Genomic DNA, 144,179 nt, shown 5'->3' on the forward strand with positions numbered 1-144,179 from the left:
TGAGAGCGGATGGTCTGGACGGGTGTCCATCAGAGACAGCAAATTTGTAATTTTGGATATCGTGGACTGGTATATATATATATATATATATATATATATATATATATATATATATATATATATATAATGACTTTTGAACACTATTAAGGTAAATACATTGTTTGTTCTCTATCAAAATCTTTCTTTTGCTAACTATGCCTATCAGTAGTTAGTGCCTTCAGTAGCCCCACCTTCTCCTTTTCCTTGAACACATCCGCACACTATATATTGTCCGCCGCCTTGATCCCCCTCACCCCCTGGTGTCTCCCTTCCTCTCCACCCCATACCAGTTGCCGCCCCTTTACCGTTGTGTCCCTCCCTCTCTCCATCTCCACACCCTCCATCTCCTTTCCCAACACAACTTCCACCATCTATCCCTCCCGGATGATGAGCTTCGCCCTGACATCTACCCTTCCTACCAACTCTAACCCCCTCTTCCTGCCTCCCCCTCAGAGCTCCCTCTCCTCCCCCTCCCTCCTTCTGAGCGGCTTTCCCCTCCTACTCCCCCTCCATCTCTTGTGCCTCCTTTCAGTGTCTCTGTGCTCCCTCCTGCCCTGTCTTCCCTTTTCCTCTCCCGCCCCACGTGTCTCCTGCCTCTTCGTGAACCCATGGTTGCCCCTCCTCTCTTCATCCCGCCGCTTCCTCAGCTGCCCCATGCTCTCCCCTCCTTTTCCATCCTCTGTGAGCTTTCCTTCGGCAGGTCCCACCTGGTAGTTTTACTCTTCGTCGTGTGTGCTCCAAGTGGGTTTTAAGTGTGTTGTTTCGGAGTGTTTTTAATACTGTGTCCAACTTTTAACCTGTGCATGCGCATTCAGGGTCTTCTCTGTGTTTCAAGAATCGCCAACTGTGTTTTTTAACTTTCTTAACTGTCCCCCATGATCGTCTACATGTCAATGTCTTTTTAACTTCATTTTCTCCCCTTACTCTGTTTTATGTTTCCCTTTTTATCTCCTTATGTATGTATCATTTTATTCTTGTTTTAGTTGTCGTGTCACTCGGCTGAAGAGCGGCAGATTGTGCCGCTGACAGCCCTCCCCTGCCCATATGGGGCAGGGGAATGAAATCACAATAAAGAAAAAAAAGAAGCCTTCAGTAGTTTGAATCTTTTATTTAGCTGGCAGTAGTGGCGCTCGCTGTATTGCAGTAGTTCGAGTAACGAAGATTTTTGTGAGGTAAGTGATTTGTGAAAGGTATAGGTTAATGTTAGTCAGGGGCAGTCTTTTGTAGGGATTATTGAAAGTCAGATTGCGTTGCGCTAAAAATATTGTGTGTCAGTTTAGTGTTGATTAGAATAAGTGAAGAGAGTAATGTCTGAGTACGTTCAGTTTTACTCAGCTTTCTGAAAAGCAAATAATGTAAGAGGTTTATCTGCACAGTAATTCATTAATTTTTCTAAGGGGATGTTTCAAAATGTAGCAGGCGATACAATTTTTTTCTTTCATCGTTTTGTTGAGGTTGTTAGTGAGAAAAAGTTTCGTTAATGTTTGAAACTATGTCTAAAGTTTGTTGCAAGTTACTAAGTGCCTATTCACGCGTTGAAGGCTAGCCTGATTTTTCACCGCCATCTCCAGCCCTTTGACAGATAGCTACGTTATTCTTACCACACAGCGGTGCTATCCAGGCAGTAAGTGATACTTGTACCAAGTAGAAATTGGTTCAAATGGCTGTGAGCACTATGGGACTTAACTTCTGAGGTCATCAGTCCCCTAGAACTTAGAACTACTTAAACCTAACTAACCTAAGGAAATCACACACTTCCATGCCCGAGGCAGGATTCGAACCTGCGATCGAGGCGGTGGCGCGGGTCCAGACTGTAGCGCCTAGAACCGCTCGGCCACCCCGGCCGGTTAGAAATTGGTCCAGTGATTTAGGAGGAGACATACACACATACATATATATGTACACCCGTTTTTACAATCTGTGTGTATCTGTTTAGTTACTAGTTGAGTTCTCATTGTTGCCCTGGTACGTATTTATTCCAGTTCCACTAACCAGTCTGCTCCTTCCTCCTACTTTCCACCCACCTCTTTTTCCCCATATCTTCGTCCACCTCCTCCACCCAGAGTGTCTATCCCCTCCTGTTCCTCTGTTTGTCCATCTACTATTCCCACTCTCTCTGCCCATCTACTCCTCCACACCCTCTCCGTCCATCTGTCCCTTCCCCTCTTCCCATCTGCTTCCCCCCTCTGAGTTTCCCCTCCCATTCACTGTGTCCATTTCCTACTACCTCATATCTATGTCTGCATCCTCCTTCCCACTCTCTGCCTGTCCATCACTTTCTCGCCCCTTCAATCTCCACTTTATCGTCCCCATCCCAATAGAAGGTTGCTGGTTCTTAGCCCCATAGTATTTCTTTGCATATAGTAATATGTGTACCACGTTTCGTAGAAGTCATTAAGGAGCTTTCTAGCAACGGATTTGCCGCCTTATGCACAAGTCACATATATTTAACTAATTTCCCACGTATTTGTACACATATTTCATCTGTTCAAAAATGGGTCAAATGGCTCTAAGCACTACGGAACCTAACACCTCAGGTCATCAGTCCCCTACACTTAGAGTTACTTAAACCTAAGAAACGTAAGGACATCGCACACATCCATGCCCAAGGCAGGATTCGTACCTGCGACCGTAGCAGCAGCGCGGTTCCGGACTGAAGCGCCTAGAACTGCTCGGTCACAACGGTTGGCTATTTCATCTGTGTCTGTAGCGAATTTCGTCCTTCAGTTTCGATTTCTGGCAGCTCATCTTCTATGACGACATATCTTCTGAACAATGTGTCTTACAGTGGTATAATTTTGCCGGTACATTCATTAGTATACTGTTACACTATCTGCAAATTGTATTGCCAATAGAGTTAGGAGTAAATACATAATTAAAACGTATTGCATGTTGTGGCAGTTTTTAACGCGTCTCAGAGTTTATGACACTATATTTCCTAAGCTATGTGTCATAGAATGGCATTTGTTAATGCAGTTAATAGCGAGAATCAAGCATTATGCGGCAGTTTTTCACGGATCTCATTGTTTATGACATCATATTTTATGAATTTTGTACTATTTTATAATTTTGCTAGTACATTCAGAGGCATATGTGAATTCTGTATGCATAATGTGACGCGAATACAGTTAGTTATAAAGAAGTAGTAAATTAAAACGGCATGCCTCATGCGGCAGTTTTACTGCATGAACATCGAAAATGTAGTAACGGATAAACTGTTTTTCCTTTCATCATTTTGCGGGGGTTGTCAGAGATGAATTACTGTAAAGGTTTGAAATTATGTGTAAAGTTTGTTACTAGTGTCGAAGTGCCACACAGGGTGGCTGCAGTATGGGTATTCACGCGTCGTGGACTTCACGGCTTTCTCACGCCACCCCCACCACTTTGATAGCTAGGTGGTTCTTAATCCCACAGAGATTCCTTCCAGAAAGTAAGTGATGTGTGTGCAGTCCTAAAGCAAAACGGCAACAAGAAGGCGCTGACTCTCGCGCCAGTGGAAAGAGCGACCAGCACCACACCTCCAGAAAGACAGAGTTCAGCGTCCCCTGTCAACGTCGATTCAACCAGCTACGAACAGTTGTGAGATGGTATTCTTACGAAATTTCAGGCTGTTGTGGGCTGAGTAACGTTTTTAACCTGGGACGTCAACATGGGACGCAATTAACAAATGTTACCTCCTCATTTACAAATTAAATTGTGCTTCTGTCAGTGGTTTATTCGTCATTTCTGGTCCACTTATCCTTACAAATGTTTCCACAAAGAATCATTGCGCTACCATCACAAGTTTTCCAAGCAGGCCATCTCAGCTACGTAAAGTTTGATTATAACCACCCAATAGTATTACACCATCAGCCAGTGCTCGGGACACGACGCATGTTTTAGGCTTCCGTTCACCTGTATGAAGGCTTGTGGGCTCGTCCAACAACGTGGTGGAAACGTTATTTACCTGACCAGGTGACAGATATCCAAGGTCCACACTCGATGGCCCTGTGCCCACTGCAATTGTAACTGACGATCTTGTTTGGTCAACATGGGTACACTTCGCGGTCGTCTAGTTCAGAGACCCATGCCGAAGAATATACCGTGAGCAATGTGCGCCGAACCACTTGTGCCTGCGCTAGTATTGTACTCTGTCGTCAGATCTGCCACAGATCGCCACCTACGTTGTTCTAGAGAACGGGCAAGTCTTTGAGCTCCACGTTCTGTAATGATGTATGGCCGTCCAACACCTCGTCGCCTTCTCGTGGTTTCACCCTCCTTAAACGATTTTCAATAGACGCTCATCACCGTAGCACGTTAACAGCCGACAAGTTTCACCGTTTCCGACATGCTCGTTCTCCTCGCAGGTGCCGGGCCATAATAAAGACATCGAAGACGTGCTTAACTTGTTCTTAAAATTAATTAAGAAGTTGCGTAGCACCGGGTATCTTAAAGGTGAAACACACACGCACACACACACACGCAAAAGACGTGCAGAGGAAAGCGTCTAAACAAATTATGTACGCTGAAGCGGCAAATAAACTGGTACAGGCTTGCGTATTCAAATACAGATATATGTAAACAGGCAGAATATGGCGATACGGTCTGCAACGCCTACGTAAGTCACGTGTCTTGTTAGATCGGTTACTGCTGCGAAAATGACAGGTTATCAAGATTTAAGTGAGTTTGAACGTCGTGTTATAGCCGGCGCATGAGCCATGAGAAACAGGATTTCCGAGACAGCGATGGATCGGGGATTTTCCCGCACGACCATTTCACGAGTGTACCGTGAATATCGGGAATCCGGTAAAATATCATATCTCCGACACCGCTGTGGCCGGGAAAAGATCCCGCAAGAACGGGGTCAACGACGACTGAAGAGAAGGTTCAACTTCACAGAAGTGCAACCCTTCCGCAAATTGCTGCAGATTTGAATGCTGGGTCATCAACAAGTGTCAGCGTGCGTACCACGCAACGAAATATCATCGAAATGGGCTTTCGGAGCCGAAGGCACGCTCGTATACCCTTGATCACTGTACGACACAAAGCTCTATGCCTCACCTGGGTCCGTCAGCACCGACATTGGACTGCTGATCACTGGAAACATGTTGCGTCGTCGATCGACTCTCGTTTCAAATTGTATCGAGCAGATAGAAGTGTACTGGTATGGAGACAACCTCATGAATCCATGGACCCTGCATGTTAGCATGGGACTGTTCAAGTTGGTGGAGGCTCTGTAATGGTGTGGGGCGTGTGCAGTTGGAGTGATATGGGATCCCTGATACGTCTAGATACGACTCTTACAGGTGACACGTACGTAAGCATCCTGTCTGATCACCTGCATCCATTCATATCCGTTGTGCATTCCAACGGACTTGGGCAACACCAGCAGGACAATGCGACATCCCACACGTCGAGAATTGCTGCAGATTGTCCCCAGGAACACTCTTCTGTGTTTAAAAAGTTCCGCTGGCCACCAGACTCCCCAGACATGAACATTATTAAGCATATCTGGGATGCCTTACAACGTGCTATTCAGAAGAGAACTCCACCCCCTTGTACTCTTGCGGATTTATGGACAGCCCTGCAGGACTCATGGTGTCAATTGCCTCCAGCACTACTTCAGACATTAGTCGAGTCCATCATGCCACGCCGTGTTGGGGCACTTCTGCGTGCTCACGGGGGCCCTACACCATATTAGGCAGGTGTACCAGTCTCTTTGGATCTTCAGTGTATATACAACAGCGGTGAGCCAAACACCTGTATCACACAAGTATGAGAGAGAATTAACTGAAGAACACAAGTACAGTTAAAGTCCGAACACATGCTATGTCGTCCCACTCTGACGCGTAACTATCCCAGTTTGTGAGTGGAACCTGACTTAGCACGGCTGAGGCCCAAGGGACAGAGGCCGCCCGTGGGCGGGGCCGCCAGGGATGCCGTCTGGCGGTGGCGCTGCCGCCGGTGAAGCAGGCACCCTCGTCTTGCATTCTCACGGGCGGAGCCGAATGCGGAAGTTACGGTCGTGGTGTCGACGTATGTGGATGCACCGCCACTGATTGATCGTCCTTTCCTTCAGAATAAAACGAGCATGGTCTCCCGCCCTCAGAATCATCTTCGACAAAATATATGGCATAAACAAAGAGTATTTAATAATAGATACTCAGTCGTGTGTGTATACGACAAAATGTGACACCTGTCCAGAAACGTACATACGTATGCATGTAGAAATTTTAATATTTCTTTTAGAGAACATCGTAAGATAAGTAGCAATAAAACAGTTTTTCATTCACATTAAAAACCAGTGAACTCTCCCTCTCTTTGACAGTATTTAAAGCTGACAACAAAACGAAATAATATACTCTCCTGGAAATTGAAATAAGAACACCGTGAATTCATTGTCCCAGGAAGGGGAAACTTTATTGACACATTCCTGGGGTCAGATACATCACATGATCACACTGACAGAACCACAGGCACATAGACACAGGCAACAGAGCATGCACTATGTCGGCACTAGTACAGTGTATATCCACCTTTCGCAGCAATGCAGGCTGCTATTCTCCCATGGAGACGATCGTAGAGATGCTGGATGTAGTCCTGTGGAACGGCTTGCCATGCCATTTCCACCTGGCGCCTCAGTTGGACCAGCGTTCGTGCTGGACGTGCAGACCGCGTGAGACGACGCTTCATCCAGTCCCAAACATGCTCAATGGGGGACAGATCCGGAGATCTTGCTGGCCAGGGTAGTTGACTTACACCTTCTAGAGCACGTTGGGTGGCACGGGATACATGCAGACGTGCATTGTCCTGTTGGAACAGCAAGTTCCCTTGCCGGTCCAGGAATGGTAGAACGATGGGTTCGATGACGGTTTGGATGTACCGTGCACTATTCAGTGTCCCCTCGACGATCACCAGTGGTGTACGGCCAGTGTAGGAGATCGCTCCCCACACCATGATGCCGGGTGTTGGCCCTGTGTGCCTCGGTCGTATGCAGTCCGGATTGTGGCGCTCACCTGCACGGCGCCAAACACGCATACGACCATCATTGGCACCAAGGCAGAAGCGACTCTCATCGCTGAAGACGACACGTCTCCATTCGTCCCTCCATTCACGCCTGTCGCGACACCACTGGAGGCGGGCTGCACGATGTTGGGGCGTGAGCGGAAGACGGCCTAACGGTGTGCGGGACCGTAGCCCAGCTTCATGGAGACGGTTGCGAATGGTCCTCGCCGATACCCCAGGAGCAACAGTGTCCCTAATTTGCTGGGAAGTGGCGGTGCGGTCCCCTACGGCACTGCGTAGGATCCTACGGTCTTGGCGTGCATCCGTGCGTCGCTGCGGTCCGGTCCCAGGTCGACGGGCACGTGCACCTTCCGCCGACCACTGGCGACAACATCGATGTACTGTGGAGACCTCACGCCCCACGTGTTGAGCAATTCGGCGGTACGTCCACCCGGCCTCCCGCATGCCCACTATACGCCCTGGCTCAAAGTCCGTCAACTGCACATACGGTTCGCGTCCACGCTGTCGCGGCATGCTACCAGTGTTAAAGACTGCGATGGAGCTCCGTATGCCACGGCAAACTGGCTGACACTGACGGCGGCGGTGCACAAATGCTGCGCAGCTAGCACCATTCGACGGCCAACACCGCGGTTCCTGGTGTGTCCGCTGTGCCGTGCGTGTGATCATTGCTTGTACAGCCCTCTCGCAGTGTCCGGAGCAAGTATGGTGGGTCTGACACACCGGTGTCAATGTGTTCTTTTTTCCATTTCCAGGAGTGTATAAGCACATGTTGCATATTGATTTACCCTCTTTTTTAGTGTAATTATTTATTCTAACGCAAAAATCAGTAATATTATGCCGACAAACATGGTGGGAAACTGGGAATAACCCAAATTAAAAACAATTAGGAATGAAATCGTTGAAGGAATCTTCATTTTTTATGATGTATACCAATGTGATGTCTGACGTTGCACATAAACTGCACTGAAGTACTGCAGCAAGGAAACCAGCAGTTATCACCCTAGTAGATAAATTTGTTTACTGTCTTTTATGCAGTGCAGCTGATGCCCGTCATGGTTACATTACACACATCAAAAAATGTTTTGCATCACACCGCTTCCCAAAACTCCTGAAGATAGACATTGACTGTGAAGATTGTATCACAGACACAGTCCCTTTGACTGCTGAGCGATATTACTAAAACCACCCAAAGATGTAAACAACTATGCATGAGCAGCCCCTATTAGACGGAGGGGGTCCGACAGCCGATCAGTTCCAGTCATTCCACCAGGAAGGAGGTACACGGTTCGTGTTGCTATATTTCAACCATGCCTAGACGGTCAATATCGCGGTTGGATCGCGTCCGCATTGTTACTTTGTGCCAGGAAGGGCTTTCAACAAGGGAAGTGTCCAGGCGTCTCGTCGGAGTGAACCAAAGCGATGTTGTTGGGACATAGAGGAGATACAGAGAGAGACACCTTTACTTACTTTTAAGGGCTTCTCCACTCTTTAGTAGTTGGCCTGTATTCCCATACACCAGTTTTCACGATTTTGGCAGTCTTCCCCTTTCAGACCTCTCTTCCTCATCGTTCCAATTACTTCTACTTTCCATGTTAACTTCATCTGTCCACTCTTCCTCCTTCCTGGTGGCGACCATTCCAGGATTCCTATAGCCATACCGTTGAAGAGCTGTTCTCAGTTCTTTGCACAACTGATTTTTCCATATCCATTATCTCCCTTATTTCCTCATTTCTTCTCTACTCTGTCTTGGCTATGCTGGCTGCACTCCTTATTCAGTCCATCTCTACTGCCTGTACTCTGCTTCTCTGGCGCTTCCCCAGGGTTCATCCTCAGCACCGCATGTTAGTATACTTTCCACTACTGTCTGCAGAATCCTGTTCTTTGTTTTGATATCGCCCCAGCTCCGCAGAACTCCATTTAGCATTTTAATTGCTCCTCTTACTTGCTGGATGCTGCGTTCCACGTCTGCTTCACAGATTCCCAAGGAAATAGATAATTGATCCTAAGCGCTTAAACTGCTCTTCAGCTCTAATATTTGCTTGTGCCAGTACTGTATCCCTTTCATCTCCTCCCACTACTAGATATTCTGCTTTGCTCATATTTATTCAAGCCCGCCTCATTCAAATGCTTCTATTAACTTCTTTATTATGAATTTGACATCCACTGTACTTTGTGCTATCAGTACCTGATCATCGTAACAATGCCAGAAAGAAAATGCCATACCTCCTTGTGACTGATTCCACCGTGGCATATATATTTTAAACAGGTCGGTGTCACATTACAACCGTGTCTAAGTCCTTTCGATGTTTGAAATGTCTCATTCAACTTTCTCCCTACTTAAACTGCTGCAAAAGATTGGTTTTTAGTTGCAGACAGGTCATGGGTAGAGACTCACAGGACAGGAGGAAGTTATGTAGTCCCATCAAAATTCTTTTGGGCATTACTTTGGAAATAGCAGCTCTGATATGGCTGTTTTGAAAGCCATGGCCAGGGAGGTGCTTAGGCATTGGTATGCCGATTTCATCAACAGACCTGTTTAGCCAGCACAAGGTGGGATAGGCCATAAATTGCAGTCCTGGCAACATAGCAGACGTTCAGCTCAAATGTGAGACAGGCCAGGGGATTACTACATCGTTGCACCACGGAAGTGTTGATTCGTACTTGGTTGAGAGCACTGCTCCAGCACAACATGTCATTAACCAGTATTAATACTGGTTGATTTCAGCAGAGAGATCAGCAGTGTGGTAGCACCTACCCAAGGCAAGAGCCATATGAGTCACCACCAGGTTATGGGGCAATAAGCAGCCAATGCTGGTTTGGGTGGACATCTCTGCCAGATCAGCTCCCAGGACTAAGTCAGCCACTGGAGGCTTAGCACTGTGCAGTGGATGAGCTGTTTTCAGGCTCTCTTCGGCAGCAGCTGATCTTCTACCTTGGAGAGCAGCAGTTCGTGGACGGGGTTTTGAGGCTGCCTACACTCTTGCACATGTGTGAGCCCTCCAGCTCCTGCCGTCTTTGCCCACGGGGAAGAGTTCTTGCTCCAGGACCTGAAGATCTACACAAGAATCCTTGCAGTTGTACAGTCCATTGGCACTTGCTGCTTGGCACTATACTGTGCAAACTGGGGTGTGAATTGCTGTCAGCATCGCTCAGAGCAGACATCACAGCTAACCAAGCCACTACATATGCTACGTCCTGTGGCAATCTAGTGGAAGAGTTTGGGTATGGATGGAGAAATTTACGTGCTATCACGTGTAGCGCAAACAGTGAGGTCGTGTCTACAGTATTGGGGTGTTTTTCGTGGTTAAGGTGTGGTGCCCCTGTTGCACTTAAGAAAATGCTAAATACAAAAGGATATGGACACACTGTACAGCACTGTGTACCCCATACAGTAGAGGAACAGCTTGGAGATTATTGCACTCTGCCATAAAGCAGCATCTGTGAGTCAATGGTTTGTGGAGAACAAGTCCTGAAACGGGCTTGTGAAGATCTTATAATCTCCCACATTGGGTTATTTGTATGTTTCTGATATTTTTCGTAAACTTTTGTGTATTGTTACTGCAGAGTACGTGTTATACTGATGTAGCTACCACTGGTTTCAGCCATGTCCAGCATATGACAGTGATCTTTAATAGCTGGCAGTGCTTTTTGAATAGAGATTGGCACTGTGCTTTTGTGCCATTGCTCGGCATAGCACAATAACTTAGTTTGAAGCAGTGTGGGCGAGTCTGTAGTTGTTGTACGACAGCAACACTTCCACGACGTGTGTAAGACTGGAAATAATGTATCTGGAATAACTATATGCACTGCATTCTCATGTTATTAAGAACAGTAGTAGTGAGTTGGCAGCAGAGCATGCTTGCCTGCAGAAAGTGCGTTTGTAAGACTTGTATGTTTGAATAATATAATCAGGCTTACTGTCTGGCGGCCGGAGTGGCCGAGCGGTTCTAGGCGCTTCAGTCTGGAACCGCGCAAATACTACAGTCGCAGGTTCGAATCCTGTCTCGGGCATGGATGTGTGATGTCCTTAGGTTAGCTAGGTTTAAGTAGTTCTAAGTTCTAAGGGACTGATGACCTCAAAGGTTAGGTCCCATAGTGCTCAGAGGCATTTGAACCATTTTTTGCTTACTGTTCATGCTACATTCTTATGTTATCAAGTATAGTAGTGTGCGTGAGTCTGTCACTGCCACTTGTTAGCCACACTCGTATGACATATGCTTGTTCGGAAATAACATATTTTGGCTAATTATTTGAACTAAATGTGTATGGTTTTTGTTTCAGAGTGAAGTAATTAATGTTGTACAGTGGAATATGGGACATTGTTAACACTTTGTGTAGTTAAATTGGTTTGAAATGAGAAATGATTTCAGTCATGGATTGTGCAGTCTTTGATCCACCAGTAAGTATCATCCACTGAATCTTTCACTACCCACTTCCTCAAATTACCAAGAAAAGAACCCATATAAGGAGGTATTTGGAAGTGAAGAGAAGTAACATAGGACGTTGGTTAATCCACACTGCCCCAGTCACTTTATGGACTGGCCTGCCCAGAGTCTGAACCTGAACCCAATTGGAAACGTGTGGGATGAATTAGAATGTCGACTTCACTGCAGGCCCCAACGTCCAACATTATGTTCTCTGGTTTCTGCACTGTAAGTGGACTGCCATTCCTCCATAGACATTCAGACACATAACTGAAACTGTACCCTGCAGAGTTTGTCATCATAAAGGCAAAGGGTGGACACACGCCATATTAATTTCCACTAATGGATGACAGGATAATTTCGATCGGGTACTGTACACTAACTTTGACAGTAATGAAGACTGTCAAGTAAATGTTATTATTTTTAATGGGTGCAAATTTAAATTGAATAGACCCTTCTCGCACAGTGTTTCTGATGGTGTCAAGTATAATGTATTGTGACCACTGTGATGCTCGATCACTATCAGTGATTTGACATTCACTACTGGATAAATGCCTCATCTAGACTTTTCCACGCAGCAGTCTTCAGCTAAAACACTCTGTCGCATCTACACGTTTTCTAATGTAATCTACCCACCTTCCATAAGATCGCCAGCCCAGTCTTCTCTTGAAATCCACCAAAGAACTTCCTTGTCCATCTGCTGCCCGTTCGCCTGGCTACATTTACAACAAACGAAACTTTCATTCCATTTTCATTGGAGCCTACATTTACGTCTTAGACCTCAATCTGTACTCTATTTCACATGTTCGGTTATTTTTCTGTGCTGACAATGCCGACCTAACATCTGTTCATCTGCACCGATTTTTAATGAGTCCTCCAGTTATTCGATGTTTGTGCTACGTTTGAGCCGTACTACACCAAAACACGCTTCTAAATAGACATCTATCAGTGGACATCTGTGAAATCATCTGTTTCTCTTCAGGCTGTAAGTTGTGGAAAAACGTAATAAGAAGATGAATGTCGATATAACTGGGCTATAAGTGTATGTGTGTGGGAAAAACATAGGCTGTGGATGATTTTTATGATGTAACCTAGAAACGGTATTCCTCCTTATTCTCTGCACATTTCCGCTACGTACGTCCCTCGAAAAAGCCACATTCACAAAGAACGCAATTCGCATGAGGATGAGGTGATGGCTACACTGAAAAAAGAAACCCTGTACCCCAAATGTAGCAGTGCACCACGGACTGTAAGTAGCTGAAAAGAATATGTGTCTGTTGGGAATGACTGATAAGGATGATGTGATACTTATACAACCGAAGGCTTCGATGAGGATTTCAGAAACAGTACTGTTTCCTGATAGCACTAGCATGCTGTTGGAGGGCTGTAAGTAAATTATGCCTAACTTGCCCAACATTGTAGCTGCAAATGCATAACGTATTGTATTACCAACTTTAAAGTACGCGTCATGAATTTTGAGAAAAATAGTAATGATCTACCAGACCTCAAATCAGTTAAAGCTCCAATAGTCAGAAACTTAACTTCAGATAAAACGAAAATACTTTCGAATCGCTTAATTCTACTATGCTGATGAAATTCATTGAAATGAAAAGAATAAAAAACAGTACTGTTCACCCTTGAATAATTTAACCTTACTTGATTGTGTAGGCACTGAAATGTGTTGGAAAATATCAAAGCTGGTCGAATGAAGAGGATATGGGCATGTTTACCAGCTCCAACTTTCTTGATATGGGTTTTACGAATCATACCATGAATGATTCGTACTGATAGGACATAGCCGACGTTTCCATATTTCCATATTTCGTTGTCCGTTGTTAAAGTGAGTAAATTTATGTGGTGTGTATTTACTTTTATTACTGTCTTCCATTAGGATTACATAGTTCCATGTTTCATTACTCTGCTTTGTTTTCTTTCAGAAAACTCTGTGTGTGTCAGGAAGCATTCTATAAGTCTCTGTCACTGGCACTGGAATACATCTTACTAAAAGTTAAATAAAAAAATTGAATTGCGTCGTGTCGATAAGATCTGCCCCGACGGCCACAAGCATTTGTTTTGTCGTTGGAAACTTTTCCCTCTGTGATGATCAGCAGAGAAAGAATGCCAACTATTATCCTGCAGGATAGTCATTTGAGATAATGCAACATGAATTTGTATACAGTTTGTAGTCTGAATTTACGAGACGTAAGACTAGGGCCTAAAGCCCTTAGACTAATACACTCTGACCAGTGAACACTCTCTCTCTTTGACAGTGTTTAAAGCTGACAACAAAACGAAATAATATATAACCACATGTTGCATATTGATTTACCCTCTTTTTTAGTGTAATTATTTATTCTGACGCAAAAATCACTAATATTATGCCGACAAACATGGTGGGAAACTGGGAATAACCCAAATTAAAAACAATTAGGAATGAAATCGTTGAAGGAATCTTCATTTTTTATTATGTATACGAATGTGATGTCTGACGTTGCACATAAACTGCACTGAAGTACTACAACAAGGAAAGCAGCAGTTATCACCCTACTAGATAAATTTGTTTACTGTCTTTTATGCAGTGCAGCTGATGCCCGTCATGGTTACATTACACACATCAAAAAATGTTTTGCATCACACCGCTTCCCAAAACTCCTGAAGATAGACATTGACTGTGAAGATTGTATCACAGACACAGTCCCTTTGACTGCTGAGCGATATTACTAAAACCACCCAAAGATATAAACAACTATGCATGAGCAGCCCCTATTAGACGGAGGGGGTCCGACAGCCGATCAGTTCCAGTCATTCCACCAGGAAGGAGGTACACGGTTCTTGTTACTATATTTCAACCATGCCTAGACGGTCAATATCGCGGTTGGATCGCGTCCGCGTTGTTACTTTGTGCCAGGAAGGGCTTTCAACAAGGGAAGTGTCCAGGCGTCTCGTCGGAGTGAACCAAAGCGATGTTGTTGGGACATAGAGGAGATACAGAGAGAGACAGGAACTGTCGATGTCATGCCTCGCTCAGGCCGCCAAAGGGCTACTACTGCAGTGGATGACCGTTACCTACGGATTATGGTTCCAAGGAACCCTGACAGCAACGCCACCATGTTGAATACTGCTTTTGGTGCAGCCACAGGACGTCGTGTTACGACTCAAACTGTGCGGAATAGGCTGCATGATGCGGAACTTCACTCCCGACGTCCATGGCGAAGTCCATCATTGCAACCGCGACACCATGCAGCGCAGTACAGATGGGCCCAACAACATGCCAAATGGACTTGTCAGGATTGGCATCACGTTCTCTTCACCGAAGAGTGTCGCATATGCCTTTAACCAGACAATCGTCGGAGACGTGTTTGGAGGCAACCCGGTCAAGCTGAACGCCTTGGACACACTGTCCAGCGAGTGCAGCAAGTTGGAGGTTCACTGCTGTTTTGGAGTGGCATTATGTGGGGCCGATGTACGCCGCTGGTGGTCATGGAAGGCGCCGTAACGGCTGTACAATACGTGAATGCCATCCTCCGACGGATAGTGCAACCATATCGGCAGCATATTAGCGAGGCATTCGTCTTCATGGACGACAATGCGCACCCCCATCGTGCATGTCTTGTGAATGACTTCCTTCAGGATAACTACATCGCTCGACTAGAGTGTCCACCATGTCCTCCAGACATGAACCCTATCGAACATGCCTGGTATAGATTTAAAAGGGTTGTTTATGGACGACAGGACCCACCAATCACTGTGAGGGATCTACGCCGAATCGCAGTTGAGGAGTGGGACAATCTGGACCAACAGTGCCTTGATGAACTTGTGGCTAGTATGGCACGACGAATACAGGCATGCATCAATGCAAGAGGACGTGCTACTGGATATTAGAGGTACCGGTGTGTACAGCAATCTGAACCACCACCTCTGAAGGTCTCACTGTATGGTGGTACAACATGCAATGTGTGGTTTTCATGAGCAATAAAAAGGGCTGAAATGATATCCTTTCTTTCAGGAGTGCTAGTTCTGCAAGGTTCGCAGGAGAGCTTCTGTAAAGTTTGGAAGGTAGGAGACGAGGTACTGGCAGAAGTAAAGCTGTGAGGACGGGGCGTGAGTCGTGCCTGGGTAGCTCAGTCGGTAGAGCACTTGCCCGCGAAAGGCAAAGGTCCCGAGTTCGAGTCTCGGTCCGGCACACTGTTTTAATCTGCCAGGAAGTTTCAAAGTTTCGACTGAAATGATGTTTATGTTGGTCTCTATTCCAGTTTTCTGCACAGGTTCCGGAAATATCGGAACCGAGGTGATGTAAAACATTTTTTGATGCGTGTAGTATAAACTGTACAGTACCTATCGCCTGAAATGTGTTCTCAACACAACCCTGACTTGGCAGCAATTTCTTTTTTTTTTTTTTCAGCTCTGTACCAAGTTTTAAAATTGATGACTGACAGTGGATTTGTATGTTCAGTGCACATTATGATGTGGCTACAGGAGCTTGTCGCAAATTTCTTCCATGCAAACAATGATGCCTTCAAGTATAGATGACATGACGAAAATGTTTAAAAGCAATTATTCCCTTTCCGTATCCCACGCACCAAGAAACACCTTAAATTTGTTTACGCCTCAGTTTACAAAAAGGAATGTGTGTGTGTGTAAAATTCTGCTATTTTAGTGTGCACAATGGAGTGAAACATTTCGTTTCTTCCTCTACATTAGCGTGGGACGATTCAGTACGCTTTCTTTGTCAGATGTTGTAGGAGTGACAGCAGGACCTTAAAGTAAATTACGGTATGCAAATTACGTGTTGTGAAATTTTTCGTCTTTTTTGTCAAATGCATTATTTAACCAGCACTTCCAAAGGCATTCTTTAACTGAAGGACAGTGATCTATCATCTCCAGGGATGTGTCCCTTACGAAAATGTTTCGTTGTAAACTTTCGTTATTTGAGCCAGTGTAGAAGGAAAGCTACGAGTACTTACCATATGGGTACCCAACATGTTATTAGTGTTAGTGTCATGACTTGCCGTTAGGCGCCGGTACTGGTTCGGCGACGTAGGGTTGAAACACAAGCATCAGTGTACATTACAGTTGCAGACAATCAACATGGGTCTGGAGAAGGTGAGCAGGACTTTACTCGTGAAGCTGCTTTGTCAGAACAACAATAGTGCTGCTTCTCTTCGCGAGTATCAACGTGTTAAAGATAAACGGAGAGATCCTCTTCCGCGCCGGGGTTCAATAACGTGATTCGGTAATTGGAATTACCTGAAGACTTGGGAATTGCGGTACAAATTGTTGGCATAACTGAGAACGCTGCAAGCAGTGCACGAGTTGTATCACGATAGTTGGACATTCCATGGTCCACCTTTCGAAAAGTGCTGCGAACAGTTGTGACATGGTATCCGTGCAAACTACCAGGCTGTGTCGACTCATTAGAGGCAGAATGAAATTTTAAGATTTAGGTCTCAGAGGGACTGGGTGCCGAGCTCATAGAAATTTTGTGTCACCGTGCCGTCTCCAAATCATATTATTTAAAACAGCGAGATAATTTTCGAGACTGTTAAGTCTGCAACCTATGTAGACAGAAGTTTTTTTATTTTATATTTTTTAAGGGAGGAACAGGTATAATTCTGGGGGGAGGGGGAATGTAGACCCATAACCTCTTCCCCCCCATCGCCGGATTCGCCTTTTCGGAGCAGTCCTCTTTGCGCACTGTGGTTGATGAACATGATTCGGAAGATCTAATTAAATGGAGATTTGTGAATTGCTCCTTGTACAGGTCGATGACCAATTGTGCCAAAAAGCGTCGAAGAAGTTACCATTGACATGGCTGAGAATGCTGGACACAATGTGTGATCTTCAAGTAGTGCACGATCAGTCACCATAGCTTAGCATACCGTGGTTCACCCTTCGAAAAGTGATGTAAATAATTATTGCGAAATTGCATCTCTAGTACCGTTCCAGGCTGTCGTGGATCCACATGGTTGTCACACTGAGCAACGTTTGTAGCCCGGAACGTAAGCGTGATACACAGTTAGCAAATGTCACCCTGTCATGTGGAAATTAAAATGTGTTTCTTTCAATGGTGTCTTCTTTATTTCTCTTCTTTACCTCGTTGTAAATGTTTCTACAGTGCTCAAAACATTTTGCGAAACATGACTTTGTGTGTCTGCCATGTTCCACTGAACAATAATTGAGCACTGAGTATATTACCAAATTATACCTTTATCTTACACAAATTGAAGAAATAAAACATCATTACATCCTCTATCGTTTACATAAAAACAACTGAAATGTCTGACAGGTGTCGAAAACCAAGTGGAAGCAATCATTGATCCCGTCGTTACGGGTGCATTTCTTTTTTACTTTGGCAGCTTCAGTAACGCGTATGCCCTCCGTGAGCATTGATCATTGCCTGGCACCTACGTGGCATGCTCCGTATAAGTCTACGCAAGCAATCCTGTGGTGTCCGTTCCCATTCTTCAATGAAAGCCCATGAGAGATTTTTGAGAGTCTGTAGCGGAACAAGACAACCACGAACACGTTCGTCAAGCATGTCCCACATACACTCCTGGAAATGGAAAAAAGAACACATTGACACCGGTGTGTCAGACCCACCATACTTGCTCCGGACACTGCGAGAGGGCTGTACAAGCAATGATCACACGCACGGCACAGCGGACACACCAGGAACCGCGGTGTTGGCCGTCGAATGGTGCTAGCTGCGCAGCATTTGTGCACCGCCGCCGTCAGTGTCAGCCAGTTTGCCGTGGCATACGGAGCTCCATCGCAGTCTTTAACACTGGTAGCATGCCGCGACAGCGTGGACGCGAACCGTATGTGCAGTTGACGGACTTTGAGCCAGGGCGTATAGTGGGCATGCGGGAGGCCGGGTGGACGTACCGCCGAATTGCTCAACACGTGGGGCGTGAGGTCTCCACAGTACATCGATGTTGTCGCCAGTGGTCGGCGGAAGGTGCACGTGCCCGTCGACCTGGGACCGGACCGCAGCGACGCACGGATGCACGCCAAGACCGTAGGATCCTACGCAGTGCCGTAGGGGACCGCACCGCCACTTCCCAGCAAATTAGGGACACTGTTGCTCCTGGGGTATCGGCGAGGACCATTCGCAACCGTCTCCATGAAGCTGGGCTACGGTCCCGCACACCGTTAGGCCGTCTTCCGCTCACGCCCCAACATCGTGCAGCCCGCCTCCAGTGGTGTCGCGACAGGCGTGAATGGAGGGACGAATGGAGACGTGTCGTCTTCAGCGATGAGAGTCGCTTCTGCCTTGGTGCCAATGATGGTCGTATGCGTGTTTGGCGCCGTGCAGGTGAGCGCCACAATCAGGACTGCATACGACCGAGGCACACAGGGCCAACACCCGGCATCATGGTGTGGGGAGCGATCTCCTACACTGGCCGTACACCACTGGTGATCGTCGAGGGGACACTGAATAGTGCACGGTACATCCAAACCGCCATCGAACCCATCGTTCTACCATTCCTAGACCGGCAAGGGAACTTGCTGTTCCAACAGGACAAGCACGTCCGCATGTATCCCGTGCCACCCAACGTGCTCTAGAAGGTGTAAGTCAACTACCCTGGCCAGCAAGATCTCCGGATCTGTCCCCCATTGAGCATGTTTGGGACTGGATGAAGCGTCGTCTCACGCGGTCTGCACGTCCAGCACGAACGCTGGTCCAACTGAGGCGACAGGTGGAAATGGCATGGCAAGCCGTTCCACAGGACTACATCCAGCATCTCTACGATCGTCTCCATGGGAGAATAGCAGCCTGCATTGCTGCGAAAGGTGGATATACACTGTACTAGTGCCGACATTGTGCATGCTCTGTTGCCTGTGTCTATGTGCCTGTGGTTCTGTCAGTGTGATCATGTGATGTATCTGACCCCAGGAATGTGTCAATAAAGTTTCCCCTTCCTGGGACAATGAATTCACGGTGTTCTTATTTCAATTTCCAGGAGTGTATTTACGATGAAGTTTAGATCAGGACTAACTGCCGCCCATCACTTTACTTCGATGTCCAAGCTTCGCAAAACATACCTGCTGACGCCCGCCAAATAGGCCCTGTATTAGAACGGATTCAGGGCCACCAACGTGTGCAGCAACCACCACATAGTGCATGAGGATGTGTTCAATACACTGCTTGGCGGTAAAGCGACTGCGGTCAATGACAAATTTCATACAGTTGTCAACACTGAAGCCTGCCCACACCATCAAAGAAACTTAGAAATCTGTTCATTTTCTGAGTAACATTTGGCAGGTAGCGCTCACCATGTGTCTCCGCACACGAACATGGCCATCATTTTGCGTCAGAGGCTATCTGGACTCGTCCGTGAATAGCACTTTTCGCCAATCTCCAAGTTTGCCATTGGCATGGGAATGGCAGAAGTGAAGGCGAGCTGCAAAGTGTTGTCACGTCAAGTGGGGTACTTCGACTTGATGTCTAGGTCGTATGGTCCTCCCTCATATCCTGTTCACCGCAGTCTGACGGACACAGCAGCTCCAGTGGCTCATCTGAGATCGTCTTTCAGTGCTCTGGCAGTATGTGTGCGACGCCACAACGCAGATATGGTCGGATATCGATCGATCTTCGCTTGGGGTTGTTACTCGTCGGTGACCTTCGCCAACTTGCCTTGTTGTACTGTCCTGCCTCCGTGCAGCGTGTCGATTATCTACGGACGATAGATGGCGACACATTGGCTTCTGCAGTAACACGACGGGAAGTCCATCCTTTTTGGATTAAACAGGCCGCCCTTGCGACCTGCAGTGTATTAAGATGTCGAATTTCATGTACTTGGTTGAATATTAAACGTCCATAAATAACAACCGCCGTTTCTGTACTTCACTATAAAACACTGAGAAGCCGGTAATCACTTTCTTCTGGAGGGTCACCTGACGCTAGGATGCATAACACAGCCAGTATATGCCGAATTATTTTAAATGTTGCGTATATTGAAAGTGAAGATATTTAGCCGTGCAATAAGACCATAGGTTCCGCCTGCATCAAAACGTATTTAACATACCGAACGTTGATTCACATGAATCCCTAATTCGTTTGAACAGTGTACAACGTTTTTCATGGGGGCTGTCTCAAGCAGCGAAAATTTGATTATAACCACCCCGTACTTGTGTAACAGATGTTCTGCGAAATTATTCGGTATTAGTCCGGAAATGACAAGTAAATGATGATTTGAAGGCTTCTCGTCGTGTCTGTATGTGTGTGTGTGTGTGTGTGTGTGTGTGTGTGTGTGTGTGTGTGTGTGTGTGAGTGTGTGTGTGTAGTATCCTCTCCCAACAAGAGTTTTGCAACAAATCTTCCCATAACCTGTGTGTGATCCTTTGAACAAGACCAATTGAAGCGAGTCCCATTAGTGCAAGATAAAGATTCGCTACCTATATTTTTATTTACTTAAATCTAGTTATTTCAAGTAATTAAGTCGTACCCACTATGAGGATAGTCAAAGGCGATATTCTTGTTAGTTCGCAGCTGACACACGCCACGGTGTTGCTGTTGTCTCTCGTTTGTGATGTGAATATCGAAGAAATAAACTGCGAAACACTGTGGGAGAATACCTCACAACTTTTACAGAGCATGTTTCTACCGTCATAAGACGAAAATGAGATTGGATATATGGCAGATGTAAATCTTATTCATGCATTTCCAGCCAAACGAACATGCAAAATTTCAGGCACTGTAGCACTTCATTCCAGCTCGGGTACGCAATTCGTGTTAGGTCCGCTGCTGAAACACAGCAAGCAAGTAGCAAGCAGCAGCTATTTGCAGAATGTGTAGGTTTGTTATGGATAAGAGCATTCAAAATAATTCACAAGAGCAAATTTTCAGACAGATAAGATATTTATTAAATAAAAACCTGAATACAAATCAACAGTAACCACAGTTTATATCTCTTTGGCATACACCGGCAGTTAATATTTAAAGCTATGGTCCACAACACAGTTTTGTTATGAAAAAAACTCAGTCTTGAAATTGTTGTTACAAACGTGCATATTTAGGACTCAAAGGCTAATTGACAGTCTTATCTCTTCATGTAAATAATTTGTCTCTTTAAAAATCTCGGTCATGAGCTGCTATTTCACAACTGTCTCCAAAGAGATCTGAGAATAAGTTAACAGCAAAACCCCACTTATTTCTCAGTGGAAAGGAACGATACATATTTTCTCTCTGGAAAATGATTTGCATGCACTGCATTAGGAACTGATCCATTTAAACTACTCTAAAGTTGAAATACACAGTTTTAAGCAAAAATCAGACCTATACAGCATTGTTTCAACAGTAATAAAAATAAAAGCAACAGCACTGATTTCTACACCAATAAAAGCTTCTTAAGTAACAAAATTGCTAGGACAGTGCAGCCGTTAGGAACTAAACAGCAATAGTATGCAAACTGTATTCACACAGTAATGTGAAAACAGATGCGATTTGCCACACGGTATTGTACAAGATAAAAAATATCTGTTGCACATGCAAATATAAATATAAATATATATATATCAGTTGAACCATAGGAACAGCAATCCACGTAAGAAAAGTACACGTTTATACATTTATTCTCAACGATGTATTTCTCTTTTCAAAATATCTGCTAGATAATCTACTATTTACACTATGCTACTTTCACATTCAAAAGTGTAAAAAATGTAATATTCAGTTATAGTACATCCATACAAAAGTAAATGCCCTGAGAGTGTTTGGAATGGCTTCCATCTTAAACTAATCCTTAAAACCTACAGATGACTACATACCATCCGGTACATACCCGTAATTGTAACGGCGTAGCGTGTTTCAGCTACGCCGTGTGTCCGCCAGTTGACCTGGCTGGACGAGATGCGTGACCTCTGACCTCGAAGCGAGGCGTGGGGTCACTTGAGGATAAAAAAAGGACTGACCTTGCGCTGAACTGCTGGCTGGTACAGAACAAAAGGAGTAGGGAGGAGGAAGATTTACATTGCCTACTTAGAGGTTAGGAAATTGTTATGCTGATGAAATGTACCCTGTAACAGGCGATGAAGTATCAGAGTGCAAGTGGCGAGGAAATCAGAAGCATGATTTTCAGCAAGCAGGTGTCCACAACGAATGGCATGCTAGTGACTGAGTAGACCACATTACACACGAGCAACTGCAAGTTTCTAGAAGCTGGAGAGTCGCAAACAATCGCGAAGGCGTACAAAAGCCTGTGGTGAGTTTCGGCTCGGAAATGCTCTGCTTTGGACAACAGTGGTTGTCACAGACGAACCTAAAACCGTTTAAGCTTTGTGCAGTTATTGTATACACGCCCCACGCCCTTCACCCGTGTCATATTCCCAATGAGATGAAACCACACTGCGTATTACAATTCCAACACCACAAAGAAAAACGCTGTCCAAAGAGTTAACATTTATTTCAGCCTTGGTTTGATTTTCAAATTCCACCGGACGAGGATGTAATTGGACGGCTCTTGTTTAGTCTGATACCCTCACTTAAAGCTGATTTCAGTGGCTCTGGTTCAGTTTTTTGGTAGATACGAGTTTTGTTCCGCAGTTGCATTTGTGCATCACATTTCCGTTGAAGAAAATGGCACTGGACGGCTAATGTCTGAAATTAATTTCCTTCTCTTTCAAAGTAACGTAGATACAGATTTCTATGGGCGAAGGAAAGAAATTCGAGGTTCCTGTAGATACATTTCCAACTTCTCTGCAGCCGCGCTGGCGCCATCGCGCCGTGCCGTGCTTCACACTGAGCTCGTATTTCGTGTTGCTGTGTCCAGACTGCTCATCGACTTCATTCTTGAGAACTGGCTTCGTTTCAGGTACAGCATGAGTGAATTCTTCCTTAGGTGAAGCTGACTGGAATGTGAAACTTGAAGAACGGCTAATGCTTATACGAGAAGTATTCCAAAACTAAGGTCCGTGGCCAATATTTATCTGATGGCCGGTCTGAATGAAGTTTCGCGCATGCAGCGCTGTCTACCGACTCTTTAGGAAACTACTGGAGTATTGGTTTGATTCAGTAGTCGTTTTTCAGTCGGCGAGAGTAGATCGCAATGGCAGAGACCATCGTAGATCCCGCCAGTTGTGAAGTGCGCGGTGTGACAAAAGATCTTCAGCTGCTGAAATCTGTCGTGAGTTATGCCTAGTGTTGGACCTGAAATAATGAGAGACAACCAAGTTCGAAAATGGTGTCGAGAATTTCAAAATGACCTCACAAATGTTCATGATGAACAGCGGAGTGGCAGGCCCAGTCTGGGGACCAACGACATCGTTGATCAAGTGAACCAAAAACTTTAAAGTGACCAGCGACTGACGATTTGTGGTCTGGCTAACGAATTCCAAGATGTTGCTCGAACCTCAGTTTACAGGTCTGTCACTAAACAGCTTGGATATCACGAAGCGTGTGTGAGGTGGGCTCCAAAAATGCTCAGTGATCAGCACATAGAGCAAAGAATGCATAGTGCACGACAGTTTTTGGAGTGCCATTGACAAGATAGAAGGGATTTGTTTTCCCACATCATTACGGGCGGCGAGACGTGGATATCGTACACGGACGCAGAATGCAGTACATGCAATACCTCCATTCAAGCTCATCGAAACCAAAAAAGGTCAAGTAATCTGCGTTCTGAAAACGAAAAATGGTGTCTACCATTTTTTGGGACGAAAAGGGTGTCCTTTCGATTGATTTCATAGGCCATGGGTCAAGAATTACACTAGAGGTATACTGTGTAACGCTAACCAATCTGAGGGATGCGATCCCACATGGACGCGGAGAGAAACTGTCATCTGGCATAATCCTCCTTCACGACAACACACGACCTCACACCGCTGCCAAAACCAAGGAGAAGATTAAAAATGCGAACATTTTGATCACCCTCCATACAGCTCCGATCTTGCACCAAGCGACTATTTCCTCTTCTTGCACATAAAAAAGTGGCTGGATGGACAACGATTTCAAAACTACGATGAACTCAAGAGTGGCTTTACCAACTGGCAGGCCCATATGCAGAGAGGTTAAAGAAGCTGGTGTAGCGTTGCAGAAAGTGTATAGATGTGAACGACTATTATGTGAAAATGTAAAGAAGATATGTAGTAAAATATTACTGTCAATAAAAACATTTTCTCAATAGCTTCTTTCTTTATGACCAGACCGACCTTAGTTTTGGAATACGCTTCATATATCAGTCAGTATTGAGCATTGCTTGTAATGAAGAATTTGAGATCCGCAGAAGCCAGATAGAATGTCTCCAACTTTACTGTCACCCTCCACGCTAATGTATTCTGTAGTCTTGTCACCAGATCGTTGTCGACTACGTTCTTGCAGTCTGGCCTGCTTTCAGGTACAACGTGAGTGAATTCTCCCTTAGGTGAGCCAGCTCGAAAGAGGATACGCGAACAGCTAATCTCAATGTATCAGTCAGTGTTGAGCATAGTTTGTGTTGAAAGACAGGAGTTTCTTCTTGTACATTTGTGTTGTTGATATGCTGATAGATTTGAACGTCGTCGTAATATCTTCGCACTCAATGAAGGAATGGGTCTCCGCCATATTCACCAATACCATTGCTGCTGTTTCCTGCACCCTGTTTTCCCGTAGATACCGACAGCGAGTGTTCGCTCGACAGGGAGGAACGAGACCTGACAGTTCTTCAGCAGTCGTTCGGAGAGAAAGGACGAAGTGTCCAGCGCGACGACTGGCCGACCCTCGCAGCTGGGGGCTAGGACAGCTGTGGGGCGCGGTGGCGGAACTTGGGGTGGTGGTGCTTGGCCAGGAAGCTGGAGTCTTGGCGGACCACCGCCTTCATGGACAAGTCCTCCGGCTCGGTCTGCTCCGGAGGTACACTGTACATTACCAAGTTCTGCTCGTCGCCGTACCCGTCGTCCATCTCGTCGTCCTCGTTGACGAACTCGGTCCCGTTGTCGTCGTGACCCGAACCGGTCTGGACGACGTCGGAGAGAGGCGGCGACGGAGACTCCGGGGGCGGGACGGCGGCTGCGACCGCGGAGGGCGGCGCCTGCGCGGGTGGTGGGGGCGGAGGCCCGGAGCACTTGTGGTGCGCCAGGTGGTGGCGGCGGCGGAAGCGGCCCCCGCACGACGCGCACGCGAACGGCTTCTCGCCGCGGTGGATGAGCGCGTGCGCCTTCAGCTGGTTGGAGTCGGAGAAGCGCGACGGGCAGAGCGTGCAGGCGTACGGCCGCTCGCCGGTGTGCACGCGCAGGTGGCGCCGCAGGTTGGCCACCTGCACGAACTGGCGGTCGCACTGCGTGCAGTGGTACGGCTTCTCGCCCGTGTGCAGCCGCATGTGCGTCTTGAGGTGGTGGTCGCGCGTGAAGCGCTTGCCGCACGACGCGCACGCGAACGGCTTCTCGCCGGTGTGCGTGCGCTCGTGGTTCTGCAGCACGTGCTTGTAGCCGAACGACCGGCTGCACACCGAGCAAGTGAACACCTGCACACAAAGAAACAGTCCACTGTACTAGACGGCACGCGAACCGCACCCTGTTAATACGTATACTGCGTAAGCATTTGACACACTGAAACTACTTGGCAGGTTAAAACTATGTGCCAGACACGATCGGAGGTGATTTTATTTAACACACGACCGGTTTCGGGTTTGTGCCCATATTCAGGTGGTTTACATTCATGTACATGTTTCCATGTCCGCAGCTCGTGGTCTTGCGGTAGCGTTCTCGCTTCCCGCGCACGGGGTCCCGGGTTCGATTCCCGGCGGGGTCAGGGATTTTCCCTGCCTCCAGATGACTGGGTGTTGTGTCGGAGGAAGCCAATGGCAAACCACCCAGCTCGGACCTTGCCTAGTAGGCGATACAGGTCTCCCGCATCGTCCCCTACGCCCCTCGGAGTATGGGACCTTATCACCATCATCACATGTTTCCATACTCAGTGTTGGAGATCGCTGCTTAAATTAAAAACAAATAATGTGGTGCCGGTCGTGGTGGCCGAGCGGTTCGAGGCGCTTCAGTCCGGAACCGCGCGACTGCTGCGGTCGCAGGTTCGAATCCTGCATCGGGCATGGATGTGTGTGATGTGCTTGGGTTAGTTAGGTTTAAGTAGTTCTAAGTTCTAGGGGACAGATGACCTCAGATGTTAAGTCCCATAGTGCTCAGAGCCATTTGAACCAAATAATGTGGTGAGGACTAGACACAAATAAAACATTTGGAAGGGGCTATGCGACACCTGTTGTAAAATATTATAATACTTACTTTGAAACGATATGGATGCGCAAGCCACATGTAAGTACAATAATTTTACAACATATGTCGTTTAGCCAATCCCATCTGTTTGTCCGTATTAAATCATCACATTATTTGTGTTTGATTGAAACAGCGATGTCCAACGCTGAGTATGTATGGAAACATGTACATGAAAGCAAACCACCTGAAAATGGGCACAGCCCAAAACCGATCGGGTGTTAAATAAAAACACCTTTTACAGGGTAATTACAAATGATTCATAGAATTTTGGATGAATGTATTTCACTACTCACTACATACAAATAGTGACTTATGCAAGTTTCTTACACATCACTAGAAATGTTCTATGTATCATCCTGGTGCTACACAACACACATCTATACAGTACTCAATTTCAGTCCACTGACGTTCGAGCATGTCCCTATCAGCCGGCCGCTGTAACCGAGCGGCTGTAGGTGCTTCAGTCCGGAACCGCGCTGCTGCTACGGTCGCAGGTTCGAATCCTGCCTCGGGCATGGATGTGTGTGATGTGCTTGGGTTAGTTAGGTTTAAGTAGTTCTGAGTCTAGGGGATTGATGACCTCAGATGTCCCATAGCGCTTAGAGCCGTTTGAACCATTTTGTCCCTGTAAGTGTTCGCCAGCGCAGCAGTAATGCGATCCTGGAGTTCAACCAATTTGTGGAATAGGTGGTACACACAAATTGCATTTCGCGTGTTCCCATCGAGAAAGATCACACACTGTAACGTCGGGAGAGCTTGGAGGCCACCTGTAGAGCGTCAAATCATCCTGAGCATATCGCCTAACCCATCTCTTTCGAAGTTCCTTGGTCAGATGGCGACGCAGTTCTCTATGCCAGTGAGGCGCAGCTCCGTCCTGCTGGAATATGAAGTGTGCATTACCAACTGTCACTCTCCCATACAACCAGTATTGTAACACGTGTAGGTACGTCATACCCGTCACAGTTTGTCCAGGAAAAAATTGCGGCCCGTACACGTTGCTACGTGACAGCGCAGAAGACATTCACCTTTGGAGAATCCCTTTCAATCTCCATTGTAATATTGGGATTTTCCGTGCCCCATATACAGACGTGACGTTTCACTTTACCGTTTAGGTGGAACTCAGCCTCATCACTGAACACGAGTCGGTGGGGAAATTCGTCATCTTCCACTTCTTACTGGAAACATTCAAACATTCACGTCTGATAGTGCAGTCGTTTGGCTGTAGACGTTGCAACAGCCGTATGCGATACAGTTACTTGACGTATTCACTTCCGCAGTTCATCTACATATACATCTACATCATATTCCGTAAGCCACCTAATGGTGTGTGGCCGAGGGTACTTTCGGTACCACTACAATCCTGTTCCACTGATGAATAGTGCGTGCGAAGTATGATTGTCGGTAAGCCTCTGTATTGGCTCTAATTTCTCGAATTTTCTCCTCGTGGTCAATACGTGACATCTATGCTAAACGATCCCGTAACGAAATGCACCGCTCTTCGTTGGATCTTATCTATCTCCTCTATCAGTCCTACCTGATAGGGACCCCAAATACATGAACAAAACGGGCGAACAAGCGCCTTATAAGCCACTTATTTCGTGGATGAGTTACATTCCCTTAAGATTCTTCCGATGAATCTGAGTCTGGTATCTGCTTTTCCCACTATCTGTTTCATGTGGTCATTCAGATGGTTCAAACGGCTCTCAGCACTATGGGCCTTAACAGCTGAGGTCATCAGTCCCCTAGAACTTAGAACTACTTAAACCTAACCAACCTAAGGACATCACACACATCCATGCCCGAGGGAGGATTCGAAACTGCAACCGTAGCGGTCGCGCGGTTCCAGACGGAAGCGCCTAGAACGGCTCGGCCACAGGGGCAGGATGTGGTCAGTCCACGTAAGGTCGCTCTGGATATTTACGCCTAGATATTTAACGACAGACGGTGCCTCCAGCTGTTTGTCATCAGTAGTATAGCTGTACAGTAGTGGATTTCATTTCCTATGTATGCGCAATATGTTAACATTTATTTACGTTAGGGTCAACTGCAAGAGCCTGCACCATTGATCAGTTCTCTGCAGGTCGTTCTGCAAGTTCTTACTATCTTGTGGTGTTGTTACTATGATGCAGACAACTGCATCCTTTGCGAATACCCTTAAAGAGCATCCGACGCTTTCTACTAGATCATTTATAAATGGTCCTGTCACACTTCCCTGTGGTTCTCCAGATATTACCTTTACATCTGTCGATTTAGATCCGTTAAGAGCTACGTGTTGAGTTCTATCTGCAAGAAAGTTTTGAATCCAATAGCAAGCCTCTCCGATATTCCGTAAGCTCGTATTTGTTTCATTAAACGGCAGACGGTGTCAAATGCCTTATTGAAATCAAGGGCGCGCGGAGTGGCCGTGCAGTTTGAGGCGCCATGTCACGGATAGAGCGTCCCCTACCACCGGACGTTCGAGTACTCCCTCGGGCGTGGGCGTGTGTGAGTGTTGTTCGTAGCCTACTTAAACTTAAGTAGTGTGTAAGCCCAGGGACCAATGACCTCAGCAGTCTCGTCCCTTAGAAATCACACCCATTTGAACATTTTGAAATCAAGGAACACGGCATCAACATAAGCGCCGTTATCCACTGCGCTGTGGATCTCATGGAGGAACAGAGCGAGCTGAGTTTCGCAGGATCTCTGTTTCCGGTATCCACGTTGATTTTAATAGAGGAGATGTTCATTTTCCAAAATAGTCATAATTCTTGAGCATAAAACATGTTCCATAATTCTACAACAGATTGATGTCAACGATCAGCGATATACGTCTATAATTGTGTGGATCTGTCTTACAGCCTTTCTTAAAAACGATAATGAACTGCGCTCTTTTTCAGTCGTTAGGTAGATTTCGTTGCTCAAGCGATCTACGATAAATTACTGCTAGAAGGGGAGCAATTTCTTTCGTATAATCTTTGTAGTATCATATAGGTATCTCATCTGGTTCTGACGCCTTTCCACTACTAAGCGATTATAACTGCCTTTCAATTCCGCGATCGGTTATCTCAATATTTATCATTTCGACGTTCGTACGATAATTGAAAGGAGGGAGAGTGTTACGATCTTCCTCGGTGAAACAGCTTCGGAAGACCGTATTCAGTATTTCGGTCTTTTCTTTGTAATTTCCCGTTTCGGTGCCGGTGTGGTTGCTGAGAGAATGAATAGATGATTTTGACCCACTTGCTGATTTTACGTGCCACCAAAATCTCTTAGGGTTTTTACTCAGGTCGGTTGACAACGTCTTACTTTCAAAATCATTGAACACTTCCCTCATTTTTTTATTTACTATTAAAAACAGTCTTTATCACGATTTATTTATTAAGGTGACCGGGTTCGACCACTACTGTGTTCATCTTGAGACCTACAAGTCGTATACAAAGCTTTAATTAGAGGGCTACATACATTAAAGAGTATACATAAAGTTATAAAGCTATAAAACGATGAATTACCATTTAGTAGGAACCTCTTTCTGCTGGAGAATCACTGCTGGAGAAACCAGTGCACGTCTTACTTTATATAATAGAGGCTCCGCCCAAGTCGAATAACAACGTAAAATTTTTTAGTTGAGAGAACATTGTCAATAAATAAAAATAAACGCACACTAAAACTTAGCTTATTAAACAGCTATTGTCAATTAAGAAGCGTTAAAAATATTTAAATATGTAGGATAAATGAACTTCAGTTTGACAGTACATGGGTTGCCCTCTCAAGGCCTGTTAGTGAACCATTTGGAACCACTGGTTGCCATGCTGAAGTTGGACGCCGTTCCAAAGATGAGGCAGCAGGCTTCTTTCCACTGAAGTTGTTATAAAGTCGATAGGCAAACTAGTGGTTGCCATGGTGAGGATAAACGCCAGTGCAAAAATGTGGCAGCAGGCTTCTTTCTAACGAAGTTGTTGCGAAAGTGGAATGACGAAGGCTGTAACGTCAGACTATGTATTATTGAGCAGCAACATGTCTTTATTGAAACGATTTTCAATGAGTAGGCTGCAATAATCTTTAGCTGACATGTATACTACACGCTGCACAGATACGATATGAACTAGTTGTCCATATTTATGAAATATTGTCTATGAAGTTCGTATGTAGAATACTTTTTTTTTATTTTGCTCTCCTTACGCTCATTTTCGCTGGAGAATACCCAGCTCGCGACTTGCATGACGTGTGGATTTCATTGGGCTACGAAGGAACACATGTCGGACGCTCTCCACTGGTTCCTCCGCGACAGATGGTCGCCCAGATTTTTCCTGATATTACCAGAGATTCTGTCTTGTTGGGAGGATGGAACAAGGTGCACTCAGCCTCTTGAGCCCAATTGAGGTGCTACTTGACCGAGTAGCAGCGACTCCGGGTCATGAAAACTGACAATAGCCGGGAGAACGGCTGCCCCTCCACAATTCATGCAATGAAGTCATCGGCAAACATTACACAGTGACTGGCCTGTAACGATGGACCCTTCAGGGCTTGTGATCGGAGTTGAGGTTTACAATATCCAATTATTCTCTTTCATCTGTTGCTAGAAGGACTATGTTGTCTGTAAACATCAAACGATATATTCTTCTTCCTCGAATTTCTATCCCCTTGCAATGTAGTGCTCAGTGGTCCATTATGGTTTCTAAGTATGTGGGGTGGTCATAATTAAACTTTCTGAGTCCTCGTGAAAAACGACTGATCATAGGAGACTGAAACTTTGTTGGAACATTTATAAGGACATGTGGAAGAGAAATATCGAATAAATCATTGAAAGAAACATGTTTTTAATTCACACATTACAGGGTGATATTAGTTAATTGCGTACCATGTTTACGATGCCGGTTACAAACGTTACTCTATGTCGCGACCTTCTGCATCCACGACAGCCTGGAAACGTACGAGAGACGGCTCTACTGCTGCCCGAAAATCTTCAGTCCCCGACTTGTGTTAATGTGCCATTGATAAACCGTGTCTTTCAGCCAGATATCAAGCGGCTTATCTTGGTGGCCACACAGCTTGGAATGATCGGCCAATGATCCGGCTTTCTTCAAATGAGTTATGTGGTGACCTCACGAGCAATCTGAGGTGGAGCTCCATTGTGCATCAAAACAGTTGAGTTCAAAGCCCCTCTCTGCCGCAGAGCAGGGATCACGTGTTGGCGAAGCAGCTCACAGTAACGTGTACTGTTCAGAATGCATGTCCTTGGTCCTTGGGGCCCAGTTCCTTCGACGTCGCTGTATCAATACAAGCGCCTAACTGCAAGTCATGACATTAACACTACTAACAACGGAAATCCTGCAATGCACAGTATGAATATCATTCCTATAAAGTTGGTTACCACACCGTAAATAGTTTTCTGTGTAGCGGCGAAAGTTTAATTTTAAGCACCCTGTACAAGGAAAAGCCAACGGCCTTGCAACAGAGGTAACACCGGTTCGTGTCAGAGCGCCGAAGTTAAGCGCTGTCCGGCTGGGCTAGCACTTGGATGGGTGACCATCCGGTCTACCGAGCGCTGTTGGCAAGCGGGCTGCACTCAGCCCTTGTGAGGCAAACTGAGGAGCTACGTGATTGGGAAGCAGCGGCTCCGGTCTCGGAAACTGACATACGGCCGGGAGAGCGGTGTGCTAACCCTCCATATCCGCATCCAATAACGCCTGTGGGCTGAGGATGACTCGGCGGCCGGTCGGTATCGTTGGGACTTCCAGGGCCTGTTCGGACGGAGTTCGTAGTGTACATAGAAAAGGGGAGACTGACAGCAGCCTAGAGCTACTCCTTTCCATTTGGCACGTTCTCCTCTCAGTTTCATACCGGTGCGATATCAAGTCATTATTTACGCTGAAAGAAGCTGTTAGTTAGCTGATGGAATTACATTTTCATGGAAACAAATGAGTCTCAACTGATGTGATGATGATGTTTGGTTTGTAGGGTGCTCAACTGCGCGGTCATCAGCGCCTGTACAAAGCCCCAATTTTGAGACAGTCAGATTTTTTTTAACAGTCCAATCTAGCCACCGTCACGAATGATGAGGCCAACACAAACACCCAGGTGCCGGGCAGAGAAAATCCCCAACCCGGCCGGGAATCGAACCCGATACCCCGTGATCCAGAGGCAGCAACGCTAGCCACTAGACCACGAGATGCGGACGTCGGTAGATGTGCTAACCACTACACCACCTTTCTTTCGATATAGTTCGTTGCGTTTGGTCTGGGCGGACGTCACAAGACATCCGTTCAAGATAATCGTTGACTTCCTTACAGAGAGCAGGCAGCCCTCTGACCGAATACGCTGAGCTACCGTGCCGGCCACCAGAGCATTGCGGGTATCACTGCTGCATGGCCTCCACTATTACGCCGCCCTCCCTAACGCAAACTTCAATTCACACCTTCAGTCCACTTTCCTCTACTTAAATCGTCATGCACAGGGAGAATTTCCTCATTACGTCAAAAACTGGGATATCATTCGAATGCTGGAGAGGCTCGGCATTACTGACAATTTAAGAAGGAGAATATGGGCTGAAAGTGTGAACTGAAGTCAGTGTCAGGGTTCGCATTGGACTACACGTCCGTGCAGCTGTAGCAGCCACCTTGCTATTGCAGTGTACGGGTTAGCACATCGGCGTAATAAGCAGGAGTTCGAATCCTGGCCGTAGCACAAAGTTTAATTCATTACTTCAGCTTCTACACAAAAACAAATCAGTAACTTAAGAACTCGTCTAGCAAGATTTTAGTGCGGGAGCTAAAGAACTTGCACCCCAACACAACGTCATCATCTCGTGAAGCCACAGTGTTTGCGACGACGCACCTTGTCGCCGTTGGGCGTGGTGGGTCCCGACGAGGTGGCAGCCTTGTCGTCGGGCGAGGGCGTGGTGGCGGCGGGCGACCCGGGCTTGGAGGAGGCGGTGGGTCGGCGGCGGCGCGGCGTGCTGGAGGCGGCGGCCGGGAGCGGCGCCTGCGGGGGCGGCACCGGCGGCTGCGGCAGCGTCGGCCAGTAGAGCGGGCGAGCCGCCAGCGTCGCCTGCAGCCCCAGCAGCAGGCCGGGGTGCGGCAGCCCGGGGAAGGCGGAGGCGGCGCGCACCACCAGGCCGCCCGGCTCGTTGTTGTTGTCCGCCTCCGGGGGCGGAGAGCCCTTGGCCGGCGGCGCGCCTGCGGACGGCCCTCGCCGCGACACCAGCCCTGCTGGCACACATACACACACACCTGTACTTGCCTGCCTGCTGACTTATAACAATTTGTTTAGAGGTACTTCGCCCTCACACTACAAACGAAAACATAAGATAGAGAAAATCCATGGTAGTTCATTAAAATACCTCACGGTAAGAATATATAGCGTAGACCGCCCGTAGGAGGACCTGAGAACTTCGATACACACACACACACACACACATATATATATATATATATATATATATATATATATATATATATATACTACTGGCCATTAAAATTGCTGCACCAAGAAGAAATGCAGATGATAAATGGGTATTCATTGGACAAATATATTATACTAGAACTGACATGTGATTACATTTTCACGCAATCTGGGTGCATACATCCTGAGAAATCAGTACCCAGAACAACCACCTCTCGCCGTAATAACGGCCTTGATACGCTTGGGCATTGAGTCAAACAGAGCTTGGATGGCGTGTACAGGTAGAGATGCCCGTGCAGCTTCAACACGATACCACAGTTCATCAAGAGTAGTGACTGGCGTATTGTGGCGAGCCAGTTGCTCGGCCACCGTTGACCAGACGTTTTCAATTGGTGAGAGATCTGGAGAATCTGCTGGCTAGGGTAGCAGTCGAACATTTTCTGTGTCCAGAAACACCCGTACAGGCCCTGCAACATGCGGTCGCGCATTATCCTGCTGAAATATAAGGTTCCGAAGGGATCGAATGAAGGATAGAGCCACGGGTCGTAACACATCTGAAATGTAACGTCCACTGTTCAAAGTGCAGTCAATGCGAACAAGAGGTGACCTAGACGTGTAACCAATGGCACCTCATACCATCACGCCGGGTGATACGCCACTATCGCGATGACGAATACACGCTTCCAACGTGCGTTCACTGCGATGTCGCCAATCACGGATGCGACCATCATGATGCTGTAAACAGAACCTGGATTCATCGGAAAAAATGACGATTTGCCATTCGTGCACCCAGGTTCGTCGTTGAGTACACCATCGCAAGCGCTCCTGTCTGTGATGCAGCGTAAAGGGTAACCGCAGACATGGTCTCCGAGCTGATAGTCCATGCTGCTGCAAAACGTCGTCGAACTGTTCGTGCAGATGGTTGTTGTCTTGCAAACGTCCCCATATGTTGACTCAGGGATCGAGACGTGGCTGCACGATCCGTTACAACCATGCGGATAAGATGCCTGTCATCCCGACTGCTAGTGATACGAGGCTGTTGGGACCCAGCACGGCGTTCCGTATTACCCTCCGGAACCCATATCTGCTAACAGTCATTGGATCTCGACCAACGCGAGCAGCAATGTCGCCATACGATAAACCGCATTCGCGATAGGCTGCAATCTGACCTTTATCAAAGTCGGAAACGTGATGGTACGCATTTCTGCTCCTTACACGAAGCATCACAACAACGTTTCACCAGGCAACGCCTGTCAACTGCTATTTGTGTATGAAAATCGGTTGGAAACTTTCCTCATGTGAGCACGTTGTAGGTGTCGCCACCGGCGCCAACCTTGTATGAATGCTCTGAAAGGCTAATCATTTGCATATAACAGCATCTTCTTCCTGTCGGTTAAACTTCGCGTCTGTAGCACGTCATCTTCATGGTGTAGCAATTTTAATGGCCAGTAGTGTATTGTACTCCCGCTTGTATGTTGTGCGTAGAATACTGATTTTGTTCTTAACTTCATCCTGCGCATTGCGAGGGTTGTCCAGAAAGTAAGTTCCAATCGGCAGCGAAATGGAAACCACTGGTAAAATCCGGTAAACCTTTGCACAGATGTGTTGGGCAGTGTCTCTAGTATGCCCGTCGATCGTGTCGCGTCGCTCTTTTCAGTTTAGAGGAACAGTGAGCACATAAAGATGCGAAGGGAATAGCGTCTGCCGCCAAGTAGGAGGGCTTGCATAGATATTTCGACTGTGTCGTGCAGCCAACATAACACAACTGTCGAGCAGTTCCTTCTTCATGCCAGTTCTCGGCCGTACACTGCGGGGGTAATAAAGACGCTCCTGCAGCGTTTCCGATCAGAAGTGTCTGATCACTCACAATACAGTCCGTAATTGGCTCCCCTTGAGTCTCATCACTGCTCACAAGAACCGCTGGCTATGAAGACAAAATTTTTCCACTGACAGCGAGCTGCAGACCAGTGCAGATAACTGGTCGAAAGCACAGGCGGCTGCTTTCTATGACGAGGATATTGGGAAGTTGATACAACACTACGCCAAGAATCGAATTTGGAGCGGCGATTATGTAGAGAAGTTGGTGTAAGGTGTACCTAACTGTTGCAAATAAAACATTTCTGGTTTTCAATGTGGTTTCCATTTCGCGTACGATCGGAACTGATTTTCTGGACAACCCTCGTATAAGGCTGGAAAAGGTGTGACACCTCTAAGTGTTTCGTAATTTCCAATGCTGTTTTGTTTTCATCCTTTATCGTAGTTTACATAGTTGTGGAAACTCACGATACAGTGAGGGAATTGTAATAAAACTATCTTAATGTGGCGAAACCTCAACACAAACAACGTTTGTCATCTTGTCAAATCTTCCGCCAGTCAGAATCTACGGCATACACCTCCAACGCGATCCATGACTGATAAACGCATCAGGCAGCATTGTACACTGTCAGACATATGGCAAACATAGCAAAATTCGACAGAGTTTTTGATTGTTTACAAGCGTCTTTATAGAAAGGAACTGTTGCGTTCAAATTGGAGAAGCAGGCACGCTACAGCAGAGACTTGCCTTCACCCCCATACCACGACAGAATGACCAACATAAGATCTATGGAGTCTCTCCTTACCACTTCGGATAAAAAGCCTCCCTGATAAGGATGGTTACAGGAACAATTTTTCCCGGAGCAGGTACTTCACTGTGTCTCCCCCGATGCAATAAAACCACGATGACCACATTTGCGAACCCCATGTAGATGCAACTTTTCGAAGGAGCCTATTCTGACCCAAGTTCGTGACGGTACTGTTAAATCGTTATGAACAATTAGTGTGGAAGTTACCCTCATCTTTACTTAACATGTACTGGTCTCTATTTATACTTATTTGTCTTTTTCTGCTGCCAGTCAAGTTTGTGTATTGTGTATTGAACCGGGGACCTAGAAACGACGGAGACGCTTCGTCCCGCTGTGGCCCTCATTGGTTCACAAACCCACAACAGGCCACAGCAGTCCAACCCCCCCCCCCCCCCCCCCACCACCACCACCACCGCCACACCACACTGAACCCAGGGGTTATTGTGCGGTTCGGGCCCCAGTGGTCCCCCCCTCCCCCCCCGAGATAACGTCACATACCAGACGAGTGTAACCCCATATGTTTGCGTGGTAGAGTGATTATGGTGTATACGTACGTGGTGACAGCGTTTGTGCAGCAGTCGCCGACATAGTGTAACTGAGGCGGAATAAGGGGAACCAGTCGGCATTCGCCGAGGCAGATGGAAAACCGCCGTAAAAACCATCCACAGGCTGTCCGGCACACTGGACCTTGACACTAATCCGCTGGTCGGATCGTGCCGGGGACCGGCACGCCTTCCCGCTCGGGAAGCAGCGAGTTAAACCGCGCGGCTAGCAGGGCGGGCGCGAGTCAATTTACTAACTTTGTGTTTACTTTAACATAGTGGAAACACGTTTTAAGCATGTTTTGCTCATCATCAGGCGTCTATACAGACAGATGTTACGTAAAGATAAAAATCTTAAAAATTAACCCAGTGACATTTGTTTAAAGTTTACTATTGCGGTAATTGGAGGGGCGGAGGGGGACATTAGGTGGCTAGAAATCGAAGTCCAGCTGTGTCTTTTGCTGGCGTGGAACTGTGACTCGTTGTTTGTTGTGATTGGTACTACAGTGATTTTTTGTCACAAAGCTTCATCGGCATCTTTGGCACACTGACGGAGCTGTAGGGTAACATCACTATTGTTCTTCTTAGTCTGAGACTAGTTTCGACGCAGTTTATTTCACAAACGTTTATATGTAGACGTAAGCAGTATTTCTTAAATAAAATAGGGTGGCATTTCTGTGGTATTAATCATAACGAGGGACAGCCCCATGCAAGCAGAAGACATCGATTTGGCGACCTACTGCATCTCCGCCCTTCCTCCTCCAAATACACCAATAGTCACTCCAGCAACAGAACAGTGGACAAAACAGTTGTATGTTAATTTAGATTAAGATTTTTTATCTTTAAGTATTGTCTAATGGTGAGAAAAATATACTTGAAACTTGTTGGAATATGTTACATTAAATACTCAATAAATAAATTGACTGTAATCATAACAATACAAATAAATATTCCACTCAGTCACCGTTCCACAATTAAGCCATAATTTGCGGTTTCATATGGTATTCGTAGAAGTCACGATTAATCTAAAACGTTGCATTTAAAAAATACAGAAGTTATAAGTTCTATAGGCTGCACAGAATTTAATCATGCATGAATCCCTAGCCATCTTCACCGAAACACATACTGTACAAACCCTAATGTAAATGTGATGGAGTAACAACAGAAAATACTAGGGCTTGATGAAAAGTAATAAATTTTTTATGTGATAGCCAAGTTTTTTAAGGAAAAATAATTTTATTAAAATTCTACGTCTTTATTCTTCATGTCTACAAGCTTATATATGTATTTCTCAACATAGTCACCCCGGCGACGAACACATTTCTCCCAAAGAGAGACTAGTTTCTTGACACCGTCAATTTAGAATGTTTGATTTTGTTGACGGAGCCATAAGCTCATCTCTGCTTACACCACTATCAAAATGAAGTCATCGAAGGTGTTCTTTAAGTTAAGGCAACAGATGAAAAACGGAAGGGACCAAGTCTGGACTGTATAGAAGATTATCGATGACAGGGAAACCAAGGCTTCGGAGTGTTGCAGATGCCGCAGCAGTGGTGTGTGGTATGGCACTGTCATGCTGAATTACAGAGTGCCGCATGTGTGGACGAACTCTTCGAATTCGAAACTCGATTACAGCCCGCTGTTTCTCACACACAGTAATATTTACGTTACGCGCTGTCATGTTACGATACATAGTTCGGAGCCCTCTGCACACATGAAGAATAAAAATGTAGAATGTTAATGACTATTGTTTTACTTAAAATGTTTTAAGCGTATTCAAATAAAAACTTAGGACGCATTACTTTTCAGCACGCCCCAGTATAAATCAAATTTTGTCGCACGCAGGCTGCATGCAACCAGAAAACTGATTTCGTACAACAGTTATCGTGATTACATCAACCCATACTCTACAAAATGGCAGTTCTCCTTCGTCAAAATAAGGTTTGGTTCTGTGCGATAAGATTAAAATGTTGATCGTCTGTGTGTGTGTGTGTGTGTGTGTGTGTGTGAGTGAGTGTGAGTGTTAATAGTGTTGGAAGCAAAGTGGATCATTTACGAACTGTGTATTCACATATCAGTTCAGCCTCCCTCACAGGCCGTGTCTTTTTTTACACGGTTGCTTCCACGTCTCCACAATTCCGCCTCACTGAAGTACTTGAAGCAGCTGGCGCGGAGTATAGAAGGCGGTGGCGCGATCGAATAATCGTAGATCAGGCGTTACGTAGGGAGGAGGCAGTGTGAACTCGAGTCGGCCGGTATCTCGTGTTTGAATGTCGCGCGCTAGAGCGTTTCCCTGTTTGCACGGCGCGTGTTTGCCGACGGTCTAGACGCGTAATAAATATGGAAGCGGTTTGTGTGTACCATAGAGAGCAGTGGAGAATATTGACTCGCCGACAATATCGCTCAACGCCCAGGGCGAGCCGTTTTTTTCCATTTCCTTCCTTGTAGCCTCATCTGTAATTCTAAACCGATCCATCCAGAGAACTTTGAGGCGGTGGACACTAACCTCCAGGGACAGCAAATTTCTGTATCTACGCCCGCTTTCACGTGCTGCAGCTGCCGTTCTACCACTGTCTCCTACATTCGTTGACATTGCTAACTAAAAGCCTCCAAAAGTGTATTTAGGTCCACACTCCAGGAGCCACCGTATAGTGTGTCGTACTGGTAACATCTTTTCCTCACTTCCCCGTTCCATTTGCGAAAGGCACGTTGCAAGAATGATTGTCGATAATCCGCCCTCGATTTTCGCGTCGTATTCATTTCGCTGGACATGTATGGTTCGAATTAATATGTTGCCCCACTCTTGCTCGAATATATACTCTCGGAATTTTAAGAACAATCCCCTACGTGATACAAAAAAACGTATATTGCAGCGTGTGCACTGGAGTTGGTTGAGCAGTTCCTTAACAGTATCGCGCGCTTACTAAACTATTCCGTGGCGAAACGTGCCGCTCTTCGTTGCACCTTGGGCTATCGCTTTCATGAAGTCATTCTAACAAGCGTCCCTCATAATTGGGCAATACTCAAAAATCGGTCGAACAGGTGTAAGCCAGTCCTTTCGACGACGAATTACATCTACAGCTACATGACTAGTCTTCAAATGACTCTTAAGTGCCTGGCAGAGGGTTCATCGAATAACTTTCACACTTTTTCCCTACCGTTCCACTCTCTAACAGCGAAACAGGAAAAATGAACATTTAAATCTTTCCGTGCGAGCTCCCAATTCGCATGTAATATCCGTAGCACTTTGCCCCCTATTTCGAAGTAATACAAAACGAGATGCACTTCTTTGAACTTTTTCGATGTCCACCGCCTATCCTATCTGGTCAGGATCCCGTAATCCACAGCAATACTTTAATAGGAAGTTGAGAAACGCAGTGTAGAAAGTCTTGACTTCGAATGTGGACTACTCATTAGATTTCACCTGAGTAACATATCCGTCACGATCAGGAACATTTCAGCTCTTCTACAGCTGCCCACATCGACTGCTGGAGATGTCACTGTGAAGTGACCAAACTACTCGTAAGTACACTAAATGTTCTGGCTGACAAGGACCGTCGATCGCTGTGGGCGGGGGGAGGGGGGGGGGGGGGGGCTTGTAGGATATAGTCTGCTGGAGTGAGTCACTCGTGAATTCCAAAATGCTACTACCAGTCCAGTCCAGGTACCACAACGACTGTGCATGGGGAATAAGAAAGAATTGCTCGAGCAGCTTCTCAGAAGTCACATATTTAGGTAGTCAGTAGCTAGGCGACCCTTAAGGTGGTTTAAAGAACGACGCAACTGGACACAGGATGAATGGAAACGAGTGATATGGAGTGATGAATGACTCTGTACCCTGTGGTAATCCGAAGGGACGTTTTCGGTTTGGCGAATGGGTGGAGGACTCTTGTCGTCCACTATTGTAGCAACAATGAAATAAGGACAAGATGGTGTTCGGAATAGGAATGTTTTTATTGCTTTTGACGTGATCTCGTTATTGCGCTTAAGAAAATCCTAAATGCAGAAGGATATGAACACATATTATAGCAATGTTTAGTACGTACGGTACAGGAACAGTTCGTAGACGATAACTTTTTGTATCAGCGTGTTAATGCATTCCGTCACAAAGCACCATCTGTAATGGTCTGTCAACAATAACAGTCCTCAAATGGACTGGTTGGCGCAGAGCCCTGATGTGTACCCAATGGAACGCCGTTTGGATGTGAGAAAATCAACTTTGCTCCAAATACCAGCGTCCTACGTGGTTTGGTTCTTGAGTAAGAATGGGCTGCCAATCCTGAACAGACATTGGGACACCTCACTGAAAGTGTCTCCAGCAGTGACCAAGCCTCCATAAAGGGAAAGAGCGGACATACCCCGTATTAATGTCCACCAATAGGTGCCCTGATAAGTTCGATTAGACAGTGCTTACATTATAGATGTTCTCAGCAGTAATCGCAACCCAACGGACATAACGCTTAAGCAACTTCCATATCCTGAATTAACTTCGATTTGGTGCCATGTATGACAGAAAACGGCAAAACTCGCAGATACAAGTTTTTAGTTCGTTGACATCTCAACGAAGGTCCTCATGTAACGTCCGAAGCCCTGAAAATGAATCTGTAGCTTCGGAGTGTGCATCAGGGAAGAAGCTGTTCCTAAAAGGCTTCTGTTAAGGCAGGGTATAGACCCGACTTTAGGTGGATTCACTTCAAGACTAAATGGCACTTTCTATCTCTGTTACATTCAGGCTACCACTTCCAGCCTCTGTGAGATTCATCGTCAAGCTCAAAGAAAGGGCCGAGATCTCTAAAGAGAAAGAGAAGCTTTAAGGAACAGAAGTGAATGAAAATTAGGAAAGCAGTAGATAAAAAGGGCGGAAGGAGGAAAGGGGGGAAGAGGTTTTTTGCTGAAGTTTCCATAAGAAAATTTGCTGGATCAACTGGAAATTAATGCTATTAGAAGGAGTGAGGATGCCAGGCTGTCAAGGAATGAGAAGAGCTGTGCGGAAGGCGAGTGCACAGTTGAAGGAGAATTTAAGAATACAGGAGTGGCGAGAGCAAGAACGCTGGGGTCCGCACCAGACGAGGGGATGTCGGCCGGCGGCGGCGCGCGGGGAGAAATGAGACGCAGGGGGAGCTCCATATTGGCGTCTGCCATGATCGATATGTGCGCCGCAGTCGGAGGGACAGTCGACAGTCGATCACGGCGCCAGGGGAGCCGCGCCGGTATTCCATTACAAGCTCCTCTTTGTTCTCGCGCTTCGTGCGGCACACGCGCTGTTACTGTGTAGCACCAGGGAGGAACCATCCGCATCTCATCGCACACTGTTGTCTTCAATGATACCTCACGGCGTTATTGCTACCAAGACACCGTCTAGAGGATCGATTCATTCGTTAATACAGGGAAATCATAAGCGACAAGTAACTTTTCGAAAGCTAAATACTATAGTGGCACAAACTTCTTTATTTGACAAAAACTCGTTTTCCGGGCAGCAGTTCATACGAGGGACTTTGAATAAGTAATACAATACCTTTTTCTGAAAGCAGGTTGGTTTTCTCCAATATTCCAACACACCATATTATTCCCCACTGTTTTCGTTGCAAGCCCCTAATTCTCAACGTAGTCAATGCGACGGCAGTACGCCACCTTATTGAGAGGGCCTTCTATGCCACATGGTACTGATCTGTTAGGCGGCGTCGCAGCCAAAGTCTTGCTGCATAAATAACCTCTCCATCACCCACGAACTGCTTCCTACATTGAGCCAAATAAATAGGAATCGGAATGTGCGAGATCTGGGCTGTAGGGTGAATGAGGAAGAACAGTGTAGTTTAGTGAGCTCTCGCGTGCGCAGACTTGTCTCAAACATTGCGTTGTCATGGAGAAGAAGTTCGTTTGCATTTTTGTGGCAACGAACACGCTGAAGCCGTTTCCTCAATTTCCTGAAGGTAGCATTGCAGGAGTCAGCTGTGTGCGGTCGGCTGGCCCGTGTGAGGTCAAACAGGTTTGCGTCACCTTGTTGGGATGATGACAGACGCCTCGCCCAATGACTCTCCGTGCTTTTGTTCACTGCCAGATATCCGTAGGCATTCTACGAGCGCCTATGTATATCTGCGAACTTCTGGTTTTCCACCAAAAGAAACTCAGTGATAGCCCTCTGCTTGGAACCTGGACCAACGAGACATACGGGACCTGCAACGCACTTGTGGCGTCACACTAATCGGCCTGTCCGTCACACTTCGCGAACGCTCGGCTCCGTCTCTATATAGCTGAAGAGGTACCGATTAAAGGTCTTAAATTTTTCGTGTGCTACCGGGACCCGCATTCAAACGAGCAGTCAAGGATTGTTAAACTCGTCTGAAATAGATACTCGGTCCCCGCCGGAGACTGCTACTGGCACACCTAAGACCCACAGTGTCACGTGCTGTGACGTACACACCACGACCTGTATTTCTCGTTGGCCTCTCTTCGAAAACAACTCCGATACAGACGCCATTTTGAACGATACGTATAGCGCTGCTGCTTATCGGAACTCCACTAAATTATAGGGGCTAAAGCGATAATAATTCACCATGTCCCACAACAAATTCCGCAGTTTTTCAGCCGAAGTTGTTAGAGGAAAAAGAAGTGTTGCACTACTCTTTGAACGCTGCTCTTATATAAGTACGTCCCTGGCGCTGAGTAGTTAAGAGTAGACGGTTAACAAGTGGAGCATCCAGGTTAGATTCCCGGTACTACCAAGGATTTTACCTTGGTGGGAGGACTGGTACGAGGCGCATACAGCTTCGTGATGCCACCTCAGGAGCTACTTGACCGAGTAGTCTTCTTTTCTTTTGTTAACAAAAATAGGCATAGCAAGAACTTGACATCCTTGGTATCTTCTTCATCCCTCTGGCCGCCAACCTGATGACGAATACTGGTACGTCCGGTGCTGTTAACCGCTCTCTAGGATGTGAAGACCGCCGTCGCTGGTCATCGAAGCCTGGAATCTCATCGACTGGAGTAGAATTGTCTTCAGTATGAGTCCCGCTTCCAATTGAGCCTCTATGAACGGCGAAGACGTGTCTGGAGACGCCCTGGACAGATCTCAGATACCAGCCAGGCTGTCAACTGTCATACGGCCCGACAACCAGGAATGATGGTCTGGAGTGCAATTTATATTCACGGCAGGAGCCTTTTTGTTGTCATCCGCGGCACCATTTCAACGCAGCGGTACGTCTAAGACATTCTACACCCCGTTTTGTTGCCCTACAAAATGGTTCAAATGGCTCTGAGCACTATGGGACTTAACATCTGAGGTCATTAGTCCCCTAGAACTTAGAACTACTTAAACCTAACTAACCTAAGGACATCACACACATCCATGCCCGAGGCAGGATTCGAACCTGCGACCGTAGCGGTCGCACGGTTCCAGACTGAAGCGCCTAGAACCGCTTGGCCACACCGGCCGGCTGTTGCCCTACATGGCAAGCAATACTGGGCCTACATTTCAGCAAGATAACGCTCGACCGCAAGCGGCGATTCTTTCAATTGCTTGTCCTCGTGCTTGCCGAACCCTATCTTGGGCAGCAAGGTTGCCAGATTTCTTACCAACTGTGAACTTTCGGAGTATTATGCACAACCGCCTCGGGAGCCTGCAATCTAACGGGCCAATTGATCAGAATTTGGCATGATATCCCTCATGAGGACATCCAATAACTTTATGAATCAATGACAAGCCGAACAACTGCTTGCATAAGGGCCAAGGGTGGACTTTACTGACTTGCCCAATTTGTGAACCTCTTTCTCTTCAATTTTTCTGAGATTGTAATCATATGTTTGTCTATACATGTACATCACATATAGCGTTTTCCGACCCATTCGGAGAATTCCTTCATGGTGCGTCTCTTTTGTGAAAGAGTGTATCAGTGGAACATTAAACTCTTATTTCTTACCATACACTGCTCTTTCAGGAAATTTTGTAACTGTTCAAATGGTAACAAAACCGAGGGTTTATCGTGTCGCCAACGACATGGTCATTAAAGGTGGTGCACTGTTCACTGAGGGTAAGGATGGCAAATAAAGTTCAACAACCCCTATTCAAAGGAAGCATCCCGGTGTTCGCTGAAATGGTTTAGAAAAATCACAGATGGTCAGATGGGAGCTGGAACGCTGTTCCTCCAACTCACTCGGTCTGTTATAGCGAAACAGGTTAACAGCGACAGCTGCATCTACTCAGTGTATACTTGACGGAAACGAACTGCTCGAGGGGAACACGCCGTTCCACTCAGTCTAGCGAACTGTGCGGCACTCATTTTCAACCGACTTCCACAAGAACTGAAGGTGATCAGTATCAAACTGCTTTTGAAGCATAGGCCAAGATCTTCCCCTTACAGATTCCTTCTGATTGTACACAGTAATGCTCATGATCTCTATAGCTCTCGGTGTTGTTACCGTTACTTATAAACGAAAGCAGTTCAGAACATAGTGCTCTTGTAATGAGGGCTCAGGTGTGTTACCTGATCCAGCCATCCGGATTTGCGATTTCCATGGTTTTCCAAAAACATTCCATGCGATGGCTGGGATGCTTCCTAACAATAGGTCAAGGCCGTCACCATCCTCGTTCCCTGCACATTATTAGTAATCTGGTATTAACATACAATACAAACATCATATTATTATTATTATTTTATTATTCAGTACATTTAATTACTATTTGTTTAATTTAATGGTTTTATGACAGTGTACAATGGCACTATGCAATGGCACAAAACGAAATTAATCTTCCTTCCTTCCTGAGTAATGTTTATTCTGGACATCGAAGTTTTTCGCAGCGGCAAGTGCTCTTACCAACTGAGCTAACCAGGCACGACTCCAACCCTCTCAGCTTCACTTGACAGAAGCTCTCCTGTCTAGAAGCGAGGTGCTGATGGAACCGAAGCTGAGAGTTCCGATCGCGATTTCTACCTGTATAGATGAGATGGCACAGCGTTTGCCCACGAAAGGCAAACGTTCCAGGTTCGAGACACAATCCGGCACTCGGTTTTAATCCGCCAGCAAGTTTTCAACCTTTCTTTGCTCGTTATTACTAGCGGACTCAAGAGTCACACACAGTGTGGTCGCAGGACCACTAAATGTCTGCAGAACAAAACCTCTTGTTGGGAGAAACGTGTTCCTTGCCCTGGTTATTATGCTGAGAAATATTATGAGTGTTCAAATGAAAAGGTACGAAAGATCGTAACAACCAAACCGGTTGAAATTTGCACATGTCGCTTTTAGATAACGTAGAGAGACATCTACGGGCACGAATGTAGTGCCCAGCGAGGTCACGCGCGTCTGTCGCCTGCTCCTAAAAGATTAAATGCTGTGCCCTGAAGAGGAAGTAAGGCTCACCATCTTTTTCGACGTCCGAGGTGCGCTACTCATCGAATTCTTCGAGCACGGAAAACCCATTAACAGTGACGTGTAGTGTGAGACATTCCGTAACCTACGCAAGTCCATCAAGAGCAAACGGCCTGGACTGTTCACGGAAGGAGTAATTCTGCTCCACGATAACACGCATCCATACGTCTCCAAGGTCACACAGAGTGTAACGGCCAAGTTCAAGTAGAAGCAGCTGGAGCATCTGCCCTACATCCCTAACATGTCGCCGTGCGTCTTCCACGCGTTTGGTCCACTAAAAGAACATCACAAAGGGAAGCGCGTCAACTCGGACGACGAAGTGAAGGACACAGGGGAGAGATGTGGCTCCTGTCACAGCTACACGAATTCCGGGAAAAAGGAATCCTTTGGCTCATGAAACAGTGGGAGAGTGGCGCTCGGACGTCTGGCGATTACTTCTGAATAACTGCCATTATACGCACAATGCTGTTTCGTGCCATGTCTTTAGAACGCCCCTCTTAATTTTGTAGGCATGAAGAATAAAGATGTAAAACCTTAATAAAATTTGTTTTATTTAAAGTCGGCCGGAGTGGCCGAGCGGTTCGAGGCGCTACAGTCTGGAACCGCGCGACCGCTACGGTCGCAGGTTCGAATCCTGCCTCGGGCAGGGATGTGTGTGAGGTCCTTAGGTTAGTTAGGTTTAAGTACACTACTGCCCATTAAAATTGCTACACCGTGAAGATGACGTGCTACAGACGCGAAATTTAACCGACAGGAAGAAGATGCTGTGATATGCACATGATTAGCTTTTCAGAGCATTCACACAAGGTTGGCGCCGGTAGCATCACCTACAACGTGCTGACATGAGGAAAGTTTCCAACCGATTTCTCATACACAAACAGCAGTTGGCCGGCGTTGCCTGGTGAAACGTTGTTGTGATGCCTCGTGTAAGCAGGAGAAATGCGTACCATCACGTTTCCGACTTTGATAAAGGTCGGATTGTAGCCTATCGCGATTGCGGTTTATCATTGCTGCTCGCGTTGGTCGAGATCCAATGACTCTTAGCAGATATGGAATCAGTGGGTTCAGGAGGGTAATACGGAACACCGTGCTGCATCCCAACGGCCTCGTATCACTAGCAGTCGAGATGACAGGCATCTTATCCGCATGTCTGTAACGGACCGTGCAGCCACGTCCCGATCCCTGAGTCAACAGATGGGGACGTTTGCAAGACAACAACCATCTGCACGAACAGTTCGACGACGTTTGCAGCAGCATGGACTATCAGCTCGGAGACCATGGCTGCGGTTATCCTTGACGCTGCATCACAGACAGGAGCGTCTGCGATGGTGTACTCAACGACGAATCTGGGTGCACGAATGGCAAAACATCATTTTTTCGGATGAATCAAGATTCTGTTTACAGCATCATTCATGATGGTTGCATCCGTGTTTGGCGACATCGCGGTGAAGGCACATTGGAAGCGTGTATTCGTCATCGCCGTACTGGCGTATCACCTGGCGTGATGGTATGGGGTGCGATTGGTTACACGTCTCGGTCACCTCTTGTTCGCATTGACGGCGCTTTGAACAGTGGATGTTACATTTCAGATGTGTTACGAGCCGTTGCTCTACCCTTCATTTGATCGCTGGAAACCCTATATTTCAGCAGGATAATGCACGACCGCATGTTGCATGTCCTGTACGGGCCTTTCTGGATACAGAAAATGTGCCCTGGCTAGCACATTCTCCAGATCTCTCACCAACTGAAAACGTCTGGTCAATGGTGGGCGAGCAACTGGCTCGTCACAATACGCCAGTCACTACTCTTGATGAACTGTGGTATCGTGTTGAAGCTGCATGGGCAGCTGTACCTGTACACGCCATCCAAGCTCTGTTTGACTCAATGCTCAGGCGTATCAAGGCCGTTATTACGGCCAGAGGTGGTTGTTCTGGGTACTGATTTCTCAGGATCTATGCACCCAAATTGCGTGAAAATGTAATCACATGTCAGTCCTACTATAACATATTTGCCCAATGAATACCCGTTTATCATTTGGATTTCTTCTTGGTGTAGCAATTTTAATGGCCAGTAGTGCAGTTCTAAGTTCTAGAGGACTGATGACCTCATAAGTTAAGTCCCATAGTGCTCAGAGTCATTTGAACCATTTTTTTTAATTTAAAAAGCCTGGAGAGTTCTCACATGAAAAAACTGGAGGCATTACTCTTCCCCGTGCCCTCGGAACTGAGCGGCTTCCTGCTGTCATGAAGCCGTAAACGGACATCGTTCTCACGAGTGTAGCTCCACACTCCGGAGCCACGAAACGCAAGGTGTTGGCGCCGGTGAGTCGTGTCCCACCCTTAATAGAGGCAGCCGCACGCAGTCGGCGGCGGGGCCACGTCATGTTAAACAAGACGTCATCGGGCCACCGTTCTGAGGACGTCCATCACGACGCGGCGCCGCCGTTTGTCGCCAGCCGCAGGGGGCTATCGGCGTTCCCCGCGGCCCCCTCCCCCTGCAGCAGGCAGGCGGCGCGGCGCGGCGAGCAGCAGGTCCGGTAAATTACTGCGCACTGAGTCACTGGCCAGCGCCCGGGGGAAGTCATTGCGGCTGGTCACGAACGGCGGGGGCGCGCGCTCACGTATTCACGCACACTGACGCACGGGCGTGTGTGCACACGGGGGAGCGGCGGGGAAGCCCCGGCCGGCGGCCATGATGCGCAATTGCGCAGGCGCAAAGAGTGTCGGGGAGGGAAGGGGGAACGCACGGGGGAGGCTGGTGGCGCGCCGGCGCTCGGTGCAAGAAGCGCACAACGGCCAGGCGCGGCCGGCGGGAGCTGACCAGCTGTCCCGCGGCCATTGCGGACCCGGGAGGGCGCGACACGCCGTCTGGCTGGCAGCCCCCCAACCCCACTGCCCCCAGCAGTGGCCGAGGTCACACACGCCGCCATTTTAACGTTCCCTTAAGCTGTGCTCCAACCTCTTACACTGCCACGTCTGCGAAATTATAGAATTTCCAGACCTGTTGAATGCGATGAAGAGTCTGAGCATAAAATACTGGTTGACAGAAAAACTGAGGAAAGACGAGAGTAATGAACAGTACCGGCAACGAAAATGAGGTTGGCGACGACGTTTAACACCGTAGTTAAGGACCATATAGTGGACGAAGGGAATGAATTCATCTACTCCTTGTAATCGGTTCAACTGTAGGTTCTTGGGGAAACATTGTACGAGGGTAATCACAAAAGTAAGGTCTCCTATTTTTTTATAAGTACATACACCTGTTTATTTCTGTAACGGTTTACATCAGTTTACATCTTGAACATTTAGCTATTTTTCGACATAATCACTGTGGTGTCAGCGCCAGACACCACACTTGCTAGGTGGTAGCCTTTAAATCGGCCGCGGTCCGTTAGTATACATCGGACCCGCTTGTCGCCACTACTAGTGATTGCAGACCGAGCGCCGCCACACGACAGGTCTAGTCTAGAGAGACTCCCTAGCACTCGCCCCAGTTGCTAGCGATGGTTCACTGTCTACATACGTTCTCATTTGCGGAGACGACAGTTTAGCATAGCCTTCAGCTACGTCATTTGCTACAACCTAGCAAGGCGCCATATTCAGTTACTATAATTACTATCTTCAAGAATGTATTCTGAACAGATATTGTGAATCATGTACCGCCAAGAGCGACGTTCATCATTAATGGATTAAAGTTAAGTATCAAACTAATTACGTCCGCTTTCTGAATTCTCATTCCTTGTCATGTTCCAGACCTCACGTCTGTATAGTTCTTCCCTCCTCACGCCAGCCTGCGTGAGCTAAAACGCGTGCATATCGGCCTCTACTCGAAACACGGTGTTGGCTCTTCTGCTAACACAAAAATCACCATTTCTGTCGATGCATTTTTGTAGACGCTGTGGCAGTTTTTGTATGCCCATATCATACCAGTTCGCCGCCATGCTTTTCAGAAAGTTACGAACCTCTTCTTTCACCTCGTCGTCGGAGCTGAATCGCTTTCCGGCCAAATGTTCTTTTTAACTTAGGAAGCAGGTGATAGTCACTGAGCGCCAAGTCAGGACTATAGGGTGGGTGCGTGATTGGGTTCCACTGAAACTGTTGCAGGAGAGCAACGGTTTGCCGAGCTACGTGTGGGCGAGCGTTGCCATGGAGAATGTGTACGCCCTTGCTCAACATTCCTCTTCTCCGGTTCTGAATTGCCCGTTTGACTTTTTTCAGAGTCTCACAGTACCTGTCAGCGTTAATTGTGGTCCAGGGATTCAGCTCCGACGACGAGGTGAAAGAAGAGGTTCATAAGTTTGAGAACAGCATGGCGGCGAGCTGGTATGACATCGGCATACAAAAGCAGCCACAGCGTCTACAAAAATGCATCGACAGATATGGTGATTATGTCGAAAAATAGCTAAATGTTCAATCTGTAAACTGATGTAAGCCATTGTAGAAATAAACAGGTCTATGCACTTAGAAAAAAATAGACCTTACGTTTGGGACTACCCTCGTAACTTGGGTCGTATTGACAACCGAAATACTTTTTTGCCTAATTTCATAAACTTAATTATTTTTGTATGGCTTAGGTACGTGTGTAAGTCCATTTTCTCGTGCACAACTAATCTCAAAGATGTCAACCAAGCAATAATAAACGATCTTTATCTATCGATTCTTGACTTAAATTATAACAGTTATCTGTGTTGACCATTCTGACAAAGTTACATTCGTACTGTACAGTCTTCATCCTACGAGGGTTATTCAGAATGTATGGTCCGATCGGTCGCGAAGTGGAAATCACACTGAAAATCAAAAATGTCTTGTGGTGGTAAGTTCCTGTGGGACCAAAATGCTGAGGTCATCTGTTGCTAGGCTTGCCTACACACTACTTAACCTAACTTAAACTAACTTACGCTAAGGACAACACACACACCCATGCCCGAGGGAGGACTCGAACCTCCGACGAGGAGAACATTGAGAAACGTGACAAGGCGCTTTAGACAGCGCGGCTACCCCGCGCAAAAAAATAATGCATATATATTTTATTTGCAATAGTTTGCTACACCTTCCAACTACTCCTCCCCACCTCCACATAGTCACCGCTCTGACTTAAGACATTTGTCGCACGGAGCATTGCACCAACTTTCCAGTCCTCTTGTGACAGAAGACAGTCGCCTGTGCTTTCCGCCACTTCTCTACGCTGGTCTGCAGTGTGTTGTCTGTGCCACATTTTGTTCTCGTAGCCAGCGGTTCATGTGAGCAGAGACGTACATCAGAGGGAGCCAGGTCCTTGGTGGAATCTGGGTAATCAAATACTTCCCATCGAAAACGCTACAGGGGCGTCCTCGTTGCCCCTGCAATGCGAAGCCGAGAATTGTCATAGAGAAGGTAGTTATGTCGGGTTGCATGAAATCAGGCGAAACCTCTCAGCGAGCACACGTACTTTGTGGGAGACACTATTGTTCTCGGCATCTTTACTTGCTCACTGTATCCTCAGATCTAAAAAGAGCGCAGTGACGTTACCGACAGGAATACTACAGACACTGCCCAACACATCTGTGCAAAGCTGCATCGGATTTTCAGTGTCGCTTTCATTTCGCGACATATCGGACATTGATCTTCGAATAGCCTCCGTAATAGTATAAGCAAAATTTTAAAGGCAAAGGGTCTCTCTGTGTCTTTTTATGTCCCACAGACATTCGGCAGAAGCTCCTTCAATTCAAAATATAAGTTACTGACCATCATGAATACTGTGGTTTCTAATATCATCCGCCAAGACTGCCATGCCTACTACATTGGACAGAATGTGACGTTAATTCGTACCATACTCAGAGGACACCAGAGACGCTAGTGATTAAAGAAGGCAGATTCATCCTTTGCCGAAAATAGGTTAAATAAAACCACAAATACACAGCGGCTAAGCTCGCTTAATTATCCTCGTAAATATTATAAATTTAAGAACAATAGATGCGTATGTCCCCACACTTACTATTAATGAGCAAACTCAGTTTAATAATTTACCTCTTTTAGAAAATGTTACAACATCTACGTAAAAGAAGAATCTTGGTGCCTTCATTCATATAGCTCAACTCTATTGTATGTCATAGTTATTGTAAATGCTGTCCTACTGAAAGTTGTAGAACACAATTGCAACTGTGTCAAAGTCGAAAATCGATTGATGAAGGAGTTGACGTGTTGTCTTTGCTTGGTTGCCATCTTTGGGAATAGTTTTCTACTAGAAAATGGGCTTATGACCCGAAGCCTAAGTCGTACAATAATAATAAAATTTGTTAAACAAGACAGGAAAGTATTCCGTTTACTTAATACAATTCTTCTACCCTGAAAACAAAATTACGAAGCAAGTAGGTAATAACAGACACACTACCGTAGAAAAGGAAACATTTCTTACTGAAAGAAGTCAACCAGTACCAGACATAGGCCTTAATTTGAGGAAAAAGTGATAGCTCAAAGAACGAACACAGTCTAGTAAGGAAGTGAATCATGGACCACAGGAAAACTGGAAATGTAGAGAATAGCAACATTTGAGATGCTGAAAAAATAGACTCATAAGAAATAAGAGGATTCTTTGCTGTGTCGGCAGGGAGAGGAATATATGTATACATATAAAACAGTAAAGTAGGAAATAATAGACACACTACCACAGACAAGGAAACATTTCTTACTGAAAGAAGTCAACCAGTACGAGAGACAGGCCTTAAGGTGACAGAGTAACAGGAGTTGCTTTATGACGCCAGGAAATCACTTCTCTTGAATCGTTTAGTGAGAAACACAAATGGATTTACATTTATGTTCGATCGAAGTAGAACATTTGCACTGCTAAGGAAGATTTTTCATTGTAAGTTGAAACTCTAATCCTTCGATAGTACGCATTTTATTAATCTGGTTAACGTAAAGCTAGATAAATCGATATGTTTCCCTTACGCGAACTTTTTCCTTTATGTGGCAGCAGGAATTGCGTTCTAACTCGTTTCCATATCAATGATTTCCGAAATTGAGGAAACGACGCTTCCTCTTATCAATGTAAAATTAGAGACGTACCCTAGACCAACTGGATAAGGACAAGGAAAGGAACTGGGGTGGCCTTGAAGGCGTTCACTTCAAGTTATTTAGTAATTACTTGGAAACGTAAATCAGTACGACCAAGAGAACAACTTCCAAAATTTTCTGCTTTTTGCCGATACAAGGCCATAGTGCTGACAGGTACGTCATCCGGACTGGATAACACTCATTCGACTTCTTTGTCAAAAGCCCTGCTTTATGACGCAATCAGTTCCTCAGTTGCGCTGTAGATACCGGCTCCCAGGTTGATGCCATATTACTCGACTTTCGAAAGGCGTTCGACTCACTTCCGCACAGTCTCTTGCTTCAAAAAGTGCGCGCTTACGGTCTGTCCGATGATATGTGCGGTTAAATAGAAAGTTTTCTAACAGACAGAGGACAGTATATAGTCCTGAATGGGGTACTTCCAACAGAAACAAGCGTAATATCAGGTGTGCTCCAGGGCAGCGTAATAGGTCCGCCGCTTTTTACGATTTACATAAACATTCTGATTGATGGTATTGACAGCGGCATTAGACTGTTTGCCGATGATGCTGTAGTCTACAGGAAAGTAGTATCGCACGAAAGTTGTGAACAAATGAATGAAGTTTTGCAGAAAATAAATGCGTGGTGTAATGACTGGCAGTTGTCTCTCAATATTATTAAGTGTAACCTACTGCGTATAAGAAAGCGAAAATCCCCATTAATGTACGAGTACAAAATAAATGGCCAGTCTTGGGTAAGCGGTAACATCCTTCAAGTATCTGGGTGTGACTATTCGAAATGGTCTCAAATGGAACGATCAGATTATACAAGAATGGGTAACTCTAGATTGCGGTTTATTGGTAGAATATATATATATATATATATATATATATATATATATATATATATATATATATATGTGGATTTTCTTTTCTAAACTCTGATATAGTTTAATACCGGTTACGCTTCTCATCCACGCCTCAAATAGTTACAAGACGAATAAATAAAGCAAAATTTACATTTTTCAGACGCAAGTGGCGTACATCTCACCCCACAAATCACAGCGGCGCTGTGAAGCCACGTGGCAGTTCTTGTTACAGAAGCACTGTCAGTTAAGAATCGAGTACTCTGCAAAAGCAGGTAACTACCTGAAAAGAAACTATTGCTAGCAGCCCTGCACATGCTAAGCACCATAAAGCGTTCTTCGAACAAATCGATGAACTTCAAACCACTAGATTGCCAATCGAACTTATATCCCTCTGAGCCACTCACTGTACCACACCATCACCAAACGAGCAGCATAAATCATCACAGTATGAGTTCGCAAGAACCACTGGACCCTTTAGGGAGAGTCACGTTTCGAGAGACAGGGCTGATTGAGCTGAGACTCGGGGAGTGGAACCTTCCAGCGGCGGTGATCTTTGTTGTTGACTGATAGACGTGAGTTTAAAAATAGCCTGCGCAGACCTACCTGTATCCAAGTCGGAGCGATGGCCGCGGTGCGCTCTGGACGCGCGACCGGCCGCAACTGGCTGCTTAGTGCCCCCTATCGCAAGGCGGTCTTATCTGACTGACCGTCGAACACGTCAACAAACGATCCCCGCCCACAACAGATCAGCTGGAGACGCGTTTCCGCCGTCGGGCGGTGTGCCGTGCGCTACGCACCAACCTCTCGTCACCACGGTAACGAAATACGCCGAGAAAAAAGGGCCGAAAATTTGGCAGAAGAGCTTATTCGCCTGAACTTCTGCATTATTCAGAACCTAGTAATAGGTAAAATTGTCAGCAGCACAAGGGTTGACTTGAACACTACAGTGCGTTACTAGGCAAGGCCGTATTGGAGGTGGTATGTATTGTGACCATACGAAACTAAAATCGTCTGGCCACAACTGCGGCTTTTTTGAGTGCTCTGGAACATGCTTCATCTTTAACTACAACAGATGAATAAGAGTAAGAATCTTTATCGGCCGTTCAGTATTTTCTTATACAATGGGCTTCGTCAATAAGTTCAATTACAGTATAAAGATGGTTATATTCTCGTAACAACGTACACATAAATCATACGAATGTTAGTGTAATACAATAGCACACATTTGTAATTTTATATAGTGTTAATTTCACAATAAAAAAGAAAACATTATACAAACTTATATTAAGCGGGGAATATTCATGTTGATAACACTATGTCATTATCATATACATGTTGATAACACGTTGATAACACTATGTCATTATCCTAAGATTTTGATACAAATATAGAGCACTCGAAAATATAGAGCACTCGAAATAGTTCTATGTCTATATGTTAGAAATTGTTTTTCCAAATTTAGGTCCTACTACAGGCAGAGGTACCTTTTCCATGTTAAAACAGCAAATCTGCCTTATCTTTATATTCATCAACTGAGTAAAATGCTTTACCTTTAAGCCATTGACCCAGTGTTGTCTTAAATTTATTTTTAGATACTGTTTGTACAATTTTAGGGAGCATATTAAACAGTTCGAGGCCTAAATATTTATAACTATTATGTATCTTGGACAATCTAGAGTATGGCAGACTAATTGTGTGGTTTCGTCTTGTATTATGGGTGTGGACAGATGACCTAACGGGATATTGAGCTATGTTTTCTTTTGCGTGTAGTAAGCAATAATACATGTACAAACAAGAAAGATGAAATATTAGTAATCTTTATTACAGGAATGAATAAAAAGATTTACTTGAGACAGTACATTGTCACAGGAGAGCGTATAATATTTACAAATGTCATTGACTATGAAAGCGTCACTTCGGCAGGGCCGTAGACGGAACGAGAGGAAGAGGAAGACCCAGAATAAGAACTGGCAGGACATAGCTAGGATGAACGTCAACACCGAAAGGACAAACAGTGAACTCGACAGAAAGAAATCCGAGAGGCTCGTAGAGCAGGCGTATGGTCGACAAGGGCCCTGCCAAACGTAATGTAAAGTAAAAAGTATTTCGTTGTGCTGAAGTATAATGAAGTACAACGTTGTATAAATGTTGGTACAAAACGTGACCACCATACTGGACTGACGTTTCAAACCGCGTTCGACCATCCTGATTTAGATTTCCAGTGATTTCCCTAAATCGTTCCAGGAAATTGCCAAGAGGGTTCCTTTAAAAGGACGCGGTCGATTTCTTCCCCCGCCCTTGAAACATTCCCAGCTTATGCTCCGTCTCTAATGAACTCCATGTCGACTGGACGTTAAAGGATAATCTTCCTTCATTCCTTATACAAAATATAAAAAAATTGTGATCGTACAAGGTGCACATTTTGTATCAACAAGTATACAAATTTTTTTATCGCCATTAATTGATTTTAACTTCTTCTTGCAGAATATTTTCTCTGTTCTGTTTTGATGTATTGTTTGAACTGGTGTTGGATTTCAAGTTGAAAAAATAAAATAGCAGAATTTCACGTCTACTACAAGAAAGTGAGTATGTGATATTCAAATTAGTGGTGTGAATGATTCGTTCAATATTTTTAGATAATAGTAATTTAGTCAAATTATTGAAAACTGCACACATAATATAACCAAGACGTGAAACTGAGCCTTCTAGAAGAACTTAAATTTCACATCCACACAGCCTGCAAATTTCTCTCTGGCGTAGCTCTTCCAACGTTGTTTCTCGAGCGTCCTCGTCCTCTTCTTCTTCTGTTAGTTGGAATCTATTCCATCATATTCTTTGGCCATCTGTCTTCATCCAAACGGCATACATGCCTACACCATCTCAAACAATTTGCTTCGACTGTATCCATTACCGTGACGCCCATGTCTATTCTGACGATAGGAACGTGAGGAGAACGGAAAAAGTCTCCGACGCGGCCAGGAATTGAGCCAAAGACCCTTCGGTTAGCAACCCACCGTACCGCGCTGACCACGCAGCTGTGGAGGACATGCTCAGGTTCATTGTCTTGTATATGTCTTCATTTTTAATCTCACGCCAAGTGTCATTCTGCAGCAACATCTCCAAAACCCCAACTCCACTGACAATTATTTCATCTTAAATCTTTCAGTTATTTCTCATGTTTCTGTCTCATAAGCTGCTACACTTTCTACAAAACCTTTAAAGATTCTCATCCTCGTTTCTGGTCTAATATACGTGCACCATAAAACGCCACTTAATTGTCTGGTTGCTTGTCCAGCATGGCCAACACTGATCTTAATTTCGTTTTCACTGGATCCATTTTTTTTATAATGGCTCCCAAGTATTTATAAGACTCGACAGGCCTTACTATCCCAAAGCCTCCTCCAGTAAGCAGGTATTCCATTTTCTCTCAGTTAATGGTTAAACTCCATTTCTTATATTCTCCGTGTAATTTTCTTTCCATCTAGTTCATGTCATACTCATCCTCTGCAAAAATGATTTAATCACCAGCATACTGCGAAGTACAGTGCTTCTCATCGTTTACAGACAACCACACTACGACTGGAGCGTTTCCATAACCTTATGGTAGAATTCAGGTATATTTTAAGTAATTTAGGTGCTATCGCATATCCTTGTCGTAACCCTTTGGTTACTGCAATCTCTCCAGATATTTTTGTACGAACTTTAATTACGCAGGTTGCGCCGCTATATAAAGGTCTAAAAGTTTGAACATATAAACATTTCACTCCTTCCTCTGACAATGCAGTCCACAATTTACAGAGGGGAACGCTATCATACGTTCCTTAAGATAAATGAAAACGACATGGGTCTCAAATAATTCATTCTACCGGCATCATATACAAGAAATTAGAAAATTATTGCAATGTACAAACCAGACTCTGGTATGAAACTTCCTGGTAGATTGAAGCTGTGTGCTGGACTGAGACTCGAACACGAGACCTTTGCCTTTCGCGGGCAAGTGCTCCACCATCCGAGCTACCGAAGCACGACTCACGACTCGTTCTCGCCAGTACCTCGTCTCCTACCTTCCAAACTTCACAGAAGCTCTTCTGCGAACATCGCAGAAATAGCACTCCTGGAAGAAAGGATAGTTTCGCAAAGTTCGCAGAAGAGCTTCTGTGAAGTTTAGAAAGTAGGAGACGAGGTACTGGCGGAATACAAGCTGCGAGGACAGGTCGTGAGTCGTGCTTGGGTAGCTCGGATGGTAGAGCACTTGCCCGCGAAAGGCAAAGGTCCTGAGTTCGAGTCTCGGTCCGGAACAGAGTTTTAATCTGCCAGGAAGTTTCATATCAGCGCACACTCCACTGCAGAGTGAAAATCCCATTCTGACATACTCCGATGTCTCGCAATCATGATGACGGGGGTTCAGATTCACGTCCTGCCATAGAGATTTAGGTTTTCCGTGACAGCCCAAACTCTCTTGAGGCAAACGCCAGTACTGTTCCTTAGGAAGGGGACGATCGATTTCCTTCCTCATCCTTTCCCAGTCCGAATTTGTCCTCCCTTTCTTAATGGCTGCTCCATCCCTTAACGACCAAGAGGGCGACGGGACGTTAAATCCTCTAGTCCTTTACCTTCTTACTTCCCATTTTGGTGAAAATCACAGCTCGAGACATTGCCAACCAGACATTTTTAAAAAATAGAACTTGATCATTTATGGTTATATCTTAAGAGTGCATAGTTAAATTTTTGGTTCTCTGGCATTTCTCATTGGCATGAGCAACTTTTATTCAGTAACGTAGATACTCAGCAAATACAGTTAATGTAAAGAGGTTAACGGGGGGGGGGCGGGGGGGGGGAGGGAGGGGAGAGTGACGATGACTGTATAGACTAACACCGGATTGTGTTTTCCTGTGTCCTTTCCTCTTACACCCTGACAAGAAATTCAAACGCGACTGGCATTCAGGAGAACGCTGCGTGCAAATCGATGTGCACGTGTACAAATTTAGGCGCTCTATAAACAATTTCAAGTGAAAGCTAGGATAGTTTCTTTGAAGGAGCCACGGTTGATTTTCTCCTCCACCCCTATCCCGGTGAAATATTACTCCGTCTCTCATGACACAGAGTTCGGAGCGAAGTTTTTAATGTTCCTGTAGAATAACTCGTTAACTTGTGAGTTAAGCAGCCACGATTTTCTCTGACATGTGTGGGCCGCCCGCGTAGCTCCTCTGGCGAGGTACTTTGCAGCAAGGGTAGATCTGAAGACGGGTTGCTCGTAATCAGGCACTGTTCATATTTTAACGGATTTGCGATCCCAGACTGCTGAACAAAAAACTGTATTGACACAGTAGTCGAGGTTCTCCTTATGACTTAAAAGGTCTAATTTTTGCTCCTGCCTTTCTTTACAGAATGGAAGGTAACGTCCTAGTACATGAATGATAAGAAACTAATAGAATATTTAGGGCTTCTAGCCGCACCAGGTGGTTAAAATCACACGACCTCTCTTGCCGAGTCGGCTGCTATTCGGCTATTTACAATGGCCGAACGCTCGTAGAATCTTAAACATTTGTCGCTGCTCGAAGCCTGAGCAGATTTCACTCATTCACATCATGGGACGATGCATCTGTATACGTGATGTGAAAAGATTTAATCTTAGGATTACTAATAAATTTATAATCACACTATTTCTGCAAAAACATTTGGATGAAAAGTTTTCATCTTGGGAGAAAAATGTTGCTTCATGTTAATGTGGTTTGTTGAATTTGGACAAAAATATTCCCTGAACTATAGGAAATAGCTTAACATGCAACTAATTATTAGTCAGGACATTGTCAGATCGAATTTGATGAGGATTATAGAATAAAAATGATTTTTAAATGCTTCCATCATTATCTCCTAGGTTTTGTGTGTTAAATTTACGTCAAAAAATCATTTTTATGAGCAACACGGAAAGAAAATGGTTCTAAAATACTTCCACCATTGTCATTATCTCCTAGTAATCATATTTTAACTTTTAGATCATTTTTATACGATTAATGTGCGCCGGTTACAAGGAATAGATCTATTTTGCTTTTTTCATATAGTCATAATATTTGTAACCGCTAGTGTTGTTGCTTCGTAATCTGTTGAAACAATCACCCCATCATTCAGCTAGATTGATCTGCGCAAACGACTGAAAACTGACAACGTTGCTGGCATAGAGATTACGCAGACAGCGCCATATCTCGTACGTTTATCAAGATGACAAGATTTGACGTTAGATTGCGTAAGGTTAGTTCTGCTGCCAAGGCGAGAGATAATCTCCGTCTTCTGTTTGACTGCTTTGTGTGCTGTCGGCTAGCGTTGTTTGTCAGGCAGCAGTGTACCCCTTGCCACACCACCACTGCGTCAGATAAGAAAATTCCCACGCAACGCAATGTTAAACTTAAGCTTCGCGTCGATGCGTATGAGTGTGGACTGCTTGGAGCCATTCATACATTTAGTACGTTCTCTTAAACGCAAAATTGGCATCCGTACAAAGTGACGACGTTCACAAATGTGCGAGTGTTGTAAGATGGCAAATTAACCTTAAATTACTAAAGCCTCGAAAAATTTACGATTGCAGTAGGGTACAAAACAGGACATTTTATACTTAATTTGGTATGTAACGTACCGGTGCTTTTGAAGATCTAATAGTTGTAATTAACTAATGCATAACCCATAAATTATGACTTCCTCCGAGTAAATGTGTAGTAATACAATTTACGGTGGTTTAGTAGCAATGTAACATTTTTCCACCCTTTAGTGTTCGAGGGTTAATTGAAAAAGTGTAACCTTCCTCCCGCTATATTGCGCTGGTTATTAATTGAAACAGTTTTCTTTGCGATGATCTGACATTGGAAAAGAATAGTTAACGGAGACTACTAACCAAAGGGGTCCGGTTTCGATTCCCGGCTGGGTAGGAGATTTTCTCCGCTCAGGGACTGGGTATTGTGTTGTCCCTACGTTCGTATCGTCGTTAATGACAAAAAGAAAAATCGTCTCCAATATACTGCCGTATCGTCTTTTCATTACTGAGATGGCTGAATGGAGACGAACCGAAAGCCAACAAAAATAAAAAATAATAAAAAAGATTAACAGAGAGAATACACTTCGTACAAAACTTGAATGTGTTGCGTAAAACTATAAAGTTATGCAGTTTCAATAAAAAGGTTGCTATGGAACGATAACAGTGTAAAACACTTCCGAACAATGCTTAGACCTAACCGTGCACATATCAGTAGTTAAATGTAGTTCCCCTTTCAGACTGAAGCTTGTCATTGCTGTAGTACTTTTCCAAAGTAAACTACCCAACTATAACAGAACACGGTAACCTTAATAACTGTTCAAATAACGATTTGACCGCTGATTTCGTGTGTAATTACGAGTACCCTCCGCTAACAAACCGATAAACCACTCACTGTTGCCCTACCATCCGACAGGAAACGTCCAAACTCGTATTTTATCAACGTTCGCAAATTTCGCTTTGCTTTGGTGCGAATTGGGTGCGACTCCACCGTACATCACCGTTCCACGCGAATTCTGAACAGCGACTACCCAGAGCCAGGTACGGTAGTTATAACTGAAACTTCCGCTTTTCCGTTATATCGGTTTTTTCTACGCCAGTTTGACCTAACTGTTAAAAACGCTCAAAATAACCGGTACCAACCGATTTTCGGGTATTTATTCCTATTATTTCATGTAATAAACGTATAAATCGGACAAAGATTGAAAAAAATTGACTCTCACGGTTTCAAAATTCATAGAATCAAGCTATTAAATTAAACAGGCAAATAAAATAAAACTTACTCCCTCCACCATTCGCTGGCTTTATCGGAAAGTGATAGGTGGTTGAGTACTATAAAAAGAAGAAGTCGACTGTATTCTCCTATTGATTCTAATTTTTTGAAATATCGCTGAAAATCACGTTTTAATCGAGCATCGTACCTTTATTAGGTCATTACAGTAGTCAGTGCTAAAAGATTAAAACTGAGGCTGAAAAATTCTATTTTTCGCTTTAACTTGTCCACTTTCGAGGGCTACAGGCAGATATTATGTAGACACAGGCAGCACATCAGCTATATTCTGTTTTTATTGTATACTATGAATGAATTGTTGTTAAATTATTAATTTATTATTGTTACCATAAGTTTCTTCCACTTTTATTACTTCACAGATATGGCAGAGAAATCTTTAATCTTTTAAAGCAAATGAAGCGTTGTGCTTCATTGCTATGTCATTTCGTAAAAGTATTTCCACTGCAATTGATGTTCGGCGACGACGGCGACGAACTACCTTATTGGCTAGACCAGTGTGAACAACTCCTGCACACTGCACATACGCGCACACCTAAAGCCACGACAGGTGCATTATTCTCTCAACAACGCTGTGCCAATTCCTATGCCATACGTTTGTTGCTCGTTTCTATCGACACTGTTATTAATATCCTATAGCTCTGACCACTTTTCCAGTTTTTTATAATAACACCATGTTTCAAACCAATACAAATTTTACGAATAAAAATTACTCCTTTTCAAAAATGGTTTATTTAAAAATGAAGAATTTTGACACTGTTCTATGGCTAACTGATGTTTCAGTTTTTTTATTCGGTTATTAGTGAAAAATAAAAAGAATCTGTTATAACCGAGGCGAAACAAATACCGAAAAATAGCGGTTATTCAGAGCTAAAATATTGGTTTCGGTTTTTCCCATCCCTACGCCAGAGCCCACGCCTTGCATAAAGGCACCTCAACAGTGGCGTTGGGACACTGTTGAACGAAGTAGTAAATATTTAGACTAAGCGAAGATTCCAATTTTGAACTGTTTAATAAGATAATCGCTGTCAAAGACCACAAAATACACACTCAACAAACGAATCGACGTCGTCATTTGGCCTGAATAGCTGCCTGATGCTCCATATTCTCAGACTGTGTAGCAGGAAATGTCGTACGGCGCAGAGTCCTGGAGATTACGCTCAATGAGCCACTGATTCACACGGCCGTTGGTATAGTCCGACCATATGCCGCTCTTAGCGTGTGAGGCGCTGCCTGCGCAGTCCTGCTGAGAATCTTCTTGTGCAGCATTACTTAACTTTTGCCACCAGAATTCTTCTTTCGCACGGTCGAGATAGCTTGAATCCAAATGTGTACTTTGTTAATGTCCCACTCTTTCCAAGAAGTCGAAGAGACTGCCTTACCCCATAAGAAAACCAGCTGCATCCTAAAACTGTCTTCGCTTTTTCGATACAGTTTCACCACCTGCAACCCACTGCTCGGGTTGTAGGTTCACCTCGGTTCACACATCATGACACATTACCAACAGAGATAAAATCCATTTGGACTGTAGCAAACTCCGACGAAAAAGGATCATTCCAAAAAATGAAAACAGTTTACTGCGACACTCGCTGTTTTATTAGACACTATACGTTTCATGGTAACACGCTCCTCATCACATGCCTTTGTTGTGTTGGCAGAAGAGCCAACACCATGTTACTAGAGGAGGCAGAAATGCACGTGTCTTAGCTTACGCAGGCTGGCGTGAGGAGGGAAGAACTATACTGACGTGAGGTCTGGAAGATGACAAGGAATTAGAATTCAGAAAGCGGACGTAGCTAGTTTGATACTTAACTTTAATCCATTAGTGATGAACGTCGCTCTTGCGGTACATGATTCACAATATTTTCTGTTCAGAATTCATTCTAATTACTGAATATGGCGCCTTGCAAGGTTGTAGCAAATGACGTAGCTGAAGGCTATGCTAAACTATCGTCTCTGCAAATGAGAGCGTATGTAGGCAGTGAACCATCGCTAGCAAAGTCGGCTGTACGACTGGAGACGAGTGCTAGGAAGTCTCTCTAGACCTGCCGTGTGGCGGCGCTCGGTCTGCAATCACTAATAGTGGCGACACGCGGGTCCGACGTATACTAGCGGACCGCGGCCGAATTAAAGGCCTAGCAAGTGTGGTGTCTGGCGGTGACGCCACAGCATTCGCATTATATTACGTCTACGCCAAGGTTGGTACACGTGTATATTAATGTTACTATCAATAAATACCACTGTCCATCTCTTCGTACCGTTTCTAAAACAAAATGAGAACCAGTCCACTTATAACCATCTTACATAGTAGACATAGGCATCTCACTTACTTGTTATACACAAGGTGTCCATCCCTCTCTTCCCACCAAAGACGGGGGTAAAAACAACTGCGCGACTTGAGCACTGCTATACACAAGAGTGCTGTCAGTGACTGCGGAGAAATCTCGCGTCGCTGCTGAGCAGTCGGCGCAGCTCAGAAAGGATCTCTCAGGTAGCGCCCTCTCTCATCCGTGTGGCAAAAAAAGGAGCAGATTCTGCGAAATATTGTGCAATATAGAAACGTTGACTGGCGTCAGACCTGAGAAACGTCAGACTTCTGTGCTCGCACAAGTCTAAAACTTCAGTTGAATTCTTTACAACATCTCGTCTGATTAAGTGTCTATCCGCAAATACATGGCATAACAACGCAATAGCACTGTCAATGGTTAAAATATTCCAATCCGTGTCACTGAACGCAGCTATTAATTCAAAATCGAAGAAGTAGTACGTACGTATTTCATGCACAAAACATGAGGCAAGTGCAGACTGAATAAGCACTCTCAGTTATTGGTCCCTGCAAATCGTTATCGCTTTTAAATACGACAATGCTTCAGGCGTTGACGTAGCGGTTTGATGTAAAAAATGTACAGTTTCCAGTATCTCATCATCGAATCATTTATTAGTTATATGTACAACATGACGTAAATCACTACTTTTTCTCATTATATTGCATTTACTGTGCTCACTAGTTAAATATACAGCCTGAGGTACATGTAAGAATGCGAAACAGAACGCTGTAAAATATCTTTTTCTAAAAAAACGTCACGAGCTGCTTGTGGTCATTTTCTTGCAACTAAAGGTCTTTATTAAGGCTGTACAACACGGTTTTAAGATTTTAATAAAATACCTGTTAATCAATAAGCGACGAAGATAAATTTTGAAATACAAAGAACCGTTAGAGATAACAGGCAAAATTTTGGAAACAAAGTAATTCATACTAAAAACCTCAAAAATAATACAAGAATAACACAAAATAAATATAAAATCAAAGAAAAAATGTGTCAATTCCAGCAATAATAACCAGTGTGAAGCATAGATGCCGGATGGAAAGACGAAGAAAAACTGCGATATGAGCTGCAGTTCCTGAGATTCATTAAGTACTACAAAATGGAATATTACATTTAAAAAAAAATCTGAATTGCCGAAGCGAGCTAGATATTAAGAGTCGTTGACAACAACGGAATACTAAAAGCCCTCACGAAGTAGCAGCCAAATGGCAAGAGCCGCGCAGGACTTGGCGATAAGCACTTTGGATAATTTATGATCAGAATAAGAGCGAGAAAGTGGTTCTTTTCTTCCCTTTCAAACAGGTAACTACTTGATCCCTTCAGCGAGATTATACATTTGGTTCTTGTGTTCCACATGTAATTATTTTTCCGTCAACATCGCGATAGTAAAATTAAGAAAAAATTGTACGTAACGAGAAGAATGCTGTAACATTGGGGAGACATGTACACAATGCGGTGACAAGTCATGCGATACTTCCTAATATCGTTCGAACTTCTTTTCGTCCGCCGTAGTACACCGGCCGGTCACTGTGTCCGAGCGGTTCTAGGCGCTTCAGTACGGAAGCGCGCTGCTGCTACGGTCGCAGGTTCGAATCCTGCGTCGGGCATGGATGTGTGTGATGTCCTTAAGTTAGTTAGGTTTAAGTAGTTCTAGATCTAGGGAACAGATGACCTCAGATGTTACGTCCCATAGTGCTTAGAGCCATTTGAATCATTTGAACCATAGTGCACCAACTCCACGTGGCATGGACTCAACGAGGCGATGGAGGTCCGCTCCATAAATGTTGAGCTACGTCTGTAGCCATCCGTAATTGCGAAAGCGATGCTGGTGCAGGGATTTATTCACGAACTGATCTCTTCGTTGTGTCCCATAAATGTTCGGTGGCATTCGTGTCCGGCGATTTGGATGGCCAAACCATTCGCTCAAATTACCCGGAATCGCGAACAATTGTGGCCCGGTGACATAGCGCATCGTCATCCATAAAAACTCCGTAGTTATTTGGAAACGTGAAGCCGATGAATGCCAGCAGATTGTCTCAGTTGGTTCAGATGGACTAGAGAACCCAGTCCATTCCATGTAAACACACCCTACACCATTATGGAGCCACCACTAGCTTGCGCAGCGCTTTTTTGACAACATGGGTCCACGGCTTCGCGGGGTCTGCACCACACTCGAACCCTACCATCAGCTCTTACGAGCTGAAATCGGGACTCATCTGACCAGGCCACTGTTTTGCAGTCGTCTAGCATCCAGCTGATAGGGTCACGAACCCAGGAGAGGCGCTGCAGGCGATGTCATGTCATGCTGTTAGCAAAGGCACTCGCCTCGGTCCTGTGATGCCACAATCCAATAACAACAAATTTCACAGCACTGTTCTAAGGGATGGGTTCGTCGTACTTCCCACATTGATTTCCGCGGTTATTTCAAGCAGTGTTGCTCGTCTAATAGCTCTGACAACTCTACGTAAACGCCGCTGCTCTCGGTCGAGAAGTGAAGGCCGTCGGTCACTGGGCTGTCCACGGTAAGAGGCAACGTCTGAAAGTTGGTACTCTCGGCACTATTTTGACACTGTGGATCTCGGAATACTGAACTCCCTCACGGGTTCCAGAATGAAATTTTCTACTTGTCTAGCTCCAAATACCATTCTGCATCCAAAGTCTGTTAATTCCCGTCGTGCCACCATAATCACGTAGGAAACTCTTCCACATGAACCATCTGAGTACAGTACAAATAACAGCTCTGCCAATACACTGCCCTTTCGTACATTGTGAACGCGATACTACCGCCATCTGTATATGTCCATATCGCTATCCCACGACTTTTGACATCTCAGTGTATGGTTACCGTCCTTGCAGCAGTGAATTCGAGATGAAACAAAAAGTGCAAAATGGTTCAAATGGCTCTCACAAGGGGACCTCCCCATCACACCCCCCTCAGATTTTGTTATAAGTTGGCACACTGGATAGGCCTTGAAAAGCTGAACACAAATCAATCGAGAAAACAGGAAGAAGTTGTGTGGAACTACTAAAAAATAAACAAAATATACAAACTGAGTAGTCCATGCGCTAGATAGGCAACATCAAGGCTAATGTGAACTCACGAGCGCCGTGGTCCCGTGGTTAGCGTGAGCAGGTGCGAAACGAGAGGTCATTGGTTCAAGTCTTCCCTCGAGTGAAAAGTTTAATTTTTTATTTTCAGACAATTATCAAAGTTCAGGCACTCACACACAATCAACTTCGCTCTCCAAAATTCCAGGACATGTTCAGATTTGCTTGGACATATGCAGGATCTGACGGTCTACACAAGGAAAAATTTGAGAACGTTAGAAACATATGTTTTGACAGAGCACAGGGAAAACTGTGCGACTCTGAAACTGTTGCATTCATTTGTTGCAGTTTATGTGATAAACTCTTGTTTTCATCACTTTTTTGGGAGTGATTATCATATCCACAAGAAAACCTAAATCGGGCAAGGTAGAAGAATCTTTTTACCCATTCGCCAAGTGTGCAAGTTAGGTGGGTCGACAACATATTCCTGTCATGTGACGCACATGCCGTCACCAGTGTCGTATAGAATATATCAGACGCGTTTTCCTGTGGAGGAATCGGTTGACCTATGACCTTGCAATCAAATGTTTTCGGTTCCCATTGGAGAGGCACGTCCTTTCGTCTACTAATCGCACGGTTTTGCGATGCGGTCGCAAAACACGGACACTAAACTTATTACAGTGAACAGAGACGTCAATGAACGAACGGACAGATCATAACTTTGCGAAAATAAAGAAATTAAACTTTTCACTGGAGGGAAGGCTTGAACCAAGGACCTCTCGTTCCGCAGCTGCTCACGCCAACCACGGGACCACGGAGCTCTTGAGCTCACGTTAGGCTTGATGTTGCCTATCTTACGCATCGACTACTCAGTTTGTATATTTTGTTTATTTTTTCATAGTTTCACACAACTTCTTCCTGTTTCCTCGATTGATCTGTGTTTTTTCAAGGCCTACCCAGTGTGCCAACTTATATCTAAATCTGAGAGGGGTGCGATGGGGAGGATCCCTTGTGAGCACTATGGGACAACTTATGAGGTCATCAGTCCCCTATAACTTAGAACTACTTAAACCTAACTAACCTAAGGACATCAAACACATCCATGCCCGAGGCAGGGTTCGAACCTGGGATCGTAGCGGTCGCGCGGTTCCAGACTGTAGCGCCTAGAACCGCTCTGCCATCCTGGCCGGCCAAAAAGTGCACCTAAGTGACTAGATTACATATGCTTTATTTATTACAAAATGAAGAAATTCCCACTGAAACACCCTTCTGTTCAGTTAATGTGATTGTATTGTATGGTAACCAGGGACCTAGAAACGACGGAGAGGCTCCGTCCCCGCCGCAGCCGCAGTGGTCCACAACCCCACGACGACTACCGCAGTCCACTTCACCCCACCACCGCCCCACACCGAACCCAGGTTTATTGTGCGGTTCGGCCCCTGGTGGACCCACCCCAGGGAGCGTCTCACACCAGACGAGTGTAACCCCTATGTTTGTGTGGTAGAGTAACGGTGGTGTACGCCTACGTGGAGAACTTGTTTGCGCAGCAATTGCCGACATAGTGTAACTGAGGGGGAATATGGGGAATCAACCCGCCTTCGCCGAGGCAGATGGAAAACAGCCTAAAAATCATCCACAGACTGGCCGGTTCACCGGACCTCGACACAAATCCGCCGGGCGGATTCGTGCCGGGGATCAGGTGCTCCTTCCCGCCCGGAAAGCCGTGCGTTAATGTGATAATAATGAAAGCAAAGCGCTTACTTGGCTTGACTTTAATTAGACGTTAAGTTAATTTAGTTCAAGTGTTTCGAATTTTTGTTTGTAATCTGTCACTCGTTTGAGAGCCACGTTTGCAATAAGTCGTTTCTTATGTGACCGAGTGGCGCGGAGCAGTGGCTTCGATGTCAGTTATTGACGGACAGCGTGTCGGAGCGAGTTCCGAGAACTCATGCTGAGCAACGTGCTGCTGGTTGAGGTGAGGTCAGGTGGGAGAGGGTGGTCAACAAGATAGCAGCAGCCTTCCTCTCCTATCGGACGACGCCCCCTTTCTCCGACTGGACTCCGAGCCACAGACCAACAGTTTTCGTGGTTTCAATTCCCAGATAAAACTGAGGGACTGATAACAAACTTGCTTACATTAGGTTCCAAGAAACGGGCTCTAGGGAACTGCTCAGTGCTCAGAACAACAGGAAATTCCATTGTGCGTCAGTCAGTTGTCAGCGAGGAACAAATAACAAAACGTGCACTATTTTATGTTTAGTAACGAAATTATAGTACATCAGAGAGATTCGAGCACGTAAGGAGGTAAGCAATCAGTTTCCTCACTTGGTTGTGAGTGGATTAGGAAAGGTACGAAGCAACCTCCACCACGCACTAGGAGAGGCTTGCGGAGCAGTCTAGTCTGCGTAAACCAACACTTGGTCAGATAGCAGAAAGTAGCTCGTCTGCAGTATGCAGCAGTGAATTGTTATTACAATAGACAGGGACAAATATCACCAGTGGAGAGAACCGAAACATGTTCTACACATTCACTACTTTTCAGGCGCAAAAATATTTGGGATTTTTTAGCACTTTCCGTTTAAATCCTTGGCTCCCATCTGGACATTCAAAGACCGTCTCTACTCGTGTGAAACGATGGTGAAAGCTATGACAATATTTTGACCTCTTACATGTGCTTTGGAGCGAAAAAGCGCAACACAGAATAACAGCAATTGCGAAACTGAAGAAAATTTATAAACGAGACATCTTGTCATTATGTGCCAGGAAGTAGAGAAATTAGGCAAAATGCAAAAAAAAGTGTCGATAGGCACATAGTCGACGTAGCCACAAAAAAAAAAAAAAAAAAAAATGGTCGGGAAGAAAAAACTACTAAATACATTACTTAATTCTGAGGTTATTTCAATTTCGAGAAAAGTCACCACTATGGAGATAGTCTGTCAGAGACACAGATATGACAGTCATATCTGTGGCGACAACGTTACTTGAGAATATGGAGGTATTTGGTAAATATTTTGGTGTAAATGAAACATGGTCCCCAATGACTCTTTACAGTGTATTAATTTAATTCTGAGTCAGTCGGTTTGTTACCCGTATAAGCTTTATTTTTTTGAAGGTACCTTATCAACAGTGAAAACGCCAGGAACATGCTGGAACAATCATCGAGAGATAAAAAAAAAAAATTGAGTAAGACGACAGCTCTCAGACGAAACAGTTTTATCGCAGTGTGTTCAGCCTGTACTGACGGTGGTTAGTATAGCACATAACAAATGCAGGTCTGTTCCGTAACCGTTACTTTGTAACGTGTCGAATACCATGATGAAGGTGACGTGTACAGCGATGCACCATCACATGCCGTACACGTTCTAGCAGTGTGATCTCGTTGCCGCCTCTGCGGTAACGGTTCAGCATAGCGTCGTTACGCCGCCGTATCATTGCATTCAGTGAACCCATACCTCTCCGTCCGAACAGGCCTCGTAAGACCAATCGCTACCGACCGGCCGCCGTGTCACCCTCAGCTGATGGGCGTCACTGGATGCGACATGGACGAGGGTGTTGTCAGCACACCACTCTCCCGGTCGTCGTCAGTTGCCCTGACAAGAACCGATACCTCTCAGTCAAGTAGCTCCTCAGTTAGCCTCACAAGGGCTGAGCGTGCACCGCTTGCCAACAGCGGTCGGCAGACCCAGACATTTTCCCATCCCAAACGCTAGTCAAGTCCAACACGACTTGGTGATCTCACGGGAACCGGTGTAACAACTGTGGCGAGTCCGTTGGCGAACCCGTACACGATTTGCTTACTTTCCAACTCTTCATCGCCTATACTACAATGTACCATCGTTAACTTACAATTAACACTGCGGGAAAAACAGAGGCTAGATAGAACCGAGTATCACTGAGTGCAAGTTTGAAGGCGAAAAATAACATGGGCATTACTGTTGACAACAGAAGGTACCGTGGGCAAATTCAACAATTTTGTTACAAAATAAGACGCACAGAGCACACCGCCGACACTGTTATACGGATACTGGTAGCTCCAGTTCAAAACAGTTACAAAGGCAAATAGCGGTAGGAATTTACACGAAATACAATTACTCTGTAACGATCCATCGGAGTCCACGCGTCTCTTATACCAAAATACTCACAAAATATCCCTAAATATCTCCGATATTTGGCGTTACTGGGCTATGGCAGCAGACGATCGAAGCAAGTGCCTTTTCTAACACCACGACACGTCTGTAGCGCGTCTTCTACGCTCGGGATCGTATCGGTTGGACCCTAGACTACTGGAAAACCATGGCCTGGTCAGGTGAGTCCCGATTTCTGTTCATAAGAGCTGATGGTAGGGTCCGAGTGCCTACGAAGTACTGCACATGATGTTGGTGACCTTATAAAGATGTGCGCTGACGTTAAGTGGAATGGACAAGTTCCTCTGGTCTAACTTAACCCGTCATTGACTGTAAAAGGTTATGTTCGGCTATTTGGAGACCGTTTGCAGCCACTCGTGGACTTCATGTTCTCAAACAAAGATGGAATTTTTATCGATGACAATGCACCCTGCCACCGGACCACAATTATTCGCGAGTTTGAACAATATTCTGGACAATTCGAGCGAATGATTTGGTCACGCAGATCGCTCGACAATAATCCCATCGAACATTTATGGGGCGCAATCTAGAGGTCGAAAAAATGGTTCAAATGGCTCTGAGCACTATGGGTCTCAACGTCTGAGGCCATCAGTCCCCTAGAACTTAGAACTACTTAAACCTAACCTAAGGACATCACACGCATCCATGCCCGAGGCATCTACAAGTCAGTTCGTGCATAAAATCCTACACTGGCAACACTCTCTCGAAAATGGACGGCTATAGAGTATTTCTGCAGGGGACTTCCAACTACGTTGAGCCCATGCTATGTCGAGTTGCTCCACTACGCCGGGCAAAAGATGATGATGATGATGGTGGTGGTGGTGGTGGTGATGATGATGGGCTTGTGGGGCGCACAACTGCGCGGTTATCAGCACCCGTACCTATTTCCAACCGTTGTTCAGTCCAAACTCGCCTCTTTCATGAATGATGATGAACTGATGAGGACAACACAAGCACACCGGGAAAAAGAGGTCCTACACAATATTAGGAGATACCCCATGACTGTCGTCACCCTATCTGAGTGTAATGGTGGAAAATATTTGTCAGCTAAGTTCACGAATTTATCGCTGACCGAATCTTTAAGGAGAGCGGTATGAGCACATTGTGCACTTGCGCACATTATCACTGCTTCTCAGACTTTAGTGTAGTAGATCGGCATCCATATCTGACCGAAAATATTAACACATCAAGCTGACTGGGTGCTAATAGCGTTGCGCATTATTCACAAAAATGCGCCCGAATGATAACAGGAGCTGACACTTACGAAAAGAACAAAATACGAAGACTTTACCTGCTAGAGAAATACGTAATATATTATAACGGCAGAATCTAAAAGTTACTGTAAACGAAAGATTCTCATTTAACGACGAGCCATTAATTAGGAGGGTGACTCTCGGCGACTAACGAGCTAATCGTAGTTGGAAAGAGTTTTGACACAAGGTGATTTACGCTCAGCCTTAAGTCGGCAGTCGTGCTTCGCGGATGGAGTACTTGCCTGGTATCTCCTCTCCTGCACCTTCCATAACTATCTGAGCCGGAGCAGGGTCGCGAGATGCGTCTTGTTTCCTCCACCAGGGCTGAACGTATTGCCGGGTAACGACTACCTTGTTGACGAGAGTTAAGCTCCAGATCCATCATCGGAACGACCGAGTGATTATCCCTGTTTACTCCTCGTTGCTCGCCTTAGTTGAGCCTCAAGAACTATGGATTACTTTAGTAGCCTATTAGCGCACGGGTGGCAGGCCAACGATAAATAGCCGCAAAATCCAAAGTAAACTTTCTAATAATTTTTAGATAGCTACACGCGGTTTTAGACAGAATGCTGGATTCACTTCAAGCAGTTGCTCTGGGGACGGTGACGATGATGATCGTGTGTAACTGAGGGGTGGGAGTCTCCACCTGGGGAAATTCGTTCTCAGAGTTGCAATTGTTTTCAGTTGACGCTACACTGGACAACCTGAATGGCAATGATGATGAAGACAACACAAAACCCACACCACGAGCGAAGAAAATCATCGATCCAACCGGTAATCGGACCCGGGCCTCGCTGCGTGGCAGTTAGACACAATGGCCACTCAGCTAAGGAGGACAGGGAGGCAGTAACTCATTTCTAATTCTATGTTTCTAATATACAATAGCTCATTGTGGCACTCACAGGATAAGTGCCAGAATACAAATTCTAAAGAGTAACTTTCGAGTCCCAGTCGGTATTTCTTTTTCTGTCACTTATTACTTATTTCACCTCTGGCGATGATCTGAATATGTGAAAAACGTAAAGTTCCATCGTGAGTGGAATGTAGACAGAGTAATTTTAGCTGCCCCTACCGATGGGTTTTATGCAACCTGTAACACCTAAAAATACCATTTCAAAATTTTCATATTCTCTCGCTCGTTACGTACAAACTGTTACACAGGACCTTTTCGTAAAAAATGTAATGTAATTAAATGTTGTACTGACATACGTTTCTGCTAGAGGTTGTAGTTTTGAAATGATTCAAGAAAAACGTACAAAAGTGACCTTCAACTCGAAAACCGTTGCCTCCAGCGAAAATGTATCCTAGTAGAAAATTTAACTTAATTTTAATGACATAAAAAAAGGTCTCATCCATTTTTTTCTGTAGGGCTAATAGTTGGCGTATAGTGAGTTTTGTTTCTCAAGACGTGGGTTGGCTCAAAAATGGCTCTGACCATTATGGGACTTAACTGCTGTGGTCATCAGTCCCCTAGAACTTAGAACTACTGAAACATCCCCTTGGAAAAATTATAAATGACTGTGCTTAAACTGACACACAATATTTTTAGCGCAACGCAATCTGAATTTCAATAATCCCTACAAAATAATGGCCCTGACTAACAATAACCTATACCTTTCATGAATTCTTACCTCACAAAAATCTTCGTTACTCGAACTACTGCAATACAGCTAGCGCCAATACTGCCAGCTAAATAAAAGATTCTAACTACTGAAGGTACTAACTACTGATAGGCATAGTTAGCAAATGAAAGATTTTGATAGAGAACAAACAATGTATTTACCTTAATAGTGTTCAAAACGTTCATGATATCCAGTATTACAAATTTACACTTTCTGATGGACACACGTCCAGATCGTCCGCTCTTAAAATTCTGCCATCTCTCTCCCCACATCCACCACTGCTGGCGGCTCACTTCCGACTGCGCAATGCTACGCGCTGTTAACAGCCAACTGCCCAACACTACAATAGCCAAGAACAATGGAAACCAGCCACAGACTGCACACAGCACAACCAGTGATTTTCATAGAGAGCGCTACGTGGCGTTACCAATAAAAAAACCTAAACAGCCTACTTACACTACTTAAACCGAACTAACCTAAGGACATCACACACATCCATGCCCGAGGCAGGATTCGAACCTGCGACCGTGGCTGTCGCGCGGTTCCAGACTCTAGCGCCTAGAACCGCTCGGCCACTCCGGCCGGCAGACGTGGGTTGCATAAAACCCATCGGTAAGGGCAACTGACGCACTGGATGCCAGCTCGGTAGCTCAGATTGTTGGACAAGGGGCAGCCCACCTTCTACAATAAAAAAAAAATTGATCAGGTTTGCGTCGATGGTATATGAGATGTGTCCTGCGACATTCGCACGGAACTGCTGACAAAAAATAACGAGAAAACTGCTAGATAGCACGAAAGGAAAAAGAAAAAGGATTAAAAGGTCTCGGCTTCGTTTCCCAGTCGAGCCTATGATTTTATTTGTCACTTATCACTTCTTTCACCTCTGGCAATGTTTGTTGATGTGGAAATGCCGAGTCCTAACGTGGTTTGGAAACGGTGTTAAACTATAGTTACTCCTATAACTAGCTGGGTAACTCAGTTCAAAGGTCGGAGGAAGGCAACGGCATACCACCTCCAATAGGATCATATGTTGTAAAGTAGTGTGGTGTCCAAAACAATCTTCGAATTGATGACTGCATTACTTCTTTTACTTTTCTCAGCACACAACTTTCCCTCCCATTGTCAGCTTCCCAAACCTCGGAACTTGGTTTCAAGGCTCGATGCACCCCATTCCAGTCTTCCCACCAAGAAAAAATCTGTAGCACAACCGCGGCCTGCACATAGTAGGCAACACGCTGCCCACTTGCCTATGGAAGCGGGCAATATATTTAAATATGCGATACCGAGTGAGACAAGAAGTGAAAAAGGAGTGATAAATAATGTATATAGTTGCAGCCCAAGAAAAGGAACACACCGAGAATACACAATACGACTGTAAACATAGCTTAATATCAAGCCATAGAATATCTAAAAGCAAGGATAACTGTACAATCCCATTTCTTTCTTAATTAATGTTGTTTCTGAAATAAAACGAGACTCACCAAAGATGACTAATAAGACTCTAAACATATTTTCAGTTGCACTTCTTACGATATCTTATCAACTTGTTCTAGATCGCTGTTGACAAATTTTGTGTTGGTCTTACTGTAATGGATTTTCGGACTTACTTTCAAGACTTTGGTGTTGAAATGTCCTATTTCAACAACTATCGAGCTTCTTTTTCCGCCGTTGTCAGCTACTATCTAGCACAGATACGGTGAAACTCATATGCCATTGGGTCTTATTTTATGCATGACACAGATTGGTTTGCTTTTTCCTAGTGAAACAGTGCGAGAGAAGAAAGTCGCACCTGCCGAAACACGGAGCTTCAGCCACTCGGAGAAACATTAAACGGATTCTGATGTGTGTATATTCGGCGGCGATATCGCGACTATGCCGACTCGCCGGGAGAGGCATTAACTCTTGTTGACATGGAGGTCGTTATTGGGAAACGTCCATCGTTACGGCGGCTGTATTTCAGGAAAGACTCGCATCCCCTGCGGTCGCCTCGTTAAACAGATTAACGGAGTTTCCATTCGGGAACTGACGGCTCCCGGTCGAAGATTTTCCCATCTGCCCCCTTCTCCATCAACAGCTTGTTTACGATTGTTTGCCCTTTCAGTTTCGTCTCACGTGGCTACACAGGACTTCTCACGAGGAACGGTCAATACTTTATTAGTTGGTAACATACACTAATCAAACTAAAACATTCCAGATAATATGTGTCCAACTCTTACTGATTACACTGACAGTGGTTAGAATGGAACCCATGCGAATACTTACAGGTGGTGTTAAGCAAAAGCAAATGGTTAAGCTTAAAGATGATTTTCGTAAAATCCATCCCTGACTTCTATGTACATTTAAATTCTCTTCACACCACGAGTAGCTCCTCCGAGGCGCTCTACGCGTTCTTTTGTGAAAACAGCACTATTCGTAATCCGAACGATCAGTTCGTCTCTCGTCTTTATCTTTCTTACTAGACTTTATCTATAATCAATCCCCACAGGCAAAAGTCTGAAGGATTGAGGTCCGAGGTCAGGGGCTGGTGTTCAAGAAACATGACCCTAAATTTCCATTTCTTCACTTGTATGGTCGCAACTTTTTGGTCATCAGACTACCGGTTTTGGTTGGGTTGGGTTGTTTTGGGGGAGAAGACCAGACAGCGATGTCATCGGTATCAACGGATTAGGGAAGGATGGGGAAGGAAATCGGCCGTGCGTTTTCAAAGGAACCATCCCGGCATTTGCCTGAAGTGATTTAGGGAAATCACGAAAAACCTAAATCAGGATGGCCGGACGCGGGATTGAACCGTCGTCCTCCCGAATGCGAGTCCAGTGTGCCAGCCGGTTTTGGTCTACAAAAGACCATCATGAGATCTGTTTTATAAAAACATGTCCTAATGTGTTGGAGCCAAATGGCTCTGAGCACTATGGGACTTAACATCTGAGGTCATCAGTCCCCTAGACTTAGAGCTACTTAAGCCTAACTAACCTAAGGACATCACACACATTCACGCCCGAGGCAGGATTCGAACCTGCGACAGCAGCAGCAGCATAGTGTAGTCTGATGACAAAAAATTTGTAACCATAGACGTGAAGTAAACGAAATTTATTCTGTATCGGATCACTGGTTTATTCGCGATCACGTCGCAGCTTGTGAACATGACCCTTTCTGCTCATCCATCTTCGTGGCAATGTTAGGTTTAGATGATGTGTCACACTCTCTCACTCACTCTTTCCTAATTTACGGCCCTAACTGCCATGAACTTTTTCAGGGCTTATCTCTATAGCAGCTCTATTCTTTGCTCACATGTGCCTATACACGGAGCAGTTCTCGCCAGCTTGTGGTCCTGCGAAGGTGTCTTCCAGATTGGAGGCGACCACGTCGCTCAGTCGTAACACACGAAGTATCGAAGCCTCGCGCACCTCGGCTGGCAACTGTTCCTCTTTGCTTTATTTATCTCGCTGTACTACAGACCCAGCCTCATTGTTCCTGAACGATTACGTCAGCTGTGGAACCTCTAGTACGTGTGAGCTCACGATGGCATGACTGCTACTCATAGGCAACAGCACATCCGCTATTTCGTAACTGCAGTTGCTTTAGCTGCGTGGATTGATTCCCTTGAAAGTTCTAATCTGGTTGTTAAATTGTGAATTAATGGCCGCCCAATACCAACTTATACTTCTAAGTGAAGTTGACTCAACTTTGCGTAGTTAGTAAAACCAAATCGCACTAATGTAAAACGATCGTGTGCAGTGTTCGTTGCTGTCAGAGAATAACAAGTAAAACTAATTCGCACAGATACTAGATGACCAAGTGTAATGCTCGTTGCTTTCACAAAATAAGTAAACTATCCTTGTACTTGGCCACTATGCACAAGGACAAGGCCGACACAGTGAAGTTAACCAACTGAGTGTACAATAAGCCAAATTCAGTTTTTGTGTGTTGCCTAACCACGAATCCTTGTAGGGCAAGTTAAATGATTTTGAAATTTAAGTCAAATATGCGTATAAAATGAGTTTATTTGCTCCATATGTTTAATAAAATTAAAAAGGAATAGACAGATAGCAACGTTATCTCAATATTCAGTTAAATTGAAGAAGAATCACGCTACCAGGAAGGGAGGTACCAAAATCTACCAGGGAGACCTCATGGAGAACAAAGCACCAAGATCCTTATCTGTGCAACCCGCTAAGCCTAAATTACAGTTTACAATAAATCAAATCGGTAACACAAGTTGCGTATTAGAAACACACAAGTAAGCGAGTTGCTCAGAATACGTATCCTGTTAGCGCGAACTTACATTTCCTCAAGGACGTGATCTCTCCAACAATACCTAGCCGATTACACACTAACTTCCTTGCTCCTTCCCAGCTCCCCATTTCAAAAAACTGTACATCGAGCGGACGTCTCTGTGCTGTTGCCAATGTGACGTGAGAACTGTAGCTAAAACTTCTCTCTTGTTGTGGACAAGACGCACATTGTTAAACATGAAGTTGGTACTGGGCCGAAGCAGTATCTTCACAATCGGTTGGCATTACTTGCCAAGAGCACAGTCTGGAGCTACGCAATGCTGCTGGCTGAACTAAATTTTTAGAGCGAACACAACTGACTCTTCCACGTAGGTTACATGGTGCCGTGATAATTTATTTATTTATTTCACCTGATCTGATTAGGACCATCAGTCCCTCTCTTACATCTAACCAAGGCTTCAAACATGCATTATCTTTTTTATATCATAGTTACCTAAGAAACAACAATCTTACTCTTCGGTGTTCCTACAGAAAGGCAAAAATACTGTGCTGAATTGTTCTCTGGGGAATGTAGAGCAGCCGTGGCGTTCTTTGGCCACAGGGGGTGCAGGCACCAACCTGGCTATCAAAAACCACCTAGCAGATCGCTACCTGACTTCCACAAAAACTTCCTGCATCATCAAAGGAGGTGCTTTCCACCTAGTGAGATACAGACTGCCTTCTGCCGATAAAGACAACAGCCTTGCCACACTGGTAACACCGGTTCGCGTCAGATCAGTGAGGCTGAGCGCTGTCGGGTTAGGCTAGCACTTGGATGGGTGACCATTCGGTCGGCCGAGCGCTTTTGGGAAAGGGGGTGCACTCAGCCCTTGTGAGGCAAACGGAGGAGCTACTTGATTGAGAAGTAGCGGCTCCAGACTCGTAAACTGACATTCGACCAGGAGAGCGGTGTGCTGACCACCATCCAGTGACACCCACGATCTGAGGATGACACGATGGCCGGTCGGAACCGTTTGGCTTTCATGGCCTGTTCGGACGTAGCTCAGTTTTAGTTCTGCCGATGAAAGAGACCGCAGAGATATTTCTTGCGACACACCACCCCAGTGTGGAGGCAAAAAGGCTATCTTTCCTAACACACAGCTCCAAAATTCTCATTAAAATAACCACGACGTGGTCGCAGAAGACAGATATGAAGGCGTGTTGAAAAGTATGTCTCTGAATTTTTTATGTGAAAACTCTTAAAAGCTTTTTAAATAAAGCAAACATTAACTTTCTAAATCTCTATCTTCCATGTCTACATATTTGAGTCTTCTGCTACCAGAGGGCTCCGAATTGTAGCACGTACCCATTGTGGTGTATAGCGTAATTATGTTGGTGGGCGAGGCACAACGTGATATAATCGAAGAGTACATCCATACGTGGAAGACCCTCTACTTCAGCACGACAACGTCAGACTGTACATGGGAGCTGCCGCAGCTGCCTTGGGTAGATTTTCATCGATCATTCTGCATACAGTTCCTATCTCATTTTCATCTGTTTCCAAAACTTAAAGAACATCGACGAGGACTTCACTATAATAGTAATGAAACTGTACAAGGAGAGATGACTTTGTAGCTCCGCTAATAAAATCAAACATTCTACAGTGACAGGCTCAATAAAGTGGTCTGTTGTTGGGAGAGGATCACTATGTTGAAAAATAAGAATGTAGACGTGAAGAATAAAGATGTAGAATGCTACTAACGTTTGTTTTATTTAGAAAGCCTTAAGAGTTTCCACACAGACAATACAGAGGCATTACTTTTCAGCACGTCCTCGTTTGCAGTCATAAGATGCTTTTTTTTATTCAGCTTTACACATGTACTTGCCGCGTTCCACAGTGCAAAAAAGGCACGCATTTTAGCGCGTGCGAGTTCTGTCGAAAACAGATGAAGTGCGTAGAGGTATATAGCTTCGGTACACTGGTGGGAATCTCGAGACGTACTTGGCTGACGATAACCAGAAGTATTTCGTAGTGTTTTGTTTTGTTTACGTGCCCGCGGTATCTATCAGCTATAGAGATAACACAAGTTCTTTACAGAGGACTGGGAGCCTAAGCCTGAAGGCAAGTTCAAAAGACGAGGGGGCAGACTAGTCAATAGCCGAAAATTTGCAATGGAATAAACTAAGAAATATTTCGTAAATTGGAAGTTTTAAATATAATCTTCGACGTACATGTGTGTTGCAGACACAACAAATTTCAATCTGGAACCGTGCGACCGCTACGGTCGCAGGTTCGAATCCTGCCTCGGGCATGGATGTGTGTGATGTCCTTAGGTTAGTTAGGTTTAAGTAGTTCTAAGTTCTAGGGGACTGATGACCTCAGATGTTAATTCCCATAGTGCTCAGAGCCATTTGAACCACAACAAATTGAGTACGAAATTTCGAAAACCTTCTCAAGAAATTCCGCAGTAGCATACAACAACGACTGTTTTATTATTGTTACACATCTAAAAATATTGTCCTGAAACAATTTCACTATATGAGAACGCGAGAAATGTAATCAAATGCAGCCTGACTTCATTCTGATTAAGAAATTTTTCACGACTTAAAATGGAAAAGAAATTAAAGTCGTAATGTGTAGGAATATACTTGAAATCTCAGTGAGGAGGTCCCTGATATTAAGTGTTTCTTCATTTAAGCCGAAACATCTGACATTAATGGAGGAGGAGGAGGAGATTAGTGTTTAACGTCCCGTCGACAACGAGGTCATTAGAGACGGAGCGCAAGCTCGGGTGAGGGAAGGATGGGGAAGGAAATCGGCCGTGCCCTTTCAAAGGAACCATCCCGGCATTTGCCTGAAGTGATTTAGGGAAATCACGGAAAACCTAAATCAGGATGGCCGGACGTGGGGTTGAACCGTCGTCCTCCCGAATGCGAGTCCAGTGTGCTATGACATTAATGCTGTGATTTTTCTTTAGTAAGACTGCTGACATTTTCATGCTGCGACCTTTTTCAGTTGAGCTAACGATCCGCCCCTGACAACCTCGACGCCGACGGAACTTGGGAGGTGACGCTAGCAGCTGGTAGCGTCCGCGGCGCGTGCAGACGTACACACACAGAGCCCAGCGCTTGCTGCTGCAGCAGCTGCTTCTGCGCCCTGCGCACTGACCCACGGGTTGCGCTAGGGCAGGGCTGCGCGGTGGGCTGCCTACCCACGATCGCGCAGGCGCACACACTCTCGCACAGGCTGAGCGTTCAGCGCGAGCGACCCATTCCGCTCTGCTCTTGCACGTTGTTTCCCACGCAGCGGCAACCCAACTATTAAAACTAAATACTAAAATTATACTCGATAAATTAGATTTGATACCCTTGCTTATTTCACCAAATTTTACGTTTTGTCTAAATCGGTAAAATACGCGTACGAGTGAAATTCCCGTTATAAGGCTTACAGATTCGACATACGCTTTCATTTTCCAGTGGCTCCAAGAGCAGAGAATAGGAGTTTGGACACAGAAAATATCTACAAGAATACTGAAAGTGAAAACATGCTAGTATACATAAAGGTGAAGCAGATTATTTGGCCAGGGTAGTGGGAACTGAAATTCACGAAAGGGATTTTGCATACATGACACAAATGAATATAAAGGAAGACAGATCTTAATTGGCTCCATGATCCATACAACTGTTAATTTTAATTTTATTTTCATACCAGTGTCCAATTTTGGTCTTCGGCTATTTTCAAGTACATGTTGTCTTCTTTGTGTTTTCGACCTCTTATTACCGTAGCCCCAGTCATACAACTTACATAAGTAATATAGCATCTTTTGCGACTGTAATAGTCTAGTTAAGATTAAACGCGTCAGCATCTTCAGTGGTCGGACTTTGTTTGTTACGTCATTCTTCATGTTCTTCTACACATGTGGTAGATTTTAGCACACAATACTTTCACTAACACTAAATATATTCACTTTTTTGTGTTGTGAAGGACGGTTCCTGTCTCGCCGTATTACAGTAGCAAAGTCGGTATTTAACCCACATACTTTTATTTTCAACTACCTGACAACATTTGTTAGTTTTTAGATCACAAAACGTCTGTGATGGTTCAGATTATCAAATTTCATGGAAAGTGGTGTTAGAGATATGGTAACGCTGTTACCATCCCGAATGTTGTATTGATCATAGCAGGGCTTTACTAGGTATGGGCCAATTGGAGGTGATATGTTGTTGTCTTCCTCTGATCTTTGAATCGACTTTTCCACGCAGTGATAGCGCGTCCTATAGCTTAACGTGGACACCGAAGCATGGCCCATCTCGACATTTTTGACGCTGACAAACAGGACTTGTTTAAAGGGCTTATGAATTTTATTCCTGTCATCGTGAAGCCACTCGAAAAATTCATGGTAACTGTGGACGGCGAAAGATAAAAAGATAGATACGAAGCAAAATTACATTAGGAAATGAGGACAGACAAAAATTAATACGATCTGCATGGACCCTCGATATCCACCACTTGAAAGTATAAAATAAAAGATAAGAACATTGCATTCAGAAACTCAAGACATTTGACGATGAAAGTGTGAAACTAAAATGAAAATAATGTTCATATCTGTTCAAAACAGATACTGTCTTTCGAAAAGCCTTTCATAGTTTCATTGTAGTTAGATAACGGTGGAAGTGGCTTTTTTTGGGACTTTTAATACGATGATTCCTAATATGATAAACAATTCGCATCCCTCGCCTTCTTTTTTAAATTAAAACTCAGTACTTAAAAAATATTGTTAGCTGTTTTTGCTTTATTCTAGTTTATGTCACTTTGTAACAAAATTGTATCCGATGGGCTAATTAAGATACAGTGTTCAAAAAACCCGCGAGATTAAGCACTTTTCTAAAAAAGTAATGAAAAGCTTTGACCTACAAAAAGGTAATCAAAACCGTATTTTTGTTGGCCTGTGTAATCACGACATGCAGTTTAAAGCAAAATTAAATTGGTTTTCATAGCAATGTAAGATTCAGATGCATAAGGATTAGTAACCACTACTGCAAATTATATCATTCATGAGTGCATATATGGAAGCCATACATAACTGATGAGAGATAAAGTTTAGAAATTCATCAATATGATGAGCTGAACATTCACTATATGTTAAATCATTTTGCAGGGGCAGAACACTTGTCGGTCTTTCGCTCGAGCTCGGCGTTATCTACTTCCCGTCTGAAACCGTGAAGAAAGTTAGGCTCCTCTAGCATAGCGCGACACTAAGAAGAGGTCCTTTTGAATATTGAATTAAGTGTGAGGGTTGGGAGGAAAAATTTTGAACATTCTTATTTAAAAATCGTAGATACAAGATCCCAGTAAGAAAAATAGCAAGGCAGTATTAAGCTCAGAAAAAGTCTTAGCTGGTATAACAACTGTTTGTCAGTCATGGGTACTAGATAACATAATTCAGGACAATATCTCAAAATCACATGTATCAGCAACTATGAATTATGCCGTGAAATTATATTTCAAGGTGGATCTTCCGTCCATGAGTGCTGAGTTCGATTCCCAATATTGTTGTGATGGTCTAGGTTTTTCGCTCTCGGAAAGTCATTTTCCGCCGATAATTTTCGACTGAGCGACTTCTCAGCCAGCATATCGAGAACTGGGAAAAGAGTTCTATGGCCCCGCCGCCGCTGCACTTGCGCTGCGTTGTGGCTTATTTCCTGGAGGTATTTTTAAGTAAATTTGTCCCTTAGATCCTTTCGGCGACATGCTTGTGAAACCGTGCTCAACGTATTGAGACATGCACATGTGTTTATTCCGTCTGTACACGCTGGCTTCGAACCAGAAACGTGACTTTATCAACTGGCGTCAGCGGAAGATAACCAACAATTACTCAGTTCGGTTTACATGGGAAGCCGCCAACACTCTGTTGCCGTGCCGACTCACACTTCGTCTTCGGACAGAGTGCATTTGCAAACTATCGGTTATCTGAGGAGTTGACTTTTCTAGCAGCAGCCACAGTTGCGTTTTCTTTTTTGGCAACAGAAGACGTGGAGAACAACGGTCCGAGGTTCATACTACAGGTACACTAGTGAAATACTTCCATCACATTTTCTTCCAAATAGCTCGTTGCACATCTGCTTCTGTTAATGGCAGAAACATTTATTTTTAAGCAATGAATTACGTCGGCTGTTTCCAGATCTCTTTTTTTTTTTTTTGCAAGACAGTCTACGTTTTGTAGCTTCGTGCGCGCGTTAGTTTGATAATAAGAAGACTTTCTTGCTTTTTCCTTGCACTGAGTGGTCGAACGTATCTTTGGTAGATGATGGTGTTCTGAATGCTAATGTTAGCCTAGATGAAACTGTACTTCAAAAAATAGAGTATGAGGACGGATTGCACTATTATAACATACGAAATGAATTAAAGAAGCTCTGAAATGTTCTCTGTAATTTACCTTGTCAACTATTTTCTATAATGAGCAGTACACTGAGAAGTTCTGGTATATTCTACAAAATATGTTAACGAATTCGGAGATGCAGTTGCTGTAAAATAAAATTGTCTACACCGAAGGATATTTTCTACAACGAACGTTTCCATAGACAACGCCTTGTTATGGAACCATTTCGGCTTTCGTGAATGCGTTTAATGAGCTGCACATTAGCTTTTCTTATCGCTCTGCGGTGTTCAGTTGACAGTACTTTAATTCTTCCCCCCTCTGTTTCTGGTCGTGGATTTTCGGTTGTTCAAAGAATGTGAAGGGAAATTCCATTTTCATTTGCTACTGAACGAAACGATTGAGAGCCGATCGCAATTCTCGTAAAAGGTCCGTTGTTGGGGGGAATGGATGGGGGGGGGGGGGGGGGCTAGAACGCTGTTAAGGTATGCAATGTGAACAGTTTCACCGTGAGATTAGTCTTCGAGTTCATGATATTTGAGTTCAGATTTCGCCCAAGATAGTTTTGTTAAATTCGTTGTAAAATCGAAAAGCACTAAGAAGAGTTCTACACGGATAAGGGAAATGCTGTCCTCATCCACAAATACCGTATACACATTCGCAAGGCTTTTATCCCAGGGATACTAAACTTTTGTAAAGCACTTTAACCCGTTCAGTAGGCAGCTCTGAAGGTAAGCTTTCACCTGCGACAAAATTTAGCCTTCTGAAATAAGACCTCGTGATTTACATTCCGTCGACTAAGGTCGTGGATGACGACCATGGGCTGTCACATTCTTGATATGTTCTGGACTTTACGACTTTCAGCTACTGAGACGAATTTCGGGCATTTTTCTTGGAGCATTTCTGCAACAATGGGAAGTTAAATGAGGTCGTGTTGTCGTCACATCTTGAGTACTCTTAAATGTTAGTCATGTAATTTGTTCGTAAAATGTATACTACTTCATCAAAACGTTAAATGATTTCAACACGTTCAATGTAATAAGCGTTGCGCTGTGTACTTGTAAACGTAACAGAAATGTTGGTAGATTCACTGATTTTATACTAATCATTGTTTATGTGTAAGCAATGCAAGTAAATGAAAACGGTTTATGAGGGACACACTGCCCTTTAACTTTTAACCGCAAAGTAATTATTGCTGCGGATATTCGTATCCACGCAGAGCTCTGACGATAAGGATATAGTGTCTCTTTCAGTTCCCCCATATGCGACGCATACGCGATGTTCCTGTGAGTTTAGATAACGAGTGGTAATTTAATTTTTGTTTATCACTTCCTATAGCTGACGAGAGTCAAAAGAAGGTACTCAAGCACGTTCTACTACTTTGTGTTTTTCATGTTACTATTTTATTGCTATCTGACGGTTACCAGTACTTAGGCAGGTTTTTCCTTGCCATAAGAATTTTCCGACCAAGACAATGCTCTCGTTTCGGCGGTAGGAGCATTCGAATTCCCATCAGGCCCTTCTTATTATTTACATTTGTTGCTAGGGAACAGCGCGACTAAAGACACAGCTGATACGTCATGCGTCCAACAATGTTATTGACCTGCCGCGTCTATTTGACGATAAACGCCAAATAACAGTGAGAAAAGAAAGAATTTTAGTGGCACTTGACGAATTACACGCTCTTGCATCAGTTCATTTCTCTCACGGAAGTTTCACTCTTTGCGTTGGCACAAAGGATTCACGCAACCTCCAGCTGATGTCAATAGAAGGCAAGCATTTATTGACATGTTCCACTGGAACCTTATGTCTGAGAAGACTGTGGGTCACATAAAGTGTATTTGAGATTAGTACACAACTAGGACTCAGAACAAATGGTTATTTGAAAGGAACACACATTCACAAGCCAAACGACGTTTAAGTTTCCGTGAAGTTCATTTCCGAGAACGCACATTGTCGACCGTGTACCTAGCACCGAAGCCGTTAGTACAATAAGATAGTGTGGAGGAACGGAGAACTGTCTGTGCCAGAAAGAGCGAAGAGGCCTTCCTCGGTAAGTTATCTGAAATTGCAAGAGACTGATTTCTTTCGCGCTGTGACTTACTACCGGTAAATAGTTTAAAATTTTTTTATTCCACAACACATGTTGACAGAGGCGCAGTTACATTGTCTCCTAGATTGGCTAAGTCGTTCCGGATTTGACGAGTTACTTCTACGCCTGTATTTATAAATGCACAGGTGCTCAGTATGGAATGAGAACACCAACGGTGAATCACTGTTATAAAACGCGTGTGTTTCTCAAGTCCAAATGTATATTAGATCTTATACGATAGCAGATAATGTTTTCGTATGCAGGTACACTAATAATACGTCTAACATATATTTGAACTAATTATTTTTGCACATAACTATTCATAAAAATGTCTAAAGTGAAATAGGGGGCATAGCAAGTTACAGGTAGTAACTTTTGTATCTGGAGTAAATTTAGAAGAATCACGACTAGTGTTTAATGCCTTGACACAACAAGACCATTAGACTCGAATTGTGAAAGGCAACAAATCTTATCGTTTTCAAAGGAGCTATCCCGGCATTCCGCATAAGTGATTTAGGGAAACCAATGAAAACCTAAATCTGGTTTGGTGGACGTGGATGTGAACCAATATCCTCTCAAATTCGATTCGAATGTCATACCGGTATGGTCGATGGAAATAAAGAGGAAAATATGGTATGACAGCGCGTCGTAGAGGATGGCCGGCCGCTGTGACCGAGCGGTTCTAGGAGCTTCAGACCGAAACCGCGCTGCTGCTACGGTCGCAGGTTCGAATCCTGCCACGGGCATGGACGTGTGTGATGTCCTTAGTTTAGTTAGGTTTAAGTACTTCTAAATTTAGGGGACTGATGACTTCCGATGATAAGTCCCATAGTGCTTAGAGCCATTTGAACCATTTGTTAAGTCCCATAGTGCTTAGAGCCATCTGAACCATTTGAATCGTAGAGGATGATCGAACTTCCATTAACCATCTCTGGCAGGACGTCAACAATGCAAAAAATTTTTGAATGTGTACTGCATATCTCATCACCCAAATCCTTTATCTGTACGTGTGTTATAACTATGTTAATGAGAATTCTGTAAGAATCTAAACTTTGTTCGTTCATAGAAAGGGTAAGAAACCCACTTCACGTAGCTCTTCCAAACAGCTCATCAGCATGAAGCAAGAGGCTTCGAAATACATTAGGATAGAAAAAAAAAAAAGAAATTGCTACTGTGAATAGATGCGGTGGTTTATTCCACTCGTTACTGGACGCAAAAGAATTATCGCACTTGTCTATGTTCTCACTGTACATATGGCCGTCCATACTTGGAATACACAGATTAGAGGGAAAACTGTGATATGTACACAGATGGAGCTTTGCGCTGTCATGCTGGAGATAGAGGAACCATCGGTGGCTGGCAAAAAGGTAACGGTGCCGGTGCGAATGCTCGAGGAGATTCGAAAGACCGGTGAACAGCAAAATGAACGATAGTCGAGAATGTCGTGAGTGCGCCGCCTATTGAAACTTCCTTTCGCGGCATATTTTAGACACCAGTTCCTAAAATGACACTCTCGATTACTTGTATCGTATTTGGTGCCACTAACGGGGTAGTTTAGTAGTCATTTAAAACTATTCGCCGTAGAGACAATTTTCATCAGATGAGAGAGGGCCCGCAAATCATCTCAGAGAGCGGCGTCCGTTAGCTTTGCATCATATGACCGGTCCAAAAGCATCTCCGCGGAAAAATATGGGATACGTACCGCTGTTATCAGCTGCACAATTGACGCCGTTTTTACAAGTACAACTTAATTCCTTGCTGCGGAATGACAAGGATACAAAGATAACGAAGACCTCGCTATACAAGTCAACAGTAGAGACCACGCATGGTGCTGAAATATGGGAGCTAACCAAAAAGGGATGGATTTTTGACGAATAAGTTGTCGCATGTCCAGACTAGGACATAACAGAATGACAGAATACGGGAAAATTACAGGTGAAAAACACACTATTTTCGGTACCATGGACACCAAAATATTAAGTTGGCATGGCCACCTCCAACGAATGGGTGATAAGCGATGGAAAAAAAGAGTTCATGAATGGGTACCATCTGAGCGAAGAAAACATGAAAGACCGCCTAGAAAATGGAAGCAAGACAACAAAGATTGCGAAGAATTTGGGGGACCTTCAGGAAGAGAACTGGACACATAGGAAACTATGCAAGACTTCTCTGGTCTGCCGTCGAACTCACTTCCTATTGGCCCAGACATGAACTATCAGTTTTACTGCTATTTACCTATACCTTACAACCTAAAATCAACGTGAAACAGTCCTCAATTCTATTGCCAGTTTGAACATCTCAGTGTATAGCTTGCGACATACCGTCACGCAGGAGGGCTGTAAGCACGTCTTTCTCAATACTTTTTGATCGCCAATAACAACAGTCCACTCGTTAAATAACGTTATTTATTTGCGTGGTCCAGTCACAGCTCATAATCAGAATATCAGATAAAAGAACGTGATGCAGAGTATCATGCCACACGATTTCAAACTTAACATTAGCACTCAACTGAGGTGAACACCAGTGCTAAGACTGGGACCAACTGTGTTGATTACTGATGTGTGTAGTGGAATCATCTACATCTAAATCTATAGCCATACTCCGCAAGCCACGTTAAAACTTGCGGCAGAGGGTACTTGTATAACGCCGCCGGGTTTCCCCACTTTCGTAATCAGGTCACGATTTACTCGCGGTAAGAATGATTGCTGGCAAGCCTCCGTGTCGGCTACAATCTCTCCAATTTTGACGCCATGATCTTTCCGCGAGATATACGCAGGAGGAAGCAGCATAGGCTAGTTGACGCTTCTAGAAAACATTTGACGTAATACTCTAACGTTCTTTTAGCTGATATCCTAATTATGAGCCAAGGCCGAAACGCATAAATAAATGAATTTCTAAAGAGAAGTGGACTTTTCTGACTCGATTAATGCGGCCCGCCACGAATTCCTCTCATGTGCTGTTGTGGTTAGCAGCCAAAAAGTGTTGAGAAAGATGTGCGTATATCTCAGAGGTTTAGTAGTATGGAGGTGGTGTACCTGTGCTTCTGTCTAATCTTTGTAGGCTCCCCAATAAGTGTCTGGGTACATCATTTCAGTCTGACGTAGACTCTAGTCCACAGTGCAACTTTGCATTTTTCATGTGAACAGATCATTGACACACAGCGTAACAGTTGATTTCTAGTGTCGCAAGTTCTCTGTATACAACAGGACTAGCTGAGGGCAGAACTTACAGCGTTTAGGTATTTACTCTGACCTGAGTTAGCGACAAACTAACGTATCCTAATTACTGCATCGATGTGTCTACTTGCTTCTACCATTTTACATCGCAGGAATTGCCACTGCGGTCAATATCCGATTCCTCTTCCAACTTGTGTCGTAAGTTACACAAGAAAATTGCTGTTCCTTTAACACCAACAATCTTCATCCGTGTAGAACGGGCCCCGCTGCTCAGGAGTGTTGTATATATAAAATATTTTTTCAGAGGACAAAATTGATGATTGGAAATTGGTGAAAAGATGCTCTTATCCGGTGCAGTTCACGTATATTTCTGCATCTATATCTGTCTACATCTGTACGCAGCAAGCAACCTTACGGTGTGTGGCGCAGGGTAGTCTGTATACCAGTGCCAGCCCCCTTTCGCTGTTCCAGCTACGTATTTTCGCGGGAAGAAAGGTCGTTGCTAAGCTTCCGTGTAGGTTCTAATCGCTCTAATTATAAGTTCATGGTTTTTTCGCGAGATATACGTAGGTGGGAAACAATATACTGACTGGCTCTTCTGCGAAAGTTAGCTCTCGGAACCTTAAAAGTAGACCATACCGTGATGCAGAACGCCTCTCTTGGAGCGTCTGCCGCTGGCGTTGGCTGAGCATCTCCGTGACGCTTTCTCGCTTGCTGGATGAACCTGTAAAGAACCGCGCTGCTCTTCTTTGGATCTTCTCTATTCCTGTATCACTCCTATCTGGTTCGGATCCCAGAATGACGAGCAGTATTCAAGTATCGGTCGAACGAGTATTTTTCTAAGCTACTTCTTTTGTTGACAGACTACATTCCCTGACGATTCTTGGAATGAATCGCTGTCTGGCATCTGGCTTACTCGCGGTTAGATTTACATAATCGTTCCACTTTAAATCACTCCCTACGCATATTTAGAGCAATTTCAGGGAAGCAACCAGTCTGTCTGTCAATGTATCCGCAATATATTGCATCTGTTTATGTTGAGGGTTAATTGCCATTCGCTGTACCAAGTATCGATTCCTATCTACCTGCATTTCACTACAATTTCCTAGCATCGCAAGTTCTCTGCATATAACAGCATCAGCAGCCAAAAGTAATGGTCCTATAATACTGCTTTGGAGCATGCATGAAACTAATTTTGCCTCTAAGACCTTCGCTCCGGTGAGAATGACGTGCTGTGCTCTGTTTACTAGAAACTCTTCAATCCAATCACAGTTGGCACACTCGCATTCTGCTCATTAGACTTCGGCGGGGAACTTTATCGAACGTCTTCCAGGCATCAATGAACAGGGCACCGGTTTCTTATAAAAGATCACGGCTGATTCCACACCCTATCTGTACTAACTGGGTGTCGCTAATAACTTCGGAGTTCGGCGGGGCTCTCCAACTCTATCGTTCTTTCTCGACGATCATAAGACTTTTGTGACGTTGATGTGCGGAAGACTGCTACGAACTTCTTGGAGACACCAAGTAAAAAATGGTCAATATTTTTAAAGAGGACGTTTGGAAATGAAAAGAAAGAAAAAGAACACTCTCCCAATTTGAATAGTATTGGACGTAGGGAGTGTTCGCGATAAAAAGAAGCATGCTGCCTTTATTGCTGGATTGCGTAGCAAAGGTAAATCGGGAGTTGGTATAAGAAGGACGTCGGAACTCCCGAACATCAAAGAATGGACGCGCGTCCAGACAGCTGAAAGCGGCTCGGGGAATGGAGGATGGGCAGCACTCTAGAGTAATCGCCGACATTCGAAAAAGACGCCGACTCCGCGTTTCAGTGGGCTGCGTGTGGGAGCACTACACGGAAGAGCCGAATTCGATTCCCCGCCTTATTCCTTGGCACCGTAATTACACTGTAAAATAACTTTTTCAAACCCTACGGTCGGCCGGTCATCCACTCCCAGCTGCAGCTTGCTTGATAAATAGATTCAACAAAAATTTGAGTTTCAGTATTTCATATAATTAGTGACCGAATTTAATTTTTTAAATGCTCTCATAATCAAATTAATAAGATATATAATCTTAAATTAAAGGTTAAACATAATACATCAACTATTAAAGTTAGGACATGAACGCATGTGAAGCAGCGTAGTTCTCGGCGCGCAAATTATCCAGGCCATATTTTAGAATAAGAGCACTTAGCGACTTAGAACAAACTTTACAGTTTCAAACTTTTACGAAACTTTTACTCGCTGATGACCCCCGCAAATAATGAAAGGAATAATTATGTCGATTACTACAGTTTCCCAGTTCATGCTGTAAAGCCTTAGTATCAGGCACATCGTTTTAATTTACTACTTCATTATTACTAAATAATATATTCGCAACACATTTTGCCGACAGTATCCACATACACCACTGAATATGCCCGCAAACGTGTATCATTGTGCGATACATAATTCAGGAGATTTGACGTCATAAATATTGAAATGCGTTAAAAGCTAGCTTTCCTTGAAATGGAGAACAAATTTTCTAGACTATCCTCATCCATTGTTTGATAATGAGAGCACTTACCGACTTCCAACAAACTTTAAATATCGTTTCAAATCTTTTCTGAACTCTTCATTACCCTGTGGATAGATAATCCGAAACTAATAAAATCAAAATAATTAATGGTTTACGTCTCCCACCATAAAGTTTTTACAAGCATTACTATTTAATATATTATCTCGTTTGTAAAAAAAGTAAACAGACATTTGTAGCAGTTTTATACATGGTAGTTCGATTCCTTAAAGAATCGTGGGACGGCGGCGGCGAGGGGTAGGGGATTAACTGGTCTTTTATAAACACATTTTATGAAATATTTGCTAGTGTATTGGGATACTGTTATGACATATTTCACATAAGTCAGAGCTCGCTCCTAGCTTTTGTAAAGGATTTGCCAAATACCTTGGACTGAAGTTTGACAGTATAATACGCGTCTTGACAGGAGGAATGGGACAGAAAGCACTCATCTTCGCGTATACAGCTGCTTGACAGACAAAAAAGTCTACAGTTTCGAGAAATGACTACAGGGGCCGGGGAGCGGTGTGATAAAAAAATGCCACCCCAATATCGCCGTGGAAAGACGCCGTCTGCCCTTCTCGCAATGTGTGGCGGAGGGTACATATGGTAACTATGTCACCCCCCCTCCCCCCCCCCCCCCCCCCATTGCTGTTGTATTCTGAACGGTACGATGGCTTCTCTACGAACTCTAATTTCTCTGACCATCCCATCGTGGTCATTTCACAAGGTGTGACTGGGAGGAAGCAACATGTAGGCTGTCTCTTCCTGAAACGTACGGCCCAGAGTTGCAGTAAGTCCCTCCGGGATACAAAAGGCCTCTCTTGTAGCGTCTGCCACAGGATTTTTTTGAGCTCTCGTACCGACAAAGCGATCCCGCAAAGAAACGCGCCACCCTTCTTTGGACCATCTCCACATTGATCCTAATTCTTAAGAGGTAAGCGTCACGGACTGACGAGTAATGCTCGACATGTGGTCGAATGAGGGTTCTGTGGCTCCTTTTGTAGACCAATTATATTTCGTTGGGATTCTTCTAATGAATCTCAGCGAGGCATGTCAACACTCCTACAACTAATTTTATACAGTCGTAGCACTTTACGTTAATCCAGACTGATACTTCTAGATATTTTACGGTCACTGCTATTTTGAGCCATTTATCGGCAATAGTGTAATGAACAGTTTTAGGAATTTGCTTCTCTAAAACGTAAAATTGTGTAAAAGTAGGTTGAAAGAAGATAATCGTAGCACCAGCCGCTTTTGCGGGACATTAAATTAAATCTACAGTATCCCGTACTCAGTAAGCGCCGGCCACAATGGTTGTGCCCTCCTCTGCAACTACACTGGATAGTGAATATTATATAGCGGCATACGTACCGACGCACTTACAACCTCAGTGCTGATTCTCAAGCTCAGCGCCAGCATACAGTTTCTCCGCATTCCAATATTAATTATACTAAACTGTGAGCTGATTAGTAAAAACAGTTGACGAGTATCTCGAAGAGCATTTTAAGCTGACAGTTCAAATCAAACGTCTTTTTTGTGCAAATGTGAAACCTGAAAATGAGCACTGGATACTTGAAATGCGTTTTCAAAAAAGAGGACGTGTTGAACGGCAAGTAGGATAAACATTTTACTATAAGCAGTATTTATTAATGTAATAAGGCATGCAATAGGAGAGATAGGAAGCATGCAGGTGATATTTCTCGGTTGTAGCAATATTTTTTACTACCGCAGTTCATCGGGTTTGCCGGTCTGCGTTATCATCGAGAATAACATACTGCTCATTCTTTGCATATGTTCTTGTTTTTACCACCAGTTTGCTACAGGGGATCTTCATCCAATAAATTTTGTGGCGTTCGCAGCTGCTCACTAAATCCTACTTTTGAGTAATGAACTGCCAATATTACTGGACTCCATGCCGAAGTACTGTCGAGCGCGTACGTCTCGTCTTGGATTCGGTGATCGGTCACGGATACAAGGCCACTTCTCTTCGTGTTAGAGCGCCAGTAACTCAATGCAGCAGCAGAATGGCTTAAGGAAAGGAGAGAGAAAGAGAAAGAGAGAGAGATAGAAGATAAGATAAAAAATAAAAGAAAGATGCACGGCAAAAGCAGAGCGCAATGTTAATGGGAGTTCAGTCATAAATCGAGGAGACAAGACAGCCGCGCTTTGAAACGTAGCCCTAACGATACTAATAAGCACGGACGTACACTGGTATTTTGTCTTATCCTGGAGGAACAGGGTTCAGATCTCTGTCAGATCGTCGTCTTTGAGATGTTCCAGTTATGCACCGATGAAGGAAAAAGGTCAGTTACTCAAAAGTCGTATTGCTGGTAGTAAATCATTGCCATTCTGCGAACTGAAATCAGTTGAAGATAAGAGCTACAGTTTCACGTAGAATCCGATTCAACGTGCCACTTAGTACTTATGACACGTGTCACCTTTTTCTATAGGGAAATATTTCGATAAGTAGGAAAAAAATTTCAAGGACCAAGTATGGAAGGACCCGATTACATCCTTAGCTAAGGTTCTAGGATGTACCATTTTATTGGTCAGTGCTGTCAGAAAAATACTTCCACGAATGCATGAAGCAAAACATTACGTAGTACATGTTGGAGACATGAAAGAAGTGGCGTCATTTTTATGTAGATGGCTGACCCACCGCCTCTGAACGTTGCCAACATGTGGGATTTAATGCATTTGTTACAAATGTAAGAAACAGCTAAATACAGATTGTTGACAAAAGCACTTTAAAGAAGGGAACTTAGTACGTAGCAAAGACAGTGTTGTCCCGTACTAGCAGGCAGTGCCAAGCAGCAGCAGAAACTACTGTTACTTAAGATTCACATGCATCTACATCTACATCTACATCTACATGATTACTGCGCAATTCACAAACAAGTCCCTGACAGAGGGTTCATCGAACCACCTTCAAGCTATTTCTCTACCGTTCCACTCTCGGACAGCGAGCGGAGAAAACGAACACTTAAATGTTTCCGTGCGAGCTCTGACTTCTCTTACTTTGTCATGATGACGTGGGTGCCAACAAAATGTTTTCACACACTGAGGACAAAGATGATGATTAAAATTTCAGGAGAGGATCCCGCAGCAACGAAAAACGCATTTGTTTTAATAATTGCCACCCCAATTCGTGTATCATACCAGTGGCAATCTGTCCCCTGTTCCGCGATAGTATAAAAGGTGCTGCCCATCTTCGAACTTTTTCAGTGTCCTCCGTCAGTCCTATCTGGTGCGTATCCCACGCCGCATAGCAATACTCCAGAAGAGGGCGGACAGGCATAGTGTAGGCAATCTCCATAATAGATCTGTTGTGTTTTCGAAGTGTTCTGCCAATACATCGCAGTCTTTGGTTTGCTTTCCTCAAAACATTATCATGTGATAGTTCCCGTTTAAGTTATTCGAGACTGTAATCGCTAAGTACAATATTACTTAAATTCACAGCTTTTAGATGTGTGTGTTATAACCTGTAACCGAAATTTAGCGAATTCCGTTGAGCACCCATGTGGATGACTTCTCACTTTTCATTATTCAATTTCCACTTTTCGCACCATACAGCTATCTTTCCTAAATCGTTTTGCAATTTGTTTTGATCATCTGAAGACTTTATAAGACGGTAAATGGCAGTAGCATCTGCAAACAATCGAAGAGTGTACTCCGATTTTCTCCTGAATCGTTTATTTAGATCAGGTCCTATAACGCTTCCTTGGAAAATGCTAGATAGTCTATTACTTCTGTATTAGTAGATGACTTTCCGTCAGTTGCTACCAACTGTGGTCTTCCCTACAACAAATCGCGGACCCAGTCGCACAACTCAGCCGATACTCCATAGGCACGCAATTTAATTAAAATTCGCTTGTGAGGAACTGTGTCAAAAGCGTTCTGGAAAGCTACAAATGTTGAATCAATTTGACGTCCCCCGTTGATGGCACTCACCATTTCGTGAGAATAAAGAGCTAGTTGCGTTTGAGATATTGGGTGAGTAATCCAGTAAGATGTGGGGCTGTTCTGTATAGGCATATGGATGTGTCACATAACTTAACCAGACGATGACACTATGATGTCACGGGAATTACTATCTTCCCTGTAGTAATAGAGACATCTGAACAATCAAGTAGTAAGCTTTCACCAGTAAGACATATCGCACTGATTCTAGATATTGCAAGCAAAGTACAATTAACGGTAGGTCAGCCTCGAGATCCATACAATTTTGACAGCTCCTAACGACGTATTAAAGAGGTGCTAGCGAGGAAACGTCAGATGACAAACGCAATCGGACAGCCACTTAAAGATGTCGCTTGCGGCAGTTAGAGCGCACGTACGCAACAGACAACACAAATTTAACTTCCCTAGCCGGATGCTCAGCGTTAATTGTCCGAGAGAGCTAGCAGTAAACGCATCGCTGGCGGCAGACACTCAAGGAGGAAGCGATATCTGCGCGGCACTAAGCGAAGTCGTAGCTGAGCAGCTCTGCGGCAGATCGATAGGCTGCGGGCGTGCCGTGGCGTGGACGCAGCTGCGGGCGGCCGCGTGAGCATTGTTGAGACGCACCTGAGTCTTGCATCAAGAGCGCCATGGTGTCGTGCCGGGCGCTACGGCGGTCAGGGAGGAACTGCCGAGCCCGCCGCCGCCGCGCGGGGGGCGAGGGACCCGGTGGTGGGGGGGCACAGGCTCCGCCCACCTGCCCCCACCACGGACGACAGGCCTCTGTGCAAAAACGACGCAACCGCCGGCACCCGGCAGCCGGCACCCCGTGCGGTAATGAGTGGGGGCCGGCACGCGCGCAGCACGCAGATGCTGCGGTCAGACCCTTCCTGCCCTTCCCTCCCTCCGAGGGCGCCCAGCGGAGGCCCTCTCCGTCAGGAGGGGAGGGAGGTCTCTGGCAACTTGCTGTTCATCAGCCCCAGGGCACCGGGCCGCAGCACCTACCTACAGCTCTAAATGTGGTTTCATCATTTGGCACTCATATCACAAAAACAAAAGCCAGAGTACCCCAAGGTAGCATCTCGGTGATTTTATTGTTTAACCTCTACATTAACTACAACCGAACGACACGTAATGCTGTGGAGCCATCCATGCTGACAACCTAGCACAATATTGGAAACCATCAAACATTAGCTCACGGCTACAGACAGCACTCAGATCTATCGAGCCTTGGCTAGAGAAATGTCGGGTTACAGTAAATTTCGATGAATGTGGGACTGTTTCTGCTGAAACACAGACCGAGGAAACCACAGTAACACAACACTACAGGCAAATCACACTACACGCACGCCTATGGTGACATGGGAACTGCTATCTTGCCTCAAATAAAAGACACATCTCAGTGATCAAGACGTGAGCTCTCTCTGGTAAGACGTACCACATCGATTCTACACGGTGTTTCACAGTTCATGTTACACACTTCTAGAGGTTATAGAGGGGACTTACCAGATCAAGTTTTACACAGGAATCCATGTTCAGAAACGTTAGAGAGGAGTCAAGTTCCAGTCGCCGGCGCCAGTACATGTGCGATTCCGTGATGTAGTTACAGACTTCCTAGGGTAAGAGTCCCTAAACTGGAAACGAACGAAGAAAATTGTAAGCGAAAACCGTTTCGATATCTCTGACAAATGAAATACATGTACCGGTACCGTTCTTGCTAAGACTGTGGGATAGATAACTTTATGAGGTGATAATATGGAACAAAACAAGAAGAAATATCTATTAAACATGAGTTCTAAAATGCATACCTGAGGAGCTATGAGCACTTCTATTGTTCCACAGTAGCGAAGATGAGCAAGTGCCCATAGCTCCTCAGGTAGGCATTTTTGAGTCTATGTTTCCTACACATCATTTCCTTGTTTTGACCACCTCCAAAAGTTGCCTACACTACAATCTTAGCAACAACAGTACCAGTAGGTTGCCAACATGCATTCCACTGCCAGAGGTATCAGAATGCTTTCCGTTTACAACATTCGACTCGTTCGGTTCCTGTAAAAATTGATACATTTATCCTTCATCATCCTAGTAAGTTTGTAACATCATCAAGGAGTCACCCTGTGTATACATACATTTCCAGGCGCCAGCACCTGTAACTTTGACGTTCTGTACCGTCGTTGGATGACGTTCTTAGACATTGGTTCCTACGTAAAAGTTGATCTACTTAGACTCCTCTACAATCAAAGTGTGTAACATGAATTGTGAAACACCTTGTAGATAAAAGTTGCTACCTAAACACAAAAGCTGGTCCACACCCTCACTTCCTACAAACAATGTAAGTTACAAGTAGCAGTCGGCCAAAAAATTTTGACTGCTCCTAATGGGCGTATTAAAGAGGTTCTGGCGAGGAAACGTAAGAGGACAACCGCAATTGGGAAGGCAATTAAAGGTGTTGCTTATGACAGTTAGAACGCCATACGGAATCAATAAAACAAATTTAACATTCCTACGGAAGCTCGGCGTCACCTGACAAAATCGAGTTGGAAATGGCCGTTACTGAACTACTGATGACATACGCAGCAGCAGCCTGGATTTAATCAAACCCAACACGTTAGGTCATATAGAGCTAGGTTCTTCGAATTATCACCAATGCTCGGCACCGCCGACTTACATAATGAATTCCACGTATTCAAGATACAGTCACACGACTGTACAAGAGCTCAAAGACACCGAAACAACCACCCCCGGCTAAATCTGCGGAACTACGATCACAATCACAGATGAAAGCATAACAATCCAAAAGCAAGATTAAATTAAGCTCGCGAAAGATCGATCCCGGGGAGTAAATCTGACCTGCGCTCATACAGCAAGCAAATCATCAACGGCAGGGAAGCCAAACACACAGAAATGCAGACAAAAGTCACACCACATCCTACTCTGAGTAGCCCGTTTTATAACGAAACTGACCTCTCTGATGACGAGATTGGCATGTTGCATGCATGCTGACGTTGAATTTGACCAAGGAGACAACGTCGGCTCCCAACAACTTCGGTAACGTACAGGGTACCTACTACTAACATTTCCTTACGCCTATGCCTTAATTTTCGCTACTGATAGTATAAATACGCCATTAACCCTACTATCCGTCCAGACTGTCGCAGAGTGTTGTTCCCCACAACGATTACCGTGGTACATCTTTGCCCTCTGACGTAAAGATCTATATTCTCTTTCGCGTCGTTGTTCGTGTCACTCTTTTCTATTATTATTATTATTATTATTATTATTTGCGTAACAACGCATATATGAAAAGAGCCGCGAAATATCTTTTATTAATGCTGTGCTATGAATTTCTCTATCATCATTACTTTTTAACAAAACAGAATATATTGAGTTCTTATTGTTCTGTATCTGGCCTTCTATTAAAGGAAAATTTTTCGTGACTGTAACTCATTCTAAAAAGCAACATATCTTCCCTATTTTATAGTTATTGAAAATGAAATTTACTTTGTTATGAATACTGATGTTCCCGTTCGTATGATTGTTCAACAACAAGATTTTGCAGTGGATTTTGTTTCTCGGTAAAACACCATTCAATACCACGACTAGCACAAGAACATGAGACTCTTATTGAAAAAATACGTTTTCACTATAAAGTTTGCCAGATCAGAACCGAGCACAGCAAGATTCCTATTAGATTTTGAAGGTACATTATCTTTTTTGTACTGTTAGCTATATATTATCAGCAGCCCGTGTCAACCTGCAACACATCATAAAATCTGCTGCTCTGCACTGCAAGTCCGGAAGCTAAAAGAAATAATATTATTTCACTATCACTTTCCCGCTTCCTTGCGGTATGATAGATCCTATTTGAAGTAGTTTGAATACGCCGCGGCAGCGTCTCTTTCGTTCGCCGCGCAGCTCGGAACCACAGATAATATTTAAATAACTGAAAAATGTCTCAACAGGATGGGATAATATGCAAGCAAGCTATAACAATTAATAATGCAAGTTTTCATTTAAATAACTCTATTCAAACATTTAAATACGTTAACTGTTACACACCTTTAAAATGCGCACGTAATGGCGTACATCTTTCAGTCTTGACAAATGAATGCTACCCTAGCGTACAATACAGCGTCACAGGATATCCTACTCGCTTAACTCCAAGAAGAAGAAGAAGACAGAGAAATTAATGTTCGTCATGTATTATATACTAGTTACCTATTCTAATCTTTGTTTGATATTTATCGTCTGTGGCGGTTTCATTACTCGCCGACGCAGATATTCTCAAAAATAAATAATAAAAAAAATACATAATTTTATACAATAACACAATATGATACATATAATTTTCTCGTTACTACATAATATGTTTTTTTTCTACTAGACGTTACATCTCCAAGCGCTTTTCTGTCTACTATCGCCTAGATGAGACAGTATCAGTGGGTGATCGCACCCAGGTTACATTGCAGTCCAGCATCCCGTGACCCCTCGATAGAAATGCTAACTCTTTCTCAGAGAGGACGGTAGAACTTTCTGTGATGGTCATCTAACGGGTATGGAACAGCTACACTTTCCTTTTTTTTTTTTTAATATTCGCTGATGTAGTCATTTGACATTTATTGCTGTTAGGAAAAACTAGCTGCTCTCAAAGAACGCACGGATTCAGAAAAAAAATCACTCACGTCAGAAACAGCTTCCATTATTCACAAACGACATCTTGCAAACAGTAGGTGCCGGTGAGCCGGTAAATTCCGTCTTCCCTTATTTCCCGAAAGCATTCGACATTGTTCTGCATTGTCAGCTACTGACCAAAATACTCCATATGGTCGTATCTCACAAATAGAGGGTGACAATTATTGAAATATATGAAAAGAAACGTAAATTATGAACTACGGCATGTACACACGTTAGTCAACATCTAAAAGTCACTACAGGTATACGGATTTAGGTTATGACATGTTCGATATGCCTGTGATCATTGTCGACGATGTGGCGCAAAAGAATAGCAAAATTCTGCATGACCCGCTGAAGCGCCGGAACATTGATGCTGTCGATGGTCCTCCGGAATGGCTGTTTTTGGCTCAGCGATGGTTTTGGGGTGTATGCTGTACGCCTTGACTTTAATATAGCCCCACAAAAGCCTTCGGAGAATATGGCGGCCAAACGAGGCCCATGCCAGTTTCGTCTGGGTACCCTATAGCCAGAATGTGGTCCCTAAAGTGCTCCTCCAGTGCATCAAACACTCTCCTGCTTCGATGGGGTCGAGCTCCGTCTTCCCTGAACCACATCTTGTCGAAATATAGGTCACTTTGGATAATGGGGACGAAATCATTTTCCAAAACCTTCACGTACCGTTCGGTAGTCACCGTGCCATCAACGAATATCTCACCAATTATTCCGTGACTGGGCATTGCACACCACGCAGTCACCCTTTGAGGGTGAAGAGACGTCTCGATTGTGAAATGCGCATTCTCAGTCCCCCAAATGCGGCAATTTTGCTTGCTGACGAACCCATCCAAATGAACGTGGGGTTAGTCGCTACACCAAACCACACTGATTCCCATTATGCCCCGCGGCCAATTGTGCAGTGTTGAACGTCCTAAAGCAAAATGTTCAGAAGTTATGACGATTTTATTTCATACAATACGATAATTGTCACCCTGTATGTGATTGGTTCGAAGAATGTTTGAGTATGGCGAAGGTTCGAGATAAAATTAACGCCTAATACTTTCAGTAGACGATACATAAACGATTTAGCGTATATGATCAGTAGCAATGTAACATTGTTTTCCCACGATGGTCTTTTGCACTTCTACATCTACATCCATGCTCTACAAACCACGGCGAAGTGCATGGCGGAAGGTACTCCCCATTGTACCTGTTATTAGGGTTTCTTCCCATTCCGTTCAGGTATGGACGGGGGAAGAACGACTGTTTAAATGATCTAGTGCACTCTGTATTTCATCTACTCTTGTCCTCACGGTCACTATGGGATCGATACGTCGGGGCTTCTAGTATATTCCTAGAGTCGTGATTTAAAATTGGTTCTTGTAACCTTATAAGTAGGCTTTCTCTGGATAATTTGTGTCTGTAGTGGGACTGTGCAGATTCAGCCTCAAAAGGCTCCTTGTGTAAACAAACCAGCCTTAGTGTCCCTGTGTAAAGAAACCACGCACTTTTTCTCTTATGTTATGTTTATGTAAGTCTTATTTGTGACCCAAAAAGTAGCTGCCTCCTCCCCTCCCCCATTCCTTTAGGTCCATTGGGTGATGTACGAGTGGTGGGGAATTACCCTATTGGCCAAATTACTGTAATTTACAGCTCAAAAATGACTCCATGGCTTCCCACACACTTTGACATTACGATGGATGTGTGAAAATGGTGGTGCTTCTCCTGTTACATGATGCATCTTAATCAATATAATTTGTAACCCAAAAATTGACTTCATAGCGCCTCAGACACTTTGACATTATGGTGGGTGAGCGAAATTCAAGTGACATAGCATGCATCTACCGAAAAACATACCAGCAGCATAAGAGATGTAAGGAACTCCTTCTCACATCATCATTGTGTTGCAATACATCATATTGCACTTGCTGGCATACTCAAAATTTAGAGCCTCTGGTTTACTTCCCGTACACTATAAACCCCCTTGTGGTAGTTGGATTCAGTGCATTAATGCACAAGACTGATACACTAACATAAATTTTGAAATTTATAGCCTGTGATAAACTTCATGTGCACACCAATCTCTAGTAGACTATGTATATGCAACCTCACACACAAGAGTGATATACCTGTATAAATATATTATGGTTCCAGCTACCCCCATGAACACACAGAGGGTAGATGTGAGTGCATCCAGCTCGCCCCCTCCACCCCCTCCACCCCCTCCACTACATACAAGGCTCGTTGCACAGCTGCAGTCCACTTCAGCATTACTCTGACTACCAAAAGAAGTAGCAGCAGAAATTATGAATCATCCATGTGAGAGATCCAGTGATAAAGAGAGCAAGTGCCCTCATTTGAGTGATAAGGAAACTGCTGGTAGGTATCAAAAATACTTTATGTGTGTGTAAGCCTGTGTTTGTGGATAGCCAAAATCTAATGATTTTTCTTTCACTGGTGCATACTGCAACATATGATCATCATAGATGGAGGAAAACACTGGACCTATTAATAATCGATTCTCCAGAGGAAAATAGCTGGTTAGGGATAACTGAACCAGCACTGCCAACAAGTGGCTGTAAGTACACATGTTCATACATATTAATGTGACAACCACTTACATTCCATGTCAACGTGTAATAAAAACTCACAGATGGCAGCTGGCAGCACTAGCAGTGGAGGATGTATAAAGGTAGCACTAACAGTGGAGGGTATATAACATGTGTCAGGTGGACATGGAAAACAGTGCAGTCATTTTCATAATGTGGAAGTGGAGAGATTTATCTGACGTCCAAAAGGGCATCATTGGCTTTTGGGTCAAGAGTGGAAGCACTTCCCAAATGGATAAGTTTGTAAACTGTTCACCAGGCAACTGAGATGCTCTGTGGGTCATAGATGAGAGGATAAACAACAGCTGCAGAGATGTGTATTGGGAAATAGACAAACACCCACATGGAATGTTGGAGAGAGAAATAGTGGTGGTTGGACTACCAAGAGGAGGGATGGATACTGGTGATTGATTTGGTGGGCTATGATGTTTATCTGCTAGGGCCAATCAGTACTGAGGAGTCGAATCATAAAAACTGAGGAAGAGCATAAGGGTGGTGGAGCCTGGACAGCTGAGGTCTAAAGATATGGACAGAGTATTTTGCTACACGATTAGAAGCAGTTTGGAAAGGCACAGTATGTATCAGCACTGTGCCATTTGTTTCCCAAAAGCTGGATAATTCTGATGAAGCAAATTGAGGGCCTTTATCCATAACAATGTATTCTAGGATCCTATCACTTGAAGAAATGCAGGATGGGGTTTGAATGGTCTGCCCTGTGGACATTGTACACATGTATGAGCCATAGTGAAAGCCACTTCCAGTGCCTCTAGTGTTAACCATGAGTAGCACAGGAAGAGACCCATGAAATTCAACCGAGCGAGGTGGCGCAGTGGTTAGACACTGGACTCGCACTCGGGAGGACGACGGTTCAATCCCGCGTCCGGCCATCCTGATTTAGGTTTTCCGTGATTTCCCTAAATCGCTCCAGGCAAATGCCGGTTCCTTACAAAGGGCACGGCCGACTTCTTCCCCGTCCTTCCCTAATCCGATGAGACCGATGACTTCGCTGTCTGGTATCCTTCCCCGAAACAACCAACCATGAAATTCAGGGCAGCAGGGACCAGGGGAGAGAACTGTCTGGCTAAGGGGTGGTCTGCTTGCTCTGGCAGGTTGTCCAGGAGGCAACCATATGGGTGATCGTCATGTCCTTGCCCTATCAGTAGATATGTTGGCAGGCCTGTCATTTGATGAGAACAATGTCCCTGTGCCTGGTGCACAAGAGAAACAACATGTGTTGCCGGAGGGCCACCAGGATCATGACCCTGGTGCAGCCATTATCCCTTCGGGCACCAGCACAATGTTGAGGGTGAAGAGGATGTTCTGGCGATACCTGTAGGCCTAGACCACGGACACATCTGTTGGCCAACCATGTTGACAGCACCAACAGGGCACTGGATCCTGAGCTGTGTGGCCCACAACAAGCTTGAGATATAATGGAATGCTAGTCATGGCTACATGGTTAACTCAGCAACATCCATGTGGAAGCAGATTTCAGGATGTTTGTCGAAGTCACAGTCCTGGCCAAGGAGCTGACGTGAGAGAAGGTCAGCATTAGCATTCCATGCTGTTGAATGGTGCTGAATGTCATAATTAACACTTGAAAGGAACAGAGTCCACTGGTGAATCTGGCATGCCATTCTGGTTGTAATATTTGTTGACACTTTCGAAAGTGTGGGTAATGGCTTGTGAGTTGTAAACAGCATGAAATGGTGGTGGCAGACATAGTGATGAAACTTTTTAGGTCAAATATGCTAAGGCTTCTTATTCTGTCTGACTGTAGTTATGCTGTGCAGTGTAGAGAGTATTAGACAAAAATTCAATTGGTCACTCCACCTTGTCTACACCATGTGGAAGGACCTCTCCCAACCCATAGTCCAATGCATCAGTAACCAAGATTATGGGCTCGGCAGCGTCATATGCCATGAGGAATGTGGGGCAGAGGAGGGTCTGTTTCATGTCAATTTGATTTTTTAATATTTGTCTCTGTTTTTCATTGGCAGTATGCTGGATTTAAACTTTTGTGCATCCCTTCTGGACATTAACGTTAGCTCATTTTATTGAGATTTTAACTTTTCCATGTGCTTTCTAGACTTTGATTGTGGCACGCTTAGTGCATGGACATTGGATTTCGGAACTTTCAGTCTACAGTGACAGTTTTAGGCCTCCATCTCTAGCCCATGCTGTGTTCCATTGCCAGCAGATGTTTTTGCGTAAGAGGTGGTGTGGTTATTCTGAAATTGCTGCTGCTTGTGGGATAAATTTATAGTACTAATTGATCTGTCCCACCCTGATACCTTCTGGCTGGTGCTAGTGGGGAACCAGAAGTTTCTGCACCACCTCAATACACTGTGGACCTGATCCTATGTAGAGCCTCATGGACCAAAAACAATTAACCAAATATTTCACTTGGTGAAAAAAAAAAGCTTTTTTTTTTTTGCATTTGGAATATTTGGAAGGTCTGATAAAAGGAAAATATGTTTCTAAGAAAGTGTCATTCAATTTAAGGAGATCTGTGTGTAACTGTTATCTGGGGCATGCACAACTATCATGTCCTACACAGAGGATAACTACACTGGAAACAACAGTCATGAGACAAACGATGCAGGCATGAGATCCATTTGTGGTAAGACTGTCCATTAAGATCATGGCAGCTGAGAAGCGTATGTCAGGCATCTGCCACATACACCTAGAAGTCAAAGTATTCTAACAAAGAGGACTTCAAACTGCTGTAGGTTGGAGTATAGGGGTTCCACTTCCAAGTTAAGTTGTTGCAGGAGTTGATAAATATATGGGCCAGTATATGTTGGAAAGAAGGCATGTTGCTATGTATCACCTGTGATGCTGTGGGATGAGAAGTGTTGTTCCATGCATGTAGCATAGTTCTCCCATGGCTCGACCTTCTTGTCCAACTGCTGGAATGACAAGGGCACCGTGCAGAAGACCTTGACCATGGAGTCGATCCAGAAGCAGCGATTGGATAAGCTCCAGGGGCAATATCGAGATGGTCACCAGCTGCTTCATCAGGAATTCGTGCAAATGCTACATATGCTGGACCAGTAACAACACCTGGGCAGAGACATCAATTGGTTCTGTCATGCTGGAAGTAACGTCATCAAGGGTGTGCTTTAAAGTGGTAGAACACACGCCAAAACACTGTCTACCTGGGTCGGAGTACATGTTTGAAAAACTCACTCGAAGAAAATACCTAAAATACCTCATCCCCAACTGTTATGTCTACTGAAGGCGATACAGGCAAAATATCCACGTAAAAAATGAATATGAAGATTGTTGTAACACACATAAACGTTCTCGTCTGTCAGGAGATAGTTTGGAACACAAAAATTGAAAACAGGTTCCTTGCTGAATATTCAAAGGACATTAATAATATCTGAAAGATGAAGACCTGAAATTGTCGCAGTAAACTGGAAGTTCCAAAGACTAGTGTCCATACAATAAGAAGTTCCAAAGACTAGTGTCCATACAATAAGAGTGCCACAGGCAAAGTCCGGAAAGGGCGTGCAAAATCTAGTCTCGAGAAGGCGACCAAAACTTAAAGCCTCAAAGGGATGCACAATAGTTTAAGTTCAGCGTCTTGGCGATGAAAAACAAGGAGAAATATTACAAAATGTAATTAGTTATGGAGTTGAAAGCAACGTCTATTTGGTGTACATGATACGAATGGTGTCAGCTCCGGGATGTCAATGTGGAAGGTGGTGGCGTTATAGTGGGGGCTCCAAAGTGATCTTGATTTTGAGGATGCTTTCTCAATCGACGTCTGGCCGAGGAAACTTATTTGGAGAGAACTGCTGGAGCCTAGTCCAGACGCCAGCCTAAATACTGCCAGGATATTGCAGGTAGTGCTTTCAGCCACTTGGCCTGTGGAGGAGAAAAGGTCCATGGAGCCAGTGACCTATGGCAGCCAGTGGATTGCCACCTGGTGGCCAGGTGGAGTGCAGTCATCCCCTGCTTGTCGTCTGCAGAGCTGTCGCTGTTAGGTCCATATCCACATAACTCATCTGTGTGGCTGAGTAGACACAAGGCCTCCACACAGCAGCTCTGGTCTCTATCCACACGACAAAGAAGCGCCATTCTGAAAAGGAAACACTTCCGCCAAAGTGCAGTACATCGCAAAGACGTATAAAATGTAACGAACACTGATATTCAGTCATTGCTAAATCAACTGGTAGGTTCACTTCATCATCATCATATCGTTTCGATTCTCATCATCATCGTCTTCTTGTTAAACACATCAAAAAAAGTTTTGCATCTCCTGAACATAGACGTAGACTGTGGATATTGTATCACAGACACAGTCCGTTTGACTGTTCAGAGATGCCACTAAACCCGGCCGAAGAAGTGAAGAACCACGCATGAGCAGCGCCTATTATGCGGAGGGAGTCCGACAGCCGATCAGTTCCAGTCATTCCACCAGGAAGGAGGTACACGGCTCGTGTTGTTTGTTGTTCAACCATGCTTAGACGGTCAGTACCACGGTTCGATCGCGTCCGCATTGTTGCTTTGTGGCAGGAAGGGCTCTCAACAAGGGAAGTGTCCAGGCGTCTCGGAGTGGACCAAAGCGATGTTGTTCGGACATGGAGGAGATGCAGAGAGACACGAACTGTCGATGACATTCCTCGCTCAGACCGCCCAAGGGCTACTACTGCAGTGGATGACCGCTACCCACGGATTATGGCTCGGAGGAACCATGACAGCAACACCACCATGTTGAATAATGCTTTTCGTGCAGCCACAGGACCTTGAGTTACGATTCAAACTGTGCGCAATAGGTTGCTTTATCTCAAATTCACTCCCGATGTCCGTGGTGAGGTCCATCTTTACAACCACGACACCATGCAGCGCGGTACAGATGTGCTCAACAACATGCCGAATGGATCAATGAGGACTGGCATCACGTTGTCTTCACCGATGGGTGTCGCATATGCCTTCCACCAGACAATCGTCGGAGACGTGTTTGGAGGCAACCCGGTCATGCAGAACGCCTTAGACACACTGTCCAGCGAGTGCAGCAAGGTGGAGGTTCCTGCTGTTTTGAGGTGGCATTTTGTGGGGCCGACGTACGCCGCTGGTGGAGATGGAAGGCGCCGTAACGGCTGTACGACACGTAAGTGCCATTCTCCGACCAATAGTGCAGCCATATCGGCAGCATATTGGCGAGGTATTTGTCTTCGTGGACGACAATTCGCGCCCCCATCGTGTACATCTTGTGAATGACTTCCTTCAGGATAACGACATCGTTTGACTAGAGTGGCCAGCATGTTCTCTACACATGAATCCTATCGAACGTGCCTGAGATAGATTGAAAAAGTCTGTTTACGGACGACGTGACCCACCAACCACTCTGAGGGATCTAGGCCGAATCGCCGTTGAGGAATGAGACAATCCGGACCGACAGTGCCTTGATGAACTTGTGGATAGTATGCCACGACGAATATAGGCATGCATCAATGCAAGAGGACGTGCTATTGGGTATTAAAAGTACCGGTATATACAGCAATCCGAAAACCTGCTCTGAAGGTCTCGCTATATGGTGGTACAACATGCAATGTGTCGTTTTCATGAGCAATAAAAAGGGCGGAAATGATGTTTATGTTGATCTCTATTCCAATTTTCTGTACAGGTTGTGGAACTCTCGGAACCGAGGTGACGCAAAACTTTTTTGATGTATTATTACTATTATTATTCATCGTCCTCATAATATTAAACTACATTAAACGTTGTATGGTATTGGTTTGCTTGTATGTCCCATTGGGTGGGTTCAGTTGTCTAGTTGCAAGGGTGTTTTTCCTCCATGCATATTGACCCCATTCCTTGCAGAGATGTGTTGCAGGTGTGTTTGTAGAGTATATATGAATTTAATGGATGCACGTATAGTGTGGCTTTATGTTTGTGTTTTATGTCTATGGTCGCGACGAGAGAAGGGAAAAGGTGAAACCCGGTGCTGGCACATAGTCCACTCATATCGAACAGCACAAACGGAGCCACCAACATTGTCCACATCTAACGAAAGGCTAACCATCAACAGTAACTTACGCCCTCAAACCATGAGACACGCATACATACATACATACATTAATCCTTATTCCATAGAACATGAATACGACATTTCGTAATGATGTGGAACGTGTCACTTTAATGTTACTTTAACATCAGTTTTCTTTACACAAAATAATTAATTAACTTTTTTTACAATTACCATTTCATATCTAAAAATTCATCTATTGAGCAGAAGGAGTTGTCGTTCGAATATGCTTTTAATTTGCTTTTAAATGTGGTTGGCTATCTATCAGACTTTTAATGCTTGCCGGCCAAGTGGCCGTGCGGTTCTAGGCGCTACAGTCTGGAGCCGAGCGACCGCTACGGTCGCAGGTTCGAATCCTGCATCAGGCATGGATGTGTGTGATATCCTCAGGTTAGTTAGATTTAATTAGTTCTAAGTTCTAGAGTCGAGGGACATGAAAGGGAAGCAGTGGTTGGGAAGGGAGTAAGACAGGGTTGTAGCCTTTCCCCGATGTTATTCAATCTGTATATTGAGCAAGCAGTAAAGGAAACAAAAGAAAAATTCGGAGTAGGTATTAAAATCCATGGAGAAGAAATAAAAACTTTGAGGTTCGCCGATGACATTGCAAGTCTGTCAGAGACAGCAAAGGACTTGGAAGAGCAGTTGAACGGAATGGATGGTGTCTTGAAGGGAGGATATAAGATGAACATCAACAAAAGCAAAACGAGGATAATGGAATGTAGTCGAATTAAGTCGGGTGATGTTGAGGGTATTAGATTAGGAAATGAGACACTTAAAGTAGTAAAGGAGTTTTGCTATTTGGGGAGCAAAATAACTGATGATGGTCGAAGTAGAGAGGATATAAAATGTAGACTGGCAATGGCAAGGAAAGCGTTTCTGAAGAAGAGAAATTTGTTAATATCGAGTATAGATTTAAGTGTCAGGAAGTCATTTCTGAAAGTATTTGTATGGAGTGTAGCCATGTATGGAAGTGAAATATGGACGGTAAATAGTTTGGACAAAAAGAGAATAGAAGCTTTCGAAATGTGGTGTTACAGAAGAACGCTGAAGATTAGATGGGTAGATCACATAACTAATGAGGAAGTATTGAATAGGATTGGGGAGAAGTTTGTGGCACAACTTGACCAGAAGAAGGGATCGGTTGGTAGGACATATTCTGAGGCATCAAGGGATCACCAATTTAGTATTGGAGGGCAGCGTGGAGGGTAAAAATCGTAGGGGGAGACCAAGAGATGAATACACTAAGCAGATTCAGAAGGATGTAGGTTGCAGTAGGTACTGGGAGATGAAGAAGCTTGCACAGGATAGAGTAGCATGGAGAGCTGCATCAAACCAGTCTCAGGACTGAAGACCACAACAACAACAACAAGTTCTAGCCCACTGATGACCTCAGAAGTTAAGTCGCATAGTGCTCTGAGTCATTTTTAATGCTTATGGGCAAATGACCAAGGATATCTGCGGCAGCATAATTCACCCTTTTCTGTGCCAAAGTGAGATTTAATCCAGAATAGTGAAAATCAGCCTTTCTTCTAGTGTTGTAGCTATGCACTTCATTATTATTTTTAATTGGGATGGGTTATTAATAACAAATTTCATAATTGAATATATGTGTTGGGAAGGTACTGTGAATATCCGGAGTTCCTTAAATAAATATCTGCAAGTTGATCTTGAGTGGGCTCCAGCTGTTATTCTGATTACACGCTTTTGTGCAATGAACACTTTCTCTCTTAATGACGAATTGCCCCAAAATATGATGCCATATGACAGCAGTGAATGAAAATAGGCGTAGTAGGCCAATTTACTGACACTTTCATCACCAAAACTTGCAATAACCCTAATAGCATAAGTAGCTGAACCTAAACTTTTCAGCAGAACATCGATGTGTGTCTTCCAATTAAATTCCTCATCAATGCACGCACTCAAAAATTTTGAATATTCTGCCTTAGCAACATACCTCTGTTCATAGTCTATATTTATCAATGGTGTCATGCCATTTACTGTACAGAACTGTATAAACTGCGTTTTTTCAAAATTTAGTGAGAATCCATTTGCAGAGAACCACTTAATAATTTTCTGAAATACATTATTTATAATTACTCAGATAACACTGCAAAGAGGTACGGAATTTAATTTAGGATACCGGTGCAAAAACTGGTGATTAGAAACCTTAGGTCAACATCTTTCCTCCACCTCGTCGGCAAAAAGTTTGCAGTGAAAATTTCATCCACCACCGACTTACCTCCGAGTGGTGTATCACCGCAGAAGAGTGCGTTAGTTACCTTGGTTTCTGGGGACGAGTATCTCATAATATTTATCATCGTCGCCGTCAGCGCCATCATTATATTCATTGTCAACTTCATCATCATTATAGTCATCGTCCTCGTCATCGACACTGTATTCATCATCATCATCATTGTCATTTTCATCATCATAGTCACTGTCATGTCATCATCATCATATCGTTATTATCATCATCGTTATCATGATCATCATCATCATTATCATCAGTCGACAGACATTCACAGCTGTGCGAAGGCCTCTAGTAGAGCAAGCACTGCAGCTTTCAGCTTCAGGCTGAAGATACCTGTTTGGCAAAACACCGTGACCTGCTGCATAAACAGGACCGTAACTGCCCGCTGCACATTCTGTCTGACAGTAATCGACGACCCTTCAAGGTCTTTTTTATGGACTGAAGGTGTAATAATCGCACGGCCGGAGATCAGGACTAAGGAGCGGGTGGACGGGAGCTTGATGTTTCCCACTTGAATTAGCGTAACGCATGAGGTTGGCCTCCCAGATCGACTGGCGTCTTGTGTCAAATTGCGACCAGCATGGAACTTGGCGCACCATTCCACAACGGTGGTTTTCGACAGACATGCTCCCCCCATACACATTCTTCATTCTCTGATGGATGTCTACTGGTGTTTGCCCACTGGCAGCCAAGAAGAGAATAACAGTATGTTGGTCCTGTTTGGTCGCATTTGGGAATGACGTTGCCAAAATTCACGTTTCCGCGTTTGCGGCACGCGCATAGGAAAAACACCAATGTTACACCAAGCGCTTGCCTACATGTCGGTACCTTTATTCCCGTATCGGTGTCGTGCTAGGTTGCGTACATGCTGCAGCAACGTCCTCTGCGGAGATACATCGATGGGTCCTTATATACACGACAGCCTCACCATTTGTCCGACTATTTCCGTCTCTGCCTTTCAATCTAGTCGTCTTCGACGATGTGTACCGTGACTCTAATAATGTAGCCAGTACTCGCGCTTTTTCCTCTTCTTCATGAATAATCCACGACTGCCAAAATCTGCCACAGGACTTACATCTCCTCCCCTCTCCTCCCTCCTTCAGATCCTGCTTTCTGTAAACTAATTCATGATTTCCTACGAGCTGGGGCAGGGCATATACATATATATCCTCCTCCTGCAGACCTGGCGTTCAGTCTGTGGTCCGCACCCAGGCGCGGGTGTTTCTGGCATCTTCTCCCCCTTCCTTCCACCGCCAAATCCCTGTCCGAGGCTCTCGTCCAGGGACGCATGCTGGCGGCCTCTCTGCTGTTGCTCTGTCTGCTTCCGAAGTCGATCTGTTGTGAAATATTTGCTTCCACTTCTTAATCAGGCTCAGTGCGGTTTTCCAGGCCTTGCTAAGGATGTAGCCACTATCACGATTGATTAGCTATTCCCTTCCTTGAATGTAATCCGACTTCAAACCAGAAGACAGGTGCCAGCTTACAAGCTCACAGTCCCTGAAATATAAGACTAGATAGGTCGAAGAAACATTGTGCATAAAATGGAATTAACTGCGCGGCTGTATATCCGGCCGTACACAAAAATGGTTCAAATGGCTCTGAGCACTATGGGACTTAACTTCTGAGGTCATCAGTCCCCTAGAACTTAGAACTACTTAAACCTAACTAACCTAAGGACATCACACACATCCATGCCCGAGGCAGGATTCGAACCTGCGACCGTAGCGGTCGCGCGGTTCCAGACTGCAGCGCCTAGAACCGCTCGGCCACTCCGGCCGGCCCGGCCGTACACCATTAACACCTTAGCAGCTGAGTGAAAATGCAGCATTTGGTCACCAGTGGCTTCCGGCTTTTTATGTATGCTATGATATACAAAGGTTTCGGGTTCGATGCCCAGTCAATCCTAGGATTTACTTCTGTCATTCTTTTACCTTACGCAATATTTGTTCACGTTACACAGTTATTCGAGTCCGGACTCGAACTCGGGACCTTGCCTTTCGCGGGCAAGTGCTCTACCGACTGAGCTCCCAAGCACAACTCACGACTCGTCGTCGCGGCTTCAATTCTGCCAGATGGAGCCGTGATGAGGGGTCGTGAGTCGTGCTTGGGTAGCTCAGTCGGTAGAGCACTTGCCCGCGAAAGGCAAGGTCCCGAGTTCGGTTCTCGGTCCGGCACACTGTTTTAATCATTGCCAGGAAGTTTCATATCAGCGCACACTCCGCTGCAATTCTGGAATTAATACATGTGTTTCCCTAATTGTTTTGGACAGTATATTATTTTTCCAGTAAACACTTGTTAAGAGTCGCCCAGAGAAAATCTTACACTGGAAAAGTTTGACGAGCTTGAGAGCGACCGTCACGCAGCGCGGTTTGAGGTCCCTGCATCCAGCCAGCGCTCCTGCGTCCCAGCAATGCGCACGCGTCGCTACCTTAGCAGTGCGTCGCGTCGCAGCGTCCTGCAGCCAGCCACTTTGCGCTCAAATACTTCCCAATATTTCATCCATAAAAAAGCTCTCCGCCGAAAATGAATTCCGGCAGCGAATACAGGGGGACAGCACGGAGGGGAAAGGTGGCTCAGTAGCGAGCATCGTCGGACCCTGGGGAGGCCGCGGCGGAAGTGGGGGCGAACAGAAGGCGGGGGCGGCTGCCGCTGCTGTACGGGGGAGAGCTGAGCTGCCGAAACAAAACGCGAGCTGTCGCCCTGACGCAGCCACGGAGACCTGCCCAGGCGGCCTTCGAAAAGGTAACACCTACCCACTCTAGTCCGGCGCTCGTAGTACACAACAGATGGACGACCAAAAATAACCTCTCTGTGCATCGTCACAGCAACATTGTGCTTCTGGTACTTTGTTATTTACAAATCGTCATTCGCTGCTGGCTTTGAAAATGGATACATCGTGAAGACAACGTGCAACAAACGTCAAACCAACATGAAGTGCGCTATATGCACGGTATTGAGCATATAATTGCTACCACAACATGTATCCACTTCAGTGTGTTACTTGTTTTATATATGTGTCTAACCTGCTTCCCTCAAACACGCACTTAAAAGTACTGCCAGCTGTTTTCTCCACGGTCTTAACTGTCGCACGAAGTAGACTACGCCTGTCAGCATAGACTCTCCATTTTTCGTCCATGCGTCCACACTTCAATACCTGACCTACTGCCCAGTTGATAAAATAAACATTAATGGCTTGCTTGTGCGACACGTGCTTTGGGGTACTAGCCAAGCTAAAAACATACTACTCTTCCAGAATGAGATTTTTACTCTGCAGCGGAGTGTGCGCTGATATGAAACTTCTTGGCAGATTGAAACTGTGTGCCGGACCGAGACTCGAACTCGGGACCTTTGCCTTTCGCGGGCAAGTGCGCTACCAAGTCAGCTACACAAGCACGACTCACGCCCCCTTCACACATTTTTACTCCCGCCAGTACCTCGTCTCCTACCTTCCAAACTTTACAGAAGCTCTCCTGCAAACCTTGCAGAACTAGCACAGCGAAAGGCAAAGGTCCCGAGTTCGAGTCTCGGTCCGGCACACAGTTTCGATCTCCCAGAAAGTTTCATATCAGTGCACACTCCGGTGCAGAGTGAAAATCTCATGCTCGTAACATCCCCCAGGCTACGGCTAAGGCATGTCTCCGCAATATCCTTTCTTTCAGGAGTGCTAGTTCTGCAAGGTTCGCAGGAGAGATGCTGTAATGTTTGGAAAGTAGGAGACGAGGTACTGGCGGAAGTAAAGCTGTGAGAACGGGGCGTGAGTCGTGCTTGGGTAGCTCAGTTGGTAGAGCACTTGCCCGCGAAAGGCAAAGGTCCCGAGTTCGAGTCTCGGTCCGGCACACAGTTTTAATATGCCAGGAAGTTTTATACTCCTCTTAACAGCTATAACTGTTACCCTGCAAATGAAGTACATACTGATGTAACGTTGTTCAATACACAGTTCTCAGTCATCAATAGAAATACCTGCGCTTGTGATCCTAACGTCCCGTATATACACCATCTGGTCAAAAATATTCGGTCTCCCTTATGGAATACAGAAGTGACCACTTGATGTCACGAGAGATAGACCTACCTATGTAACGAAAGTCGTGAAGTATTGTGTTGTCAGTAGAGAAGCGGTAACAGCAGAAGAGGTCGGACCGAAGACCTCATTAACTTCGATTAAGATTTATGAACAAGTCGTTGCATATCATGTGAGTAACAGATACATCAGAAGAATTTGAACCCTCCTAAAGCAGCCAAAGTCCACTGTTGATGATGTGATTGTAAAGAGGCACACCTCACGTACTGGTGGACGGAACTGTCAAGCATTACGGATGGAGGAAGAAATCAGTCAGGAGTTCTAGTGCCATTAGCAGTTCAGCTACGGCAGTGACAGCGTAGGGAGTGGAGAAGAAAGGAGTACAATGGTCGGGCAGCTCATCATAAACCACACAGTTGTGCAATCAGTGCTAAGTGACGCTTGAGGTCGCGTAAAAAACGACGCTACTGGACAGTGGATGACTGGAAACGAATAGTTTGGAGTGATGAATCTGGTTTGCCCCGTGGCAGTTCGATAACAGGGTTTGGGTTTCGTGAATGCCTGAAGAACGTTGCCCACTATCACATGTAGTGCCAACAGTGAAATACGGAGGAGGTGGTGTGGTGCTGGGGTGTGGTCCCCTTATGGTACTTGAGAAAACGTTCAATGTGCAATGATATGAACCCATTTTACAGCATTTCGTACTGTATTCAGTGGAGAAAGGGTTCGGAGACGAAGATTCTGTCAGCATGACAATACGTCCTGCCATAAAGTAGCATCAACGATGCAATCAATGGTTTGTAAACCGTAACATTCCCGAAATGGACTGCTCTGCCCAGAATCAAGACCTGGACCCAATGGAACACCTTGGGATGATTTAGAACCTCGACTTTGCACCAGACGCCAGCGGTCGTCATCAGCCCCTTCTCTGGTTTCGCCTCTTAAGAAAGAATGGGCTGGTAACCTTCCACAGACATTGAGACGAGTTGAAAGGTTCCCAACAGTGTACAAGTCCTAATAAAGGCCAAGGGTGGACACATCCTCTATTATTGCCCAGCAATACGTGTTCAGATACTTTTGATAAGAGTGTCTACTTGGATGTGCAACGAATAGCAGTTCAGTTCAAGGATACAAAGCAGATAGCGGTAACACTTCCACATTCTGTATATAAATAAATTCACGCAGATGTCTTTCCAATCAAGAATGTTGTTGTTGTTTTTGTTGTGGTCTTCAGTCCTGAGACTGGTTTGATACAGCTCTCCATGCTACTCTATCCTGTGCAAGCTTCTTCATCTCCCAGTACCTACTGCAACCTACATCCTTCTGAATCTCAATCAGGAATAGCACTTGAAAATTGTTCTATGTTACAGGATCGTCGTATGCCACGTGTAAGAAGAATAGAAGTCTACCAGCACGTGCAGAAATTCGACAGCCGCAGGATAGTGTCCTGCAGTTCATCGTTCCGCAATACAGCCTCTCGCTTTGGCCATGGAAGATCTAACGCTCACATACTATCAGTCAGGAAATGGGGCTGTTTACAACAGTACTACTATCCACACAGGCAGTGCGGCGATCCCGGACTATCAGCGTGGCGACCGCTGTCGCGGCTTATCTTGATAGGACGGCAGTGTTTTGAAGCTCTGAGAAGAATGGACGTTGCCAGATCGCTTTCGCCCTCACCACACAGGTGCAGCACAAGACGTGACAGTATGGAGTGCAATTGGGTGCACAACACGACCACCTCTCATTCGCATTGCCGGTAATTTGAAAAGCAGGCGTTACATTTCTAATATATTAAGGAAATTTGTTGTGCTCTTTCTTACAAATCTCCATGACTTTATCATTCAATTAGTTAGTGCAATAGAGCATGTTGCCCTTGTTGTCCTGACTTACCTCGATACGGAGAGTGTTAGCATACTGCGTGTTCTCAAGGTCTCACACCTATTTAAAAGATCTGGCCACCGGTTGCCAAGCCACTATTGATTAAATCTGGCACTGAGTTCAAGTAACACGGAATGACATAGCCGTGTTTATCGTTCAAGCTCAATTTCATTCAACGCCCAGCCGCGTTAAAACATTGTTGAGGTGGCAACTCTGCTTACACAATTTCTCACTATCCAAATTAGCTACAAATTTATATTTCCTTCCAGCTATACTCTATAGGTACAGTAAGTTATATTACATTGTTTCCTATCATCTATTGTAGTTTTGAGGGTCAGCGCAGTGAATTAACTGGTAGGTATTTTGAGAGCGCGGCTGACGTGCTGTACAGCAAAGTCACAACGTCACGATATTGTTAAGAAATCCACGAAGACCTGCAGAAGATCCATCATTTGCACAGGGACAAACAGGTGGGTTGATTATTTGCATGTTCCGTATATCACTTGGAGAAAATATCCAGTTAATGTATTCAATGGCAGAACTCTTTATGTAAATGTAAGATAATGCCTATTAATGGATACAGCATTAGCAGTGTCCTGCTTGACAAGTCGTTTACATATCTGGGCGTAACGTTGCAAACCAGCATGAAATGGAACGAGCATGTGGGAACTGTGGTAGGGAAGGAGAATGGTACACCTCGGCTTCTTGGGAGATTTTAGGAAACTGTGGTTCATCTGTAAAGGAGACCGCATATAGGATTCTAGTGCGACCTGTTCTTGTGTAGTGCTCTAGTGTTTGGGTTCAGTACCAGGTCGGACTAACGGAAGACATCGAAGGAATTCAGAGGCGATCTGCTAGATTTGTTACCTGTAGTTTCGAACAATACTTTAAGTGCTACGGAGGTGCGTTGCGAACACAAATGGGAATCCCTGGAGGGAAGGCGAAGTTCTCTTCGAGGAACAGTGTTAAAAAATTTAGAGAACCGGGATTTGAAGCTGACGGCCGAAAGATTCTACACTCGCCAACATACACTGCGCGTAAGAACCACGAATATAAGAGAAATTAGGGCTCAGACGGATGCACACAGCTGTCGTTTTTCCCTCGCTCTGTTTGCGAGTAGTGGCATAGGGAACCCTCCGCCATGCACCGTACGGCAACTTGCGGAGTACCTGTTGATAGAGGAAATAGATGAGATCTAGAGAAGAGCAGCACGTTTCGTTACAGGTTCATTTAGTGGAATACGGAGACTCTCGGCCAGCTCCAGCGGGAGACGCTGTAAGAGAGGCGTTCTACATCACGATTTGTCTACTCCTAAAGTTCCGAGAGCGTACGTTCCTGAAAAATTCAACCAGTGTTCTGCTTCCTCCTGCGGATATCTCGCGAAACGGCCATGAATGTAATATTAGAGAGCTCTGAGATCACACGGATGCTTACCCCTAATCGTTCTTTTCGCGAGCCGTTCGCGGCTGGACGGTAAAAGGGAGAGATGGCAGTGGTACGCAAAGCACGCACTGACACACACCGCGAGGTGGCTTGTGGACTGTAGGTGTCGATGTATATGTAGATGTAGAACACGTGAACGGAATAGAACAGACAACTGGTAATATCGGCACAATATACCCACCACCAAAGGGATGTCGGTTATCGCTGAAACAACTAGTTTTCGGTTATATCGCTTTTTCTTTTTTTTTAGTTTTTTTTTTCCAACACCAGTTTAATCTGAGTGTCAGAACCTCTCAAGATAACCGTTTTCTGAAACAGCCACTTTTCGGTTTTTATTTCTTTTATTTCCTGTAATAAACGTAGAAGTCAAACAAAGATTGAAAAATTTTGGCTTCTTCAGTTTCAAGATATATGGAATCAAAATACTAAATTCAACAAGTAAATACCTAAATAAAAGTGAAGTGGTGCCCTCTACTTCCATAGATGTAGTTTCTATCCCGCGTTGCTTACAGCGCCATCCCTTGAATCAGGAGGTAAAGTGCGTGAAGTTTTCCCCTGCGATTTTTCTTTATCCAATGCACTCTTCCAGGTGTTGCTAAGTGCATAACCGTTGTCTCTGTTAAAGTTATTATCGCTAAGTCTAATTTCGACTGCTTCCCGGATCACAGAGCCCCAGTGTGCACGTGGAAGAGTGCATTGGATAAAGAAAAATCGCAGAGGATAACTTCCCGTACTTTACCTCCCGATTCAAGGGATGGCGCTGCAAGCAACGCGGGATAGAAACTACATCTATGGAAGTAGAGGGCACCACTTCACTACGCGCCATATCGCTTTTGCTATGACGTATTCCAGCCAATCAGAAGCCGTCCTTTGCATATAAAAATGGGAGCCTCGCCAGTTTACGAACAAACTACGACCGTGGAGGTAGCGGTCGAAATCTTGGAGTTTTATTCTGAATTGACGCGGCATGTGCACCGAGAGATTTTTATTCAAGAAATAAGTCGCGAAAGACTTCGTAGCCATACCTAAAAAATAGATTCGCGCTTCGACGATAAGTTGAGTTTCTTGAAAAGGGGTAAGCTGCTGAATATTTCAAAAAAATCAGCCGTATTGTCCTATTGATTCTAATTTTATGAAACTGTGCTCAAAAGTCACTATTTAGTCATTGTAGTCAGTGCTAAAGGGTGAAAACTGAGGTTGAAAAAATCTATTTTTCGTGTTAATCTGTCAGTTTTTGAAGGCTGTAACCACATAACGGCATATTACGTAGGCACAGGCAACAGATCAGGTACTTTAAATTTTTATTGTAGACTATGAATGAATTGTTAAGTTATAAATTTTCTCCTTATATGATTACACAAGTTTATTGTGGCTCTTCCTCTTCTTAATCCTTTAAAGGAAATGGAGCATTGTGTTTCACTTGTACCGCACTTCTCAAAATACTCCTAGACTAGTGACGGTGCCATTCTGTAATACTACTAAGTCTGACAATGATAGCGCGAAACTACCATATAGACCAGATGGGGCAAGTCTCGCACACTGCATGTACAAATGTACCATCCTGTAGGACAGGCGACGTGGTAACATGTACATTACTGTCTCAGCAATGTCGTACCAGTTCTTATGCCACGTGTTTGTTGCTCGTACCTGTCGGCATTGCTATTAAAATAGAACAGATTGCTTTTCCCATTTTCTATAATAACGCCGTATTGCAGAGCGATGGAAATTTTACAGATAAAAATTACTCGTTTCTTTAAAAAACGGTTTATTTAAAAACCAAAAACTTTGTGCTGCTGCTGTGGCTGATTTATATTTCTTTTCTTTTTTTTACCCATTTATTAGTAAAAATTTTAATCGAGACCGAATAAATACCGAAAAATGCCAGTTACTCAGAATAAAAATAACGGTACCGTTCCAATGGGTCGGTTTTTCGCACCCCTTCTCCGGCACGCGCTCTAAGTGCCTGCGCAGCGGGGGTGTAGATGTATGTAGATGCAGGGTGGCGCACCGCCGCCGGGCCGCCCCCGCAGCCGGATTCGCCTCAGCCAGCCTCCTCCCCCTCGGCCAGTCAAAAGCCCGCCAACGAGCTGGCATATTGAATGTCGCCCGCAGCCGCTCGCCTAACCGAAATTCTGTTAAAACGCGTGATGCGGCAACTTTGAATAGCCGAGGGGCGGGCAAAGCCCTCTGGGACGACGCGGGAGGCGGCGCGTGGGCGCCCTGCAGCCGGGATACAGCATCCAGCCGTCACCTGCGCCCACCCCACTCACGACATCCCCACGCCGACCAGCTCCTTCTTGCTCAAGGAACTGCTTGGATGAGCATTCAGCAAGAGGCCTCTTCCGTGCGAGTGCTACGCTTTCTTAATCCCGTGTCAGATGGAGTAAGGTTTGCTGTAAATTTACTTGGATACTAGCAATAGCATTCACACTGGAAGAGTAGTACTTCAACTGTACAGTGCACGTACGTTATCGGATCAGAAGTATTAGGACACCTCTGTCTAAGGCGGAATTGACCACTAGATGTCACGAGAGGCGGACCTGAAAGTATACCGTATTTTTCGGATTATAAGACGCTACAGACTATAAGACGCACCTTAATTTTTAAGTATTTTTTAAAAGATAACATTTATACAAATTTTATTATTAGATTGCAAAGCCAGACTAAAAAAGGATGCTTGGATGAGCATTCAGCAAGAGGCCTCTTCCGTGCAAGTGCTACGCTTTCTTAATCCCGTGTCAGATGGAGTAAGGTTTGCTGTAAATTTACTTGGATACTAGCAATAGCATTCACACTGGAAGAGTAGTACTTCAACTGTACAGAGCACGTACGTTATCGGATCAGAAGTATTAGGACACCTCTGTCTAAGGCGGAATTGACCACTAGATGTCACGAGAGGCGGACCTGAAAGTATACCGTATTTTTCGGATTATAAGACGCTACAGACTATAAGACGCACCTTAATTTTTAAGTATTTTTTAAAAGATAACATTTATACAAATTTTATTATTAGATTGCAAAGCCAGACTAAAAAAGGATTAATTTATAAAACCGAACTGACATTTAAAATCCCCGAAAACCATCATCTGAACTTTCTTCTTCTTCTCCTTCTTCTTCTTCTTCTTCTTCTTCCTCTTCGTAAACACCGTTGTCCTCATCATATATAAGATGGTCTTCGCTGTCATCGAGAGCGTTACTTATGCCGCACTTCTTGAAAGATTTAACAATAACGTGTGCTCTCGCTCTACACCGCGACTGATTTATCCACTGACGCACTTGTTTGATTTTAGGTCGTTTTAAAGCTCCCTTCGGCGTGAATTCATGTTGGGTTTCTCCCATCATCCATTTGTCCATTCGTCTCTTATATGTACCTTAAATGGTTTATTTATCGAGATATCAAGAGGTCAAATGTGAAGTAAGTCCTCCCGGAATAATAGCACCTTCTACATGTCCCTGCCTCAACTTGTGTTTCATAGAATTTTTCAAATGATAACTAAACTGATGTAGCACAAGAAGAGAACTCTCCCCCAGTAGAGCACTTTTCCTTGTCTCCCACTCTGTTAATCCACACTTTCATACCAGCCTCGTCCATCCAACCCTTGTCATGTACGTGAACAGCACCTGGCGGCATTTCAGAAGGTTTTAGTATTATTTTGCGCTTCAAAATGATCATTGGATTAAGTTTACTACCGTCAGCACAACATGAAAGGGCGACAGTGTAGTGCATTTTTTCATGCCCACTTGTCTTTACAGTTACTGTTTTAGCACCTTTCACGGCAACAGTTCTGTTACTCGACAAATCAAATATTAGAGGAGTTTTGTTCATATTCGCTGTTTGGCTTAGTTCCACACTGGTGCCGGCATCTGTGACCGAGCGGTTCTAGGCGCTTCAGTACGGAAGCGCGCTGCTGCTACCGTCGTAGGTTCGACTCCTGCCGTGGGCATGGATGTGTGTGATGTCTTTAGGTTCGTTAGGTTTAAGTTGTTCTGAGTCTAGGAGATTGATGACCTGAGATGTTAAGTCCCATAGTGCTTAGAGTCATTTGAACCATTTTTGAGCCGCGCGGGATTAGCCGAGCGGTCTGAGGCGCTGCAGTCATGGACTGCATGGCTGGTCCCGGCGGAGGTTCGAGTCCTCCCTCGGGCGTGGGTGTGTGTGTTTGTCCTTAGGATAATTTAGGTTAAGTAGTGTGTAAGCTTAGGGACTGATGACCTTAGCAGTTAAGTCCTATAAGATTTCACACACATTTGAACAATTTTATCCTCATACTCTTGTGACATTTCTGAGATATTTTGGTTTTGGTTCGCATGCTAAGTCCGTGAGGGTTCATAAACTTGTAGCACCAACCAACTCCATCCTTAAAGTCTATTATGTTCCACTGTAGTGCTGGGTTAGAAGCGTGCGTTTGGATCATTTTGTATTAATTCCAATGCCATTTTGACGACATACTTTAATCCATTTCAATACGTCATCTTCTATTTTTGGCCATTTTGCATTCAGTCCTCTATTTGGGCATTTAGTTTTCCTCATTTTTTTCAGTTCTTCTTTACTAGCCCGCCAATCGCGAATGGTTTTTTTCCTGTTGGTGGAGGACCGAAATGCCGCTCAGCTCCTCTGTGTCGATGTTCTTATGGTTATGCTATTACTTTCAATCTCTAGACAGTATCATATGAACACCTTTTATTTTTTCATTTACAAAACTAACTACTAACAAAAATATTGTACTATTACCGATACCATAAATCACTTTCAATTCAAGTTCACTGGCTCCATAGACTGCAATGACGCATTATAGGCTAGACAGTATTCTGGGTTTGTGATGGCGGGGTGAGAGGGAGAGAGTGTTAGCAAGCTTGTGAATCCCTGCAATTCACGTTCATCGCATCGGTGCACTGTTGCTACCAGTTAAATCCATTGTTTCCAGATAGTTATAGATTTCGCGCGGCATCGAATATATGGCCATTTACAAGACTGACGGTAATTTTAGATCAAACACTGGATTTTTTATATTAATTTCCCGTATAAGACGCACCTGAATTTTGAAGACAATTTTCCGAAGAAAAAAGTGCGGCTTGCTGTCCATAAAATACGGTTAAAAGGAGGCGGGGTGTATTCTGTTGTCAGTAGTGGACCAGTAACAGCAGAATGGCTCAATCAGAAGCGCTGCATGACTTAGAATGTTGTATAGTCCCAAGGTAGCATCTGAGTACCAATCCATCAGCGACGGTTCAACCCTTCTAAAACTGCCCAGGTCCACTGTCGGTGATGAGATGGTGAATTGGAAAAGCGAAGGAACTACCACAGCAGAACCAATACCACGAAGACCGCATGTAGTAACGGACAGTGACCATGGAGAATTGGGGAAGGTGGTTGTAAAAAATGGCGTGCATTAAGCGATATGGGTTGTAAGGAGACCAGCTGGGGTAGATAGTGCTCGAGCAGCCCTTCGTAAGCCACACAATTCTATAGTCAGAGCTAAGCGTCTCTTGAGGTAATATAACGAACGACGTCACAGGAAGGATGGATAGAGAGAAGTGATCTGGAGTGATGAATTACACGGTACCCTGTGGCATTCTGATAAAATGGTTGGGGTTTGGCTAATATACACTCCTGGAAATGGAAAAAAGAACACATTGACACCGGTGTGTCAGACCCACCATACTTGCTCCGGACACTGCGAGAGGGCTGTACAAGCAATGATCACACGCACGGCACAGCGGACACACCAGGAACCGCGGTGTTGGCCGTCGAATGGCGCTAGCTGCGCAGCATTTGTGCACCGCCGCCGTCAGTGTCAGCCAGTTTGCCGTGGCATACGGAGCTCCATCGCAGTCTTTACACATAAATCGCCTGAACACACAGAACGAACTACATGCCATAATACGCGACCCGGAAAGGTGGACTGAACTCAACAAACTAACGGACGAAATCTCGAAGATCCAACAAACAGAATACTTGCGCAACAGACCCTACCGAAGGCAAGTCGGTCCAAACAGACGTCACGATGCCCAGGGGGACACAGATATGATTAGCACCACGAGTGATGAAGAAGAAACAGATACAGACCAGGACACCAACACAGATATTGAAGCGTCCAGTGCGGATGATCCATAGTGTCAACCAAGTTAAATTCAAAGAATAGAGTGGAACAACCGACAAGAGGTGCACAAGTCACACACAATCCTAAAAACAGATTGCACGTTATATATAAACAGTTAACAGCATCTCCATGTTCAATAAGAGCTTAAAGCTAGGTACCTCTTCAAGGGACCTACGCCTTCCGTTAAGAGGCAGCGCACAGTCTGTATGGAAGGATCTTAATTGTGGTCCCTCTCTTTTGAGCCCAACCCGACGGATACCTATGGTAGATCGGGGAAAACCACCGCTCAGGCTGTGTTGCTGGCGGGGCCGGAAGGTGCTAACTGCCACACCACGTATCATTGTAAGTCTCATTGGCTCAGTGTGAACTGTTTGTACAACTAACCTACACAGCCTATACCTCAACCTCCACTATACTAAGAACTTCTCATCTGAAGCTTAAAGTTGGGCACCTCTTCAAGGGACCCACGCCCCTCTGGTAAGAGGCGGCGCACGTCCTGGATGGAAGGATCTTAATTGTGGTTCCTCTCTTTTGAGCCCAACCCGACGGATACCTATGGTAGATCGGGGAAAACCACCGTTCAGGTCGTGTTGTCGGCGGGGCCAGGAGGTGCTTGCGCCTGATGTACTCTACTAGGAGCCTTGTAGGCTCAACACAAACCGTTAGCGTCATTACCTTAATACTTTTACTACGAGTACCCTTTCATTAGCAACTTTGAGCCAAGCACAAAATCAGTTACCTCTCTATTGTATATCGTAAATAGTTTAGTAGGCTGGACATGGAGGTCTTAGTCTTAGTTTCTAGCTTTAACGTACCCTAATCTCTTCTAGTTAAGGTAGTTTTTAGGATAGTAGATGTTAAAGGCATGGTGAGCAACGGCCAGCGTCTTGAGGTTCATTCCAAGACCCGGGCCGCCACCCACAACCAGGTAACGGGCAATATTATACCTATAACTTCTCTATTCAGTTCTCTTCCTTCCTGCTTTCTAAATATTTAATTTCGTTTTGTTTATTAATATCTTACTTGATTTTGTATTAGTTACACGTTTTTCTAATGCTGCACAAAAAAAAGATATCAAATGGATCTAAACAGAGCCCGCCTCCACGTGGCGGGACACGGGCAACGATGTGAGTGGGGACGGGAGCCGGTGTGGTGTTACTTTCAGTCACTGCGGACCCCGGACCCAGTCACAGCGGCTAAGTGGCAATATACGACCCACCATAAGAAATTAGACGGTGGGTCATAAAATATAAGCAGCTAGTGAAAAAAAAAAGTCTTTAACACGTAGCATGCCGCGACAGCGTGGACGTGAACCGTATGTGCAGTTGACGGACTTTGAGCGAGGGCGTATAGTGGGCATGCGGGAGGCCGGGTGGACGTACCGCCGAATTGCTCAACACGTGGGGCGTGAGGTCTCCACAGTACATCGATGTTGTCGCCAGTGGTCGGCGGAAGGTGCACGTGCCCGTCGACCTGGGACCGGACCGCAGCGACGCACGGATGCACGCCAAGACCGTAGGATCCTACGCAGTGCCGTAGGGGACCGCACCGCCACTTCCCAGCAAATTAGGGACACTGTTGCTCCTGGGGTATCGGCGAGGACCATTCGCAACCGTTTCCATGAAGCTGGGCTACGGTCCCGCACACCGTTAGGCCGTCTTCCGCTCACGCCCCAACATCGTGCAGCCCGCCTCCAGTGGTGTCGCGACAGGCGTGAATGGAGGGACGAATGGAGACGTGTCGTCTTCAGCGATGAGAGTCGCTTCTGCCTTGGTGCCAAAGATGGTCGTATGCGTGTTTGGCGCCGTGCAGGTGAGCGCCACAATCAGGACTGCATACGACCGAGGCACACAGGGCCAACACCCGGCATCATGGTGTGGGGAGCGATCTCCTACACTGGCCGTACACCACTGGTGGTCATCGAGGGGACACTGAATAGTGCACGGTACATCCAAACCGTCATCGAACCCATCGTTCTACCATTCCTAGACCGGCAAGGGAACTTGCTGTTCCAACAGGACAATGCACGTCCGCATGTATCCCGTGCCACCCAACGTGCTCTAGAAGGTGTAAGTCAACTACCCTGGCCAGCAAGATCTCCGGATCTGTCCCCCATTGAGCATGTTTGGGACTGGATGAAGCGTCGTCTCACGCGGTCTGCACGTCCAGCACGAACGCTGGTCCAACTGAGGCGCCAGGTGGAAATGGCATGGCAAGCCGTTCCACAGGACTACATCCAGCATCTCTACGATCGTCTCCATGGGAGAATAGCAGCCTGCATTGCTGCGAAAGGTGGATATACACTGTACTAGTGCCGACATTGTGCATGCTCTGTTGCCTGTGTCTATGTGCCTGTGGTTCTGTCAGTGTGATCATGTGATGTATCTGACCCCAGGAATGTGTCAGTAAAGTTTCCCCTTCCTGGGACAATGAATTCACGGTGTTCTTATTTCAATTTCCAGGAGTGTAAATGACCTAGTAGATAGTGTCGGAAGTTCCATGCGGCTTTTCGCGGATGATGCTGTAGTATACAGAGAAGTTGCAGCATTAGAAAATTGCAGCGAAATGCAGGAAGATCTGCAGCGGATAGGCACTTTGTGCAGGGAGTGGCAACTGACCCTTAACATAGACAAATGTAATGTATTGCGAATAAATAGAAAGAAGGATCCTTTATTGTATGATTATATGATAGCAGAACAAACACCGGTAGCAGTTACTACTGTAAAATATCTGAGTATGCATACGGAACGATTTGAAGTGGAATGATCATATAAAATTAATTGTTGGTAAGGCGGGTACCAGGTTGAGATTCATTGAGAGAGTCCTTAGAAAATGTAGTCCATCAACAAAGGAGGTGGCTTACAAAACACTTGTTCGACCTATACTTGAGTATTGTTCATCAGTGTGGGATCCGTACCAGGTCGGGTTGACGGAGGAGATAGAGAAGATCCAAAGAAGAGCGGAGCGTTTCGTCACTGAGTTATTTGGTAAGCTTGAAAGCGTAACGGAGATGTTCAGCAAACTCAAGTGGCAGACTCTGCAAGCGAGCCGCTCTGCATCGCGGTGTAGCTTGCTGTCCAGGTTTCGAGAGGGTGCGTTTCTGGATGAGGTATCGAATATATTGCTTCCCCCTACTTATACCTCCCGAGGAGATCACGAATGTAAAATTAGAGAGATTCGAGCGCGCACGGAGGCTTTCCGGCAGTCGTTCTTCCCGCGAACCATACGCGACTGGAACAGGAAAGGGAGGTGATGACAGTGGCACGTAAAGTGCCCTCCGCCACACACCGTTGGGTGGCTTGCGGAGTATAAATGTAGATGTAGATGTAGAATGCCTAGAGAACGTTACACGCCATCATGTGTAGTATGTGTACAATGAAATACAGAGGTGCTACGTTGTTGGGCGGTTTTTCGCGGTTAGGGTGAGGTGCCGTAATTGAACTTGAGAAAAACCTTTTATCTGGGAGAATGTGGAAGTATTTACAGCTTTGTGTACTGCGAATAGTAGAGGAAAAATTCGGAGTCAGTTACTGTTCGTATCAGTATGACAGTGCACCCCGTCATAAAGCAGTCTCTGTCAGAAAATGCTTTGTGAACAATCACTTTCCTGAAATGAACTGCCCTGCCAAGAGCCACTACCTGAACCCACTGGAACACCTTTGGGGTGACTTAGAACGTCGACTTCGATCCAGATCTCGGCGTCCGTCATCATCACCTACTTTGGTTCGGCTGTCCAGGAAGAATGGGCTGTCATTCCTTCGTAGACATTCAGACACCTCGTTGAAATAGTCCCCAGCAGAGTTCAAGCGTTCATAAAGGCGAGGTGCGTGTATCGTTCAGCGCTGCTCTCTGTTTATAAAGACGTGGGTATGCCGGCCGGAGTGGCTGAGCGGTTCTAGGCGCTTCAGTCTGGAACCGCGCGACCGATACGGTCGCAGATTCGAATCCTGCCTCGGGCATGGATGTGTGTGATGTCCTTAGAATAGTTAGGTTTAAGTAGTTCTAAATTCTAGGGGACTGATGACCACAGTAGTTAAGTCCCATAGCGCTCAGAGCCAAAGACGTGGGTATGGAGGGTGAGGCAGCTAATACAGGTCACTGCAAATACATCCAGAGTGAACACATATATCAATACAATGAAGGTCGCCATGAGACAGTTTTATTAGTGGTTGTAAATGATACAAGGATTGTTGTTAAAAACGGCAAAGATGCACGAACAGGGAATATAGCAAATGACGTTATTTTGAAAAATACTGACTGGTTTCGCACAAACGAGCTACTTAAAAAAAAAACTGTACCACCTCTTCTTAAATTAGTATTATAGTATCATGAAATAACAAACAAGGCAGAAAATTCTAAGTTCTTAGGTGTGCATATTGATGAAAACTAAAACTGTAAAAAATATATGGCAGATCTGCTAAACCGTTTAGTTTCGCTGCTTTTACCTTAACAATAACTTCCAAGTTTGGGGATTTAGAAGGCAGTAAGTTAACAAATTTGAATGTTTTCTTTCACGGCTGTCTTATGGAGTAATATTGTGGGCTACTTCTCACTCAGGCAGAAGTGTACTTTGCACAAAAGAAAGTAACTAGAATTGTGTATGGAGTCCAGACACGTCCACCTTCACACATCTCTTTAAGCACCCGAGAATACTAATCACAGCCTCACAGTAGATTTATTCATCTACCAAATTTGTTAACAAGAATCAGTCACATCTTGGTTGTAACAGAGAGATTCACAACACTAGAGAGAAGAAAGATCTTAATTACCCTCTAATGAATGAACGTACCCACAGAAAGGGGTGAAATATGCAGCTATAAAACTCTTCGACCCTCTACCCACGGAAATAAAATGGCTGACAGATAGCAGATGTGTTTTAAACGTGAATTTCAGACGTTTGTCCTTAAAAACTCTATCCATACCATAGAGGAAGTACTGAATAGGCATAATTAATCACTTTTAGAGAAAGAAACCTGTAATTGGCCAGCCTTTTTTCTAATGGAACTACATCAGTTTTTGTGCGACGAATGTGAATTGAAAGACTCTCCTAAGTTCAGTCATGTGTAAAGCTAGTGGATGATTGCGTTACACTGAAGCTGCTCTCTGTTTACGAGAGAGACTGTTTTTTAGGACGCTTGTAAAATCTGCAATCGCACTTAAAGGACGCGAGTGTTTTTCTGTTAGTTTCACTACCTCTTACAGAAAGCAACATGCGAATATTTTGCTAACAAGAAGGAAAATTTAGTTTGCATTTTCGTAATTTTGCTAAAAAAACTGATTTTATGTGTTGATTAGATCCTGGGTTCTGTGGTGCCTGGTACAGATGCCAGCGACTGCGCAGATTCTCCCCTCCAGCCCGTCCGTTGGGCGCGCGCGCTGACCTGCCCGCACACACACACACACACACACACACACACACACACAAACAGCCCCTTGCGTCCGCTTTTGCTCTCCCTCCTCGCCGGACCACATCGTGTCCGACCCTTCTTGGGAAGGGAATGTCATTCGCAAGGGGCAGCGAAGACGGCACTGCGTCCAAATCGAGTTCAACTCGCACGCTAAATAGTAGAGTCGACACAACACGCAACGCGAATCGAATAACGCCTACACTTCTGCTGCTACCTGTGTTCAGATTTTACGACTAAAAGTCAATTCACAACAGAAGCCAACGGCAAGCGATGTCAACAAAAATTGTGGTGTGCGTACACTAGGCGGAACGTCAACTCAACCTAACTTGTCCTAGTCCAGTATAGGACGACGAAAGTGAATTTATGGGACACCGTCAATAGTAATGTCGGAATACAGTATCAGAATTAAGGCACTAACATCGACAAACTTATTAAAGATCGAAGCAAAATTAAAAACGGATGTTGCTGACAAAGACTTGAAACGTCCCCTTAGAACAATTATACATTACTGTGCTTAAACTGACACACAATATTCTTAGCGCAACGCAATCTGACTTTCAAAAATCCCTACAAAAGAATGGCCCTGACTAACATTAACCTATACCTTTCACAAATCACTTACCTCACCAAAAATCTTCGTTACTCGAACTACTGCGAGCGCCACTACTGCCAGCTAAATAAAAGATTCAAACTACTGAAGGCACTAACTACTGATAGGCATAGTTAGCAAATGAAAGATTTTAATAGAGAACAAACACTGTATTTACCTTAATAGTCATAATATATATAGCAGTTCATGACATCCATTCGTACAAATGTACTGTTTCTGATGGACACACTTCCAGATTATCCATTCTCAAAAATCCGCCATCTCACTTCCCCACATCCACCACTGCTGGCGGCTCACCTCCAACTGCGCAACGCTACGCGCTGTTCACATCCAGCTGCCGCTGCCGAACACTACAATGGCAGACAACAATGCAAACTAGCCACAGACTGCACACAGCACAGCTAGTGATTTTCATACAGAGCGCTACGTAACGTTGCCAATAAGAAAATATAAACAGCCTACTTACAGACTGTATGGTAAACTGCTGGCATTCAAAACATCTCAAAACGTCATTATTTATTTGCTCGAGAAAATACACAGAATGTTGAATAGCAATGTCACGTACCGTTACAGGAGGTAGAATTGGTAAAAACTAGAAGAAAATGTTTCTTTGGCAACCAACAAGTGTTGAGATACTGGGCGTTTTACTTGTTACTAGTGATGTGTTGTCGCTATTTACAGAAGCAGGTTTCTCAAGAGATGGCATAGTAAATTTCCACAATACGCACGTGTGCACAGGCATAAACTCTCGGGCACTCATGAAGGTTACGCATCAGGATCGCTTCAGTGTCGATGTATAGAGGCAAGAACTGCAGGCGCGCGATGAGTTCCCACGCTACTGGGGAACGTTAGCCTTGCAGGAAGAGAACTGCTGCGGTTTATTGTCTATAGTTGTGCGACAGTACCTCACCGCAGCATGTCATGGGCGATGGATTGATCGGGAATGTTGGTGGCCTGGCCTCCCCATTCAGTGGACTTGAATCCGTTGGATTTATAACTGTGGAAACATTTAAAGGCATTGGTACATGCCCAACCAATCGACAATGTGCAGGCATTACAAGAGCGTGCGAACAATCCAAGTTAGGCAGCCCGAACAGAGAACGAATGTATTTATAATAGCGCATGATTGACTGCGAAGAAGGGCTGAAAGATTTGTCAGGGTGTAACACTGCCTGTAGTGCCTGCTTCTATGAAACAGACAGATGCAAATGAGAGTACAGATTGACGCATATCTTAAAAGTTACTGGTTCCCGACGTACGATTACCGGAAGTTTTCTTCTTGTTTTGATCAATACTACCTCCTGCATACATACAAACACGTAAGAAAACAAAAACAGAAACTCTTTACAGTACACTTTTTTTTCTTTGTAAGTGCCAAATAACGCCAAAAAAATTGTAATTTTCTCCTTCATTAGAGGTGACCTTTTCAGTGATAAAAAAGATTAGTTGATGAAAACTGATTCATCAATTTATGTCTTATTTATGCACTGTGAACAGTTTTTTCCTCTGTATAGGTATTATAAAACCTAATTCAGTTTTCGTTTTCACTCATCTCTCATTTTTTGTGGACGACCACTCACAGGAAAACTATCTCAGTCCTCACGGCAACTTCGCAGTGTATCACAAAAACAAAGCTAACAGTAAAATGATGACTAAGAAGAGACAAAAGCAGAAAACCCACTACCATAAAGTGAGTGAGCACCTTCAGACTAGGCTAACTTCCAATGACGGGAGACGATGCTATTCGTCCCACATCAGCGTCAACATCAGACTTTAACCCCGAAGAAAGTTGATGTCTCGCTCTGGCCCGTCTCTTTCCGTTGACGGCCTGTACGAATGCCGCCATTTGAAATGCTGGGAGGAATGTTTTGAAGCTCCATTTCCCTCGGTCAAGCGTGAACTGCCGTTAGTGCATCATGACAGTGATCTTAATTATCCACTTTTACGTTGTGTCGTTTCACAAGCTGTAAAATTTTATCATGTAATAATTTTTTTGGAAGTAATAGATACAACTTTGTACTTTAAACTTTTTGTCTTTTTTTAGTTTATAATTGTCGCATGAGATACAAAGATTTCCTCGATGCAGCTTTTTCATTGTTTAAAGGCGTTTGTTATCTGTTAATGTTCTTATTTATGCAAGTTTTAAGGCTTTTTTTCGTCCGGGTATTGCAAACACTACATGGTTGCCGCGCGGAGTGGCCGCGCAGTTTGAGGCGCCATGTCACGGATTGCGCGACCTCTCCTGCCGGAGGTTCGTCCTCCCTCGGCCATGGGTGTGAGTGTTGTTCTTAGCGTAAGTTAGTTTAAGGTAGTTTAAAGTAGTGTGTAAGTCTAGGGACCGAAGACCTCAGCAGTTGGTCCCTAAGGAATTCACACACATTTGATCATTTTTTTTTTTAACTACATAGTTTTCCACTTTCAGATATTCGGCTGCAGTGTGGGAGAATACTCGAAGGGAAAATATAAAGTCCTCTAGCAGCCTTCGCGATGTGTGACGTAAACAAAGGCAGTAATGAAATAAAGATTAAAAAGATGCAGGAGAACAAAATCCACTTCTGTACCATGAATTTGCTCGATGAGAATTGGCTATCTCCTGATGCTAGCAGTCGAAGCCACCGTCCTACGTCAAACTGATCGTGAAAACTTTATTCCCGAAACCCATCAACGGTGACGCTCCGTTCCGTGCCTTTTCTTGACGTTGACAGTCTGTAAGAATGCTGCTATTTGAAAAGCATTGCGGAATATTTTGCCATTGCTATCCGTGGCGTTCAGCATCAATCAACCTTAATATTGAAATGGAATAACAATGGGCATAAAGCTGAATTCACAAACGCAACTAGATGCCACTGGTCGTGGAAGGCTGTAGTGGCTCCACAGTTGCATGTGTGAACACCCAGTTTTCAGTAACGCCACTGGAGTGGTGTTACTTTCAGATCCGCTCCTAAAAGTTAATGTCGGTTGTACTTAGTAACGCATGTAGTCTTCCCCCACCACTGAATAGCTTCCTGGTGATTGTATTACGAAACAAATGCCTTCCGTTCTAATTTTCATGGAATAATTCCTGCTGTAATACGTTCGATTTCAGTGTGTTTTCCTATTCTTACTGAAAGAAGTGACTGGCAGATACAATTTTGCAGTTTCTGAAACTATATGTAAAGCGACCTCAGTTATGGAATGAAAAAAGCGAGCTGTACAAAAACTATAATTTCAGAAATTAAGTACTGCTAGAATTTGTGGATTGTAAGCGGAAAACATCCGCCGAGTGTACTGTGACATTTACGAAAGGAAAGTTCTCGAAATCTCTACAATAACGAATAAAATAAAATTTTAACATCTTGTAATAGCTATGCGTCTGCAGGTGATATTTACACGCCAATATAGGTTGGTTGTCGTACCAAGCGGCATTTTCTGATTCTTCTTCTTTCGCGTTGTGAGGGCACTGCACACGCATATTAATGTATTTCGTGTAATTAATATGCATATGCAGTGCCCTCAAAACCGCAAAAGAAGAAGAGTCAGTCACAAACAAACGTGAGTAATAACAAATATACAGGGTGGTCCATTGATCGTGACCGGGACAAATACCTCACGAAATAAGTGTCAAGCGAAAAAAACTACAAAGAACGAAACCTGTCTAGCTTGAAGGGGGAAACCAGATGGCGCTATGGTTGGCCCGCTAGATGGCGCTGCCATAGGTCAAACGGATATCAACTGCGTTTTTTTTAATAGAAACCCCCATTTTTTTATTACATATTCGTGTAGTACGTAAAAAAATATGAATGTTTTAGTTGGACCACTTTTTTCGCTTTGTGACTGATGGCGCTGTGATAGTCACAAACATATGGCTCACAATTTTAGACGAACAGTTGGTAACAGGTAGGTTTTTTAAATTAAAATACAGAACGTAGGTACGTTTGAACATTTTATTTCGGTTGTTCCAATGTGATACTTGTACCTTTGTGAACTTATCATTTCTGAGAACGCATGCTGTTACAGAGTGACTACCTGTAAATACCACATTAAAGCAATAAATGATCAAAATGATGTTCGTCAACCTCAATGCATTTGGCAATACGTGTAACGACATTCCTCTCAACAGCGAGTAGATCGACTTCCGTAATGTTCGCACTTACATTGACAATGCGCTGATGCATGTTGTCAGGCGTCGTCGGTGGATCACGACAGCAAATACCCTTCAACTTTCCCCACAGAAAGAAATCCGGGGATGTCAGATCCGGTGAACGTGCGGGCCATGGTATGGTGCTTCGACGACCAATCCACCTGTCATTAAATATGCTATTCAATACCGCTTCAACCGCACGCGAGCTACGTGCCGGACATCCGTCATGTTGGAAGTACATCACCATTCTGTCATGCAGTGAAACGTCTTGTAGTAACATCGGGAGAACATTACGTAGGAAATCAACATACATTGCACCATTTAGTTTGCCATCGATAAAATGGGGGCCAATTATCCTTCCTCCTATAATGCCCCGCACCGTACATTAACCCGGCAAGGTAGCTGATGTTCCGCTTGTCGCAGCCATCGTGGATTTTCCGTTGCCCAATAGTGCACATTATGCCGGTTTACGTTACCGCTGTTGGTGAATGACGCTTCGTCGCTAAATAGAACGTGTGCAAAAAATCTGTCGTCGTCCCGTAATACCTCTTGCGCCCAGTGTCAGAACTGTACACGTCGTTCAAAGTCGCCGCCATGCAATTCCTGGTGCACAGAAATATGGTACAGGTGCAATCGATGTTTATGTATCATTCTCAACATCGATGTTTTTGAGATACCCGATTCTCCCGCTATTTGTCTGCTATTGATGTGCGGATTAGCCACGACAGCAGCTAAAACACCTACCTGGGCATCATCATTTGTTGCAGGTCGTGGTTGACGTTACATATGTGGCTGAACGCTTCCTGTTTCCTTAAATAACGCAACTATCCGGCGAACGGTCCGGACGCTTGGATTATGTCGTCCAGGATACCGAGCAGCATACATAGCACACGCCCGTTGGGCATTTTGAACACAATAGCCATACATCAACACGATATCGACCTTTTCCGCAATTGGTAAACGGTCCATTTTAATACGGGTAATGTATCACGAAGCAAATACCGTCCGCACAGGTGGAATGTTACGTGATACCAAGTACTTGTATGTTCGTGACTATTACAGCGCCATCTATCACAAAGCGAAAAAAGTGGTCCAACTAAAACATTCATATTTCTTTACGTACTACACGAATATGTAATAAAAATGGGGGTTCCTATTTAAAAAAACGCAGTTGATATCCGTTTGACCAATGGCAGCGCCATCTAGCGGGCCAACCATAGCGCCATCGGGTTTCCCCCTTCAAGATAGACGAGTTTCGTTCTTTGTAGTTTTTTCGTTTGATGCTTATTTCGTGAGGTATTTGGCCCGGTCACTATCAATGGACCGCCCTGTATACGCAAAACATTTTGGTACAACAAAATCACGATTTTTTTAATTTTTTTAAAATCAAGTGATCATTTAACTCGCCGATGAAATTCACTTTTACTTCGTTTGGTTTACAGATGACGCGCTATCAGTACAAGTCATCATACAAATAGTCCTGCGAAACCATATAAAGTATAATCACGGTAAGAAGACAAAAGAACAAAAACTTTCCGTAGATCTCACTTTGTTAGATCAGTTACAACCTAAAATATGTTCAATTTTTACAGTTTTCAATAAACGAAACCCACTGCTGATGGCATGGAGGTGCTGAAACGTGTTTGGATAACAAGAAAAAAGTGTTTTTTCACAAAAGGCGGAACCTATATCCAATAATTTAACTACAAACACGGAAAGAAAGACAAAGGCGGCAGATCCAAAAGATAAATATCTCAGAAGAGTATAGTAATTCTGCATTTCAACAGATGCAAGCTCTCGATAGCACAACAAAGTAAAGAGCATTACGTATGTTTTTGGATAGGGTCCGCCTTTAGCAAAACACAATTTTGTTTTTTGACAAAACATACGAAGTGTTAAAGCAAACATGGAAAAGAAAGAGCTTCAACCCCAAGATGATTAAAGGCCTTCAGTTGGTAACTTTTCAGTTACATATTGATTTCATGTGGGTCCTGCACGGAGCCGAGCGTTCACGAAGTGTGGCGGATAAGGCGACTAGCGTGACGTCACAGGTTCGTTGCGGGGCCTGCATTTTTCGTGAGGACGGAGCGAGCTGTGCTGACGCACGGCCGGTAGGCAACCCGCGGCACCAGTGGAGGCAAGCGAGATGCTGCGGCGGCGTCATCCGCGGAGCCGTTGCCCCCGCGCGAAGCGGCGGTTCAAGGCCACACAGCGCCGGTCGCCGACCTCTGGGTGGACGCGGCCAGCCCAGAGGCAGGGCCGGAAGCGCCGCACCCTCGCCTTTCCAGGAAAACACGGACCGGGGGCGGAGACGAGACGGCAGCCAGCCGCTGGAGCTATCCGCAGTGGCGCGCTGCTGCACAGGCCTCGCCACCCTCTGACCTGCCACACGTTGAGGGTGCGAGCTCCTAGAACTGTTTGTGCCATATCCCGCACTTCTTTCATCTTCTGACGCCTGATAAACAAAGCAAGAGCCTACGGAATATCAGACCAGCTGTGTGGCTGGATTGAAGAGTTTTTAGCAAACAGAACACAGCATGTTGTTCTCAATCGATAGACGTCTACAGACGTTAAGATAACCTCTGGCGTGCCACAGGGGAGTGTTATGGGACCATTGCTTTTCACAATATATATAAATGACCTAGTAGATAGTGTCGGAAGTTCCATGCGGCTTTTCGCGGATGATGCTGTAGTAAACAGAGAAGTTGCAGCATTAGAAAATTGCAGGAAGATCGGCAGCGCATAGGCACTTGGTGCAGGGAGTCGCAACTGACCCTTAACATAGACAAATGTAATGTATTGCGAATAAATAGAAAGAAGAATCCTTTATTGTGTGATTATATGATAGCGGAACATACACTGGTATCAGTTACTTCTGTAAAATATCTGGGAGTATGCATGCGGAACGATTTGAAGTGGAATGATCATATAAAATTAATTGTTGGTAAGGCGGGTACCAGGTTGAGATTCATTGGAGAGTCCTTAGAAAATGTAGTCCATCAACAAAGGAGGTTGCTTACAAAACACTCGTTCGACCTATAATTGAGTATTGCTCATCAGTGTGGGATCCGTATCAGGTCGGGTTGACGGAGGAGATAGAGAAGATCCAAAGAAGAGCGGCGCGTTTCGTCACAGGGTTATTTGGTAACCGTGATAGCATTACGGAGATGTTTAGCAAACTCAAGTGGCAGACTCTGCAAGAAAGGCGCTCTGCATTGCGGCGTAGCTTGCTGTCCAGGTTTCGAGAGGGTGCGTTTCTGGATGAGGTATCGAATATATTGCTTCCCCCTACTTATACCTCCCGAGGAGATCACGAATGTAAAATTCGAGAGATCCGAGCGCGCACGGAGGCTTTCCGGCAGTCGTTCTTCCCGCGAACCATACGCGACTGGAAGAGGAAAGGGAGGTAATGACAGTGGCACGTAAAAAGCCCTCCGCCACACACGGTTGGGTGGCTTGCGGAGTATAAATGTAGATGTAGATGTAGAAGTAGAAGTAGGCGCGGGTGCAGAATATAGTTCTGGGAAACCCACCATACTTCGCTCCAGTACTAAACTGGTCATCCCTTGATGTCTCAGGATGTGACCTGTCAACCAGTCCCTTCTTTTAGTGAAGTTGTGCCACAAATATCTTGTCTCTCCAGTTCTACTGAGTACCTCCTACTTAGATACGTGATCTACTCAGCTAGTGTTCAGCATTATTCTGTAGCATCGCATTTCAGAAGCTTCTATTCTCTTCTTGTATAAACTGTTCATCGTCTATGTTTCACGTCCATACATGGCAACACTCCGTACAAATAACCTCATAAATGGCTTCCAAACACTTAAGTCTGTATTCGACGTTAAGAAATTGTAAAAGGACCATGACTAAGGAATTTATTGCCAGCGCACTCGAGCAGATGTAATTTCGATGGATTGCTCACGCGCTGCCTGCGATATGTAAGCTATGAGAGAATCTCAGACCAGAGAGCAGTGTTAGCTGCAGTAAGAGCAGTAGGAGTAAGTAGTGGCTAGCAGTCGTGTGTATGGAGTTGGCTGGGCCGGTCGTGGGGAGCGATGGCGGTGCCTGAGCAATGTAGTACAAGGTTAAAGCAGCCGCGCGTAAATGTGGTTTGTTACAACAAAATTTGTACTATTGTTATATTAACTCACATGTAAATGTTTCAAAAAATATTTAATAATAATCATTTTTATAAAATAAACTTTTTGACAATCATTCATCTGAATTTAATAAATTTACTAATTTCTGCAATCCATAGTTATCCCGATTATCGTAAAGAAAAATCAGTCGTTTCCTTTTATACATGACAAATCTAGCGGCCAGCATTGCACTGGGCTGTGCTAGAAAAATTTCTTATAGGAGCAGATATATACGCGTTATCCGGCAACTTCATTGAGGTAAGAATTTTCAATTTATTCAGAATGATCTTTCAGGGCGATGACGCAGCACTGCTGACGTCCAAATTTACCAGTTTAGATTCACAGTCAGTTAATTATTGAAAGGTTATATATGAGTCACATTTTTTATTAGGAGGTTGTTGTTGTTGTTGTGGTCTTCAGTCCTGAGACTGGTTTGATGCAGCTCTCCATGCTACTCTATCCTGTGCTAGCTTCTTCATCTCCCAGTACTTACTGCAACCTACATCCTTCTGAATTTGCTTAGTGTATTCATCTCTTGGTCTCCCTCTACGATTTTTACCCTCCACGCTGCCCTCCAATACTAAATTGGTGATCCCTTGATGCCTCAGAACATGTCCTACCAACCGATCCCTTCTTCTGGTCGAGTTGTGCCACAAACTTCTCTTCTCCCCAATCCTATTCAATACTTCCTCATTAGTTATGTGATCTACCCATGTAATCTTCAGCATTCTTCTGTAGCACCACATTTCGAAAGCTTCTATTCTCTTCTTGTCCAAACTATTTATCGTCCATGTTTCACTTCCATACGTGGCTACACTCCATACAAATACTTTCAGAAATGACTTCCTGACACTTAAATCTATACTCGATGTTAACAAATTCCTCTTCTTCAGAAACGCTTTCCTTGCCATTGCCAGTCTACATTTTATATCATCTCTACTTCGACCATCATCAGTTATTTTGCTCCCCAAATACCAAAACTCCTTTAATACTTTAAGTGTCTCATTTCCTAATCTAATTCCCTCAACATCACCCGACTTAATTCGACTACATTCCATTATCTTCGTTTTGCTTTTGTTGATGTTCATCTTATATCCTCCTTTCAAGACATTGTCCATTCCGTTCAACTGCTCTTCCAAGTCCTTTGCTGTCTCTGACAGAATTACAATACCATCGGCGAACCTTAAAGTTTTTATCTCTTCTCCATGGATTTTAATACCTACTCCGAATTTTTCTTTTGTTTCCTTTACTGCTTGCTCAATACACAGATTGAATAACATCGGGGAAAGGCTACAACCCTGTCTCACTCCCTCACATTTTATTATTGGTAGGTTACGGAATAATTATCTGTTGGGAGGTTACACAAAATGTCAATGTTACAAATATTTTAACTGTTGGGAAGTTACAAAATTTCTCGTTTTCAGAACCGCTTTTCTTGCCGTTGCCATGCTACATTTTTATCTTCTCTGCTTCTGCCATCTGTCAAAATAGCAAAACTCATCTACTATTTTCAATGTATCGTTTCCTAATTAAATTCCCTCAGTATCACCTGATTTAATTCCACTACGACCCGTTACTCTTGTTTTGATTCTATTGACGTTCATCTTATATCCTCCATTCAAGACACTATCCGTTCCATTCAACTGCTCTTCGAAGTCCTTTGCGGATAGAATTACCGTGTCATCGGCATACCTAAAGTTTTTATTTCTTTTCCCTGAACTTTCATTTTTCCTTGGCTTCCTTCACTTCTTGCTCAATGTACAAATTGTGTAACATTTGGGATAGCTTACAACCCTGTTTCACTCCCATCTTAATCCCTTTCATGGCCCTCGATTTTTATAACTGCCGTCGTGTTTCCGTACAAATTGTATATAACCTTTCACTCCCCGTATTTCACCCATGCTACTTTCAGAATTTCAAAGAGTGTACTCCAGTCAATATTCTACAAAGCTTTCTTCGAATCTACAAAGACTATAAACGCAGTTTAGCCTTTCCTTAACCTATCTGCTAATATGAGACGTAGGGTCAGTATTGCCTCGTGTCTTCCTACATTTCTGCGGAATCCAGACTGATATTCCCCGAGGTCGGCTTCTACCAGTTGTTCGTGTTGGTACTTTGCAGCCATGACTTATTAAACTGATAGTTCGCTAACGTTCACTCGTGTCAGCAACTGCTTTATTTCGAACTGGAAGTATTACATTCTTCTTGAGGTCTGATACAACTTGCATATAGATGGAATAGTTTTGTCGTGGCTGGGTCTTCCAAGGCTATCAGTAGTTCTGACAAAATTTGGTCTGCTCCAGGGGTTTTGTTTCGATTAAGGTCGCGCAGTCCTCTATCAAATTCCTCTCCAGTATCATATTTCCCACCTTATCTTCATTTACGTCCTCTTCCATCTCTATAATACGGCCTTCAAGTTCAACTCCCTTATATAGACACTCTAAATATTTTTCTAACTTTCAGCTTTCCCTTCTTTATTTAGTACCGGTTTACCGTCTGAGCTCTTAACATTCATACAGCTGCATTTCTTTTGTCCAAACGACTCGTTAATTTTCCTGTATTTTCTGATCTTCCCTTAGTTATATATGCTTCTGTATCTTTACAGTCCTCTTGTAGCCATTCCTCTAGCCGTTCTATCTACAGTGCTGTGGATCTTATGGAGGAACTGAGCCAGCTGAGTTTTACAAGATCTGTGTTAGCGGAATCCATGCCCATTTTTATAGAGGAGATTTTCGTTCCCCAAGAACTTCATAATACATGAGCATTAAACATGTTCCATAGTTCTACAAACGACTGATGTCAACTATATAGGTCTATAATCACACGCAACTGTACTGAGACCCTTCTTGAAAACAATAATTACCTGTGCTTTTTTTCCAGTCACTAATCACCCTTCGTTGCTACAGTGACCTACGATAAACTGTTGCTATAAGGGGTCAAGGGGGGCAAGTTCTTTCACGTAATCTCCGTAGAATCCTACAGGCACCTCAACTGGTCGTGATGTCTTTCCATTACAAGTCGATTGTATTAGCATGAATCGCAATAAAATGTTCGACTTTCCGATACTGTTATCATGCGCTACTAACAGCCTGCACTCTCGTCGCGACCCGCCGCCCCAACCCACCATTGCACAGTAGTTGCTCTTCAATCCGGGACATTACAGGTTCATCACTTTAGCTGACAGTGAATGGTGGCTGTGTGAGGCACGTGTTATATGCTTGTAATCAAGTGCATGTCTGCAGTTTGAATCTTAAAGGACTCTATTATATGTTCATGTACGCAGTCGCTATATGTCATTGTTTCGGGACGTATCTTTATTGGGATTATTTGCTTGTTTCGTTGTCCTCTGCTCGCCCTTTTCGTTTGTGCCTATAATGGTGAAAAACACCATACTGAGGATATTAGAGATCCTGTCACGCTTCCTTGAGCCACTCTCGATGTTACTTTCGTTTTCGTGGAACATTCGCCCTTCAGTAAGTATAACGTACTAGTTTCAACTAGTTAAGACTTTATCGAGACAGTTGAGTGTCTGATAAGGTACTGTACATGGTCGTATCTCAGTTAGTAATGGAGAATGTGGCAAATAGACTAGTGTCTTTATGAAATCTAGCAGTACGGAGAATACCTATTGCGAAGCCGTCTCTGTTACTTCTAAAAAATTCGATTATTCACGTGTACTTTCATCAAGTATAATAACACTAACTCTGAGTTAGCCATTTAAACCGGGAAGGAATTTCGAAATAACAGCCAAACTACGCATCTAGTTCTCGTCGCTCTTCGCCGAAAATATGGCACGTTGTAAACACAGCTGTGCGGTTTTGGGCGCTACTGTCTGGAGCCGCGAGACCGCTACGGTC

General features: G+C 44.5%; 1 protein-coding gene and 1 non-coding gene across 2 annotated transcripts; one reads left to right on the forward strand and one right to left on the reverse strand.

Moving 5' to 3' along the window:
* Positions 1-15,578: 15,578 nt before the first annotated feature.
* On the forward strand, positions 15,579-15,653 carry Trnas-cga (transfer RNA serine (anticodon CGA)). Its single transcript has one exon. It is a non-coding gene; the product is annotated as a tRNA-Ser (tRNA).
* A 5,659-nt stretch (positions 15,654-21,312) lies between these two features.
* Positions 21,313-97,686, reverse strand: LOC126095471 (protein krueppel-like). Its single transcript, XM_049910260.1, has 4 exons — positions 97,662-97,686; positions 33,756-33,853; positions 26,260-26,289; positions 21,313-25,906 (listed from the first exon to the last, which is right to left on the reverse strand). Exons 1-4 carry the CDS (start codon positions 97,684-97,686, stop codon positions 25,178-25,180), a joined length of 882 nt encoding a protein of 293 aa, XP_049766217.1. The 3' UTR covers positions 21,313-25,177.
* Positions 97,687-144,179: the final 46,493 nt, after the last annotated feature.

This window comes from Schistocerca cancellata, chromosome 8 (assembly GCF_023864275.1).
Source record: "Schistocerca cancellata isolate TAMUIC-IGC-003103 chromosome 8, iqSchCanc2.1, whole genome shotgun sequence".
Lineage (NCBI taxonomy): Eukaryota > Metazoa > Arthropoda > Insecta > Orthoptera > Acrididae > Schistocerca > Schistocerca cancellata.

Excerpts from the sequence above, each read along its gene's own strand:
- LOC126095471 (XM_049910260.1), bottom strand. The coding sequence starts at position 97,686 with ATGGCGCTCTTGATGCAAGACTCAG. Across the intron at positions 26,290-33,755 it reads ACGAGCCGGGCGGCCTGGTG|GACCTGTATCGCCTACTAGG; the intron begins GTGCGCGCCGCC and ends GACGATGCGGGA. Across the intron at positions 25,907-26,259 it reads GCCTACTAGGCAAGGTCCGA|GTGTTCACTTGCTCGGTGTG; the intron begins GCTGGGTGGTTT and ends CTTTGTGTGCAG.